At 38.1% G+C, this 117,219-nt stretch overlaps 7 protein-coding genes across 17 annotated transcripts; 3 read left to right on the top strand and 4 right to left on the bottom strand.

The window, feature by feature from the left end:
* Positions 1-9,971: 9,971 nt before the first annotated feature.
* Positions 9,972-69,486, bottom strand: LOC112464708 (disintegrin and metalloproteinase domain-containing protein 10). Its single transcript, XM_025031854.1, has 18 exons — positions 69,383-69,486; positions 60,703-61,399; positions 57,241-57,382; positions 47,823-47,941; positions 22,920-23,166; positions 22,079-22,207; positions 21,301-21,488; positions 19,906-20,046; positions 19,660-19,784; positions 19,147-19,275; positions 18,847-19,015; positions 18,526-18,695; positions 17,770-17,937; positions 17,550-17,677; positions 17,353-17,467; positions 17,146-17,280; positions 16,154-16,375; positions 9,972-16,003 (listed from the first exon to the last, which is right to left on the bottom strand). The coding sequence occupies exons 2-18, from the start codon at positions 60,977-60,979 to the stop codon at positions 15,140-15,142; spliced, it is 3,468 nt and encodes a 1,155-aa protein (XP_024887622.1). The 5' UTR covers positions 60,980-61,399; positions 69,383-69,486; the 3' UTR covers positions 9,972-15,139.
* Positions 69,487-73,198: 3,712 nt separating this feature from the next.
* LOC112464715 (calmodulin-like protein 4) lies at positions 73,199-74,376 on the top strand. Its single transcript, XM_025031872.1, has 5 exons — positions 73,199-73,304; positions 73,508-73,538; positions 73,622-73,753; positions 73,831-74,013; positions 74,076-74,376. Exons 1-5 carry the CDS (start codon positions 73,302-73,304, stop codon positions 74,174-74,176), a joined length of 450 nt encoding a protein of 149 aa, XP_024887640.1. The 5' UTR covers positions 73,199-73,301; the 3' UTR covers positions 74,177-74,376.
* Positions 74,377-74,427: 51 nt separating this feature from the next.
* LOC112464711 (neuronal acetylcholine receptor subunit alpha-7-like) lies at positions 74,428-93,177 on the bottom strand. Of its 4 annotated transcripts, none has more exons than XM_025031861.1 (9): positions 92,832-93,177; positions 87,849-87,985; positions 84,180-84,334; positions 83,472-83,655; positions 80,140-80,356; positions 77,712-77,846; positions 76,778-76,956; positions 76,013-76,145; positions 74,428-75,498 (listed from the first exon to the last, which is right to left on the bottom strand). In XM_025031861.1, the coding sequence occupies exons 1-9, from the start codon at positions 92,893-92,895 to the stop codon at positions 75,251-75,253; spliced, it is 1,452 nt and encodes a 483-aa protein (XP_024887629.1). In that variant the 5' UTR covers positions 92,896-93,177; the 3' UTR covers positions 74,428-75,250. The 4 variants fall into 4 exon arrangements, with proteins under 4 accessions (XP_024887629.1, XP_024887626.1, XP_024887627.1 ...); XM_025031858.1 differs by having other exon boundaries at positions 76,013-76,148; positions 76,763-76,956; positions 92,832-93,021; XM_025031859.1 differs by having other exon boundaries at positions 76,013-76,148; positions 92,832-93,021.
* A 492-nt stretch (positions 93,178-93,669) lies between these two features.
* Positions 93,670-98,520, bottom strand: LOC112464712 (F-box/LRR-repeat protein 7-like). Of its 7 annotated transcripts, none has more exons than XM_025031868.1 (2): positions 98,172-98,520; positions 93,670-95,806 (listed from the first exon to the last, which is right to left on the bottom strand). In XM_025031868.1, exon 2 carries the CDS (start codon positions 95,791-95,793, stop codon positions 94,438-94,440), a length of 1,356 nt encoding a protein of 451 aa, XP_024887636.1. In that variant the 5' UTR covers positions 95,794-95,806; positions 98,172-98,520; the 3' UTR covers positions 93,670-94,437. The 7 variants fall into 7 exon arrangements, with proteins under 7 accessions (XP_024887636.1, XP_024887633.1, XP_024887635.1 ...); XM_025031865.1 differs by lacking the exon at positions 98,172-98,520 and adding an exon at positions 97,964-98,016; XM_025031867.1 differs by lacking the exon at positions 98,172-98,520 and adding an exon at positions 97,421-97,506.
* LOC112464710 (cytosol aminopeptidase-like) lies at positions 97,546-107,104 on the top strand. Its single transcript, XM_025031857.1, has 8 exons — positions 97,546-97,733; positions 98,030-98,145; positions 103,880-104,043; positions 104,295-104,469; positions 104,701-105,028; positions 105,111-105,379; positions 105,605-105,783; positions 105,990-107,104. The coding sequence occupies exons 1-8, from the start codon at positions 97,650-97,652 to the stop codon at positions 106,214-106,216; spliced, it is 1,542 nt and encodes a 513-aa protein (XP_024887625.1). The 5' UTR covers positions 97,546-97,649; the 3' UTR covers positions 106,217-107,104.
* On the top strand, positions 98,829-101,255 carry LOC112464709 (E3 ubiquitin-protein ligase COP1-like). Its single transcript, XM_025031855.1, has one exon. It carries the CDS (start codon positions 99,065-99,067, stop codon positions 101,111-101,113), a length of 2,049 nt encoding a protein of 682 aa, XP_024887623.1. The 5' UTR covers positions 98,829-99,064; the 3' UTR covers positions 101,114-101,255.
* A 1,619-nt stretch (positions 107,105-108,723) lies between the features above and the next one.
* Positions 108,724-113,107, bottom strand: LOC112464714 (mediator of RNA polymerase II transcription subunit 28-like). 2 transcript variants are annotated; one of them, XM_025031869.1, is made up of 4 exons: positions 112,887-113,103; positions 111,870-112,221; positions 111,583-111,782; positions 108,724-109,531 (listed from the first exon to the last, which is right to left on the bottom strand). In XM_025031869.1, the coding sequence occupies exons 1-4, from the start codon at positions 112,944-112,946 to the stop codon at positions 109,319-109,321; spliced, it is 825 nt and encodes a 274-aa protein (XP_024887637.1). In that variant the 5' UTR covers positions 112,947-113,103; the 3' UTR covers positions 108,724-109,318. The 2 variants fall into 2 exon arrangements, with proteins under 2 accessions (XP_024887637.1, XP_024887639.1); XM_025031871.1 differs by lacking the exon at positions 108,724-109,531 and adding an exon at positions 111,317-111,481 and having other exon boundaries at positions 112,887-113,107.
* Between the last annotated feature and the right edge of the window lie 4,112 nt (positions 113,108-117,219).

Raw genomic sequence — 117,219 nt, 5'->3', positions numbered from 1 at the left:
ACCATGACCTAGATTTTGATGCGTACTTTAATTCTAGACAAGAATTTTGCATTTCTATATAAAGCCAATTAAAAGATTAGTGCTAAGAAAAAAACCGACAAAAACCGGCTAGAATCACGGCTTTAGGATCACCTTAAATATTTCTATTTAAATAATTACCTGAAATGGTTCTTCATAGTTTGAAAATTTGGGTGGTCCAATTATGTCAGGGGCAGTATAAAATACACTTTGATTAATGTGGATCTTAACGTATCTTTTCTTCACAAATTGATAGATGAAGTCAACTCTAATATCCTCTTCTCCCACGGATTTTCTGCCGATATAAGGATATCGATCACAACTCTCACCATGTAAAGATTGGTAATTGGATGCCATATTTTCTCTCTGAAAGAAGACCAAAAATATGGAGAATAATAAACCTTGCTTTTGTAGCATATGCTAAAATGCATTATAATATCATATATTTGTAATTATAGCAAAAAGATTATATAATCTAAATTCATCTCCCTTCTATTCACATTGCTAATACTGACACTATTGTCTGCATGTGTATTACGTAATGTAAACTATAGATTTTTAGTTAACTAAAGATTTTAATTAACAATACATTGCAAATCTTGTTCTACAGATAATAGTGTACATCCATATAGCATCTATTTTTAAAAACATTAATTTTCACTGAAACTATAATTTTTTTACTTTTCTATTAACAAATTGTACTATTATTATAGAATATTACGAATAAATTGTTAACAAATAATTATTTTATATATTTTAATTTTGATCTCAATATTCTGCATTGTAACATATTCTTTTTTTATGAAATAGATATATGTATTTATTTCTTTTGTAACGATGCACTCCTTGCTTGTCAACGCATCGTCTCCCGGCTAACATCCGTCAGATGCCGCCCGACCATCCGTCGGGCGAGGATAGCCCGATAAAAACAGTACGTGGATCCGCACGTTATTGCTACGTGGATTCGACGTGGATTCGACGAAATTACGTGATTCGACGTGGATGTGACGTTCCTGTTTTACTGGGGAGGGCGCGGTGCGCCCACTTTTTTTAATTCGCTCAAAATTATCGTGTGCGCGAGCGTTTGCGGCCAACGGGAGCCGATCTCCGCTCTCCGCCGAGTGCGAGCGCGCGTAATTCATCTCTCCGACCGCCGCGTGGCTCGCACGAGGATCGGCCTCTTCACCGAATCTATCGACCCCTTTATAAAAATCGGCGCCGCGGCGAAAGAAGACACTTCGACTCAAGACCAGCAACCGATCCGCTGCTCCCGAAGAGAAGAAACCTAACCAGAACCTCCTAGGGCGACACGCAAAATGGAATCCAGTAATATGTGCCTCGTCCAAGAAGTCTTGGTCGTCACCCAAACTCCCGTAGTTTGACTTCCCGGGTCGATTGAACGAGGTGAGCGCATGGCAAACGCACGTGGCGGGAAGTAAGGCGAGGAGCGAATTGAGAGACAGGACGTGGAAAAGCTGAAGGGAGAGCAAGGGAAGGATTGGAAGAGAGGGAGAGAAGGAGTAGGTGAAAGCAAAGGGTGAATATATATATATATATATATATATATATATATATATATATATATAAAAGTAAGTAAGGGAAAAGGAGGAGAGAGGCAAGATATGGGTTTAAGATTTTCCGAAATGTATTTTTTATCTTACTCAATGTATCTTTTATCTCATTTTCCGATACACGTTATAACATGTTCAACAAAGAAAAAAAATTGCAAAATTAAATTGCTTACGTTCGCTACACTTACGCTATCTAGAATACTCTAAGACCACACTCGACTGTACGTCCGCACTCTTCAACAGCTAGGCGAGAAAAGACCTCGACTATCCTCGATCTATCCGATCTATCCCGACCTTTCCTTCCACCATATACGCAGCGAGCGCCTGGGCGGTCACGCAGGTCACTCCACGCACATCTGCCATCTTGTTTTTTTTTCTATCATGTAGCTCTCTCTCTCTCTCTCTCTCTCTCTCCCTCTCTCTTTCGCTCAACGGAAACTTTGGGTCCGTTCAGGTGCAATTTCATGAACGCTAGAAACCAGCGGCAGCGTCAAGAAAATGTAGTGGGGGAAAATGTTCCGTTGAATTTTGTGGTACGCTAAAAAGCTGAGACGGTCTAAACTTTTTCCTCCACTACATTTTCTCGACGCTGCCGCTGGTTTCTATTTATTTCATGGACGCTAGAAACTAGCGGCAGAGTATGCAAATTTGACAGATGAGATGTCTTGGCAAGGAAAACATGCTGTAGAACATATTAGCTGAACAAAATTGGACTTTTATACATTCTACATTTATGTTGAAAAATATCACTGTTTAGCCAGTATACCTTGTTGTTGTTGTTAGACAATAGGAAAGGATATAAACCGCATCAGCGGTTTGCGCAGTTGTTAGAATAGTGCAGGAGAGTTTGCTCTTATTGTTTCATATTCAATTTGAATTTTACATCTGAAAGTATCGTATTGTGCATGTATTCAATTTTTACATCGATAAATTTTGGATAGATAATGTTTCTCTAAAAATATCTTATAATTCTTATATTTACTCAAAGTTATAATTATAATATAATAAAGTAATTGTTGTAACTAGATGTAATCTTAAGGGCCCTGTATACCCATGTCAGCCATCTTGAATTGAGAGATGAAATATGGACAATTCTTACGGAAGATCTCAAATAAGAAGGATGGAGTCACCGTACGATTGAATATAAGCGCTCAAATAAAAGATGAAAGCATATTGTATGCTTACCTGCTCATTAAAATTTGCTGGTCCTAATATAGAAAGTGTAGTAACAGTGCAATGAAAAATTGACTGCTGATGCCGTCGACGTAGCACTGTTCTGGAAAATGGTTTATGGTACTTTATTGGATTATTATTTGAGGCAATGGACAGCACATTGACATAATCAACAAACTAAAGCTCAATAATGCACAATTTTTAGTACGATTAATGAGTTATTTTACCAATGAGATCTTCCGCAAGACAATTGTCCACTGCGTTTCCCGCCGCGACCACTCGAGAGAGTCGAGAGTCGACTGATGGGGCACACGCACACAAGAGAAAGAACGTATCTGAGGGCACAGGTACGTGCTTTCTCTTGTGTGCGTTTCCCCCACCAGCCGACTCTCGAGTGACTCGCGGCCACATCGCGGCGCTCTATATCAAGCTACGAAGCTTCCTCCAGTAGGTGTCGTGCCACTCGACCGCTGTATTTTTCATGACATCCAGGGGCCTTAATAAAAAATAATAAATTTAACGATATATTATATGACACCATAATTTTTTTTTTTACATTGGGCTTTAGCTCAGGAGAAGTGCGAGGATAAAGCGAATATTTTCTCTGTTGCTACTCGTAAAGCTAGGCCTCGCGCGCGTTCCCCTATTTCGTCTAAACCCGAATTGATCTTCCCGTAATATTTCTTCCGCCCTTTTCTCAATCTTATACCTACTTTACACGATTCTATTTAAAATGTTTGACGCGTAGGAAATTAAATTAATCGTTTTAAAAAGTTTTGCACACTTGAAATAAAAGATTTACTTACTGTTTAAAATAAAAAGTTGCAATTTTCTACAAATTTTTTTAGTTTATTATAAATTTTTATTTTTCCGATTTAAATTACAAATCTAATTTATGAGACACATTAAATATATATATAGATAGATAAAAAATGGTTTACCAATAAGAATTATCGATACCAATTTCGTTTATTTTTAAATAAATTTAATTAATTATACAAAACATTACTGATGCGTGTGTGTGTGTGTGTGTGTGTGTGTGTGTGTTACATGTGTTTACAGATATTCATATATATGTATAAATTTTGATCTGTGCGGATCACAAACCGATAAATCTCTTTATGCATTCCGTATTTATCACACATTTTTATATCTTTCAATTATTATCTTACTGTCAACTTTTATGTCTCGTTAATGTGTTTGTCAAAAAGAATTCCCTTTCTTACGTCAGAAATATTAACATTATAGTATAATTCCGCTTTCTTAATTAAAAAGCAAATTGTAATAATTTTTATTAATTAATATTTAATTAACATTATTTAATATATATATTAATAATTTTTAATTTGTATTATTTATAATATTATATCTTTTTATAAAAATATAATTTATAAATAATTTATAAATTAATTATGTAAAATTATTTTATATTCTTTATATATTCTTTATTTATTCATTATATATTCTTTATATACCAGAATAAATAAACAGTTGACAAAATAATAAAATAGTTTTATTAATATTTCAATTTATATTTATAGTTTAGTTATGCTTTGTTAGGAAGATACACAGAATTATTAAAATTTGCTTATTACACATCCGAAATATGTAAGGAAAAACCTGGAAGTACATATACATATATACACATTTTACCGAAAAAATTTATAACATAAACTAACGTTACATAAATTTTACACAAAATAAACGGGAAATGTAAAGAGTCAATACATGTTGAATTCGTATAGGTAATAAATGTTCTCGCAGTATTATATATTTTTGTGCTGTGACACTTATACAAGGTGAATAATTACTCATCATTGGGATCTGTTATGTCTCTCTTTCGTTTATCTGAGTTGAAATTGCTCATTGACAAATTTCTAACGGAATTAAAGTAGTCGTTATTATGTACTCATATGTAGAATAACTAACCCTCCAGTAGGCACGTGGGATGTATTTTGCACTCCAGATTTCTTTTCTTCTAATGAGTGTTCTGAATTCATTTCAATACAGATCCAATTACTATGGAAAAAAATATTGAAATTAAAATATCAATCTACTAATATACTTTAAGATGTGTGCAACAATAAACAACATCAAACAGAAAACAAAAAAGTATTAATTGGTTTAATATTTACAGCATAAATAATGTGGGATGTAATTTACACCCCACATGGTATTTTACATTTCAAATTTTCATATTTACTAAAAAATTAAACAAGAATGAATTAGTCGGTGTTTAAAAAGTTACCGTTATATGAATATCATAAAATTATAAAAACAAAATATTATTTGAAAATTTAAATAGACCGAATTTTATTAATGCATAATCGTATTTTTGTATTATAGTAATTATTGTTTAAGGTTTTCATGTATCTAGTGAATTTCTTAAATTTATTGTTATTGTGGGGAGAAGAAATCTAACGCTGTGTAGAACAATGTACATAATGTAAAAACCAAAGCCAATAATTACCCATCTATAGCCCTTCCTTGTCATTTTGTTTGTTCAGATGGTGCCTACGGTTCCTCGTATGAAGTAACGTCCAACTCTGTGTCTGACCTAAATAGATCGTTCCAATTTGTAAGTGAGATTATTGATTCTAAAGTACTCGAAACATTCCTGATGTAAATTTATATATCACATGATTAAAAATAAAACATAGACGATAGATATATTAATAAAGATGGCATTTAATAGTTATAGTCATCATGTACCTACATTACTAAACTATTGAAAATATTGTTTTTGTGATGTGATTAAAAAATAGAGAAATTAGAGAAATTATTTAAAATATTGCAGTTATAAATTATTCTTACGACAAGTCAGTATATATAGTGTATAAAATAAGCAAAGCGAATAACTACTCATCATGTGCGCCTGTTTCTTCTGTAGCTTGTGTACAAATGATTGAACAGGCAAATCAGGTGGACTTTCAGGACTTTGACTTTGGCGTTCTGCGTTTGTAATGTAACCCGTGGAACTTGAAGTGCTTGGCCTGTATTAAAACGTATTTAAAATATTACAATTGTACGCATTATTTGATGCTATTTTGTACTTATTAATGTGATCCGTAATGGAGCGAAGTTATGAGACTTATGAGAGTGAGGGAGGGAAGAAGAAAAATTGAGAAAAAGATACAATTAATGTTTGACTAAACTAATGTTGTGATTTTTGTACGTATACAGAGTGTCCCATTTTAATCTATCATCCCTTTTATCAAAGTTAAGCCGAATTAGAAATATATTCAGACAGAAGTTATTTGATGTTAATCGGGTCTGATCATGACCTTTATTTTACCTTAGGTCAAAGGCAGAACATTATTTCAAGGTAAACTTAATTTTTTAAAATAAAGACTCATTTTTTCTGCATATTCTTGCAGCTGATGTCGGAACGCTTTCTGAACATTATAATAAATTTTTCTTCGTGAAGACTTTCCTGAAGTATATTAAATTTGTTATAAATTTTTTTAAAAATGTTTTGGAGATACCGATCTAAGCAAAAGTCATGGAAATATTAAAAACACCGATATTAACCCTTCAGATATCCAAAGACAAAAAAATGTATATAAATATAAATAGTTACAGCAAGTCTAACAGAATGTAAAAGACATAGATTCAGTAACTGTAAATAACTTACTACTTTTTTTTTCTTAAAAAGAATCTCGGCAAAAAAATTTTTAAGAGTAAATTTGCTCTGAATTCAACTTAATAAAGTGAAATCTGTGAAAAATTATAGAATTCCGTACCGTACGCGCCGAAAGTCCGATCACGAGCAATAATTTTACTGTTTTTTTTTGTTTTTAACGTTTTTTTTACACTTTTCTATGTAACGTTACAAGCGTTATTTTATACGTAGAATAATGATAGAAATCGAATAATATAATATCTACTTACTCATTTTGATTATTGGAGATCTGGATTATCGGACTCTGCATTATTGTGTTCTGGTTTCTTCTTAAAGGACATCTATTTTTATGTCGGTGTAAATGCCCACAGTTCGATAAATAAGAAAGTACTTCCCCGCATGTCCTACATGTTGCCTTACATTCATTTGAGCCCGTGTAATATTGTTGTAGCTCTTCAGATAGTTCACTATGCCATTTATCAGGATATTTTCCATGTACATTACCTAAGTGTGTCCTTAATTTTGTTTTGAAGTTATTTTCTCGACGTGCCTTAATTTCTTTACCACATTCCATGCATTTTGCCCAACAAATAAAGGGTTTAGGTCGATGGAAATAATTCCGGATCCATTGCCACAAGTCGCTGTCTTTTGGCAATTCCATTATTACCTTGCTGTTTGTAACTAACCTACTTACAGAATGTCTGATACTAAACGTGTGGTTTACAGAAATCGCCTTAATTGTCGTGTGCAAAACTTCTTACAAAGGTCAAAGAGAGGGATATATATGGTTTATTTATCGGGTTGTATGTCAATACACGAGACGAGTTAGGCTGAAGTCACATAGCATGTATTTTCCGCGTAACCAATTAGAAGCGTTTCGCATTTTCGGTTACGCATATGGAAGAGATTACTTTACAAAATTTCAAGAAAGACTGTGTCAATCTAAAAATCCTATGGGACTCAATAAACTTAAACAGTTAAATAAGAAACAATTAAATATGTTATTGTACAACCATTTATGAATAAAAGATGTGAATAATTTTAAGAATTTTAAAAAGATAGAATTATTAATATGTTTAGAATTAAAAAAAATTAGAATCTAATTACGATAAAAATAACAATACAAACATATAAGAATCTTCCTGTATTTAAACGATTTTTATTTTAATATCGATTAAATTGACTTAAGAGGATTTGTTAGTTTGTTGCTAATAATTTCTATAATTCCCAATGCTTATCTAGAATATTTGTATATTTTGTATAGATATATTTTTTTATCCAAGATGGATGGTTCTTTTGTATTTAAAATTCTTCACGATGCCGGAAGCTACCTATATTTTCGATAAAGGTTTTCAGTGTTCTAGTAAAAGATAAAAACCGCTTTCCTACTGTTGCGTACAACCGCGCGTCTATCTGAAAAAACTGCTCTCTCAAGCCGGTCGGTCACCCATCCGAGTATACCGCGCCTACTTTGCTTGACTTTGATGATCGAATGGACAAGTGACGATCCTCGACTGACTCTGACGCTTCCTTCTTACCTGTACTTATGGCACGCCGTTTTACTTTTTAATGGCATAATAAATATTCCATTCAATATAAAAGATCAAAAAATAATAGTCTTAAGAAAAATCACAATAAATTAAAATTATGTCAAGACATAAAAATTCGTAATTATTTTTACGTGTCGATATAATTTTAATTCAACTAATTTTTATGATGTCACGACATAATTTTAATTCATCGAATTAAAATTTGATATACCTAATAAAAATTGCATGGCACACCGTTTTACTTTTCAATAGCATAAATAATAATCTATACAATATAAAGGTTTCAAAAAATAATTGTCTTGAGAAAAATAGCGATTCTTACTAATGAATTAAATTTATGTCAAACATAATAAAAATTGGATAAATTAAAATTATGTCGGGACATAATAAAAATTCGGAATTATTTTTATGTCCTAACATAATTTTAATTTCACGAATTAAAATTATGTCTGGACATCATAAAATATAGATGAATTAAAATTATGTCGAGACATCATAAAAATTGTATGGAACGCCGTTTTACTTTTTAATAGCGTAAATAATATTCTACATAATATAAAAGTTTCAAAAAATAATTGTCTTGAAAAAAATAGCTATTCTTACTAATGATTTTAAATTATGTCGAACATAATAAAAATTGGATGAATTAAAATTATGTCCGGGACATAAAAATAATTCCGAATTTTTATTATGTTCCGACATCATAGTAATTCATCATAACTCATCGAGACATCATAAAAATTGAGATCATAAAAATTGAGACATCATAAAAATTTAGACATCATAAAAATTGAATGAATCAAATTTATGTCGAGACATCATAAAAATTGAATGAATTAAAATTATGTCGAGATATAATAAAAATTGAAACATAAAAATTGAATGAATTAAAATTATGTCAAGACATCATAAAAATTAAATGAATTAAAATTATGTCGACACCATAAAAATTCGGAATTATTTTTATGCAACACGTGCATGGAAAGTGCCCCATTACGCATACGCTACACGTGCGTGATAGACCACTTTCCAGGCACTTACAACATAAAATAAGGAGTGTAAGTCGTGTGTAAAGATGAAAATTCCCGGGTGCGGAGTTTACGCACGAGCCGAAGGCGGGAATTTTCATCTTACGACACTTGTTACACAAATAACTATTACGTATCGACATAATTTTAATTCATTCAATTTTTATGTCGACATAATTTTAATTCATCAAATTAAAATTATGTCAAGCATAATAAAAATTGGATGTATTAAAATTATGTCCGGACGTGATAAAAATTCGAAATTAAATTATATTTTATATATGTCCAGACATAATTTTAATTCGTGAAATTAAAATTATGTCAGGACATAAAAATAATTCCGAATTTTTATTATGTCCTGACATAATTTTAATTTATCCAATTTTTATTATGTTTGACATAAATTTAATTCATTAGTAAAAATAGCTATTTTTCTCAAGACAATTATTTTTTGAAACTTTTATATTAAGTAGAATATCATTTATGCTATTAAAAAGTAAAACGGCGTTCCATATGTACTTGTCTACAACATATCTTTAAAGTGTTAAAAAATCTTATGGGTCCTAGGACGTGGAAATTTTTTAAGTGAAACTTCTTTAGGAACGGTAGTGAGTTCGATTCGCGACACGAAAAAGTGTAACGGAAGTTTTCCCAAAATCTGCTTATATAATACATAATAAAAGCATCATATTCAAGAAGTAAATAATAGAATAATGCTAATAAAGTTTAAAGATCACGACTGCGCAATAACGAGTGCGAAAACCGAGAATTCTGAAAATTCATTTGACGTCTAAAACACACGCCATTTTAAGTAATTCTATTAATTTTATCATATTTAATTTATAACAAGTATTTCTCAGTCCCAAAAATAGTCCCTTCTATTTATCCATAAAAATCAGGACATATTATTTTATTTATGAGGCTTGTACTAAATAAAAACGTGCTTTGCTATATACCACACACGTGTGTGCTCGTTTTCTCTTGCGCGGTCGTAGCTTCTTCGTTCCTCCACATTTCGTCTAGTATTTATTGGTATACAGGTATGTACATATCTCGCCGGCGCGGGATTTTCCCGCGAGAGCTCCTCCGTTATATTTTGTACAAAGTCCGTGTAAAAATACAGCAGCCCCATCTTATATCAATTATAAGTTTATGTGATACGCGATAAGAGTTAAAATAATAACAGTCTCGCCTCTCGGACGTATCAAATATTCCGAATAGGTTCGGATCGAGACCACTTGTGCCCTCGACTTTGTTCGGATCCGAGTGTTGTGTGTTGTGTCATTTGGCATGCGGGGGGACACGTGCGATCCCACCACCCCGCCACTAATCATTAAATGGAACAAGAAGCACTCGAGCTTAACGGGAATGACTACGGCATTTAACTGTAGGTACGAGCAATCAATTTGTTGAGTAGGCGCCTAGTCGGCTCAGCCCTATCGTCACTCGCGGATCAAAAATAGTGTGTTCAGCTACGACTACTGAACTAAGATGCTTTCTCAGATCATACGACGAGCACACATACATACGGGAAAGTTTTATACACTGGTACGGCAACACCAGCAATTTTCCCTGCTAGATAATTCGCACGACAGTCTTCGAGATCAGCTACTATCCTTTTACAAAAGTAAATCAATCTTCCCGCGTAAAATAAACGGAGTTAGAAGGAATCTAATTTCCATTGGAAACTTTTTAACTTTGTTATTCTGTTCTTATTCACTTAATTTGAATAGAAATCAAAATTCCTTTTAACGCCAATTATGTTATCTCCTTAAAGTACATGTATGTTTCGTGAAAAGTTTTTGATTCTCTTACTGGTTTTTTTCCTTAACAGTACAACTATAATTATTTTTTTCTAATTTAGTACTAAGAATAAAGTACAGTGGTTAATATCGTGCGTAGTTCAATTTGTTAAATAAAGAGTTGCGTTTAAGTTTCTATGCTAAAACGTGCATTAATGAAAAAATACGGATGTTGTTATGTGATATTTAAAACAGATTGTTATCTATTTTCCTTTCTAAACTCATTCACGTTTCTCAGTGAACGTTTCGCTTTGATTTCGCTATTAATTGATTATTTTCTCGATTGCTAAATGTCCGTCGACATCTCTAAATGGCACAAAATTCTTCTCGTATGTATATGTTCTCCATCGCGCTCGCCGAATTCTTAGGATCGTTAGAAAACTGTTAATTGCGTAACAATACGCACTTACGAATTTGATTCACTTCGCCGCGACTAAGTCTCTCGGTAGACAGACTACACAAGGATAACAGCTACGTTTTATCATCTACACATTACAGAATCCGAATATCTGAATATTTCTGCCGTCTACTTGCTGATTCTACGATCAAGCTACACGCTTTCTTGTTTTCGCCCTCTTTTCGTTCTTTGCCTCCTTTTTTTTAAATTATAACGCAAATTTTACGACCAAAGCGGAATACGTACTACTTACTTGTACGACATATATAAGTATGTATCACAATATATGTGTATATATATATGTATATGTATAGATGCATATAGACACAACGGGGTACGAACGAAGTTAACGAGTGTTCGGATTAATACGGATTAAACGCTCGCCGCGCTCGCACGCGAATTCGTAGCGATTTCTGCGCAGCGACTAGGCACAACAAAGTGAATCGCGCGACATGGCTTATAATCGGTTAAACTGGTTAAAGATTCGGGAATTGAACTGAGATTTCAGTGGATTTAAATGCTGCAGATGCTATATTTCTTCATCCTTTCTTATTCTCTTCTGTTTTCAATGTGTAAAACGTATTGATTTTTCAAATATCTCAAATAACTTATAAATTAAAAATTAACTTCTTACTCAAAGTTAAGAATTACGTTAAGATAAATTCCCCTTTTATAGAACGCGTCCAATTTTATAAAATAAATCCCATTAAATTAAATTTTATTCAATCCACGATATAGCATCGAGATTTTTTAACTCATCGAAATGACATCGATTTCAATTCCCGATTAATTTAAGACAGGATATAACACAGCTCGGTCTTAAAAGTAAAAGCACGCTTCCTTAAAATTTAAGCAATTCTGTCTAAGGGTTCATGTAAAAGTAACATCACATCTTCTTATGAATTAAGTACATTTACGGGAGCGTGTGTATGTATGTATATACACACATACACACATACGCGCGCACAAGCGGATCTTTCTGGCGAATTGTTGAATTATGAACACCTGCTTCGCAGTTGTAGAACTAATTATGGACGTACAAAATACGGTCGGCCACGTATAGTTACCGCATTAGACAAAGCACAATTTTTGCGAAGTCTTAGCTTACCTATATACGTAATAATTATAAATATTCTTATGAGCTTTGGAAGTTAAAATATCGCTCACTTAACAAATTAGGCTTCAACTTTTTACTTAACAAATGCGTATCAATAGAATATAGCGCTAAGTTTTAATAATTGATTGACACATTCTTTGAAAAGATAAAAAACGAAATAAAATTAATTAGCGATAAGCTTTCTTTAATTCAAAATAGTACATGGTTCGGAGATAAAACTTTCACTCGCCGGAGAAGTTAATTCATTTAACTTCGAACAGTGTATATTTTAAATTAAATACGACTTGCTTACGTTAAATTATACAAGTATACGCAGCCATATTAATAATTTTAGTCAAATAGCTTCAATCAAATTAAAAGAAACCTATCAGACCCTGTTTATCATTTAGTAATTTATACGTAAAATGTAGCTAGTTATTTTTACGTTATCTCTATCTCTCTCGTTCTCCCGCTGAATAATACTTCTTGTTAAGGAATGATACAAAAATGAATGCCGCCAACGAGCGTATTAATATTATTAATGTTATTATCCTTGAGTATCGAGTCCGTATCGATCCGACCTTGTTACTTTATTATACAAAGCGACTCCTCATAGTCTCGACACGTAGAGCCGGTGGTATGAGAAGTCGGCGATCGTAAACGGATCTTAAAGAGGATGCATTAACCGTACTCATACGTGTTGGCTAATAAGAGCTAGTTTAGTTGATTTCATAACGATTAACCGAGCCGGCTTATCGCGGTTTGTCGTCATGGGTGAAATCATGGGCAGTTCAGGGGGATCACGGCGACACACCCGAGGGGAATGCACATGAAGCTGACTCGTGAAACGCGAACACGCAATACTCTGTATCGAGATATGCTTTTAGCTCGAGTGCACGTGCCGCGAGCGCAAGGAACTTAAACTCGGCAAATACATTCGACAATGCGTTGCAAAAGAACATCAATTAAGCAGAATCGATAGAAGTCCATTTTGTAAATGTATGAATTTTAAAACGCTTGTAATACGAAGCAAATGGTAACCGTATCTCCTCAATTTAATTTTGAAATTAAAAATGTTTTCTTCTACTTTAAGTATTGTACAGTAAATTTGATTATATGGATATTTTTCTGCAGAAATTTCTTTGACAAAAGAAATTTAATTATAAAAGAACAATTATCTATCGATTCTAATTAATCAATTATCTTTTGCAGAGCGAACAGGAATGTCTGAGCGATAAAACATATGTACAAATAGAAGTTACATTCAGAAATGCGGTCAGACATGTAAGAGGCATAAGTATACCAAATGATAGCACCAGATATTGGATTTCAACATTTGAAAATCGAGTATGAAATAGGAGAAACAGCACGTCTCCACCGTTAACAATCACGAGCAACGAAAATCGCCAAAAGTCGGCGTAATGGGTGTCACTGAAGATATTTTGTATAGTCTTGAAAATATAAGCAATATCCGTTGTCGGCTCGTCCCGTGATTCTCACGGATGTACTGAAGATGCAAAGTATATCCGATAAGAAGCTTCACGAGATGCGATTAGAAATTGTCGACAATAGGAACCACGAGTGAATAATAACGTTATTTTAACGTTACAGGCAGATCGGGCGGCGAAGAAACAAGAGACCCTCTCGACGATCTGTTCGGAACTTGCCTGACATTCTACGGTTTCTTCCATCAATGTCAGATCAGCTCTGATCGTGGTACATTAAGTGTTGTTCCTCTGCGTCGATACCATAGCCCTAGCTAGTACGTTACATTATAGCAATAGCTATAATATAGAGTTACGTGTTAATTATATCATAGCTAAAGATATAATGTCGCAATTTTATAATGTATTTTAACTATATTATAGCTAGGGCTATAATATAAAGTATATAATAGCTATGTTACAGCTAGGGTTAAAATATAGAGTATCTTATAGCCGTATCATAGCAACGACCGTAATGTAGTGTCTGTTACGACTACATTATAACTAGGGCTATAATCTCAAAAGGAGCGACTAATAAAAGTTAGTCAATCAAGGCTGCCGACGCAATTTTGTCATCCTCTTACGACCGATATATCGCCATTTAAATGAAAACTACGCCATTTCTCAGACGTGATTTTCCCTAAGCGTCAGAAAAGAGGGTACAGAGTAACAGCACAGGCACAGTGTAAAGAGACTTTAAGATAAAGCATTACTTTCGACGTCCCAAAATACCGCGTTTGCATTTTGAGATTAATGTTGCGCACTGATCCCTGAAAATTTAAAGCTACCATCGAAAACGAATTGTAATCTGCATTCATAGCATAGTTCCGGGAAATATTAGACGAGTAGATCAATATTTATATATTTGCGGCGCTTACACCAGTCGCACTTTAAACGATGGATTTGGCCCCTTTCTTTGGAAGAAGAAAACTGGCTTGATCGTTGAAAAACTAGCGCCGACACATTTTATACGTTCGTCAGCGCAAATTCCGTTCATCGCAATCGCGCGTGAGAAACGTTCATCGCCGATCACAGCGCGAACGTTCGCAAACGTATAATCTGTCGCCGCGCTATTGCTCCACTCTAGAGATGAGGAAAGGAAGAATGACGAAAATCAATGTCACGTCTTTGCGACGTGTGCTTATAGAGCGAACAGTTGAAAGAAAAACAAACCAAGATTGTTCGATAAATCGGGCAACTAAACGAATCTTCCCTTCCACGTTCTCGGACGGGATTTTTCCACGCACGAGCTAGCTATTCAACGCGAAACTATCTATCATCCCGCGCATCCTAAAGTATTATTTATTCTCGCGCTCGGATACAAGGGATGAAATTATGCAAGACCTACTTAGTCGCGTAGCGATTCGAAATAAACTCAAACAATATCGAAATCCATGGTCACGTGTCCGAGAAGAGAAACTCGCTCTCGGATAGCAGTACTTCCAGATCGGAGGGTACGGTGTGCAAGTCGGAGTTGGCCGGTTCCGGCAGATCACCGCCGCTGTTTCCGATGCCGGTAGGAGCGATTTGTCGTGCTCTGCCTATCCTAACTCGATCTTTCCTCTTGACCGTTCGCAGAAGCACCCCGGTCCTCGGCAGTTTCGTCGTTCTGCTATTCGTATGATTTACAGCTGTGGCCGGTGCCTGCGCTACTTTATCGGACTTGCGTAGCTTTACGCTGAACCGGAACGGCGGCTTGTACACCACCTGAAGCCTCGCACGTTCCTTCCTGGCGAGGGAATTCGACGAGTTCTTCATCTCCGCACCAGCCCTTCCAGTTTCCGCACCAGGACGTCGAGTGGCTGTCAACGCCTGTTGCCTCGACACCGGCACTCTGGACCCCACTGCTCCTCCGCTAACCGTCAGACCCACCGGGGTCGACTTGCTTTTCGGCAAACCATTGACGTTGGTCCGTGCACCGATTTCTGGTCGGCATTGCGAAGATGCCAATAACCAAGAGCGCACCTTGCTTTTAGGATCAGCGTTTGTTTCTGGTTCCTTATCCGTTTGCATTGCCGAATAGTCGATCACCTCCTTTCTATGTGTCTTCTTACGCTTCCTCTTGTCATTATCGCCGCCGCTGCCGCCGGCCGGATTATTGCTGGTACTTTGTCCTTTATCTCTAGCCGATGTAATCTTCTTCCGTTTGTTCTCCTGCGCTGCAGCAGCCGCAACTTCGGCCGGTCTTTTTCGCGCAAAATCGTCCACCTGTCCGGTAGATGATCTCTTCGTCTGTTGGTTTTGCTGTTTCTTCTTGGCGTCCTTTAAATGCAAACAAAAAACTTAAGAATTTAAATTTCGAGATACAAATATTAAATTAATATATTAATATAATCAAATTATTATATTAATACATCGATAATTAAAATAAACAAGTCTATTTTCTAATTCTCTTATTTAAATTAATTTTACCTTAGACTTGTCCGCGTGTCCACCATCTTTATGTTTGCGATGACACCTCTTTTCTCTGACCTTCTTACTAAGAGGAAGTTTGGCACGTGCCGGTGGATGCACCGTCACTCCTTCCGTACCTTCCGGTGGAAGCCGTACCGTTTCCGTCGTAGAACTGTGGATTATCGTGACGGACTTTAGCTTCAGGTCCGGTCGTTTGCCCAGTAATCTCATGCTGGCCACCTAAAAGAAAAGAAAGAAATCTTACGTGCTTGTAAATAAATTTATATTTTATTTATTTTTTCATTGACAAGAATTGGCAGAAATACAAAAAAATAACATACTATATCATATATACTATATATATATATATATATATATATATATATATATGTACATTTCTTTACATATTTATTAGGCGATATTTTATTAATAAAAAATAATTTACAATATGTAATTACATAATGTAATTTACAATAGAAATTCAAATCACTACTTTATTCAAAGCTTTAATTAAAGTTTATGTTATCTAGAATACGGCAGCCACAAGAATTTTTGCTTCTACGTGATACTTTAATCAGTAATCTAATTAAATGTACGCACCGCAGGGGGAAAGGTACTCGGAAAGGTACAACAATGCAATAGCAAATAATTTTTGTAAAAAGCAATTAATCTCCAATTATTTTACAACAAATATTATTAGATTTCGATAGCCTACTATGCATGTGTCCCTACACTTACTCTCAGCATTGTATTTATCTCTTTTCCTTAGTCGTTTCTGAACATTTTTAACATATATAATTATATGAAATTATTGTTTTTTGCGCTTATTTTAACAAAAATATATTTGTTCTATAGACTTGTTTAATGCAACAATCTCATCAAACTAGTTATTAATTAAAAATAATAAATTAAGATAATAAACAATAGAAAAATTAATTAAATTTTTATTTTTAAAATATAATCAAGTACATGAATTTAAGAGAAAATGTAGGTGATGTTTTTATACATACCAGCAACGATATCGCTATTAAAACTATCAGAGCGGCTGCATACCAATGTTCAGCGACCCACCGTCTGAAAGTAGCAAGGCTCTCGTCGGATAATAAGAGCTTCCTTAAAGTTGCTAATGGACCGCTTGGATCAACCTGAATAAAATATTTTAATTAACGCCGTTACCTACTATCTTCCACTATCTTCTGTGACCAAGTTCCATTTACCTCACGACATTTTTGAAAGACATCACAGTAGCCATTATAATCGTTACACGGAGTTCCTGGTTTCGAGAACATGTCGGGAATATCATATGGCGGGGAGTTCCAGTCGAAAGACGATCTGCGAAGAAAAGTAATTAAATTTAACAAATTTTTTATGCAAATTGATCGACGAAATAATATTTAATACGAGATAAACATACAGGCACGGTTGATTTTCCCCGGGAAGTCGACAACATAACTCGCAAGCCTTCGTCGGCGGATCGCTCGGGCCTGGTATGCATTGGCAAGATTCCAATCCGTATGCCAAGCAAATGCTGCCAGTGCACTCCTGTGAAACACAAGTTTCGCGCACGTGAGACAGATCATATTTATTCATTTAATAAGAGCACGTGTACGGTTTTTAATAGGACTGATATCTACCCCCATGAAGCAAACCAGTTCACGATTACAGATGGTCTTATTAGGCTTGTTAATGGACGGCGGACAATACGGAGAATCACCGTGACAGAAGCTCGCATCGCGGCAGCCGTTGTCATCTCTGCACTTCTCTCCGAAACGGTACTCACATTCGCCAGTACAGCACGGACCCTGAAAAGGAAAGCAAACAGAGCCGTCAAAATTACGTCGTGTTATACGCACGATGCGCCGCGTAATTACGTTATGCATATCTGTGAGTAAATTGCCTAAAGTAAATTTAATAAGATATTGCTTAAATTAATTAATATTTTCGACAAAATAAACGAACATCGAGCGATAAATGTGCATCAGCGAATCTTAATATCTTTTGCATGAAATACTGTATGCAAGTTATTAAACATTATTTATTCATTGCGTTAAATGCGCCTAATCGTGCAACAGAAATGTTATCAAATATTAAAAATATAATGGCTTCATAAAAAATAGATTAAAATGTAGCACATTTTAAAGATAGTACTTTTATAATATACGTATTCTGCTATTAGAATATTTAAACAACTAAATAAACGTTTAAATACATAGCTGGATAAACAGACATTTAAAAAATTTGGACGTTTGAACGCTTAACATTTAATATTCAAGATTGAAAAAGCACAAGCGCGGCTACAAGGTCCGGGTTAAATTTTGAGCAAGAAAGTCGTCCTAAAATTCCCCCGACAATACAGTCCAACTCGCATTTTTTACAAGCGTCATACATACTTGACTAGGACTGCACTTCGAGCCTGGTGTGAGCGTGCACGGGGTCTCCGTGGGCGGCGGATAACGGCGCTGGGGAAAGCAGCACGAGTCTCTGCAATCTTCTTCCCAGCCGCAGTCGCACTGCTCGCCCTCCTCCACCACGCCGTTACCGCACAGCGATACTTGCGGTTCTACAATAAACAATGCACAGTACCGTCAGGGTTAGACCAAACGGGAATAGAATAATTGGACGAGAAGATGGGAGCTGGTGCGATCAATTTCGTTTCGTTGCGACGTCGCGATATATCGCGTTCGCCGTTGCTCCCACGGCATAAAACTCACCGGTGAAGCATCCCTTTGGCGAACGTGCCTTGCTGTTGAGCACAGGATTTATGGCGTTCAGGCTGCACGGGCTGAAGCGGTTGTTGTTGCGTTTGTCGCCGCTGGTAGCACGGGCGAACATTATGAAGTTGCCGTCCTCGCCGCCCGGTGTACATTGTTCCGGATCGTGCTGGTCGCGAAAGAACAATGAGATGTATGACGTGAGCGTCATTCGTTTATTGACTGGACAACATTGTATAAAAAGGCCGCGGAATATAGAACGCGCCGTTTTGAACGCGACTAACGGAAGTATGTACGTACCGGTGAGCCAAAGTTGTGGCCGATCTCGTGAGCCAAAGTAACGTGAGAGACCGCAGGCGGTACGTGCTTCCCGTAATTTAATAGGGTCACTATACCGGTGTTCAGTGATTTCATGCTGCCGCGGTAATGCTGCAACGTTATTTCGACAATTATTTTTTATTTATATTTTTTTTCAACTTAAGTTTCATATTCGCGACGATTTCCAGTTCAACGGTTGCGAAAAGAAATCACATAAAAAATAAATTTTTTTGTCGGAGTGGATCAGCTGATCGCCATAAATAGGATCGTGCTTCAAATGTAACATCGATCAGTACACATAAGGATAGATAAATTATTGTAGATTTTTTTAAAGTCTAAAATTTAATACATTTAAGTTATAATTTAATATATTTTAGTGTAATTCTCATTAAATTTTAGTTACTTCCATACTATTCGTAAATTTATAAAAAATATATATATATATAATCGACATTATTTTACAAAAGTCTATTAATACTTTTCACCCACGCATACCCCGTTCTTTTCACACACGCCGCCGGCATTCTTGAGATCGCCTGTCCATGCCAAACCCAGAGTTCCCATCTCGAAATCCCGATACGTGAACATATAAGCCAGACAGAATGCGTCATAATCCTCCTCTATAACAAGGCAAACATCAACGTATTATCAGTTTAGTCCTCATTCGCATATTGACGTATTGACATTACGCCATATTACGGCTTATTAACAAAGAGCGACAACGAGGTCCTTACTCCTTACCTGAAAAGAGCTCTAAATATTTCTCCACCCCGTAATTGCCTGGGAAACGATAATTAGAATCTCTCAACGCTTCCTCGCTGTGCACTTTGATGCGTTTGATCATGAAGCTGATGTTATCCGACCGCCCGTCTTGATTGAAATCTGAAAGCAGACGTGACGCTGTTCAAAACGCTAGTTGTTTCTTAAATTGCATATTTATCGGAACGAAATAATTCACTTAAACTCGTACATTATTCCAGTTCTGTTTCTTGCACCTAACGTTGACAACTCCCATGTGATTACCGTTCTCTGGTCCAAGCAGAGTAATTCGCGTGTAATATGGAACTCACACAATGTGTGTTATACATAATGGAACACAGTACGGTAATGAAAATACCATATGTACGAATAAACAGACTGGTGTACGTTTTACAACGATATAGAGTAACAAATCATTTATCAAATACTTTAAACATTTCACACTTTTCGCAAAAAGTATCAAAAACATATCTCGTGTTAATTTTCAAATTATACACGTACAGCTTTAAAAAATGTGTTATATGCTATTTGTTTAACATTAAAAAAATTAATTTTTTCGTTATAAGAAAAAAGATTACAAGAATCAATATTTTTTTAGAATTACATTTTCCATCTAGATATAAGATTTGTCATAGTTTATATTTTACAAAAGTGTTTCTCAAATTAAATTGAATATTACCGTAGAATTTGAGTAACATTAAACTGGGTTATTCACATGAGTAATATTCAAAAACTCTGTTTTGCTCTATGTCCTCTAATTATTTACTAATTATTTGCTTTTTCGCTCCGGTCTTTGCAATTTCCCGTTTCGTTTATAATTCCATCGCTTTTATCACATTATTATTTATGTCAAAATTGTAAACGCGAAAAACAAAAAATTTGCATGCATGACGCGTACGCTGTGTACAAAGAAAATTTATTATTTTTATCGTATTTTCCATATAAATATCACGCTTAATTGTGCTTAATATTAAAACATAAATTGATATAAATTTAAATATCAACGAATAAAAATCGAACGAATGATTTTTCATTAATTCTTTTCTTTTTTATGAATTCCTTCTCGTATTATCATCAACCGCGGCAGAAAGGGTAAAATTCCAGAAAATTTTCATAATTCCCGTAAAGTTCCTCGGCTTTCCTCGAAAAGTCTCTGAATGTCTTCGCTTTTTTTTCTCATTTTACTTCGATATTCCCTGGTCATTTTAAATTAGATTCTCCCGACGTTTTTTCGCGTTCCTCAAGTAGTTTTCAATTTCCTCGACTTTTTTCTCCCCCTCGGCCTTTGCCATCGTCCGTTTTCCCGACCCGCCGCGAAAACTGTTAGGGTAGATCATCTTTCACCGCGCGCGCGCGCACGCGAGGAAGAACACCCACCTGTGTATTTGTAGATGGAGTTGACTTTCTGCACGTGCCTCGTCATCACCTCGATACAGGCTTCCTCCGTGCCGTATCGCGCGAAAAACTGATGGTCCGCTTGCAAGTAGAGCATGCAGGTAGTTTTCCGGGGATCTACGGTCGCGCGCTTGTGCAGATGCCTCGCGATCCGATCTTTGCCGCTCGCGCTGCGGACGGGGACGAGAAATAAGGTCGCTTTTATTGCGCGATGAAAAACGCTCTCCGCACTCTCCTCTCGCAACCTCGAGCACCTAGTTCCTCCGAATTCTATTTCAACTTTCGCGACGCTTGTTGTCGTTTGTCGACACACACGTTGCCAGTACTTCGCTAACAATTGACACGTGAATTGACCCAGAAGACAAAATCAACAAACATTTCACGTTAGAGTTGAAACCGTCGTCGCTTCCGCATTGTTTATTGTTCCTTCCTTCATCAAATCAGTCATTTAAAAAAAGAAACGTACGTACATATCACAACAAATTGCATTTTGAGAAAAATAGAGTCTACAATAAATGTTTCTTTACATTACATTTGCTATATGTCTTTTTCCTCCTATTATTTTTTTTAATTTTTTTGTTCTTCGTGCTCTTTAAATAGATCTTTGAAGATAAAACATTTTACACCGGTACGATCTAGTCCAAACTTTCTCACGCTTTGAAAAATAAGTTCTGTGACGTACGATAAAATGGATTTATTTGCGTGCGTTAAGCAGGAAAAAGGTTCGGGCTTTTTCTCACTAGGAATGCAAAATACTCACGCGTCCGTGTACTCGACGTCATTACTCGTTTCCAACGTTAACACCCTCGCATTGTTTTCCCTTGAGTAGAGAGCAACGTGCTCGCCGAGCAGGGGCTCGTAGAATGCCTGAGAATTGTTGTACCTATATCTGGAGGAACAGACATCGCGAAGTTTAAATTTACATTTAAAGTCCGCCATATGAAGACTGACATGAAACGCATAATATATGATAATCCCGGCCGGCGGGAGTTTCCTTTACACGTGTCTAAATTACAGCGCGTTTGCTAACAGTATGTGCTCTTTTATCATTTTCTTCGTCCGCGAATGTACTTTCATAAAGTAGAAAATATACGAGTAAATATAAGTGCTTGGGAGAATGTCTTAATAAGGGCGCAGCCATTACGTCGCTTATATATTACTTGAATTAATCAAAAAATATATATCAAATTAAAATATTATATAAAGTCTTTAAACACACGAGAAATCATCTTAACACAATCGTATCAAAACCAACCATCTAATATTTAAAAAAATTCTATGCAAAATAAGCTATAAATATATGTAATTCTAGAAGACAACTTTAAATTAAATATGAATGCACGCCTGTCGACAAAAAAAGATTATACACATATCATCATAATTCGAGTCTTAAATATATTTTATAAACTAAGAAAGCTTCGCGAACACTATTTTGACGTCATCGTCAAACTGAAAACGATCGACCTGGATTTGGTCAAAAATACGGGAAGCAGAAAAAAAATAATTAAACTCAAAACTCGTTATCATGATCTGAGGGATGGTTTACATCCTCATCTACATCGACGATCGTCGCTTAGCGATTCGAGAGAAATAGAACTCACCTATCGAAGGAATCACGAAGAGACCCCTTTTGGTGCAGCTGATGACTGGCACAGGGTAATGGATGTGGCGGGGTGGTGACGTCGGAGGTGCGATAAGCTATGCTGTGATAGGGCGGCGACGTGTCTTCATTTTTATTCAAATACCTGCTCGTCGGCTCGATATAGTACTCCTCGAATCTGGTCACGACACTGCCGTCGAAGAGACCGTCCTGCGTAACGACGCCCTGCACCACGGCGCTCTCGTCATCTGTGAAGAGAACAGGACACGATGCCGGTTAATAAAGAATCAGCAATTGAATTTGTAGAGAAAAAGGGATCATTTACATCATATAGATTCAATCAACATATAACTGACAATTTTTATCACCTTTCTCCATTATCAAATATTTAAACTCGTGCGGGTAATAATTAATATGCAATATATGCATGTATATATATTATATACATACAGTCTGCATACAAATATATAATATTGTATAAGATAATATAATCTATACACGTATTTTATAATTTTTATAAATATTAACAATTAAATGCTTTCACGTTTTCCGGCTAAAACTTGACCCTCCATTTAATTTATTATTTGTTTTACACAATTTCACAAAATTTGTAAACTATTACAAATTTTCTTTTTAACATAATAAATATTACAATTTATCTTAATAAATATTTCAGTTTATTATACCATAAATAAACAATCATATCAATTCTTTTTCATGTTATACTCATACGAGAAATAGATTTTTCATAAATTCGAGATACGTACATGTTAACAGTATTTTTCCACGACAATCTGCCGTATTTTAATAACGCTCGCAAGAATTGAGATTACTAAACCCATTATTAATAGTTTCCGCGGAGATGGATTCGCGTTGAATGTGCGGCGATATAACCCCGCAGCTACCTTTTAAATCTGCGAAAATACGAGGGCGAATCGCGACGGCAGAAGACTCGTTCCCACGGTGCATATAAAGTTACCGTCGCGGGGTTAATTATATTTGTAGAAGCTTTAGTTTCTCCGTGTCGTCGTGCTTTCATTATTTCTTATGAAATTTTTGCGACTTCGCCCGAGTTTAGCGAAGGCACGCGGTGAGAAAGGGAAGAGGTATATGGTAACTTTTCGGACGGAATTAGAAAGGATTGCCAGGTATTTAGGATCCGAGGACGAGCCATAACTTCGTTTCGTTTCGCTTCGCGCCGTACAAATTCCATCCGGGCGGTTCAACTTCCTGAGCGAAACGACGGATTTCCGTGGAAAATTCTTGAAATCGAAGTTTGCCGTCACAGCGACAAGAAATTCCTTCTATTTGCTCTATCGCCGTCGCTAATGCGCGATGTAGCTTTGCGTAATTTAAGCATAAAATATGTGCAAATCTCATGCAAATAATGTGCTGGGTTAGGTAATCGAACCGCGATAAGTAGGCTATGAAATAACATTATTAAATAATTAAATAAAACTCCTAAATTCTAAATAAATATATTAGTCTCTTAATACATTAAGATTTTATGTAAAACGTTTAATTTCCAAAATATAGACGTTTAAATGCAAAATTCGACCAAAGATTAGTTATATTTCCATTCTACTCTATTTTCTTCTTTCTGTGACAAGAGGGCACTGATACAACAATAACAGAAAAATTGAAATTTATCTGGTAAAAGCAGCGTGTACTGGAACTGTCGCTCAATATATGTACGTCGCTTCCGATACAATTTTGTAAAAACGTCGCAGATTGACGGACGGTATAGAAACTTGAGTGGAAGACGGAAAATCATGACCTCAGAGGATCAAGTCTCTTGGTTCAAAGCGAAATTTCCCGGGTAAAACGTGGGTAGATTCTAGGAATTCCAATCGTCAATCATAGACGATATTCCGGACTATCGCTAAAGGAAAGATAAATCGACTAAAGTGCTATCGCGAAGTCGGAGAAATTTACGGCCGCGTGTTACTTCCTACAAGTAATTGTTTGGATCCCTTTGGTTGTTGGCGCGCGGCGGATCCGTAAATTCACCCTTCATGGTAATCGATACCCTATCCGCCCCGATAAAAGGGACAATCAGCAGCGGGGTTTTATATCGCGGGGCAATTTAACTCCGGGCGCAAAAGAAAACAATTTGCGCGTGAATAAAAATAAGGTATACAAACATGTTAGATGTTATAAGAAGCTAATTTATCACATTTAAGCTTATCACTCTTTTTTATTTATCCTTTTAGAACAATTTGTAACTTTCTACTTGAGATTGCAGAAATTGCATCGATTTAGCAAGAAAACTCGAAATATATTTCTAGACAAATTTTAATTCAAATCGAAAATAGGAATATAAAATTAAACGCAAATTTGAAAATAAAGAACAAGACACAAAGTCAAACATTATTTCAATAATAAAAAATTACTGAACAAATTTAACTTAATTTATAAATTGAATAGTATACCTATATTAAATATCAATTTGTCAATAAATAATTTTACCTTGCATTTTATTTGATTTCATTTATATAAGAAACTTCAGGAAAGAATTAAACAATAAACTTGCAATATTTTTAATATCTGATACGTTATTTATTTTTAAATATAATCTTAATATAAAATTGATTCTCTCTTAAATTTAAAGTCGAGAGTAAATGTAGACGAGAAATTTAATATTGAAATGTTTTTCTATTTCTTTGTAGAGATAGAAATTTACTTTTATATGAAGTATCTTGTATATGAAGTATATAATACATATCATATATATATATATCTTCCAAGTTTTCTAAATTATGCTTTCTTTGATCAATTTTTTCTCAGCGAAGATATATTAAGTCATAATGACATCTTTCTCAGTTTTGTAATATTATCTATATATCTATAACTATATATATTTTTTAATATCATACTACAAAATAAAACTCTCTTAAATTACATCGCATTCAAACTTAAATAAGATAGCAAAAGTCTCATTACTAATTTGCACCCTTTGCAATCTTTTCGAAAGATTAAAAGTCTTGTCATTTTTCTTAAGCTGACCTCGGACTGCTCAGGGAACTCGTGGCTAAAATACCAACTAGTGATTTTCAGGCACGCCGCGAAGACGATTGCTCCTTTTTCCCGACCGCAAGAACGTCGTCGATTAGAGCCGAGGAAGAGACAGCAGCGCGATGTCGGGGATGCTTAGCGAATTTCAGATCCAGGTGGAATTCCGCGATCGGTTTGTCTAGAAAAACGCGGGGATTCTCCTTCTTCCAATCTACGGAGCTTCCGCGGCTAATTTGATCCCATTTCGCGCGATAGCTTAAGCGTGAACGACGATTCCCCGCGGGGGACGAGTTGGAAAACATAATCGATGTGCAACGGCGTCGTGTCGTCTCTTCTTCTCCCGACGAGAGATCGCAGATAGAAAGTGGACCTCCCGCGAGAGGCTCGATAGTGAACCTTGGATGGGGAACGAGGAGGAAAAGTAAACGCGTAGGAAACACGGGGAGAAACTAGGCTATCGCCAGATTAAATTCGATCGCCGCGGATTTGACGCAGGTCGAGGTCAAATCTTCCGCTCTGCGGATACTGTCCAGATTATACAATCTACAAATCGGGGCATCTCAACGCAGTAATTTAATTCTCAAAATATATAGGGATACTTTTTTGTGCGCGGTAATTGCATAGGTTAGATTAAATTTTAACAAAAAAAATATGAATAATTTTTGTAACTCTTCAACACTCTTAAACACAAAAGGATTCACAATCCTAATGTGTATCTTGTCGAATATCTCGAGATATATTCATTAGGGTGTAAAAATCGACTATAACGACGCCGACTGTCAAGACGTGGCAATCATTACAATGTTGCTTATTTCGCTAATTAGATATAATTATAAATTAGATAAATACATTGTGTTCCACAGGAAGAAGAGAGATGTGGAGAATCAACGAATTAAAGACGGCCGGTAGTCTACTGCGTCCGCGCTTTTGATAGTATTTCGTCGGCTTTTTTTCACGTTTGAGCGCTCAAAGCGAAGAGCTACAGCTTAATCTCCAGCGAGCGAGCATGAGATCTCAAACAGGTGTGAGGGGTGCAGATGGAAGGCTACTCTTTTTCCTGAACGGCAAAGAACGGATAAGGATAAACGGGGGAAATGCGATAATTGCATGGTAATTAAAAAATACGCTGAGAAAATACTAATTACACGAAAGCACGATCGTACCAACGCGTGAGTAAAGCGAGGAATAGAGAATATCAAAGGTAAAGAGAAAAAAAACGAGATTGTGGAAAAATACTCTGTCCCTCCCCTCCCTCCCTATGACGAAGGGTAAGCGAAGATAAAGACGAGGAAAACGTGATAATTGCGTGGTAATTAATAAATACATTAGAGAAGTACTGATTGCATGCAAATGATAATAACTATTAAACGCTTAAAACGATAATAAGCGCAAGATAAAAAGCTGAAAAGCAGAAAAAGCATGAAAAGAGGAAAGATATTTTCCCCACGATTTAAAAAAAAGGAACAAAAGTGAAGAATTAAATTTTCCCATAATTGCGCCGTAATTAATAAATTACGAGGCAAACGTAGACTAACGATATAAATTATCATATTGTACAGTATATCCGCGATTATCGACGATAATGGCAAAGTACAGTAGCAAAGGGCGGAGAACTGCGAGAATTAAAAGAACGTTACTTCTTTTCTACGGTCCAAAAAAAGGAAGCAAACGGAAGGATAAGTACAAAGAAAGTATAATAGCAATTAATAAACGTATTTAAGAGAGACTACCAATTGTGCCAGATGGAAAATGTGAATGCTGAAGTGCAGGGGAAGCAGCGTGCTATAAGGGCAGGAAAACAACACGATGGACAAATAAAAGTACGGAGATTATAAAACTGTCTGCATATGACCGCCGCGCCAACGGTGCATCATCCATTTGATATAGCTTTTGTCCAGGACCCGCGGGCTGCCATGCCGGTTGCTCGAGACAAAAAAAAAGAGAGAATGAGGAAGAATCTGCGCCCCGCAGCTTAATCGAGTCTCATCCCGACGCGACAGTTTGGACAGGCGTAAAGCGGATAAAGTAGATCGCGCATGTCGACGTTGGGGAAAACAAAGAAAAATTGATATAAATACGGGATACGGCTAGACCGCAAGATACGTGTGGGAATAAATAGGGAAAAGTGGGGTGTACAATTAAATGCGACGGCGAAAGATGAAACTCTCATCTCTCGTCAAAATTTTGCATTCATTCGTGATTTCCGTAAAATCAATTGACTCGTAAAATTTAAGAAAAAAAAGTTACACGCGGCTGGATGCGTCGACGCGACAGGCAGCTTTGAATTTGAAACTTTGTTCGACTGCGGAATCGGTATACCTATTTGGTGGATTGTTCAAATTCTACTTGTTCGCGATGTGGATACAGTCGCGTTCTTATGGCGCGTGTTATATACGTTGATCAGAAACGCCTTAAGCGTGGCCGGCTCGATAGAAATCGCGGTGTTAAGCTCACGTTACAGTCTGTCGCCGACACGCCGCGTTGTAGCATATAACGTACAATCGTAGTTGTATGTACGCCGGCAATTTATCAATTATTCATCGCGGCATTCACGTTCGCGAAATATTATTCAGCGCGGTCGCGCGATAGTCAAATTCCCTCGTTACACGTTTACACGGTTTTACGCGTCGACGCGAGACGCGAGAAAAACATTTCCTCCCTTTTCCGAAGAGAATCGACTTCTGAAAGTAATCCCGGTGGAAGAAGCTGGTTAAGTCGGAATGACTTTGAGAGACGAGAGATTGGACATATAGATAGAGACAGAACGGAGAAAGAACGGGTGGAAGCCATTGGAAGAAAAAGCATTTAACTCGAACGATGACAGTTAACTCATTTAATCAGCGCTGACAGACTGCGGAATATTTAAAAAAGTCCTGACGTATTCGACGAATAAATTTCGTCGTAGTAATTTTGTCTTCAACTTTGATGAATTCCAAAAATATCGTAAAATATAAAATTAAAATGATAGTATAGTATTTATAAATCAGATTTAATTTAGACGAATCAGATATGAATCTAACATTAGATTCATAGACAGACTAACATATAAAATAGAAATCAAACATTTATGTACGAACACTCTTCAAGCTACTTACTCGGTAATAATATTAGCAGCGATTTCTTTCCAAGTTTAATAAGGTGATAGATTTGACAAAAAAGAGTAAGATTCTGAAAGTCGTCTCTTCGAGTAATCTTGAAGGGAGAAACTAGTTAAGTCAGAATGATCGCAAGAAGAGTCGGAGCGAATAGAGATAAAGGAAGAAGATTGTACATTTGTAGATGTAAAAGTGAGAGAGAAGGAAGAAAATTCCCTCCTGGGCGATGTTGCAAATGTAGGCTAGGGAGAGAGAAAGAGAGAGAGAGAGAGAGAGAGAGAGAGAGGGAATCATGCAGAACGAGCGTCGGAGGGTCGTCAGAGAAAAAAAAGCGATAAAGGCGGGCGAGATACAAAAGGAAAAAGCTTTCACCGATAATTAATGAATTATTCATGTTCGAATTCGTTTTTATCACGCATTGTAGCGTGTTTTCGTTCATACTTATTCATCGACGGGCTCGTCCGACGATTTCGTGCCTCCGCGATAAAATGCCCCGGCGGACATTTGAAAGCGCGATTCAATAGACTCTTCTCTCGTCGCCGATCAATTCAGGCCGAAACTTGCATTTTTCATACCTGATACGCTCTGAATCGACATACACACACACACACACTCTCTCTCTCTCTCTCTCTCTCTCTCTCTCTCTCTCTCTCTTGGCGGATCATGATAAAGAATCCGTGTCGCGATCTTTTTACTTCGACGTAAAGTCGCGTTTTAAAAAGTAGCTACTCGTTTCTGATCGCCGCGAATAAAGTGCCGAGTCGTGTTTAACGTTATGAAGTATTGACAAACGTGACGAAGACGACCGAAACTATTTTCTGATAAAGTGCTTACCTATAGTTAAGAACTGTCATTAGATATCCTGATAGACGCCATAAGAAACGGCATAGATAAGTGACTCAATTTCCTTGCTAAACAGAGAGGCTTTCAATAACTTCGCGACGTTAGAAACCGAAATGACATTAAAGTAACGACATATTAGCAAGAAAAAGAGAAAATCTGAAACACGAAGCACCATTAATATTTTGTGCAGCGAGATCGCACGCCACCGGCGAGCGGAGAACAAAGCAGCGTCAGAAAGATACGAGGGCTCATCTCTCTCGCATCTCGAGACGCTTAATTCTCGCAGGAGGATTCGCGAAGAGCAAGCGAACTGGTTGGCTCCCGGCGTAATCCCGAAAAGTGGCGGAGCGGATCTATGGAAACACAGAACCCTTAATCGAGAGGCGGGGCCGGGACGAGGGACGAAGAACGCGAAAAAATAAAAAAAAATACAGAAAAATCGTGGAACGCGAAACGGGGACGGGGACGGGGACGGGGCGAGCGCGGCGAAGTTGCGCGATCCGGAAAAGTGCGGCGATAAAAGGGATGAAACGGGAAGACGCGTTCTCGAGCTGGGCGGGACGAACGGAGGTTTGATAGCCGAGGGGGGTAGAGGAGCAATCGAGGAGGTTTGCGATGGAGCTTTCACGGAGGAAAAGCCCTCGTGCTCGTTAGTAGAAAAATCCAATTTAGTCACTGAACGGCTAACGGATCGGCTCCGGTCGTGGCGCGTTCGACGCGTCCGTCGAGTCCCGGCAAGCGTAAACGCTATACGCATGCGAGAAAGTGCGACCGAATGTCGCTTTATCGATCAACAATCGAATTACACCGACGAAGCGACGCGACGGTCACATTGATCTGAATCGACGCGAAACTTAGCGTCTTGCCTCGGCTTTCACAGAGGACGTTCTTTTACGCACTTATCTCGCAAACTTTCCTGAAACTTCCAATCCACTTTATATCCCCACCCCCCGGAACATATAATAAAAGCTTCGCTAATTAATTAATCCATTATCGGAAATACTCGAAAGAATGATTTTTATACAAAGAAAAACAAGAAACAATAATTACGTCAAAACTTGTGAATCACTTTCGCAAATCGACACCGAACCCAGTTCACGTTTTTCTTTTTTTTTTTCATTACAGTGTAAAGTTAGCACATGTAGTTATTTCTACATGAAAGCGTGGCAGAGAGCTTTTTACCTTTGTTTCTTTCACGCTCTATGTTCTATTATTTGGCGCTCCACGTTCTTCGTCAATTTAGTTAAAGCGACATATGCGAATGGCCAGTTTCAGCCGCGGCCGCGCAAAACGCGGGAGTGCCATGGCGAATGAAAACTCGCGACTACCCCGTCGAAATACGCAGTGAAAATCGCGGCTGTGCGAAGTGGCCTTTCATTGGCGGCTCTCCTCGCACCCGTATATATGCTCGCACTCGCAGAGCAATACGCTGCGAATAGTACTTGAATATCGAATTGTTCCGCAGTCCGAGGACAACATCGAGGATTATTCGCCACCGTGTAATGTCCGACAAAACAGAGACAAAGAGGACACGAGTCATTTATCCATTTTGAGCGCATTCATTCCAGCTTTGGATTTCAATAAAAAGTTACACGTGCGATATAGGGTAAACTCGGGTAAGATGGCCATAGTTTTTTTAAAATGCAATAAACATACATTTATTTTTGTTATATTTTAACAATGTTTGGTATATTCCTTCACTGAAGCTTAAAGTACGTAAAACTATCGAAATTAAGAAGAAAACACTTAACATAAATTTTATATTATCAAAGTATTACAACGTATGCATTGGCCATCTTATCTGACTTTTAAAGAAAAGATGGCCATAGCAGAAAAGATAACCATAGTATTTTTAAATAAATAGTGAAAAATAGAAATACAAATTATAGGTCAAATTACAATTTACATAGCTTAATTATGTGTGTAACGTTGATTACGGCAGCTTAACTATAATTTATTTAATGTTATAGCAGCTTTTAGCGGACACATGAAAAACTTTGCAGGCAGTCAAAAGTAAAAATATGATATAATATTCACAATATTGTTATTTTGAATAGTGTACGCACATAAACTACTGTAAATATCGATTATCTTTGAGAATGACTACAAAAATGCACTGTTTAGCCATTATTGGAGAAATTACAGCCATGGGCCATCTTTTCCGTATGGCCATCATACCCGAGTTTACCCTAACTTCTTTCGTTTTATTCGTTCAGACACACCGAGAGTACTGGGACTACGTAAATTTCAAAAATAAACGAATCGCGCCTTTCGCGGAGAAATTTTTTTAAAATTAATGTTGCGCGCGCGACATAATTTACAAAGTGATTGCTGGTTTAATTCATCATAGTCACTTTGCATCTCTCTCTTGTAATAGTCTATTTCTTACTAACAACTAAATATTCAAATGCAACGTAAGTTCTGCGAGTACAATTTTCCTCAATCTCTCTTTATATTAAAAAACTTTACCAAACCCTACTTAAAAGATTCGATGTCGAGCGATGATCTATGACGCCGTAAATCACCACTGCGGCGTTAAAAATATTACGCTATATATCTGGCAGCCTTTTTCGAGATATATATTACGAAACTATATGCGGTGGGTAACTCTTCGTTAAACCATCCCCAATTCTCCGCAGCAATCTCTTTGAGATTGAAAAGCACGTCGTAATTTTCCTTGTCTTATACTCTTACCGGCCGATTTATGCTTCGCGTAAAATCCCTCGGGTGTAGCCCCTTTATTAGCGTGCTGGTCCAGCATTTGTTCGATTTATTCTTATGTTTCTAAGAATTAATTATTAATCCCAAACAGAGAGAGAGGGGGAAAAAAAGAGATGATTAATCCCTGCAAGGAAGATAATAGAACCTTTCCAGTTTCCAACGTGCAAAATTAACAGCTTCGTCTGTACGATACCTATATATATACTATACATATATACTCGTGCTATACATATGTACGCATAGCGAAGATATTTCTTTGCGGTGTCTTGCAAGCCTTAACGTAATCGATGGTAGTATCTATTTCGCCGTGGAGATCGCGATACTTAGTCTAATGAGCGTTGGTTAACCCTCGATTGACCTATTGCGGAGCTAATCGCACGGAATAATTGCCGACCTTTTTCTCTCGCGGCGCAGCAGCACAAATTACGTGTTCCTGTACATATGTGCATATCCTGAGTACTTGCACTCTTGTTGATTTGCAAATCGACCTCGATTGTCGATTTTCCAACAGATAGAATTGCAACAAGCGTAAAATAAGTCTCAATTTATCGGCCGGTTTTGCTGCACCGTGAAAATATTGCTATTTACAATAAGATATTTTTACGTGACCCGCGAAACAATTGAGGTAGATTTACATTTATCGCTAAATTGGTATTTTTCTGTACATATACATATATATAATATTATATTTTAAAAAATCCAATATAACAATAATAATTTATCAGTTTATATAATCAATTTTAAATTTTAATTATAAATAAAAAATTATTTTATAGAAATTAATTTAAATAATTTAAATAATATTTTAACTTTATCAATTATTTAACAATTCTATTCACTAATTTTAAGATAATATCTTTTGCCAAGTAAATATCAATACTAGGTATAGTAGAGACATCTCATCAGATAACAAATGTATAGGTATTGCTATTAACCGCGGAGCTATAATAATTACGCGATTCATTTTTGCTCGATCAAGCGGTTTCAATTATTCGCAGTAACATTATTTATTGCTATTAATACAAAATTAACGTTGCTTATTATTGCTACATTAAATATATATAAAATTGATGTAGTAGAATTAAAACAGACGGAGGCCAATTTGAGGTCACCGATATCAATAGCACAAGTGTAAAAAATTTATCTAATGTTAATTATCACATCTGTATTTTTATGAACAAACATGAAGTTTCCGTTTGTATATTTATAAAAATAAATTTTTAACAAAATAAAGTTTTACGAGTTTCGCTGCCCCTCTTGATCAAAGGCGATGTTCATTCTTTCGATAGCCTTGCCCGCCTCGATTAATCATTTCGCAATCAAGAAAAGCGATGCGATCTCTCTCGGCGAAACCAGCTATTATTTTTCCTCGTTTCTCGACACTCGGAGCGCCAAAAGGATAATAAATATTCCGCTCTTGATCATCGCGGCAAATTACAAACTCGAACGCGCGCAGGCCGTCGATATATCGACGGACACGCGCCGGCTGGTTTGTTAATTGATTATCGGATTATCTACCATTAAGTCGGCTCGAATCATTGCAGACAGAAAAATCGGATCAACTACTCCGGATCGATAATACTAGTATTATCGAGCACTCCGTTCGATGTACAAAGCCGAAACTTCAATTACGTTGTTCGTTACGCGACTCACTATATATCCGCCAAAGTATATTAAATAATTTTCTATAGTTCTACTATAACTAAAAATATTGGCATGTAATAATTATTATATTGACTTTTTTTTACTCTTTTTTAAAAGAAGTTTCTCGTAATAAGTAGTGCTTTTAACTAACACATTAGCATTGCCTATTACTTAAAAGCTTTGTGAAAAGTAAGTTTATTTTCGAGATGGAAGCAAAGGCGAGAACGAAAGTTCGGCGGATAAAAACGAGCTGCGGGACGTCTGTAAAAAAAAAAAAAAAAAATTGCGTGAAGGCGAAGGCTCGTTTAAACGCGTGGATTTTGCATACGATAATTTGTAAGGAGCGCATTTCGGAAATTGCATTTTCTTTGTCAGAAACTTGGCGTGCTTGACAATAAGCGGCGCAAGCCAAAATCTCGGCTTAATTAGCCGTAGTAGCCATAGCTTTAAGCACACACATTCTATGTTTGCGTCCTTTTGTCTCCGTAATTCGTATTCTTCGAGTGCGAGAAGCTCCGCTTATGAATACGTCGGGCAACCTGGCTGCTGGCCAGAAGGGCCTTCATTCTGCGATCGTGACTTGCTACCCCTTCGCGTTCTAGTTGCCGCGTCAGAATTCTTTGTAAATCGTATCCTTTCATCAAGCACACATTATGATTCGTTCGCGTGCGACATTTTACAAAAAAGTTGTGCCGAAAAGGTCTCCGCTTGTACATTAAGAATAAATTCCAAAAAGTCTTCGCTTGATTAATCGATATGAACAAATATAAAGCAAACTTTACAAAATGTCTTTTGTGTACTGGCTCAGCATAAAAAATTTAATAATTATTCAATAAACCAACAAAAATTTTGTTAGCTTTAGCCGATATTTGTTCAGATATTCAAAATAATTTTAATTTTATTTTAACCAAACATATTTTTAAGCGAGATAAATTACACCAAAATAAAAACAAAAAAAAACTTACATGTATTAGGAATTAATAATATGCGACGCATAAAGGATATGAAAATTGTATAAATAAAACAAAATAAACTTCGGGAGTAAAAATCAAAATCCTACTTTTAGCATTTTATATTGCGGACGACTTTTATTTCGGCATAGTTCTGCGATTTAATTACCAAGACTATTTAAAAATAAGAATTAAGATGAGACGGGAGAGAACTTTGAATTTTATCAAATGCTATACAGAAAAGCATGATTGTATGGAATAATTTCGTACCTTGCGATATTAATCTAATATAAGAATAAATTGAAACAAAAATATTGTTTCCCATCTATTATTAGGGATTCATTCCTCGATGTATTTCCATCGAAAAAGTTTTCTTTCGTATCGGATATTTTGCGCTAAATGCAGCCATTTGACTCTCAGATCCATATTACGTAATATCCAATATCAGATAAATATAAAACTCATAAAGAGAAAAATAGAAATACACGTGCGCGAGACAAAACAGACTTGAAAAAAAAACTTAATACAATTTTATCTCCGTTTAGGAAAATATAGAAATTTTGAATATGTAATGATTCATAGAATTTGTGTTGTTCGTAGAATTCATCAAATTAAAAAAAATGTCCATAAAATCATAATAGGTATAATCTCCGTTAAATTAAATGGCTAATTTTATAAATTAAAATGACCATCTCCCATTACTGCCTTTTCTTCTAATTGTGTCTGCAAGTCACATCCGCATAGAGCGCCGAATGCACGCTCACATTTACAGAGAATGAAGTTCGCGAGCAGCTCGCCTCAACGTTCCGACAAATTTGCTGTCAACAGGAATCAGAGTTCTTTCGGCAGCGAAGCCACCGTCAAAGAGGCTTTCCTCTGACTTCAAGCCGGTTTGAGAACAAAACGGCAAGAGAGCACGAACATTTCGACAAATATATCGTCCGTTAAAGAGTTTAACTCGCCGCACAGCTCGCGGAAACAATGGCCATTCCGACAGCATCGCGGCAACTTGTATATTCGCGATACCAAAGTGCGGAGTGCATTTCGCTGGCGTTGTCGCAATTCGAGTGCCGTCATCACGTTCTACGAGCCGAGGGAGACGAAATACGCCAAAATATCGTTATAGCTATTACCGCGGCACATTGAGCGGAGGGAAAGACGGGATTGGCCTACTTTCCGCCGAAGCCGCCCTCCCCGGAGGAGCGCGGAAGAACCGACATTACTCGCGGACTTTGAAATTTCGCCTATTGGGAAACGACGCGGGATTCCGCCGACTATGACAAATGGCCCGACAATTTTTGCGCTACACTCGAAAGCCGCTGATCGATTCCCGGACATTCGCCGTCCTTGCCGCAGCGCGAAACCGCGCGGATACAAGTCCATCGCGAAGAGGGAGTCGCCGCGACCGCGACGTCGTCCATTCGGCACGTATAGCGCGCGACGACAATGTGTCAAATGCGTCTCAATAACGAATGAAAAATTGCTCGTGAAATCATTCTCCCACATATAGACATATATATTCCAAGCCTGATGTCCTGAGTTCATTCTGCTAATACCGACATAATGAAGTTACGTCGAGTTCTGCGAAACTACATTAACCAATATTTAACTGCCTGGCAGATCGACCGAGAGTGCTTAAAATTTAAAGCGTGAAATTTCACGTCGTAATTTAATCATCTGTAAATTTTGAATTGTGTAATAAAAGGTGGACTCTCTGCAGATAGAAAGTGCTCTCTATTCGGAGAGCTGTAGAGAAAACAAAAAGAGCTCCTAACATTGATTTGGAGTTACATTCGTTGGATACAATTTATACGAAATGAAATATGTATTTTGGAAACGCAACTTGGTTACACATGTAGAAATTGCTTAAAACATACTGCAAATGTAATACTTGGTAAAATATATTAAATATTTTATAATATCTGTTTTTTTATTAAACGGAAAAATATGGGGGAAGGTACACTTTTAAATTTTCTCGTTAATTAAAAGCGTATTTGTCTAATGTTCTCGATCTCTCTCTTTCTCTCACAAGATGCGCACTATACGGATATTCCATATTAAAAAAGTGAAAAAGAATTTAGCAGGAAACTTCTATGAAACTCGGGGCTTGTCGCGAGAGACATTAACATTAAAAGGATTTGTGGCCGGGAGTGGGATTTCTTTGGCGGGGATTTAAACGAGCGCGCTTTGTCCGTAATTGAATTTTAAGTATCACAAAATTCACGACACGGAGCTCACACCAATCCTTTGTTTCGCGCGGACAAATATAAATACTTGAAAATTCATTATGCTTCTCTTTTTATCCTCAAAGAAACAAGCGAGGGAGACGCATAAACGGAGCGTGTCTCGAGTTCCTCGCGCTTCTTCTCGTCTATATGGATCCTTTGATCAATTTCTGCTTGACGACAATTTAATTGGCCGCAAATCGATATCTAACGTATATTCTCACAGAAATTTAAATGTCTTCGTAATGATATAACCGTAGCGTAAAACAGAAAATATATACATTCAGAGATATAAATAATTAATTGCTCACAAAGAGAGAACTTTCCCGCGACTGTATCGCTTGCAGAAGAATAAACTCGCGACCCTGATACCGAGCCCCGATAATCTTTACCCTGATACCCGGAGCCAGATTTCGCAATACCGGTGCGACCCCGAGCATAATGCGGCAAATACTTTCATAATAACTCGCGCGTCGGCATAGATTCGCTCGCTCGCGAACTTTCCAAGACGATTACTTGCTAATGGTATACCGCGCGCTAGCCGCGATTCTCCATTAGCGCGAATCGGAAATCGAGTGTCCCCGGATATGCAATTACACGCGCGTGTACCGTCAATTAGGCAAGTTTAATCGCTAATCGGATTATCGTTGATACGCGTTATCCTGCACCAGTACGCCCGCTATCAGAGCCGACTCTGCAGCCAACCAGCCGGCAGATTGCGGCGCGGTGGTTTGCTGGCCGTTTGCAGGGACGCGAACGCGAACACGCCAAAAAGTCAAGTTAATTTAATTGCCGCTTCGCTCTGCGCGTAATTACTAATTTCGAGCGTCGCGTGGTTGCTTGATAAATTAAATGACAGCCGCTCTTCAGATAACAAACGCAGCAAATACTAATTGTAAGTAGTCTGTACTGAGTCACTATATCGCTATTTAGCGTAACGGTTGTTGTAATTATGTATATCACGGAATGTATAACGATAAACCTGCTTACTATTCCATCCTGTAATTCGTGACATGCGTGAGTCCTTCGTCATCTTTATCTAGCAAAGTCTTACGGAATTCTTGAAACGCTGAATTTTATTTCGCTTCCAAGGGCGATATTAATTTAAAATTGGGAAAAAGTAATAATAAAATCTCAATCGTCCGTCGAAATATTCTCTCGGTTTCCCCCGATTTCCCAGAGAAATAAATCACCTCGCGATGTTATCGATTTTCGAAAAGAGTGACAACTCTCTGATATATGGTGACGTGACGGTATCGATATATGTATAATAATACGCTATTTTGAATACATCTTGTCACCCGACTGTTTTATGAAGCGAATATTTTACGGGTAGAAAATGGAAGTTGATGACTTATACATGGATGTATTCGTATCGTACCGCATTTATGGTTGTTGCATGAATCTTGTATCAGAAAGCACATCAAGTGAGAATATTTAGAATTTAAAAAATCTTAAAATACGAACAGTTTCACAATTTCATTAAAGCTCACGATTAATTACGATCACGCGTACTAACACCCAAACATAATAATAGAATAATAGAATAGAATAATCGCACGGCACTTTATACGACACGCCCGACGTTAATCACACGTTACGCACTTCACTATTATATATTACAATAAAAATATAAAAACATGAAGAAATTACACACAAAGCTACTATGCGTTCGCCATTCGCAACGCTTCGCATAATTAGTGTAACGGACGATAATAGCTAATTATAGGGCTAACTAGAAAATAATAGCGTTTGGATAATGCGACGGTCCGTGCCATTATCTGAAGGACTATACGACGCGCAGCGACCTTCCCTACCGTAACAAACACCAAGGCCATACAGACAATCATATACTGCACAAAATGTATAACGTATTCTTAATTCCGCAAGCTAATAATTGTGCACTGTAATAACTATGAGACATGACATGGCATTTCGAGAGATAATACGATGATACACGGAGTGGTTCGTGCCGTTGCTCGCTCGTTCGAGTCTCGTGGCGAATAACTGGCCTTGTGTACGCACAATACGTGCTGTAAAAACAAACTGCAAAACCAAACAAGGCCATGAAATATTCAATGTATTATGAAACAAATATACATTGTAATAAATATGCAATATTTTTCATTCCTCATGATTTAAACTGATTTGGATAAATCAACGTATAGTTTATGCTTTATTTTATGGATTTATTTATATCGTCCAAGATAATGACTAACTCCGTTCAATGACAACTAGTTGAGAAGATAGTGTTTGAAGATAGAAAAATTGTTATAAATTTTAATTTTTACAAGAAAGTTTGCTTTAATTTGATTAAAGAATGTATTTATATATATCTATAAATTTTTATTTAATAGCAAATTTTAACTGCTACAATCGAGTTTGAAAAAAATTAAACGTACTGCTACCTTAACTCAATATACAATACAAGGAAATTATCATCCGGCATTATATTTTTCAACTTATTGATTGCTTCAATTAATATCCCTTTTTAATTCGAGCAGTAGCGTTGCAACGCTAAATATATATAGTACATAAAATTAATAATATCTCGAGAAAAGATGTAAAATAACATAGATAATTTTGTCGCAGACTTAAAGTCATATAAAATCTTGAAATATACAGGGAATAATACTTAATTTCAAACTTAGAAACTCGATTGTCAATTAAAGTGTCAGATATAAGAAAATTGACGCGATAAAAATAATTCAGTTTTGCGAAGACGTAATCGGTTGTGCGGAAAATAGCGTTATCCTAATTAAAGAGTCGTCGCGGAAGAGAATGTACAAAACAAGAAAGTAATCAACGATCTCACCACTTTGCTCCCGCGTGCATTGAGAAGAGGAGCGAGTCAACTCGCCCTTACCGCTTTATGCATAAATGCGAATAAATTACGTGTCCGCTCCTCTTTGGCGTCGAATTGCTTACGGCCGGATCCTGTGCATCAAAGTTCAGTGTCGAGTGCAGCTCAACATTCGACCGTGAAGGATTAATAGTCTCGTCTCTCGTCCATGTCGACGCTTTTCTATACTCGTTATTTAAAGATGCATTTTGCGATGCAGCGAGAAAGAACTGCTCGAATGAACAAACAAAATTACCGGCTGCTCTTATACAACCAGGTAATCGTACGCGAACAAATTAATGCAACAAAATATTTCTCGATAAACGTTAGCATTGATACATAAATTGTTCAATTAACTTTGTAATTGTTCGAACGAGCGGTATAGGCAACTTTTCCTCAGTGTGCGAATATATATGTTTGCGCAGCACGAGTGAGCGAATGATTTTGCTACAAAAATTAATATGAGTAAACACGTGGGTACAACATGCTGTAAAGGTGCATTCGAAATATACAAGCGTGAGCGAACAAGATGGATGCGCTGAAAAGGTGCGCTTATATCGTAAAAGCGCGATTAAATCGACGTATTCGCGTTTGTACTGCGCTGCGTAAACAAAAGAGAGCAAACGAGTATCAGCCAGCAGCGAATTGATTCACCATAAACGTGTGTTTGCGGCATTCGAGAACGGCGAGCGACCGAATGAATTCGCTAGAAAGGTATGTTACGCGAGGACGAGGACGATGAAGTTGATTCGCTGTGACACAGTAGAAAACGAACGGATCCATTCGTTCGCGTTCATCCCGGCATACAGGCAATCGTCAAAGAAGATACGCGCGTGGCACGAATGTCGATCCCGGAAACTGTGTGTAAAGGAACCCCGTTCAATACGGAATCTAAACATCGGATTCCGATGTAAATTAAATGGTTCTATCAAGTAAGCCGGGACATTTCAATATTTCATACACCGCGGTTACCGCTGTTATATTAAGCTGTATCATCGTGTATCGACCCCAGACTGAATCAGATAAAATAGAAAAATATAGTGCATATGTATATGTGCGCGAGCAAAAAGAGAAATAATAATCAAAATAAAAATTCAATCCGATATATTTTATCCATATGTATGTTAAAATCGATACGTAATTTAAAAAATAGATATTTGTTTATATATACTTTCCTCCTTTACACATATTCTATCCACTTTGTATCGTTTACTCATCTGATTTTATGCTTTACTTTTCAATTGAATTTTTCCTAATTGTCTTATTTCTCGTGGTACACATATATATCGAGTTTTATTCTTTATTTTGTAACGTATATAGTGTATATTTTATGTGTGTACCATATTACTTTATATCTTCATATATATTCTATAGCGACGAATGAGCTTGGGAATATTGCACGAGGATCTTGGCTCACTGACGCAGGAGAAATTCATCTGCAGTAGTGTAAACGTTTCCATTACGAGCCCGAGGAACAGCTGGTGCTTGCGTAAACGCACCTTAAGGCCACGGTTATAGTGGATGCACGTCCGGAGCGAAACTCATCCGGACAAATTCGTACCAGACGTCGGAACTAATCAAATACGGTGAACCAAGTCGAGATGACTTAAGGCGAAACCTCTAGATCATTTTCCCTCCGGCTGTGGACTGCGTTTTTAAATAAATTCTGTGCTCGCAATAATTTCTTCATCATTGTCAAAATTAAATTGACTGCACTCGTAAGCACTCATAAATTTATCGCAAATTACGTTTCTGTTAATTTGCTTGGAACACTATACTTAAAAAGTTCTGTTATCTACTTGCATTCACGGAGCTCTTCGTAAGAAGTTTTTAGTTGTCGATTATCTATAAAAACGTTATGGTCTGTCTTCAAAATAATTATCATTTATTAGATCGTAATATATTCGTATATATCCATAGTATTCAATGGGGAATGCGAAGTTCCGGAATACTCTGTAAACGCGAGATCTGATCACGTAGCGTGTAATTACCTCCACTTATCTCGACACATTTAATTAGTTCTGATCGGCAAATTCCTATGCGCGTTCACCATGCTATAATCCGCATGCAGTGTAGTAACAGAAATATAATCCTTAAGTTACCTATAAGAATTATTTTGGATCCTGTCCTGAATCGATTTATGGTGATATTCCAAATAATATAATTAAGAAGATTAATATTGATAAATTAAGATCATTAATTAAGTATGTTAAAATGTATAATATAGGATGTTAGATAGAATATAGGATTTTGACATACATCAGTCTCAATGAATTCGCCAGTCATTCTACATAAAAGAAGATAAGTTTAAAATTACAGGCGGAGTATTAAATTTCTATTGTGTTTTTATATTTTATGAATAAATGTTTAACGACTTATTTATGTAAATATCGTTTCCATCATCGCGCACTGAAGATGACTTTGTTTCAGGTCGAAACGTTTGTCACATCATTGTTTATCTTTAATTTATAATATCTAACATGTGTAATGTACATCCAGCTTGGTCCACTAGTACTCTTATCTCCTTTGTTAATAATAAATAAATAATTAATTAATCGATAAATTAATTAATTATTCCGTCGAGTAAAATGTATATTGAAGCAAATGCAAATAATTTAATGGGACTATAATTTTAGATGCGTCTCGGCTAATTGTGTCGCAATGACGACCGCCGACGTTAATAAAACGGATATGATTAATATATCATAGTTGAAATGAACCTAATACCACGGCTGTAATCAAATGCTGAAGTGAATGCCAGATAGACTCGATGGAATCGTAATTATATCTCAACTCGCGGATGCAATTACAATAATAAATGAATCGGAATGCAACTCTCGGTTCCAACGGATTTCCCGGTAGAAATTTGTCGGCGTGCAAGAAAGCTTGTTGGAAACTCGCATACGACGCCGTAACCGCGGCCTAAGTCGTCGAAGTGAAGACTACGACGTTCGGATATTACCCACGGCAAGGAGCTATTACGGCCGGGTACAACTTCCCCGCAATCCCGATCGTCGAAACGACGGCGGCGACGGATCGTTCACGATTCACGATCCGCCGAGACGACGGAGCCGCATTCACGATCAAGTTTCTGGCCCGTTCACGAGCTTGCGGTTACGTTTAGTTCGCCATACGCCGAAATTATACCACGCGGACCCTTCTCTCTCTTCCCCCCCCCCCCTCTCCGTCTGCTCCTATTGTCCAATGTATGTGTCCACCTGCGGTCCCTGCTAGAATGCTTACGGGGCTTGGACGTTGCACTAGTATCAACCATCGTCGATTCAGACAATACCGTAGTTACATTTTTGTCAATCTAACCGTTAACTCTCACGAGAAAATTTTTTTTTAAATGAGTAATCGAAATTCGGAGTCGCCGGAACTGACTGAAGTAAAAGTCACGACTCGTACGAACTAACCCGGACATGAAATCGTATTTAAAATAATATTTATAAGTTAAACATCTGTATGAATTTGACCCCTATAATATCCCACACTACACGGAGAGAATTTTCTTTTAAAATTTACCCTGAAATCATGGTAGTTGTGGCCGTTGTGGGATATGTACCACCACGAATTTTATGCGAGCTATTCTGATTAATATCTACCGTAATAACAAATATTAATATCTATTACATTAAAATATAAAATGCGTTTGATTAATTTTACTAAAATATATCTAGGGAATTTCAATAATTTTTCAAAATTTACCAATCTGCTTGGTAATTTTTATCACGTTGTTTGTAAAATGTCTTTTGTATATTTTAAAAATTCCTTGGTTGCCAAGTTGTCCCAAGTTTGTAGTAAATTTAAAGGTAAAATATAACAAAAAATTCTCTCCGTGTATTAACGATAAATAATATTTTTATTTATCTACAAAAACAGAAAATTCTCAAGTGCTTGCAATTGCGATATTGTTTCTGATATTAAAGAAAATATCTTCATGGAAAAAGAATAAGAGACGTATAAACGAAATTATTGGCTATTTAGTGTTTACTTGCTTATTTTCTCAACGAGCGCAATTATAAACATAGCTTGTAAAAATAAACGCAAAACGCCATAGTACTTTTATTACATGAAAACAAACGATTGCAATCCGTGAAAATCATAGAAATTCTCGTTACGAAAAGGACCGATTTATAAATCCTTCACTCGTTAAATCCGTGGTTCCGATGGTTCTAGTCACAACCGTGGACGAACGTTTATTTCCCACCGAAAGTCTATGGTCTGTACTACCCCCTTATTCGTGACCTCACCGACACAGTAACCGCACGCGTGTATCTCCAATAGGGGAATCTGGCACGATTCCAAACGAAGAGGACGACTACGACAACGACGCCGTCGTCGTAGCCGTCTATGACGAAAATGAGATTCCTAGTTTAATGCGGCGAGTGGCGACGGGCGTAAGATAACGTGCTATTCAGAAATCTCATGTCAATTGACTATATGATCCGCGGAAAATCGGTATCGTGCAACAATAACCGTTAACAATATTCGGCGATGCCTACTAAACAAAGAAAAAACCGTCGCACCGTCACAGCGACAATGATTTTTATAAATTGTATAACGTATCTGCGTTATATCAGTGCAGATGCGAGAGAAACGCGCGTAATAACAACGGAGGAATCCCTGCCGGACTCGCGATACGAAATTTCGAGCTTTTTTTCCAGAATCCGGATGAAATGGCTCCCTTCGCAATGCGCCAAACAGTATTTCGCGCAATTCACGCGCGCGGCACTCAAATAATTTCGAATTGAAATCGAGGACGGCGCGCGGCCTGCATTTCCGTTGTTGTACGCCGCGCATTCCGATGCGTTCGCGGCGACGAGGCGCACGCGACCCGCTTCGAGATACGCTCGTTCGAACGCGAAATTTATTTCTCGATTTCGCTCCGGGTTGCGACGAGAGTCGCGAAAAGTTACGAGGGGAATATTTGATACCGGTTGGGCGTGCATCAGGGCGTCGCCGATCGATCTAACCGACTCTTTCAGTCTTGCATTGCACGAGAGCTTGCCTATTATTATTATAATACTCTTCCTCTTATTATTGGTTTATTATTTACTAAGCTTCAATCTCTTTTACTACCCGGAGGAAATAAGTGATAATATTACCTAACTCGAAATAGTATTAGCAGATTGATTCTATTGTATTATTATTGTTATAGTGGCAGATATACAAACCCATTATATAAACGATTCTGAAAGTGGGTAATAAGAGATTTAAAAAAGCTGCAATAGTTTGGGAGCAATTTTTACTTATTGCAAAAAATACAATTCAAATTAAAAAATATTAAAAGCGATCGACTCGAAGGAATTTAATAAAACAGAGGGTACGAGTTCTAATAATGTATACACGGCAAAAAAAAGCTTTTACTTTGACTAATTTAACGTCAACGTTACTTCGACAAACTTTCTCTTCGAAGTTTAATTATCAGGATGTTTCATGTTGAAAATTATGAACGCATAAAGCGTCTATGTTTTTTCCCACACTCGTCAAGTTAAGCGTAAGATTTCTAGTCGTAACTTCCCGCGACGTCCTATATCCGTACGCCGAGTTAATTACACGAATATAACTAGGTACGGTATCAATAAATTACTATAATGTTTTTGTAAGGACCAATCAAGAAGGATTATTTCAGCAGACGCTCTCATACGGGGACTGACTCGCGTAACACGGAACAAACTCGATTATTTATGGGCACATTAGCGACGCGAACTAACGAGGGCGTGCTCAATGAATTACTGAAATCGTATTCAGCCGGAAAACCATCTGCGGTTATGGAATGACGTTAAACAAAGCGTTAATCCTCTGATGCACTTTGGGAGTTAAAATAACCCCGTGCGTGTTGCACATAATTGACTTGTCACGTATGCAGTTTTGGGAATATTGGCTTATTAAGATATAAAGGATATCCCGGAAGACCACTGTGTAAAGATAGTAGAAACCAGTTTTGAGCGTAACTTTCGAGTTTTGAGATAATATTTTCGTTGTTTATATATGTTGAAACCCCCTGTGGGTTTAGAAAAACCGATAAAAATTATGAAACTTTTTTTTTCGTTTAAACTCAAGTACGACATTATATAATGTACGGCTTAATTTATTAAAATAGTTACATGTTATAGATATATTCGAAAAATAATATTAAATTAAATATAAATTATTATGACAATTATAAAATTTGCCGATGCTCCTCGACTCGACTCGACTGTTCATAAATTCTGAAAAATAACATTCGATAATCACATTCACAATAAACACATTCGTTATAATATTAGCAAAATTTCGCTAACAACATTTAGCTATATGCTTTATGTTTTCAACTCTTCATTAAATTGAGACTTGTTTTAACGCAATTTGCAATTTCACCACGTGTCGATTTAAGAAACCAGTGTTCGATTATAATCAGATTGGAACCTTTCAGTAATGTGAAAATGGATAGAGTGCATCATATAGGAGGATTAAACAAGGCACCCTCAGGTGCGCCGAAGCTTGCTCTTCGCGAGTAGCGAACGCAGCCGTGCACATGTGCCGACGGAAACCGCCTCGGAATAGCGGACGCGGGCGGCCGCACGCTATCCATCACGAAGCTGAAGTTGAGGGATACTGGCTAATTACTTTGTCCGCGGACAGGCGCGCGCTCGTCGGTGTATAATACCACGCCTAATCTCGAAATGTGCCGACACTAACTCTTTCGTCCGCGATCGCGCGGTGCCGCGCCGGCTTAATGACGGTAATACGCCTCGTTTACGCAATGTAATTCCGGTACGCGGAGTGAGCGTGTATAAATATTGATCTAGTTGCTGCAATGACTATCAACGGCGCTCTCACTGCACCGCTTTATAACGTTGACACGCGGCGAGGGACAGAGAGACAGAGAGAAAGAGAGAGAGAAGGAGAGACACACACAAACAGAGAGACAGCTTCGAGATTATCGAATTGTTGATATTATCCCGATAATCTCGAATCAAGATCCCCTTCGGTCGGTCGAGGCATTATCTGCCAGCGTAATTAGTTCCTTTGACACACATGTTTTGCGCCTTATCGTTAAATCAATGCGAATAATCGGTCTTCTATGCGTGGACAAATATCGAGAAAATAGATTTTCCAATAGTAATTAAGTATTATAATCACTGCGTTTTAAAAATTTGTGGAATAATCTCTTATAAAAGAAAGAGATGAAGATAACGCATAATATTTACGTCATAGTAGTCCATGATATTATGTTATACTATTTCTGTTATCATTGCGCAAATATTAAATTAATAACAACCGTGGCGGTGAGTTACCAGCGTCGACCAAATTGTTAAATAATTTCAACACAAAAATAACCGCAGTATTAAAACGATAATATCATATAATGCAGCGAGAGATAATAATTTGATTCATTTGATTGATTTGTAATGAGACGAAAATTACATAAAGGAATATGAAATTCAATTTTATTCTAATATAATGCACTTATCTCAATTTAATCATAATAATTGATGATTATATCGAAGTACCTGCTAAGGAGCTATACGTATTTCTGCTTTTCTCCGATCGATGAAGACGATAAGATATAAGTGGACTTACCCAAAACAGTACCGACGTAGGAATGCGACGTGTCGAAAGATATCGGTCCGTTCGTGCCCTCGAAGGATACATCCTTGCTGAACAGACTCGCGTCGCGAAACAAGCGTATCGTCCAGGATCTGCAAGATGAATCGTGATCGTGCATGATATATTGTGAAGTATCGGGTCGAAAGAATTTTTTTGTATGGGTCTCCATAGTGCGAGGAGAGTAATTATCGGCGTTCCTCGCGTGCCATAATATCGGTTCGCTACGGATCGTTACGCAAAAGGCCGATAATCTGGTAATAACATGAATAAAGGAAAAGGAATCGTCGGAGCAAAAGAACGGTGAGATAGATCATTAAAGTGTGTGCGTGCTACGATTACGAAAAACTGTATCTCACTTATCTGTACAGAGGAATTACTTTACAATTTTATTTCAGAGAGAGATCTGCCGAATATCTCTTCGACGTCGATGAAGCAAAGTACGGCGGATTCTTCGCGTAACTATATATAATGTTCAAAGTACGATGTTTCGCGTATTATAGAAACAAAGGATTGACAAAGGATTCCCCGGGTATCATATTATATACAGCTGGAACGCCGAGCTAAAATCCACGACCATCTCATCGGATTTATACAAAAAAAAACATATTATTCTTAACTGAAATATATATATAAGCCGGCTCGTACAAACTCTCCATATAGTACGTCGATTTGCTCGCGTATACGAAAGAGGAAAATAACGCAAGTACAGACGTAGAAAATAAATATCTTGATTTCTCCACCGAGGCGCAATATCGCTCTCGACTACTCTCGAGCATACTTTGTATGAAATGTCAGGTCAGTCTATAAGTTCATGCGTACTTTACTATGCCGGTATATTTTAATCTGTATGGGTGGAATAAAAAGGTTGCCAGTAAAATGACAACAGATTATCGATAACGATGTAACAGTTCGGGTCGTTGATTAAAAATGAAAATAACCATTCAAGACTGAAAACGTTTTAAACGTTTAAATTATATTAAAAATATATATGCCAATATATTATACTTATTATTATTATTATTATTATTATTATTATTATTATTATTATTATATTCCACAATACAGTATTAGAGAGACCTATATAAAATGTTGAATATTTAAAATAAAATTGTCTCAAAATAATTCTTGCCAATAAGTAAAATGCAAATCTTCGTAATCGTGACGTATATCGCTTCTTATTCCCGGTAAATAAACTCACGGGATTGACCCGATATGACGGTGGATGTTTCCCACAATTTCGAGATACGACGTTCGAAACCTTCGAACCTCCAAAGACAGCTTAAGCTCAAGACGAAACCATGTAACATCATACGGATCGAAGTGGCTTCTCGCCACCAACGGATTCAGCAGCGCTAAATATACACGCGCTCTTTCGCTCCTGCAAGTGGCATTTACGTAACAAATCCGCCTTTAACGAGATCAAAGTCGGTTAAGATTGACGTTCGCGCCATCGAATCCCGCAGAGGCGAATATGCAAAACGGATTAATATCGTACGTTGACGTTCATCATCGAGACAGTCAAGTACGACAAGAGACATGACGAAAATAAGTCATATATATAGCGCGAAGCGAGCAATATATATATATACATATATATACATACTGCGAAAAATATTGCAGTAAACAGATTATAAAAGTGGACAAGAAAAGCGAGTCTTGAAAAGCGTGAAAATCAAAATACTGAAAAATAATATAGAGGTACAGAAAAGTTATTGACGTTTTCATAAATATTTGCTTCTCCGCTATACCTACTATGAAAATGCGTGCAAAAACAACGTATCGCGAAAATAAATTGTGGCTTCAAATATAATGTATCCCGGTATTCTTTTCAATGCAAAAACGAAGAAATTCTATCTATATTTTTGCAGAAAAATAATGGTTGGAACACAATATGTATTTTTTGAAGATATAATATATACGAATTAGGTATATGTGTTATAATAGGTCATGTATGCATTCTATAAAAATAAATTCGGCCTCGTATTACTATTTCGTACAAAATGCAGCAGCAAATAAATTATGAAGGAGATACTTTTGCAAGAGACGATATAAACATGCATTGCATAATATTAGAGCATGGTAAATTGAAACGTATGCCCGAAGAACTCGTTAGCGCCTTCATAAATACGCTTCGCATACATTTATAGTTATTTTAAATCAAAATACATTCGTCCAGTTAAAAATATGTAACGTAATTGCGCTCGCGCATATACTTTATCTAGATTAAATATATCGCGCGACATATTTAACCAAGACTGTGTCAAGATTATAAAATCGTATATGCTACAAAATACAACAATAAAATAATATTTGTATAATATTAACATGCAAAATACAAGTGCCATGTGAATGTAAACTGTAAAGAGTTTACTAATTCACCGTATTGCCAATCCGTAAATTGCATCATATTTTACTCAAATTCCGACTGTCGAATTAATCTTCAATTTATATTGGATTTTACATTATTAATTGCCTGGTTTAATTTTATCTATTTCTCTCTTCTCTTGGTAAATCTTTGCTTGGCTGAAAGGTAACTCCATTTTTAACAAAAATAATCGCCGTGATAGAGTCATCGCACAACGGGTGATTGACACACGATGACGATCAAAGATCAGCGAGAAACCAATGGTCATTGTAGAATGTGATGGAATAACGACGTGATTGTCATTGGACAAAACGGTACTAGAACTTATACGACTTTCACAATGACGATGTGCAAGTACGTAGTATGCTTCCGAATATCTCGTTAAAATCCGATTCCGCGATGATGATGGATTTACATTGAGAGTCAAGTGAAACCAACCCAAACGCGATTCACGTTTAAATGGCGCATGCTAAATATGTCCTAAGTATACCTGAAATATAATGCTGTTGACGAAATATTATGTTTCAATTAATTAATATTCGTATATATCTTTCTTAATGTCGTTGGAATTCTTGATTAGCAAATTGTTAAAAAAATTATAAAATTATCAGAAAATCTTAATCATAATCATTAAATAATCATAATCATAATCATCTTAATCATTTAATTTGTGCATATATTTCATACTTTACAAAAAGTTGCGAGAATTTAAAAATATAATTGTACTTTAAGTTTATCTTCGTGTTAATAATTAATTTCACTTTCCATCACTCCTTTTTCAAAAAGTGCCGCTCGTATAAACTCTCGAAACAGACATAATTTTATCTATAAAGAATGGAGCTCTTAATGCGTCACCAACTAGAGACTGTTCGCGCTTTTATTTAGAGACCTGCCGGGACGATCGTAATTCTTTTCGCGGCATTTATTATCGTAGCGGCGCGAAGACACCGAAGGAAGAAACGACTCTAGCGTGCCCGGCAAAAAGACGCTAAAACGCTGGATTACCATAAAGATACGCAGGGCCAGAGTCGGGACGCATTACGCGAGGAATTAGGGGAAGCATAACAATTAGTCGCGGCTCTTTATAGCGCACACGTTGCTACTTCCGCGACAATCATTTTCATAATCCGACGTCGGCTGCGCCTTCATCGCGGACCGTACATTAAATCATCAGCTTTGTCTTGGGAGGCTCGTTGTGTCATATCTTTGCAGCATCGCGAAAAAGTCGCTTAAGTGCCGCTTTCATCGCCAGAAGCTTGTGAATAAAAGACGAACTCTCGTTGCGCATCCAGCTATAATCTCTCGCAAGTTTGTATTATACAAGATGCTCTAATTAAAACGTCTGGCTATCATTCGTCGGATAACCGAAAACGTGACATATGAAAAAAGACTGATATAAAAATAGAGAAGCGTTAAAAAGAAACCATTAAATCATTGAAACGTCGAAATATCGACTTTTTATTTCCGCTAGAAGTACGAATTTCTTCTACTTGGAGCTCAACTAATATATATTCAATCTAATCTCAAATGAAAAAGGTCTTTAATGGGATCGCACCATCAAGAGATTAAAAATTTCCCTCGAGAAAAACTCGGCGCCAAATTCCTTTGGCAGAAGTAGAACTTCGCTATTGCTATACTTCTAGCTTCCTTTCTCGCGGATCTATTCTACCGTCGACTTTCAGATAAACTTCACCAGTGGCAAGTTATCTCCGTTATCCCCGTTATCACAAATATTGCTCCGAGCAAGCAACTAAGAGATTGAAGCACATATTTATTAATTCAACCTAGCACTCCTAACTGTTATGAAGCGTGCCAGTGCATTAACGTAGTCGCGCGATGGGAAAGCCGCCGTTTAATAATTCGATGATCGCTCTTTGTAACGGTTACGAGCAACGAGACGACCGTGCCGCGAAGCGGAAAAATAAGTTCGCATAATTTCCCAGTTTTTCCTCGAGAAAACTTTCGCGTAACGTTGCGCGAACGTTTATTTTCATAATGATTATAAGCGCGCGATATGTAATATTCTTTACGAGTCGCGCGCGCACGCGACACGTTGCGCCGTTGGGTAAATTTCACGAGTTTGTCACGGTGCCGCATTTCCGCAACGAGAGTCGGCTTTATTGCATTGAAGGGCAACGCTGCTGTTTTCGGAAGCAGAGGGTGGAACACGGGGTCCGGCCGTGTGCTCTTTAGCTTTTATATAAACGCCCATAACAACGCCCCCGTATGCACGGCGAAACGATGCGTTGGCTTCGCTGAATGCTGTTGCCCGGCGTGCCCACGTACGGGAAAACTGGATCCGCAACGTACCGAGAGAGGCGCGCCGAGGTACATGGTCTATTCATGCGCGAAGTCTTCCACCCAGAGGCGAGCCGCGCGGCTAGAAAAGTGAGAAGGTGTCGCATGTACACGAGTATCTATTCCCGGCTTAACCGTGCCGCTTCCCAAGACCAGGTTATATACCGAGAAATCGCTTAGGAAATATCGCGAAAGTTTATTATCTCATTCACTCAAAGTTAAACGGAAGCGGTGAAGCTATTGCAAATCGTTGGAAAAAACTATTTTCCTGAAACGTCATGAGAAAAATATTCTTACAATAATAGTTTTTTTTCTAAGCGCTCTTAATTGTAAGCGTTTTTGAAAAACAGGATATGTTAATATTGTATTGTAGTATATAGAGATTAAAATGTTAAGAAAAAGAATCCAAAACTGTGTTTCTTTTTTAGAACATAGATTTTAATCTTTTCGAAGAACTAACTTTTTTCCTAACTTCTATGATGCAGTTCTAAAAGGATTAAGTAAAAATTAACATTTTACAACGTAACGATCCGACAATAGAATGTGATAACCATTATCTTATGGAGCTCTGTGCACATCGTTCAACTATTTTTATAATCTGTCCCGCAGAATCTAAAGCAAAAGAACGAACGTATATAACGACAATGCCGCGAAGGAATTCGCGAAAGACGAACGGCGGACTTCTCTCGCGAAGTATGAGAGTAAACCGGCGTCTTTGCCGCGATATGGCCAATAAATTCGCCTGGTCGCACTAACGGTATTACCGAAAAAAGGAAGGAAAATCATACAATACGATACTCGACAAGAACGGCCACAAGAAGCGGAGACCGCTGCTGCGACGGAGAACGGTGGCGTGTGTGCCGCACGGAAACTTCTTTCTTCTCCTCTCCTCAACTATTATCTTGCCAGTTTGTACCAGGTGCACCGGGGTAGAAACGCCACCGTCGTACAGTAGCGACGGGGAACGGGGCAGGAGGGTGTTGCGCGGGCGCTTGGTACGACGACGACGACGACGACGACGACGAGGGATGGAGGGAATCGCACGGCACACTCCTGCTTTACATTTTATTGCCCGACGTGGATTCGACCGATTTACATAAAGAGACGAACGCTGTAGTTACATTGGCGGACTATGAAAGCGACCGGGGGAGAAGAGGAGATGGGGATGGTGGAGATCGAGGGATGTTTCTCGTGTCTCCTACCAGCTTGAGAGGGGCTGCGTGCCGTTTGTCGCCCAAGACGAGAAATTTGCGAGGCAGTGGAGGTGTGTGAAACGCGAATACCAATACGTATCTCTCTCTCTCCCCTCTCTCTCTCTCTCTCTCTCTCTTTCTCTCTTTCTCTTTCTTTCGCTCTCTTAGTTGGCTTTTTCTCATACTCATTTATTTAACATTCCTGAGACAGCTTTACGTAAGAAATTCTTCGTGAACTGAAATTCTTTCGAGACTGATACTCTCCGGAATTGCTGGAACGTAGGACGGCAGCGGATATTGTGTGCCCGACGGAATGCACAGTCGTATGATAACAGTGAGTCGCGGAGCAATGAAATAAGCGGCCTGTAACCAGGCAATTGCGATCGATGAAAGTTTATATGATCATACGTGTTGCGTAACTGACTTCGGTAGAAATCGCATATATACATACATACATACATATATATATGTGTATATATATATATATATATATATATATATATATATATATATACATATATAATGTTTTCTACACCTAAAAATCTGAAATAAAATTGCCCTGATTCGATCGAAGTAATTCCATTAATTTCAGTCACCGTTTTATTCCCCTCTAGATGAAAATACAAGGATACCACGTGTTCTTTTCTGGAGCATACTTATACGACTATTCCCACACAGTCTAGTTACGCTAACGGAATCGCCATTGCAGCGCCCTAATTCCACAACACTTTAAGGAGATAAACGCGGAGCCACGAATTTCCTTTGCGACGAATTTTCGAAAGTAACGAGTAATCACGCCAACGGGAAACGCGAAAAAAGGACAATGACGTCACGTTATCGTCGTCGTCGTCGTCGTTGCAATTAGTGGTAATTACACGCGTCTAAATCCGGCACGCGGGAATCGCGAGATTCGACCTCGCTTCTCGATTCCTCGAGAGGATCGCTCTCTCTTTCTTTCCTTCTCTTCCTCTTTCCCTCTCCAGGGTGCCGCAAATCCTCTGGACTGTCGGATCAAGAAGTACCCGCCAGTTAATTAGCTTAACGTCTATGAATTACGGGCGAAATTTCCTCGAGAACTTGTCTCCCTTTCCTTTTCCCGAGAGGGGAGAGGGGAAGGAGAGGAGCAAGAAAGGAGAAACGACGGCGATGGGCCCGCGCGTAAACCATTTCTATCGAGTCACCTCGCTACGGTTGAGATGCTGGACCATTCGTTGTAACTTTGCAATCTACATGATGCACGCGGTCGTCACGGTTCCCTGCATAATGTATAAGCTCGACAAATGTTTAATGTTGCTTCCCCTTTCCCCGTGGAACGCAGAATTCGGCGAAATTTTCGAACAGACCGAATCGAGCAGATTTAATGCGATTAAACAGTTCGTCGAACACGATCTATATTATGGATTGATACGATTATCTCATGGTATAATTAAGAAAGACGCTTTGCATTTTCCGTATATATTTTAATATGTATGTAATCCTGTTAATATTATTATTTAAAAAGTAACAAATTTGCTTTATTTTACTGCAATTGATAAGGGATATAAATATATACCAAATAAAAATAACGATGAAATATATGTAATACGTCCCAGACGTAAAAAGTCACCAAAGTCTAAATTTACCATAAAAAGAAAATTAAATTACATGTAAAAGAATTAAATGGATGAACAATTGACAAGAACATTGAAAGACATTAATAGAACTTTATCTTATTTTTTAATTCTTGCTTTTCACATTATAAATGCCGAAATTTCATTATTACTAATCAATCCTAAAATTACAGACACAATTTTTATTTATTTTAATATTTATGGTCATTTTAATATGTGATGAATCACAATTAAAAGGAAATCAAGAATTAAAATTTCGTTCGATTTAGTCTCTTTATCTATTCTCGAACAATAAAATGGTAAAATTCCTTATGATTGGCGTTTGATTTTGGAAGTTACATATAATTTGATTATGGAAGTTATATATATAAAACTACAAAATTAAAATTTACTTCGAATTTTAAAGGCAAAAGAGACGCAAGTGGCTACCTTTAGTTCAAGTTATTAAGCATTATTTTTTCACCATTAACGAAAATTATTATTAATTTATTTCCTAATTACGTCACGTAATACAAGATAACGCGTTAACAAAAGTAATTTTGCAACTCATAAAAAAGATTGTTAATGAATAAACAATATTTACATTAGGGCAGGGGATTGAGAAACTTGTAATTTTAATATACAAATTCTGCGGTACAGAAACGAGTGGATTGAAGAATTTGAAAAAGCCACATCGTATACCGTTACAATTCGGAAGACAAAACGAAGTCGGACCGTTATCTAACGGCCATTTCTTAAGTTCGTAAATACGCTGCGAGTGAAAGCGCGATTCAATATTTAAACGGTTCCGTCGTAATACACCGACACTGACTAGAGCGCAGTTTGTATTCTTGCTGAACTGGAGCGCTATCATAAATTGAACTTTCTGGCGTTGCGTCTCTTATATTATTAAATATAACCGTAAGAGAGAAACTCCCCGTGATTGTCGTTCCCGATAGTAAATCCAGTTCGACGTGAGGGCATTAACATTGATATTCGACACGAGAACAGATGAAAGAACGCACGTCTCCTACTTTTCAGTTGTTATAACTGTAAGCGTTGTAATTGCTAACAAAAATGTCTCGTCATAGAAAACATTTCAATAATTATTTTCTACATGTTTTATCGGACGTAGCAGGATAAGAGGAAGTTTTTTTTATTAAAGATAAAAATGATAAATGACCTACATGATATAAAAAGCAGAATATCTATAGTTTCTCGAAACACCCTGAAAAACAGAATCACTTTTCTTTCTTCTTGATGAGACAACAATTGATGAGACACAAACAGGATTGGAAATTCCTATCTCAGAGAAGAGAGAGAGCCAGAGACAAAACGCGAAAGAGAGAGACTATATATCGCATTAATTGATACGTCTAATTAATAAAATAAAATAATTTTACAATATGAGCGACCTACACAAACTAGCTAGCAATAAGCCACACGTGAATTAGTCTTGGCCACCATCTTTAATCGGATCCAGATACTACTGACTTAACAAGGACATACCGAGAACGTGCGGGCGGCACATATACTGGTAACTGGTCCACGATCGCTTTACGACCAGTGTGTAGGAGATACACGTATTCGCCATTTTCGAAATGCCATTTGCAAGAGATTGTATAATAATAGTAACTTGTTCAGAGATATTTTCGTCTAGATACCGTTAAATCGCGAAAAATTCTTCAATATTGTAGATTGTGGTCTCGAAACCAAAATTTTAAATTTTTCACAATGGTTTAAAAGCATTTGTCGTATCTTGATTGAACATCCAATTGATAATCTCGATATTTCAACAGATTCTTCAGATATCCAGATTCCGTATCGATCTCTCCGTCTCTACTCGGAACACACCGCGAGCGAGGGAGGGAAGAATCCGCTGTATGTATATGTACCAAGATAGAGAGAAGCGAACGAAGGAGTTTGCTTATGGGATTCACACTCACCTGTCGAGCGTCTTCAGGTTCAAAATCAGGGGTTGCTCGGAGTCGGTGACGTCGCGGCGTATCCGGTTGCGATGTCGTCTCAAGGCTACGGTGTCATATGTGGCTGCCTCGTAGTACCTGATATACGAGCTGCGCGTGATATCTGAAAAGCACACGAGAAGGAAACGGATGTACTATTAGTGGCCGTATAAGAAGAATGCGTTGCGCAAACGGTAAACCGCGAGTCACGCAAAGATGAATCGCGCCATAAAGATGCGTTTGTATCAGATGCTACCACAGCACAGGCGTGATTGAGGAGGCGAACGAGCGTTCATATTCTTCAGATAAATAAAAAAATTGTCCCGTTAACTTTTTTATGAGACAAAGAAAAACGCGATATAAAACTCATTCGAGACTAAAGGATAGTTTATTGTTGGTACTTTTTCTTTATAAATGCATAATAAGTGTAAAATTATATCTGAAAAATATTTTTAAATTCCCTTTTATGAGATGTTGAAAAAAATTGTATTGTAATTTAAGAATAATAATTTTATATTGTTTTATATTTACACTGAGAGCTTATTAATAATACAAAGTCGAGGAAAAACGATCTGGATTAATTTTTCCAAAACATATCGCAATTTTCTTGTCAGATATTAGTGGTACCTGGAGCTCTCTGCCACATGATATAAACGCACCTTAAAGCGTACATAATTCGCGCTCGATTGCTCACGGTGGGAAAAAACGCGATGACTATACCACGTTTTTTTTTCCTGCCGAGATCGTTGCAAAATTCGAAGGCGCGTAGGTCGGGTATGGCACTTTCACTGCGTGGTTTATTACAAAAGCATACGATAATCTCGACTAAAGATCATATAATACAAATTACACATATCTATCTCGAAAAAATAGAATCAGATTTTGACTTTCGATATTTTATCTTCATATTTGTCTCTGAGCTCTCTTTGTGTTATTCACGACAGTCGCAATGAAAAGGTAAAATCAACCAGTCATGTCTATCATTATAAATGCATAATGGTGAAATAAATTGACGCATTTCGTATTTACGAAAATTCTAATTCGGATTGGACGATTATATATAGATATAACATGGTCTGAGAGTATGACTCCGCATAATATCCGCATTTACAGATTGAAACTAAATAGTCATATTTTGCATCGAAAATGCTGAAAGATAATTAATATATCTATTCTTTTATATGGATGCGACCTAAATCTTAATCATAAGAAAAAGAGCAAATTGCAAGGCTCAAATTTAATTTCTTTTTTTAATAATTATAAGAAGAATCTGAGATGCACTGAAATATCTTACCATCGGCAATACTTGCATTACCTACAATTACTTAAGTACGCAGCTACAGTTACGTATCGCGCTCTCTCATTGGACCTTCTTCTGTCGCTAATATAATTTTATTAATATCAAAGGGCCTTCTTCTTTCACTTCATCCTATCAATTTAAATCTACTCGTGCTTCAGTAGATGCCGACGTCTCATCGCAATAGCACTGCAAAATCAATTAATTTATTTCCGCGCGCATTATGTACACGCTGCGAAATGTTACACTCACTCCGCGGAAACTCGCTTAGTATTTTAGGATGAAAGGATCACGGAAATTTTAAGAGGAAACGAGCATTCACCACGACTACTCGACCGAGAAAACTCCTCAGAGACGCGTTTTCAGATCTCGGACGAGTGCAGCGGCCGAAGTGCACTTGTTTCGCGTCCACTTTACCAAGAGGATGCGCACACCCACACATACACACATTAACCATCAGTCCCGCCGCTAGATTTCAATATAGCGAATTTAATAACGTACCGATATTTTTATATAATATGCGCGAAAGTGATCCGCCGATATCGAAATACCTATATTTTTTAACAGCACGCGCTCAAAGAGCTTAAAAATAAAATCAACAATGTTTCACCCGAAAAGATTGAAGAATTTCAGCGGATATTCCGGGAATGTGAAAAATAAAATTTAATTTATTCGATATAATTTCATTAATTGTAATCGTAGCGTAGCGCTATTAAACACAGATAGGTAAGTGGAAGAGTATTAATGCGTGAGGCTTGGGTAGCTTAATAGTCGTTTGGTAAGCGAAAACTCTCGGGTTCAATCCAGTCACGTTCGGATCCAGTTACCTGCGCCCTATATTTTTTCCTCGCCCTTAAAAGTATCTAATTATTGTCACGAGAAAGAGCGAAAGTAAAAGAAACAAAAAAACTCGTTATTCATCATTCGATTTGATAACTTTTTATCTCCGTATTCTTTACTTATAACTTTATACTTATGACTTTTTACTACCGTATCATTCTAGATCTTTGCTTTGTTTCGTTTCGCGTCTGTAGCCGCCGATTATTTCTCCTAATCTTCTCAATTCGTATATTAACCAGATGAATTTAAGGGGGAAATCTAAGCTACGACTGCATATTACACGGTGTGTCTGTATTTTAACGAACGGACGTTACATACGTGACCTAGGCGACTTTCAGAGTAAATGGCCCGAACAATCAATGGGGCGACGCGAAGCGCAGTTTGCGCCACGTGCTCCCACATCACAATTAGAGCACTGTTTAGGGTCGCGTACCATTGTTTCCGTAAATACTACCGCCGATCGAGCGATCGGGGCACAAAAGGAATACGTTGGACAAAGGCGAGTATCGGACTTGAGGCCATTACCGACGCGGGCGGACCCCTGCGGGACATCGAACGGCGCGGTATTTCGATATACGTTCCGAAACTCACGTGGGCACAAACGATCGCGAGTAACCAATATTTTTTTCAATTTAACCTTTACTGAATGAAATTCAACGATTTTTCATCGAATATATCATACATTTAACACCTTATATAAATGGCTGGAATATTGACGAGATTTTATTATATAAAAATAAACGCGAGCTCGATTTTCATTGTTCTAAAAACCAAATTTATTTAAAAATAAAAACGCATTGGTATATAATATCGATATACAAAATTAAATGTTATAATTCAAGAATTTAATAACACTAATATTTAAAAAATTAAAAATATTTCAATGAGTGACAAGATATACTTGGAAAAGTAACGAAATCAAGTATCATTTGCCAGAAAATTTTCTAAATTGTTATTACCGTTCCTAAAGAAATAATAATTAACAAAAATAACAATGCACAAAAAGATATGACCGTTTTCCCTTACCAACTCTATTATGACTTCAATAATAATCTTTTATAAATAATCTCGAACTTTTACATCAAATCAGAAAATTAAATAATTATGCATCGAAGAGGATTTGAACATTTTGAAATATAATTGATCACATATTTTCACACATGTGAAAATTGTATTTCTCCTAATTTCATCACCGATTCGTGTGTGTCCTCGATTCGAAGGCACTTGTCAGATCAAACATATGAACTTTGGGGCATCGAGTCACCTTTGCTTTAACGAGTCAACAAAGAGAGCTAAATGTGACTCACCTCTATGCGGAGGTGCGGGATGAAGAGGAGACGCGTTGACGACGGCCATCAGAGTCCAGACGGGTAGGAACAACAGCACAAAGAAAATCGGACACGTCGTGATGGACCATTGACTCCTGCCCCCCACTATCGCGGCAGCCACGGAGCGCATCGCGGGCCCGCGGGCCCCGTAGTGGTGCCCCGCACGGCCCTCTGCCTCCCCTTCCTCTTCCTCGTCCTCCTCCTCCTCCTCCTCCTCCTCCCCTTCTTCGCCCACGGCCAGGGCCGCAACACGCATGGGCCCGATGTTCCGTGCCCCGGCAATGACTAATGGCGCTATCTGCCTTTTGTCGAGGAGTCGACCACCGCAGCACTTTGCCAGTCACCTACCAAGATCATTTCTCCGTCCTTCTTCTCCGGTCGTTCTCCCCCTCCTCCTCCTCCTTCCCCTCCTGCCCTCCTGCCGGCGCCCCTTTCTCTCCGCCACCTCCTCCTCGTCTTGGTCCGTAGGTCGCTCAACCTTTCGACCCCTCTGCCGTCTCCACCACCACCGCGCCTCCTCTTCGCTTTCAGCCTTCCTCTTTTTTTCTTCTTCTCTTTTTCAGCCGGTTCCACCTCGCTTTACCTTCGACGGCGGATCGACTCCTCCTCGTCGTCGTCCTCTTTCCTCTTCGACGTTCACCACCTCCGAGCGCCGCTCTCCGGACGTCGATCGATCCTGTTGACAAGAATGTATAAAATTGGTCACGAGTGCCAAGAATACGCAATATTATTTCATTCTGGATGAAATCAGAGAGACTGAGTTAAATTAAAGCGCCGCTCTCTCGCGACCGCGAAACTTGCCACGCTGCGAAATTACGCGCTCGTTTTCATGTACAAGAAAGTAATAGGGGGTGGCCGAGTGTTTATCTCGTAAAAGTAAACTTGTAAACCTTAAAAGTTTAAGTCGGGCAGCGTGGGCAAGAGGGGGTCTGAGATAGAGTATCGTCGACTCGGCAATTGCGGCTGGAGAATTGTTCGCGCGAGTACGGTCTCGTATAATGTGGCACGTTAATGGTATACATACGTATATGCAGTATGCAATAGGGACTGCAGGACGAGGAGATTGCACAAACAACTCTCTTTACGTGACAATAAATAAGAATATTTAAACATAACCCGGAAATAATAGCTTAATAATTTAGCATCCAAGAAGCGACAGTTCTGACGTATTTAGTGTTCACGAGATATAAAAATTTAATATCGGAAAAAATAACTTGTATGAACACGATTTTTTTCAACACGAGATTTTATATGAGTTACTTACTAATTTATTTGTTGAATAGTTCAATAGTGAATAGTTCGATTACTTATGGTTATTTCGGAGTATAAGAATCTAATCTTATTTTCCAATGTTATCGAAAAGCTGGAAATTCGATACATATAACAATACAGAGATTAATGGGCAGCGACGATAAAAAAAAGTGCTCGTGAAATACATCAGTTTGGTAGCGCGCAAACAGTTTGCATTTTTCATGGAAAAAGTTCTGAAACATGCAAATGAAACGCGCGACTAACACGACAGTGACTTTCGTATTGCTAATACTCGACGTACGAAACTGCTTTACTTCTCTGGAAATTGTGACTTTACCGGTACGAATATAGTACAATTAGTAACAGACACTACGGTATCTACAGGATGCTTAAAAAGGACATTAACACTTATATGGAAGTAACTTTTTTTTTAAGAAACAAAACTGATAACACAAGATATCATAGTAACAGTAACAGATGTATTTTGTCTTCAAAGAGTCTCTAAAGAGTTTTGTTCACCATCATTGTCTACACATTCTTGGAATCTTTTCCAGATGGTCTCCAGTCTCCAGAGCCCTGAGGCACATTTCTTTGGGTATTGTTGCTATCACATTTGCAATTTTCTGTCGGAAATCTTGCACATTGCAACGGTGATCGGAGTGGAGACTCTTTGAGGACAGGAAACATTTGTTATTTTCTTGTGTTATTAGTTCCATTTCTCTAAAAATGTTACTTCCATATAAGTGTTAACATTAGCTAACATTATTTTAAAGCACCCTGTACATCTCTATTTGACGTTATCCTTTACGTTCCGAGACACAGATCACGAAAAAATATGCATTTCATGAGTTGAATAATAATAATGTCCAAAGCAAGACAAACTCAGAATACTGTATTTTGTAAAAATATCATAAAGTATACAGAGGTAATTTGAAAACTAGTACATTGGAGGAAATAACAAATCAAAAATTCAATATAATAGAATTATATAACTGCTATTTGTTCCATTTTCGATCTATTATGTTAATTCGATTTTCGTAATGCAGTAAGTGCAAAGAAAGGACAAAAAAGAAACGAGTTCGCGTAGATCCGTTCGCCTCCGCACGACGTTTCCGCGTTTCGCGAAAAAACAAAATGAAATGATGGGCGGAATGCATTCTCAGGAAAGAACGACATGTGTGTACGTATAAACTAAATATATACAAACTTTACCATATCCCGACCTGGCGTGCCGTGGCAACGTCAAGAAACGCACGCTCTAATGGGTAAATAAAAGTGCATGCATCGCGACGGCGGGCGTCGCGTCGACGCGCAAGCTCGACATCACCCGGGCGATAATACGTTTTTCCACGATGACGCGACGCATAATCCGCGAATAAATCATGCTTAAGCTTGTGAGCAATGAACAACGAATACCACCAGTGCGGTTCGCGCGGGACTTTATCTCCAAGCGTGACGAAGAGAGAAACCGAACAATAAGATTTAAAATTAATTATTCCAAATTATATTGTAATAAAAATACTAACAAAATGCGGTGGAAATAGTAAATATAACAAAAGGCTGGAGAAAGTTGTGTCTTATTTTCTTAATATAACGCTATACCGTCTATAAAATAATTATGAAGATTAACAAGAAAGGGCTATGACTGAACTCGAGAAAAGTTGCGAGCAAATTTACATAAACTTCAAAATGTCAACGTTCTATCGATGACTTCGTTCAAACGTTATTTTAACCCGTTTCGTCAAACCCGAGTTCCAATAAGTACAGCAGAGACTTTGTCAAACATGGGATCCTGATCTTGTTCATCTTCTCGCTCGTCGTACGTTCTCGTTTCTCGAGATACGATGTAAAGTTCACAATTAGGTAGGTAGGACGCGATATTTCAAGGAACTCTAAAGTTCGTTGCCGAAATAAATTACATGGGGCGCTGCTGCGGAGCACTGCGGTCGGATACACTTTCCCGGTACACTGTGTAGAGGAGGTCCCTGAGCGGGATAGACGCATTACATTCCGAAAATGGAATGTCGACGCGATGTTCGTACGAGGAGGAGCTTTATCGCGCCTCGTCCGTGCAGGCGGAAGAATGACCTGGCGCGGCGAAAGCCATTACTCGCATTTCGCAAGTCCTGGCACGGCGAAACGAATCGGCGAATTTACACGATTCGCATTTGACGATCATTTCGCGACGAGTCACCCCCAAAATTTTTCTCTCGACTATCATTGATAAATGAGAGAGAAAGAGCGAGAATACGATATTATTTTTATAATAAAAATTGTAAAGACGCAGACATGTGTACGCTTCTTTAAAGATAATAATAAACTTTCTAAGTTTTTTATTTAAAAATGCGGTATACTGATAATAAATATAATTGTATTTTATAATAAATGTATTAGTAACAATAATACAATAAATACTAATATATAATAGTAGGAAGTGACATTTACTTTTATGACACTGAGAAAAAAAATTTATTAATCCCAAAAAATATTTAGTCCAATACGTTCAACTAAACATTTTAGTTAGTTAACTAAATATTAGTTGAATTAATTAATTCTTGATTAAAGAAACTAAATAAATTATTGAAACAACCAATGTTTAGTTAACTAACTAAATTGTTTAGTTGAACGTATCGGACTAAATATTTTTTTGGATTAACAATTTTTTTCTCAGTGGAGGTATATTAGTATAAGAATGTTAATGAATATAGCTTACTCAAAATCTACTAATTAAAGTTCATATTTCAATAAGTGATATTTATTTATTTAAGTATTAATATATAAAAATGTAATACACTCACAATGCACTAATTTATCTGCCGCAGCTATTAGCAAAGTTCATATTTCAATTGGCGCAGCCAATTTCTATTTCATCTCTAAATGCGGATGATTACCTCTGTAAAAGGAGACCTTTCGTTTTTATCTTGCGAGGTTTTTTTTTTTTTCATCGAACGAGAACTCCAATGAATTCGCCTTGAAGAAAACCCGTTCCTCCGATGCATTCACTTCGAATGATTCATTCGCGTGGGCACGGACGGAACCAGATATTTTTCTCAAGAGAATAGAGAATAGATGAATCTTAATAGCATACAAAACTCGGAGTTTTCTCATAAGCCACGGCCACCACAATGGAATATGGAACATCCGACCTCGACACCTCGCGTGGCGTCAAACACGAGCGCGCATCTCTCGGCTTATCATCTATTAATACCACGCCGACGCTCCGTCTATCTATTATATATCAGGATCCGACTGGGATCAGTGGGGATCTCTCGTCGTCGTGAATACGTCACCGAAATTCCACCGTGATAGTCCGGGAATATCGATAGACGAGGAACCGACATCGGAGAGGATTAGCGTGTCGTAAGCGTCCGTTCGCGTTCGCCGGCAGAACACGATCGGACAATTTTCCGTCGAGCGCGCCTCGCTGAACCGTTACCTCGCAACGCGCGCGCCGGCGAAAACACGTTTTGCGTAATGTCCAAGCGAAAGAGACGGAAAACCCGGACGAATAGAATAATTACGAAGGAGCCGCGCCACGCCGTCCGACGACGATCGAACCTTCTTTTCCGAAGAACCGCGATGAATTTTACGCCGTCTTGAAATTCGATCGCCCACAAACGTACACTATTGCACCGTTAGATCTCCGACAAAATATTCGAAATCTACTTTTTACCCTGAATAAAATCAAGGCGACTTAATTAATGTAAGAAAGCAAAATTATAGTATCTAAAAAGCAAATTTTTTATCGCAACGTGTAGTTTCCAAGAAACAAAATATCAATATTTAACTACAGAGTGAATAATATTATTTACTGCAGTTTATGTGCATTGACTTCCAACTGAATCAGTTTCAAAACCTTCATTGATCTCTCTCGCTCTATGGATACTTTCTATAATTATCAATCAACAATAGCCAGGGGGGAAGGGAGAACACGTTATAATTCTACCTTCCAGCGGATCTCTTCCATTCGAGATAAGTACCATTATGGAACCTTTTTCACTGTGCTTGTCGCTAATTGTTCTGAATTTATGTGAATATCTATTCAGTTCGAGATACGTAATTTTAATGGTATGTTGCAGGCACGCAAAAATGGTTCCAGCAATGGCAATGTCCTTGTAATTTTCAAAAATTAATCTATATAAATGTCCGTATAAAAATCTGAAAAATTCGAAAACGCAAAACCACGCCTGAAATCATCTATAATATTCTCGTTGTCGTGTTTTATGCAGCTTTATTGGAATTTTCGTGGTTAATCTTAAGGAAAAAAGTTTTTTGTTTTTAAGTTTATGAAATTTCTGTGGCAACGTTATACTTATACTAGAAACACTTGTGAATTAGACAACGCGTTAACGTCCATTACGTTGTCTATAAAAAAACGCTCATTATATCGTTAAGAGTGATTTTACTACGTATAATTCATTAATTCCTTTAATATTTTATACTATATCCTCTCATGTATTTTTCTTCAGGCTAAGACCTTTAACGACTACGAACTACGAACTATATGTATAACATTCGGTATATATTTCAGAAATCTTTTCCGGAGCAAGTATATCAAGCTATCCAAATAACAGGATTGAGGTTCATAATGGTATTCGCGTTTGTGCGCTGCGCGATCCATCGAGATTTCAGCATGTATTATGAATTTCTACCCCAGTTTCACATTTAGTTGGAGACTCCAAAGTCAGAAATTCAAAACAATCGTGCATTCTGCACCGCGTCTAATTACTTACAACCGAAAGGTCTGGCGCGAAAGAGAAAGGTCAATCTTCGTGTTAAACCGCATCGAATTATATGCCCGGGGCACGGGGCATGCAAAATTGACACTCAAAACACGCGGCTCTGTATTAACCGGCGGACAGAGAAGCGTTTTAAAACGCTAATTGTCATTTCTCGCTCCCGATAGTCCCGATACGCGCGTCATAATTCCCGAACGCTTTCAAAAATCCAATCGCTATTAAGTTTCAAACACCATTTAATTCCCGCGGCTGCGTTTTATTTTAATCCTCGGCAGATCCCCGGAATAATAATGTCCCGTAACCCGTTGTTATATCTGACGGATACACACGGCGATTAACTATTCCCGCTTTTCCCCTATTATCTCTAACAATAAATGTATAGCATCGCGGTGCGACGAGTGCCTTTCTCGATGGCTTTTTGGCATAACATAATAAAACACTCCGCGTTTCCCGAAGAGCACGGGAATTTTGAACGTCGACGGCACGTGTCTGGGCTTTCCCCTTTGGCCTTCTCGCGATCGTGCTTTACTCAAGAGCCTTGACGAGCTGTTATACGTTATACCAATTTCTGTCGCAAATATTTCCCGACGTTTAGCGCGTTCTCTCCAGAACGCCGACCCAAAGGCGAGGCGGAACTAGCTCGTCCCTCGCCGTCGCGAGTCCTTTAAAAGGCGCGGGTAATTTATGCAAATTGTTTGGCATAAAAACGACGTGTCCAAATAGCACGGGCCAGGCGCGCGAAGGATCTTTGACGGTTTTTTAATTATCTAAGCTCCCCCCGAAGATGCTTTTATCATAGTACATCTAAAAGACCCATCATCACGGAGACTTTGGAAAAGAACACAAAAAGGTGAAGCAAACGGCGTCCCTTGCAATTAACTTTTCACTCACACCAATACAAAACATTTGAGTTATAACATATAATAATAATTAATAATACTTTAACAATTTCGATAATTTAAGTACGTGGTTAAATATTTTGTATAATTCATCTGTTTCTTAAGATATTTCCTAAGATTCTATCCACTGAAAACAAAATACTTAGATCCAAGAAAATATTTTGTCACATAGTACCAATGGCTTATTTACTTAATATAATCACATATTTATTTAGAATTAGATATTTTTACTTAATTTTACTTTTTACTTTACTTCTTTTTTACTTAATTCTAAATAATTATGTGATTATATTAAGTAAATAAGCCACTGATACATGTGAAAAAATATTTTCTTGGATCTAAGTATTTTTTTTTCAGTGTACCAGACATTTTTAATTTGTCGTATATACTGTTAAAGGATATTAAAGGATAAAATTTAAACCAATATCTTGAGTTGAATAATATTTTGTTATTTTTAACTACCATGTGTGTTGAAATTTATTTCAACACGAAACAGTATCATTTTAACTGCATTAATTTAGTTAAATTGAGTTTTAGTTAAATTGATAGTTTTAGTTAATCTAACGAAATATTGGATAGGAACAGTCGCGATTTATAGAAATGATTAAAAACGACTCGAATTGAGTATAATTGACACTACGAATTTAACGGTGTAAGTTACTTTAAATTAAAAAATAGCTTTACCTTCCTTCTGTTACAATCACTTTTGAAATTAATAATAACTCTGTAGTCTGTAATAAAAACGTCCGTGACCGATTAACGACCAAAAGATCGCGAGATTTATATTTGATCCTGCATACAGGTCATTATAATTATAATCATTCGCGTAATTCCATTGTCACGTAACAATATCCCATCGCGGAGTTTGAACGCTATTTTATACAACAGCTATTTTATGCAAAGCGCGATTATCTTCTCGTTCCCCCTTTTCGGTATAATACAAAGTCACGTTATCTGTTCAATTCTCCTTACTTCGTTCAAATTGTTACACAGGTGTCGGAAATTACGGTTGCGCGCCGATCCGATGGGAGTCGGCTTGTCACGACAAGTCACAACCAGATTCGTCACGTCGAACGCGCGTCGGGGACGCGCGCGCGGCCAACTTCACGCAGCTCGCTTCCACTCGCAGCTCGCTTCGCGAGAGACCCGGCGCGGCGAGGGGCCCGCTAATCACGTTCCTTTCATTCTGATCGGAGCGCAATGTGAGGGGACGGCGCACGAGCGCTCGAATGTGACGAAACACCGGGGATTCGCAACGTAAACACGCACAAACGTGCGAGATGCCCATTGCCCCGTCGTATTGCCGCGTATCCTTTCAACGGCGCGACGGCGACGGCCCGCGCCGACGAAAATGGCGGTTATTTCGTTTTGCGATCCGCGATCGCAAAACGGATTCGCGGATTCCATTTCAAGATCGAGCGGCACGAGTAGCGGTGTGTTTAGTTTACCTGTCAATTGTCAACTCCGGCGGAAAATGGAAGTGGAATCTGACTCGGCGCGCGCGACGCGTTCGACGTGCGGAAATTCAAATTTGTGTCTCGCGGAAAATGGCGCCACCTCCCTTCGAATTCTCGGCCCGTGGACGCGAGCGCGAGATTCGCTACTCCGACCGCTCCGAAATTCGTCGGAGCCGGAGGACACGCGGCACACCACCGGGATGGAAACATCGTCCCGAGTCCCGACGCGTAGACAGCGGGGGGAGTCAGGGGAGAGCAGCGCGCCTGTCCGGCTCGACGCGGCCGCGGCGCGTCCTACGTCCTACACACTCACCGAGGCGCAGCTCGTCGTTGCTCCGCTCGTCCTGGTGCCGCTAGCTCGCCCCCGTGGGGGATACCGGCCGCCCGACGACGCGCACCTGCACCCGAGGAGGAAGTCGGCTCCGCGTGTCATCGGCGCTCATCGCCGCGTGACGACGCCGTCGCCGCCCGCGTAGACGCCGGGCATCCGGAATACATGCACGCACAGGCACGCGCGCGCACACACACTCGCTCACACACGCACACACTCGCGGGCGCGCGCGCACACACACGTGCCGGAGAAGAGAGAGAGTGGGTCCTTCCGACGACGACGACGGCGTCGCTTCTCGATCCCGGCGGCTTCGCGACAGCCGGAGCACGCCGACGGCGACGTCCGCGAAACGCGAAAACGGCAGATAGCACGCGCGAGCGCGAGCGCGCACACATACACGCGCGAGAGCGAACGAGCGCCCGACAAGTAGTAGGACCGAACGGAGAGCGCGTTCCGCAACGCACTGGCGTCACTGGCGATGGCGAGACCGCTCGCGGACGAAGACTCCCGACTTCCCGAGGCCAACGACTCCCCCCACCAATCGCGCGCGTTCGACCCAGCTATATATCCCCTCTCGCGCCCAATCCCGCGCGACCTTCCCCCTCTTTCTTTGCCCCCCCCCTTTCTCGCTCTTTTTCCTTCTCTCTTCTTTCTTTCTAACGGCGTGCTCCGAAACGTATTTATTATTGTTAATGTGTTGAAGATAATTAAAGCCGGGCCTCTCTCGGCGTTCCGCTCCGATCGCGGGCGATTAAATTACACGCGACGCTTAAATATATTTTTATTACGCACTCCGTGGAACAGACGTACCTCCTTTTCTGTCCTCTCTATTCTCCCAAGTCGCTTCCCAGTTCCCATCACGACGCGGAACGGACTTATTCAACCCCCTCGCATTCTCCCCCGCCCTTCCCGCCGCTCTATCTCGCGCCGTCTCGCGGCGAACGCGCATCGCCCACCCTATATCGCCCCGCTCGGTCTCTCTCCTCCGTTCCGTGCCTCCAGCCTCCAGCCTCCAGCCTCCGGCGTGCGAGTGCAAGAGGAGGAAGATCGGAGCGCGGGCAGGACGAGAGACGCGAGCGCGCGAGCGCTAACATGTCGTCCTTCCGCGAACTTTCTCCTCCTCGCGCGGCCCCCTTACGCCGATATTCCGTTCCTCTCTCGCTCAATTCCTGCCTCTCTTTCCCTTCTACCCCATAAGATCTACATCTATTTTGAACCGCTGCCGTACCCCTGTTCCTCCCGCCCGTCGCGCTATATATTTTCGTATCTGTCGTTCGGTATATTGCTTCTACCCTCGTGCAACCGAAACGCGCCGGAGAGTGCACGCGTATACCTACCCTTCTTACGGGAGGAACGATTTATCAATGAAACAAAAGGAAACGTCGCGAAGGCGACGAGGACGGGGTGACAAAAGGGCGGCGGCGGTGTAGCGTTGAAGGGACAGAGAAGGAGAGAGAACGGTCGGGATCCTTTCCTCTCGCCTTCGTCCCCCGCTCGCCGGTCGCCGGTCGCCGGTCGCCGGTCGCGTCGACGGCGCGAAACCATTACCCCGGGAATGTTGCGCCGTGGATTAGTTTGATTATCGACATGCGGCCGCGCCGAGGCCGCGAGCAATTTAATTATGGAAACGGTATGCTGCAAAGGACGAGCCCGCGATATCCAATTAGTTTCCACGGGCCGCTGCGAGTCCGCTGCAACGCTCTTAACGATTGCTTAACCCTCCCGAGAGGAACGCTAACTGTTCGTAAACTATCGAGCGCGGACGCCACGCCGCTGACTGCCGCGACGATCGCGTTTGTTTATAGTTTACGAAGTAGCGGAGTAGCACGGGGATTGCATTTTTTATGAGAGATCGACGCAGATTTGTATAGCCGTTTGCGTTTAGCTATTAATCGCGAGACGAGACGCGACCGTTTGTATACAAGAGCGTGATAATTGGAGAAAGAAATTAAACTTCAACGTGGAATTAAATTTCCATGTCCGAGTAAAGATCGAGCCGAGGCGCGAATCTGATTATCAATTTTATTTTAGGATTCAGCCGAGCAGATATTTAAGTTAAGGCGATGATTAGAGATACACTCGATTATACGAAAATACCGGTGCGGATCGAGACGAAAGCGAGAGAGCGTTCTCGAGTTGAAGCGCGAGATTCTTTTACGCGCGACGTAATCGTCCGATATACAATTTTCGCTCGAGTCGCGCGCCATTAATTCGCAATCGTTGTCGCGCGCGACAAGCGAGAAGCCAATAATTATTCCTTGCCGCGTGGCGAGCTTCTCTCGCGTTTCTTTTGACGTCACGGAGACGTAAACGCGAGTTATAACGCGTCGAGAGTCGCGTCGAGTCATTCCTGGGGATGCGAAAAAATTGTTTCGTCTCCGGGAGACGGCGAGAAGAGAGTAATCGTCGGGTGCCTCGTAAAAAGGCGCCGAGATTGATGGCCGAGGGCCTTTTTAACGAAGCGCGGAGGCGAGGAACGTTAATCAATAGCCACCGGCGGGCACCCGGCATCCCCTCCCTCCCCTCTCTTCCCGCCAGCATATTCGAAATAAATTCTAATACGGCCGCCCGCGGAAGGGAGACGATTACCGCATCATTGTTCCGTTCAGCTATTCTTTTCGCCATACGCTGCCGCTGCGGCTCTCTAATTTTCCTTTTTTTCTCCTCTTTTTTTTTCGCCACCGTCCGATAGCGGCCCGATCGCATTAGTCGCAATTAGCGCGGAATTTATTCCCCGAAAAGTTATGCTAACGCCCCATTTGATTAATCGCTCTTTCCCGACCCCTTATCACCTGGGCGAATTTGTTATAGGAATATTCGTTAACGAGCGAATAGATAATTACTAATTAATATTGTATATATGCTTTCGTCTATCGCGTTTCATCGGAGAATTATAAAAATTTGATTGCTCGGGATTGCGACTATTGCAGAGATAAATGTTATCGTTTCTGCAATTGAACGCGTTACGAAATCCCGTTTTGTCACGTAATCGAAAGAAATGAAAAATAAATTTTATGAATTGCATCTCATGAATTTTATCGAAAATGGAATTTAGAATTTAATAACTCTATAATTTTACATAAGTACGTGTGAAACATGGAAAGGGACCGAAAATCTAAACCTAAATTATTATAGATCTAAATTCTAGATCGTCTAATTATAGAGGTCGGGTTTTGCCAGACTTCCCTGGTAGATATGTCATTTTGACGTCTTTTGACGTCAATTGACGTCAAAATGACATGTGATTCCTACCTTGGGTTCGTTTCGTCTTAATTTAATTCACAAACTCGCTGCAAAATCTTGAATAAGTCAACCCTTAACATCCAGCTTTTAAAATATTTCTCAGTAGACCGGTTTTGTATGATCGAAATTATGCTAAAGTTTTCTAAAAAATTGAAAACTCGACGTTGTGAGGATGCATCGCAAATAAAAACATGGATAATCGCGACACGAATAGACATCAACAATTGTGCGATATTAATTTTAGGATGTACAAAAGAAAAATCTTCGTGATTTAATTCGCGCGGCATTTAGCCTGGATCCCACCCTTTGGCTAAAATCTTTTCCCTTTTTCGAGGAGCCTTGAGCTCTCTATTCTCTCAGAAGCATCCGATTTGAATGTATCAGAATCGCTTCTGTCGCGAAAAAAAAATTTTTACGGAATTTCGTTAAAGAATCAGCGCATTCTAAAATTATATTTCGACGACAGGATGAGCAACAGGAACGTTGACCGATCAACCTTCCCTTCCGCAGACTCGACCAGGATCCCTAGTGTACCTTCCCGACGGACGATGTCGCTCTCTTACAAGAACAGGTGAGGTTACGTTCGCGTCGAACACCTGTTGTCAAAATCTGACGTCCCGAGGGAGAGACACGGGGATCCCCATAAATCTAATCGACCATGGTAATTTCGATACATATTGCAATTACGTCCAACAATTTCGCAATCCCCTTAGAACATCGTAAAGTTTCGATACTGGGACTCGAGCTACTTTCTTCGTGTCTCATACGCGACTCTGTTTGGCTTTTCCTTTTGCACAATCAATTTACCTAACATTGCATTCTGCTTTACTCTTTCCCGTTTCATCCGGTATGTAATTGTTGCAGGCGCGCTACTTCAGAGAAGAGGACATAGATGGTACGTTTTGCGAGATCCACCCTTGCTCGTCGTATGTCCGAAATAAAATCGAACAAGCGGTCTGAAATGGATTGTTTTTGCAGAGTTCCGAGAGTGTTTCTACCTGTTCGCTCGAAGCGGCCAGATTCGCACGCTTGACGAGCTCACTATAATTATGAGGTCCCTGGGATTGAGCCCGACGATTGCGGAATTGAACAAGTACATGAAGGACAAAGGTAATGTCTCACGATGTCCAGCTTTCACCGGGGAAACCTTTTACGGAGAGAACGGAAATCATTCGTGTTGATTCCAGGTGGAAAGATGTCCTTTGCCGATTTCTTGGAAGTCATGCACCTTCAGACTCGCGCGGAGGACCTGCCGAAAGAAGTGATCAAAGCTTTTCAAGCTGCGGACACCTCTCACAGTGGCACTATACCAGCACGACAGTTGGCGCATATGTTGCTTCACTGGGGAGAGCAATTGAGTAGCAAAGAAGGTAAAGTGAATGAATAATTTAATCGTAGCTTTTACGTTTGGCAATACTGTCCTTTGTTGCAGTGGAGCAAATCTTCCGCGAAGCCAACGTGTCTTTAAACGGACATGTGAAATACGAAGATTTTGTAAAAATTGCGTGTGCACCTGTACCTGATTATTATTAATAATTAAGCGATTTTCATATTTATATACCACGGTCCACGATTTTACGCTTCTATATATTCCTACGAAAGGCGCGAAAGAGAAAAATACTTTTACATAAATAAGAAAAGATCAGTTTAAGCTTTAAAAGGAGTTTTATAACTCAAAAATATGGTTGCGGGACTTCTGGTTATCGGATAAATAAAGTCTATTTCATTATTTATTCCCATTATATCTTAAATTATACTTTCAATCCTGTTTAAGTACATTTTAATTTTGACGATACATTTATTATTTCATTACGATAACGAATTCTCATTCATAAGGAACGCTCTCTCATTTTTTCTAAATCTATATTATTATTTTATGTCGATAAACACATTTAGAGCAATGATGAGCTTTTATGGGTTTACTCTGTCACTAAATTTATACATTCTGTGACAAACTTCGATACATATATTTACAGTTTCGGCTACTTCGAAATTATTCTCGAATTGCTCGTTCGATATAAAAAAGAAAACGTTGAGAGAGCAGAGGCGAATTTAAGTTTTAATTCGAATTATGTAGGGTTACGTGAGTTACGCACACTCTCAAAAGGCCAAATTGGCCTGGCCAATTTCAAATTTAGAAAGAAAAAAATTTGTTGCCGGGATTAATATACACAGCAGTTTCTTTACATTCCTTAAAGTCATCCTTGATCGAGAAATACACACTTCGTTTTCTAAACACGTTACATCTATCTAAAACTAAAATTACACATCTTTACGTTTATCCTGTGCAAGAAATATGCGAATGAAAAGAAATCTGATTTGTATCAAAATGATTTTTCTTTCTTTCTTTTCAACGATACCAGCAAATGGAAATAGAAGTTTCTATTAATTTCTCAAAATTTACTTATTTTTTGCACGAGTTAACACATATCTCATTATAAAATAAGTAACGACGAATATTTGTTTATTCTTCGCATCGACGAGTCAGCTAAATTTAATTTTCTTCGGTACACGGAACAAAATTAACTGGATTGAAAACCATCGATGATCCTCGAAAGACGTTCGCCGACCATCGAACGATTAGTCGAACCGGTAGTCCAAGGATTACTAATCTTTGGGTATATCCGGGGTCGGGGGCGAGCCGCATAAAATCACCGCTGTGCTGACAATCGTCGTAAGTAAGAAAACGCACAACAGGGCACGATCACTGACCAAAGCGACCTGTTTCCAATCTAACTCTGTCCTTTCCCGGCGATCCTGCTCGATTAGGCGCCGCTCGTTCCTCTCGATGGTCGCGTGCACTCTTCCCAGGACCCGGGACCAATGCGCCTCAAGGCCGCCCTCCTTGCTGAGATCTGTGCGATTGTTCGACACGATTCATAATTCATCGCACGGCACGAATTAGTTGGCTAAAGAAACTAGACCAGACCAAACTGGAAATACTACCGCAGGATAATCGCAACGAAAGGATATGTTCAAAACAAAAAGTACGAATGCGAATGAAAGTAGACATTTCTCACAATCAAGTATTATTACACATCGCGCAAAAGCGATACGATTTTTTAATGAAAACATTTCAGCTTTCGCGAAAAGTTTGTGATTTTTCGAGTTACGTGAAATTTCGAGTATAAATTTGTAAAAACGTAGAAAATTAAAAAATAATAATTGTATAATATACAAACACTAAGGGTAATAAATACATTCAAAGGTGAATAATACAAATGCTTCTTCGAGATTGGCGATGTAAAAATGTGCAACACTGAATGTTAAAGAAACAAAAATTACGAGAATTAAGGATGCGGAGTGACTTCATAATTTTTAATAAGTAAATAACATATCAAATTCAATTAATATGTCTTACAGACTCACCTAGACTGGGACTAGAGCTGTTACTATCGTCTTTTCTCGATACATATTTGGGGGATACGTGCTGCTCCGGCAGTTCGGGCTTGCAGTGCAGCGGACAGTTGTTCTTCCTTCTCGAGAATTGTTCCGCCGGCTCCTGCTGATATAACAAATCACTGTGATCCTATATTGATGATCGCGCCGTAACTTTTCTATAGAACGAAGTAATAGCGGGCGCGCGTTTAGAAATTGTATCAACCGCGAAACTTTCTCTCGGCGAAGCGCAATACGGGATCGGCCACAGACGTCCGTGCGTCTGTCCCTCAATCTATATTTATCGTAATTATTTCATTAATAATTAATATCTATTTCATATACATTTCTTCACATTGTTCACAATTCACATTGTTCTCTTTTTCTTATAAACTTCTTATATTTATTTTCGAATCGATTTGTATCTCTTCTGGTTCTTTCATATCATATCCATTGTTTTATTCCTCCCGCACAATATTGAAGATAATTATCTTACCGTTACATCGTTACATCTTTTCACTTACGTATGCTGAAACGAACGTCTGAGGCTGATCCTGTTTACCCTATCTGCCGGAAGCTGCACGACTCTCAGAATTATTATCTAACTGATCTGATTCTGAGAAACGCGCGCACAATGGTGTATTGGCCCAATTTTATTATATTCAAATAGGTTTTAAGAGGCCGGATGGCGATTTGCAAGATGCCCCGCGTATTACAAGATACAATATGCATGTGCATTACGTGCATCCGTTTTACCGATCTATTCTCCTCTTGGAAATTCAGAAATACTATCCTGGCTAATTTGTCTAAGACCAGCGATCTCACGATACTCGGTACACGTATGCCCCGCACACCACGGTGATGCAAATTCAATGTCACGACCGCCAGACCGGATGCGAACGACACCAGGCAAATGCTGACGCCATAGTAAAGACCTGAAAGCACCGAAGGGACATAGATATACAGATATGGGAATAGATAATTGAATTTTTATCTCTCTTCAGTAACTTTTCGAAAGATGCAAAATAATTTGAGTGATTTATATACAATATTTGTCTCTCTTAAAATGTGTCGGACAGAACTGAAAGAATCGGTGAAATAGGAAAAAATAATGTTGTTTTTATTATTCGAAGAAATTTACTGATTGTGACTATTGTGAGTATAAATATGGTGCGCTTTCTATAATTTGTCAAAGAAATTGTTTGTCATATTTTCTCGCACAAGCGATATCTAACCATTAAACGAAATTCTTTCTCCACTTAGATAACGATTCTGTAACAGCTTTTGTTCGCTTTTCTCGCTGTTATTTGAGTACACTCCTTAGGAATCCCCCTTTGAAGACTACATTAGCCAGAAATGAGACGGTGTTCAGTTTTGCGGAGACGGCTAGCCGCGTTTCAAGAAAGTCCCAGGTGCATTTTCTCGCGGGTTTTTTAATGAGTAATGAACAGCTCGAACTAAAATCGCGATAATACTCTTTGTCGAACGATTTAAAATTAATATAATCGGACGACTTGGAGATTCGAAATTATAATTCTAAAGAGATATTTGCGATAATTTAACTTTAACATAATAATAGAATAAGAAGGATTGGCGGATCGTGACATTTTGAAAATATTTTGAGTGTGTAAAGAATATTCTCCAAGTTCGAATTGAAGATCCGACCGGAAACGACCAACGATGTACTCACTTATCAGCGGTGTCTTCTCCGTGGGCGGCAAAGTTTCGCGAATGGTCATCAAGAACACCGTCATGGAGAGAAGGGCCGAGATGCCGAGGGTGACTTTCTCCCCGGACTCGGAGGGCACGTAGAACACCAGCAGGGCTGGAGAGCAAACAGGAGCAGCGTCCGCGAAAGTTTTATCCTTACCGCGAAATATTGAATCCGAGGTATTCCGCGAGACTTCGATTCGAAGTCTCGTGACAAACTTGAAAGTTTGTAGTAATCGAAAATGGAACAAGAGCTGCGGGAAGGGCGACAAAAGAAAGTGCGAGGACAGTCTTAGGTTTGCTTTTCTTTCAGAACTTATTCCATAAATTTAAATTTCCTTAAGTTTTCCGTATTTTTCGTTCACGCAAACGTGCATAACGAGTTAATATCTAAATTCTTTATTGATTTAATAATAATTTCATATTTTATTTTATACTAGATTTTTCGCCCGCGCGAAATATAGAATACCGGTTGCCCGCAATTTCTGTTTGAGTTTCAGTTTTGCGAGAAATATCAATAAATAAATAATGCGATAGAAATGCAATTTTAATTTTATCTAGTTTTTGTCGTGCTATTGTCATGTAAAATTCACGAATTCTCGACCAAATGAAACCACGCAAAGATCTCCCGATAATTCATACATGTCATTTTTTTTACTGTTCTACAATAACTGGTCCACGATAACCATCAATTTTATCATCGGAAAGCCATAGCGTTGTCCCATTTGTCCGACAGTTTCGATTGCCCCACTGGGTCTTATATTCTGTTGTTTCAATATTTGCCTTTTTATCTATCTATTTCCATGTATCTTGTACATTGATTTTCTTTATTACGTTAACTTTAGTCTCTTAATTTTTGTTGTTAGTATCCTACTTTTTCACTCTTTCTGTTTATAAAAGCTCTTTCTTAAAAGAGATAAAGTCAATAAGCAATTGCTGTTCTACAAGTTGGCTCTAATATCCAGCAAATTCTCGGAAAATTTCTTTCATTATCGATAAATGGCAGCAGAAATGTAATGAAATGCTTCAGTTTATGCCGTCGTTTCCGCAATGACTTAATTTGTTTTCTCCTCCTCGTACAAATCCTAAGGCTGTTAGACTCAGTGGCCTATATATATTTATTATTTTTCAAATTCTCGTCTTCCCTCCCTCCGTCGCATAAAATTATATTGATATTTTTCTTTGATGACCGTTCTTTTTACACTTTTGCAAAAAATTAACGTACAAGGCAATTTTATAGTATTTTAGTAATTACGTTCTTTTTTGCTTGCTGCCTACGTTATAGTCGTTACGGTGTACATTTTTCTTTTTCTTAACTGCATTAGCACGGTGTTAGAATACATGTAGAATGATTATAGCGTAAGTATTTTAGATAACAGAAAGTTAAGAAAGAAAGTATAATTTCTTTTCTGAATTAAAAAATAAACTCGACAATTTTAAATTGACTTTAAGTTTATCAAGTAATTTGTTTCCAAAATGTTCTTCGATATGTTCCTATACTGAAATATATGATTTTATCAAAATTCCGAATCTCTTTCAACTTTCAAGCATGCATATAAAAAGCAATGATTGCCTTCCCTATCGAGCAATAGATCTTAACACGTAATTTGATTGCCCGCATAGTTATTAATAAAGACGCCGTTTTTTCCCCGGGATTAATGCGAAAACTATTATGCAAATTCATTAGATCGACATCTCGTGTTAGTAGGGACAATCTCAATTTTCTTATGCAAGCAGAGGTCGTGCAGGAGAGTGCGGAAAGATCGGAAGAGAGAACCTAATCTCGTATATAACTTCCCATGCGGTCTGCCGCTTCGTAGTCTCAAGGTTTATTTATGAAATTCGCTTCGTAGCTAACGGTAAGAACTGTTACTTCCTTCATTAATAAACGAGGTCCTCGAGAATTGCATCACGTTACCGCATATCATTAATTCGCAATCTGTGAAAGTTTACTTGCGAGATTTAAGGTGTCTTAAAAAGTTTCGTACGCGCTCTTTTTCTGTAAAATTAGATGCTCTACTAAAGAAAGCGGTATATAAATTATTTTAATTACTTTTCGCCGAACATGATGCGACGTACGTATTTCACAAAGATCGACATTTGAGCATGCCGTATTGTTTACCAAAAAACTCTCCGTATTTTTATACAGCTAGTAATAATGTAATTTATTAATTATCCTAATCCTTTAAAACATTTTTTTTTTCAATCTAAGATGAGATATAACGCCACTAATTATAATATTAGAATTTTCTTTCTCAATGAGATATTTTATTATAGAAGTTATAGTAACCCTACTTTGAATACATGCAAATACCGAAATGCAATTATTATGCTCTTTGATATACGAACGTTAGTCTATTGCTGGTCGCTAACTGATGGTATTCCACGCATTTGTGCGCTCCACTTACCGACGCCGTTGATTAGTATGCAGGGCAGAATCAGGTTGAAGACGTAGAACATCGGACGTCGTCGTAAGCGGATCTCGTAAGTGATGTCGGGGTACGGCTCCTCGCAGCAGGAGTAATACTCGACGTTTCGGCGAGCGGTGAAGTCCAGAAGATGGAACTCGCCGTTCGCCTGATAATTGCTCACGTCCCCCTGCTCGCTCTGGCTCTCCAGCTCGAGCTGATGCCCAGTAAAATTTCCTCGGTGTGAGTTACGCGCGACATATCGTGATGTCGCCGACGCGCGACGGCGTAAATTGTCGCTGTTTTGTCCGCGGCAGGCCGGCGAATTTGCAAGTAATAAAAATATATCAAGCGGGCGCGCAGTTTATTGAACAATACATCCTTTAACAGCTTTAACTAAACACGAGCGGAAACCAACAGACGAGGGTCGAATCAGTTTATCGACTAAAAGTTAAACTGGCAGCTGACAGGTCGAGTGTCTTTTTCACTGCGATTTAGATTGTTCTGTTTATCGCGTAATATAAACTCTGTTTTGTCGAGCTGCTACGTGCTTTATTAATAATGACAAATCAAGACATTTATTGCGGTAACGAATGAAAAGAATTAAAGCACGAAAATCGGATTTTAAATTGGAGTAGAATATTACACGAATCTCGAACAGACATTCTTAATTGAATTTTAATATATATAATCCTTGTGTCATTTTTTACTATAATTTTATCGTAGATCTCATAATAACTGGCTCTGTCGTTTATCAGTTTACTCGATCGACAATTCCTTGTTAATTTAAGCAAGAACTCGATCGACTTTTTTTTATTAAAGAGAAACCTTATCGAAGTTTTTGCTCGGGAAATTAATGATCAAGGCTGAAAATCCAGTCGCGCGGAACACGAGAAATGATTAATGCGCGAGGAACTTTGAAAGATTTTCCTGGACAAGTATTTTAAACCACGATGACGTCTTTTACACGACGAAAGGGTGAACGGCGGTGTAGCGACGGCGCGGGCGGCACGCAAAGTGTATTCAGCGCGGAGAGATAGAAAATGGGAAAACTCTCTCTCTGTGAAAGATAGGCAGGGTGCATGCTCTCAGCGCAGAGGCGAACCGAACGGCTCTCGTATTGAATTCTTCTCGCGATGCTGGGATTAAGCTCTTCGATCTGCCCGAACCATTTTCACGACTTGACGGGCCGGCGTTTTCGATTCTACCAGCTGTGTTAAGCGTCCCCGAACTTCCAAAAGGCCGATCGGCTTCGTTTCAACAACCGTACATTTCGTTTTTTTCTTTCGTTTATTTGCGTTGCACGCACAATTCGTCCTGCGTCGAGATATTTTTTGCTATGTATCTTCCATGTAAATCTCACCGGAAAAAAAATTAGCTTCTGAAGCAAAAAAGAGATAAAAATGTCCGCGATTCTTATAATAATTTCAGGATGAATCTAAATGTAAAATTTAATCTGCAGTACTCACCTTTATCTTTATCATTCTAATGGTTTCATTCATATGGTTTCGCATTTGCATGAACTATACAATATATACATGTACGTATACCGATACCTGATACCTCAGTCTTCGGATAATCGATATGGCATCTCGCTGAATGATATCTACCGAAACCGTAAAATATTCCGCGGTCTTAAATGAAGGTGAATATAATACTGCGAGGAATTACGAATGTAAGAAATTAATTCGATTTAGAAGGAAATCTGTAAGATGAACGGGGTCGCGCGCCAGTCGATAATTGCCCTGCCTCATTTTTAAACTAAAGGTTCATAAGAATCGACGAAAAAATCGGCTAAGTGAAACATATCGCTCGGATTATCATATAATAGTTAAACATAATATTTATTTAAAATATATCTCTGGCCCGACAACTCCGCTGAAATCAATCTCTTAAAATCATAAGGTTTAATAAACAAATTTTGAGAATCAATGTGATATCCGTTATTGCAATCACGATTCAATAGAGAAACTCATTGTCAGATAAAAGCTGTTTTGAAACATAGTATGAGTTTTGTTTCACGCGATTCAATAACCGATTCTTGAAAGATGATATGTGTATGATATGTTAATAGTTTTTCTTAAAATCCAGAAATATATTTTCTCTCGTAGATTAGAACTCCATCAGCAATAATATTTTCTTTTCAAAATATTCTCTCAACCGAGCGGAATTATAATCGTTATCCCAGGCGATTCTGATCGGTTCCCACAAAACGGAACGCAAAATGCGAGCTCGTTTATCGAAATTAATTTAAAACACAAGAAATAGAGAATATTCAGCATATATAATTACATATAATTTGTAATATGTAAAATATTTTATGACCCTGCATCTTGGTGTTTATTTTTGTTATGACATATAGTACACATTATGCGCAAACAAGGCCATCAGAGACAAGCGAACAAGCAGCGGCATGAATCGTTTCGTGTACTATCGTACTATCTCTCGAAACGCAATCGTGTCTCATATAGTTATCACAGTATACGATTATTAGCTCGCGGAATTAAAACCGTTACATATACCCTCGAATAACATGATTAATTGGTTCAGTTATTGAAAACCGTGTTATTCGAGACTTAGAATTCGTACAATTTTGGAGATCACGTTCCGTTAACGAAAACCGTGCAATTCAAGACTCCAGATTCATATAAAACTGGATATTTGGTTCCAAGAAATTATTTTGAAAAAACTTTTAAAAAGTAGGATTGTTACAAATTTTTACTATGCTATTCGAAACTCCATGCAATTTAAGTAACATGTTACTTGAGGATCACCTATATTTTATGCAAGACTGCGTCTGATGCACGATCTTGGTGTTTGTACGGTGAGCAAGGTTGCTGAATATTTCCATCGCGATCGATACACAATTAATAGTAAAGTGCGCGTGAATCGCGTGATTGACAAAATGTTTAATCAAAATGTAACTATCTATATCTCAAGATTTGAAACTTTATTTCGAGTGTTATCTCACTCGTAAGGATTTTTTTTTATACCTGATTGCGTTTTAACCCGAGATTCATGTCATGATTATAAGAGGGACTTTAAATCGCGTTATCCAAATCTCAGTTGATTGCGATAGAAGACACATTTGCCGCGCAAATTTTGCAAATTTTCACAATTTACATCGTTGATTGAATAATTTATTTTAACAGAACAAAGTTCGAACTTCATCTTTTTAAGAGAAAAATTTTTGATACGCAGCGCAGCGACCTGTTCTGTTAAAAATCGGATATTCAATTATGCAAATGTAAAACTTTGATAATTTGCATTCGAACGAGTGAAGATCCAAATGTGCGAGATAAAATGCAAGGAGTATAGAATGTGAAACTTACTTGGTACCCGTCGTACGTCCAGGAGGCCCATTTCAGGGCACATCGTTGCTCGTCAAAGGGAAAGAACTCTACATTTATGTCGCAGCTGCTGCGAAAGATACCGTGGCTTAGCCAGACCACCTCGCCCGTATGACTGACGATCACGTTTGTATTGATGACCGCTGAACTATATTGTGGATCCGCACTGTAACCAGAAAATTGAAATCGCGACGAGATATATATAGATTTCTTTCTTTTATTTCGAACAGCTTTGAACTCCGTTCGAAATTATATACTATTTGATTTAGGAAATTATATTTTATCTTCTCTATAATGCTTTTAAATTTATCCTAAATTATTTTTGTCTCCCGTCTTTATTTTCTTTTTGTTTTGTTATTCTACCGACACTGAAAATTGTTAATTTCTAAAATTACTCGCGAGCTTTTCTTTTCAATCATACTTATTTTGTTCAGGATCACCTTCAGACTCTACTTTATGCGTATCGCCGCAAAGTATCCCGCAAGGGATTGAAAGAAGTTTTCAAAAGAATAGCAGGATCTCGGGAGATCTCAGGTGGATGTATAAATCATTACTTCAATTTGTGGAATTTTTTAATATCCCCGCCGGTTGAATGCATGAACTTTTTTCTTGCGGTATACATTTTTAACTTGCAACAGCGTTGAAAAGTTCGCGAAAAAGCTCATTCCCCGATTCGAGATGAATGCTCACTTGTTATACAAAATCGTGTCAGGTCGCCAGACACGATTGTATGGAACGCGGATTACTCGAATTCCAGCGAATTCCGAGGCATTCCATTTCAAGTGATGATCGGTCCAAACCTGCGTAACCCAACAGTTGGTCGTGAGTATCTGGTTCTTTTCATCCTGGAATAAATAATATAAAGCCGTGAGACGTAAAAAAATATAAAGCAAAACGGTCTTCGTACAAACGGTAATAAATTTGTTTATAAATATAAATGCCGCGCGCGAATTATTTATTTGTTTTAACGTGAAATTTAATTTATTTTTCCGATAATGCGCTTCTTTCGCTTATCTACTTATCTTTTCGCGGAACACGATTTACTTGAAGAAATAAATTAGACATTTATTTACTTAATCAGTAGCTTATTTCTGTACACGTACAACGGAAGATCTTTCCCGGAAGGAAATTTTATAATTTGTAACTAATTTATCGTGAAATATTTAATTTGTTACTCTTAAAAAGACTGCTCTCTAAAGGAGGCCGTTGGAACTGACCTGTGTGATTAATTGGAGTTTATATATAACAACGAAACACGAATTGTCGACGATATGGTCGACAAACAACAGGCAATATATATCTTTCTAGTTATAAAAAATATGAGCAATCTCTCACAAAATCCGAAACAGTTTTAAAGCCACGTCGTGTAGTAATATTATTCTCGCAATCAATTTTAATAAATTCAACGCTTTATCCTCAAATAAAAATAAAGTAAATGCAAATAAAACTAATAAAATATTTTAAAATCAATTAGTTTTATTGAAACTTTTGATAATCTTAAACACGACAATTAAAAATGAATAGAATTAGGTAAAAAAGTGCAATGTTGATAAACTAAAATTATTTAACTTATATTAATGTTCTATGTAGCTCTTTTTTATAAACTAAATAATTAGCTCAGATTCTCTTATTATAATCGTCGACCAGTTTTAATTTATTTTTCCGAAATACGTTTCGCAATTCTTTCGATAGAAACAATCCATTATATCTTTCCGCTTCAAGGAAAATGAAATGTCAAACATTACTCTTGCCCGCAGACTTTTTCTTACTTTTGCTAACAGTATAAGACGCTTAATTAACGTCAATTGTAAAATTATATGAAGCAGTTCCGCGGCATTTAATTGGCCACCGCAACCGTGCGAAACCCGGAACCTTACGAATTCCGCGGTGAACGCTATCTCGATAGAGATTGACGTTTAATCGATGCAATAATTTTTTATAATTACTTAGATCTCGTTATTTTGTACGCAGAGCATAAATATTCAAAGGTTCCGGTGCGCGCTGTTTTCCTCAAGACCTTTACCCACCGACTCGCTCTATAATCTTGTGAACTTTTAAGAGATCATCTGCGCTTGACATCTCAAGATCGAATTTCTTTAATTAAAGTAGCACCAGTAACATTACGATACATATTATATTCTTAAATCGCTCATTAAAGCACAGTTGCATCGATAAATAATTATTGAAACTAAATTTGTTGTATTAACCGTTATAATAATCTTTAATTATAATTATTATATGTTAATTGTTATTATAACTCGTTTATTCTTTTTCGGAAATGAGAAGAGGCAATATTTTTAATTATTATATATTTGCAAGTCAAACAAGCCATTATTCACTGATATTCTTGTTAAACTTTTAATAAGTACTTTTCTGCCCGTTTGACAAAAGAAAAATTATTTAATAATTCCTTTCTGGACAATTTAGTGAATTTTTAGTTTACCTGAGTAGTTATTACCGTGATGATAAAAGAAGATGGATAATGTACGGAGTAATATAGTCTCCGCGAAGAAGCTATATTATTCTCACTTAATGTTTAACATTCATCTCCATGTATCATCTTGAGACCAGATACTATGGAAAATCAACGGAATGTGTAATCCAATAGCGCATGATGTAACGAAGATACTATCGTGAAACTATGTACCTATAATGTTTCAATTGGAGCCCTTAGGTATGTTGAGAATTTAAACGGTAGGAATTTGCAGTTTGACGAGCAATCGCGATTTTACGAATTTAAAGTTGCATGGCATCTGTCCATATAAAAATGTATAGTCCCCGAATGAAATGAATACAAATCATTAATTGCAGCGGATGATGGGTCATCTTTCGAGCGACTTATAATGATATTAGTGCAAAGTTGCTTTCTGTAAGATTCTCTTTTGCTTTGCAAATATACAACTTATAATAAAAACGCTATATTTAATATAACGATAAATTTTGCGAATGAGAGGAAATAGGATTCGCGCAAAGTCCTCTCGGTTATTACTCACTTATCTCTATTTCATGAACAACGAAAGATTCAGCGGTTGACGAGACTCGACTCGATGGGGAAACCGCGTGATATTGCATTATCATCAATATTATCAAACGAAAAGAAACGAGAAGGGGAGAGACGAGCCGGATGATCGACCGTATATTGCGCGATAGATGTAACGAGCTCTCGTTAGACGGTCTCAGGTCTCCCTGGGGTGACCGGTTGGTTACGTTGCGCTAAAGGTTGCTCTCGTTACTGCCATACGCGAAACAAATGCCTGAAACTTTCCCACCGGCTTACTTATTCTCACGCCAATTTATCTCGCGTATCTCCGATTACCACCGGGGATCCCGTCACGGTCGCGGTGTTTCCATTTTCGTTACGATACGCATTTTTCTCAATTTTACCTCGTGTCTCGTGACAAATCTAAGGGAAGACTCGAAAATCTCGCGAGATATCGAGGATAGAGGTAAATCAGATAAAAGGGAAACTAATAAAAAATTGATAAAATTTAGCAACTTGATTAATTTAGCTTGTGGACTGAATACATAATTATATTTTTTGCATGCTCGTGTATCGTCGCACGAAAAAGCGGTGAGTAATGTTATTATATCACAGTTTTATGAGTCTTCAAATAAAAGTATAATAAAATTTGTTTATTCTTTACGAGCAGTGAATTCAAACGTTATTTCCACCGTTTGTTTCGGTGGGAATTTTTTTCAGCCGCACGGGCAGGAATTTATTTTATTAAAGATCAAATCCGTTTACTGAGAATTCTGTTTGAATGCCAAAGCGCTGATAAAAGTCGATAACAAAAAAATCGATAGACGCGAATGCAAGTATCGTTAAAAACCGAGCAATCGCGCGTTTTCATATTTTTTCTCTCTTGTATTTAAATTATTTCTTGTTCTGTGAAATTCGTTGAGAGGAGAGACGCCTTTTTTCGATTGATTACGTCACGCGTCACCGTTATCTCGTTTATACAAGGAAATATTTTCTCATGTGCTTATTTTTATTATGCTATATAAAGAATAACAACAATGTAATGTCTCCGCGGGATTCCTCGAATGGATGTACAATCTCGACAGTAGAAAACGAAAGAATATGAAAACATTTTTGAAGAAAATCCACGCGTTTTCGCTCGGCCTCGCCTGTAGAGAGGGATTTCGTGCAGCCAACAGTTCTTTAATACATTTCGATCGTCGTTGAACTGTAAGAATTTCGAGAAATTGTTGGAATTTCTGCTAATATTTCTGTTTTACAACCGTCGTCAATATTTTGATTGCTTATAAAATACGTATGTGGTTCTCTCTCTCACTCTCTCGTACCGTATATTAATATTAGTATAAATAATTAAGATTATTTAATGCTTGAATACTCACGACGTCGATAATATGATGAAGAGACAGTCCAAAAACCACGACCAGTGGCTGGGACGAATTTTTAGCTGGCCTCACGCCGGCGTCATATCCATCCAGCAAGTACTTCGTCAGTCTGTATTCGTGCTCGTCGCAAACACCTGAACAGATAAAAATGAGATTAATTTCCTAATTGCTTTATATTAAATCGCAACTTAAACTAAAATCTTTAAAAATATATATTCAATATTTCACATATCCTTTCTCGTTAAGAAAAAAATATAATCGTATTGATTGATTTAGCTAGAGCTAGAGAAACAGAGTTAACGTAATAACATTTACACTTTCATAATTTCATTATTATATTATATTATTATTATAGAATTATTTATTAGTAAAATAGATAAAATATAAACAGATCTTTGTACGATAAATTTATGTATCTTTATATATAGAACTTTATCTTTCTAAATAAATGTATGTATCTTTATAAATCTATAAAAATAGAATAGCTTGCAGTGTATTAAAACAAATATTTTTATTTTATTAAAAAAGATAAATCTATTGGCTGCAACTAGAAAAATTTCATACGTTTAACTGTACTGTCGTTAGTTTTTTATATTTAATTTAACATTCGTTATATATTCGTTATTTCAAGATATATTGATGCTCGTGAATATTGAAACAATAGGTACAATGCCCTTTAGCCTATTCGGCTAGAAAAGTTTCAATATTCCTCTCTTTCGAGACTTTTAATAATCGTTTTATCACTGGATATTGTTAATAATTTAAAGAAAAACAACTCGATAATATAAATAAAATTTATAAGTAAATTGAACCATGAATTTAGCAAGTATGAATACAGTATATGAATAGATGCGACGACACATGTGTGATGCGAATCTAATATACGTGTGTGTTAATTTAATTATTAATAATTTCCAATTATACATCTCTTTTTTCAATTTATAATATCACGCGGAAAAAACAAAATATCCGCGTAAAGAGTCACTTCACCGTCTAATCGCGACACAAGTGATACCCGAAGGAATAAAATGCGGAGAATCACTCAGAATTGAGGATGGCGCAAGGCCGAGCGCGAGAAGCGGCGCAAAGTCCTGGGAAGCGGCCTCGCAAAAAACTTAAAGAGATTCCTTTCGCCGGGCCCTTCTCTCTGATCAGTGATCACAGCTCTGATCCGTTTCGTTACGTGGATGTTCGTCCATTATAGCGATCGGCTACATGATCAGTAACGTCAGTCCACCTCCCCATTGAAGCGACCATTGTGCCGTGAAGCGTGGTGAAACCTGTCAGAGGCCCGAGCTAATCTCGGCCCGAAGTAAAGAAAGATAGGAAGGTACTACTAGAAAGATAAGTGATACTCGTCGCGAGGATACCGCTCGTAATTAGGAGAGTGAGTTCTTACGGTCCTATCGAACTGTAAAAGCTGTATCTTCAAACGACTATGAGTGCCGTCTTTAATGCCGACGTTTGAACGACGCTAAAGTAAAATTATCGGCAATTTTGCTGGTACACAAGATATAGTATAGCATTATTTCTCAATAATAAATCTTTTTATCAATTTACAAAATCATCTAACATCTTATTCTTATGAAAAAAAAAAAATGTTCAGGCTACTATAATTTTCCAGCAATTTTAAAATAATTTACGAAGTATAAAATTAAATATCTATTTTTCGAAAGTATCACTTAAATATATCTTTTCGGTAATATTTTCAAATTATGTAATAAGAATCAACAAAAATATATTTTGTTGATTCTTATTACATAATAAAACTTTACAATTTCTCATATGAACTATTACATAAGAAAACATTAGCAAAAGATATTAAAAATCGTACATAATCAAAATTTACTAAGACGTTTTTTTATTTCTCCGACGAAATAAATTTTACATTTCACTCTTATTATATCGTTTCTTTCTACGAATCACGCAGCAAATCTCAAAAATAAGACTTAATAATTTATTCCTCATTAAAGGTAAAAATGATATAGATGTAGTTCTATGATTGAAATTTGGTTCTGGTTTCGTTCTTTCGATTATTATTAAGTGTGTGTGACTGTGAATAATTTTAATATATATTCAATGTATTTTAACGTCTCGTTTTCATGATTCTCGCATGTAATTCGAATCTTTCATCCCCGCGCCGGGCGAAATAATCCCCCACAAGATTCTCGCAGATCGAGAAATATATCGGCCCGTCACCATCGTCGGGAACGTAAATCGAAAAATCTCACAGATTTGTAATGAGATCGTATGTCAAATGTCGATACTCTGTATGAGCTCCGGAATATCTCGCGGGATCTCGAGTCTCGATCGACCGACATCGAATTTCTTCGGGCAGAACGGTTCGCCGCTCGAAGACATTCGTCTCCGTCTGGAGATTAACCCCCCCCCCCCCTCCCAGGATATGAAGATGTTCGATTATCCGAACAATTGGAGCAAGAATAAAATTCTTACATCGCAGAACAACAATCAACGGAACAGCATACGACTAAATAAACAAATCTGTTGAAAGATATTTATTTTTCTTATAATCTATAAAGTATAAACATCGTAATTACACACATAATAAAATTACTTACAATATATTCAAACTTTGCTAAAATACTACCGCTTGAAGAATACAATACGCATAACTGATGGCTTATACAAACAATTAGTATTAATTTAATAAGATAACCCTCTTGAAAATGACTCTTTTGCCACAATAATGATACGATATTTGTTTTCCTCTCTCGATCGATTCGAACTTTTAACCGTATCGGATTTCACTGAAAACACTGAAAAAAAAACATTGAAGAAAAACATTGACTTTTCTTTGCACACGGTTAGCCGCGTACACCTCGGCGTACACGAATAAAATTTGTGAGCGACGAGGAAATAATCGCCGATAGCGGCTGTAACCGCTAAAACCTCGGTACGTAAACCGATTTACTAAATGCATGCACAGGCCCCGATTCCGACGGATATGTAAATTCCACCTGGGCGTCCCGATCACCGAATTTCGTGCCACGGAGGAGGCGTCAAATGGCCCCTTGACGCGATTGATTCGCAAACGTTTACATTACCAGATGTGACGCAAACATACCGTAACGAAGTCCAGTTAAGATCGAAAGCTATATTACATCGTGGGTCACACGTGAAACCTCTGCCCCTTACATGTATCTCGTCAGCTTTTCTCAGCAAACTGAAGCCGTTCGTTAAGCCAAATTACTTTCGTGCATTATAAAATAAATTAAATTAAATCATTAAACATAATTAGAAAATTACATAATTAGTTTAGCTTAAAACTAAGGATGATTTTTAAAATAAGTTTTAAAGTATGCAATTTTGTTGGGTTGGAAAGAAAATTAAAATTAAAAAACGCGGTTGAAGAATTAAGAGAATGGGGACGTAGCGTTCCTTGTGTTTCAATATGACTTCAATCGGAAAGCAACGTTGTTTTGTGTCACTAAAAGCTGCAATCAGTATTAAAAGTTTCGCGAACCTTTCTCTTATGTCTGGCGCAAATTATGCCGATAAAAGTAAACTCACAGGATTCTACTTGAATACGATTGTCTGCGCTCTCGCAACTGACTTTCACGCCATCACGAATGGAATTTTCTACTGAGCCGGGAAATCTGAAATTTGTGCGATCGACAACTCGTATTTCGTATAATAAGTATTCATTTACGCGTTCATTAAATTGACTCGATTGATCTCTCGAGAATGTATATCTTCAAGAGAATATTGCGAGTTAATACGCGCGCGGGAAAAAAATCATCGAATCGCCATGGTCAAATCCTTGAAGACTTCACGGTCGAGAGTTGTAATAAAAATCGCGAAATCATTCGCGTGTCGAGGACGCTCTTCCTAAAAATGGCCTGCGATTTGTTGACGTTTCAGCCTTGATTTGATCGCGTCGCTAATTTACATCTCAGACGTCTTTGATAGCAGCGGTTGTGTAGTCCCCGCCGGGCAAAAGCTATGACGAGCTTTGTGACGTCCAACAATATCTAAACAATTCCGAAACGCGCTGCACTTGGGCTGCACCGAGAGGGGCGAGAACCTTGGAACTTTATTGACGACGGCCTACATCTTTCTCAGCTTCCGAGATAATCCAGCATTATATAGGAAAAGGGCAAATAATCGAGTTTCTGAGGACGTCTCGAAGATGACAAGTATCAATAATCCGATTTCTTGAAACGAGATAATCATTCTCCCTCGTGCGGTGTTTGTGTTATTTCATATAAATGAAATTTCCTACGTCAAACGCGAGCTCTGTACTGAGCAAAAGAATTTTCACTGTGTAAATAAGATTTGACATAGATTTATTAAAAAATAAGTTTTTGTGAGACGCAACTAAAACTTCTTAGACCTGTTTTTCGAGAAGACTTCAATATTCAATAACTTCTTAATTTTGTAAAATATAAAAAATATTCTATGTAAATCATGCATGTAATTATAAAATTTATCTTGAAAGGAGATCCAGTGGAGATAATAGAAATAAAATTATTAGCTCTTTCAAGCTTGAATAAGACATTGTTACTCTTAATTGTTATTACAGAAATTAATAAGAAAGTTTTTAAATTACTTGAAAATGCATTACAAATGTTTCATTGTTTTAAAGAAAATCTATTTTATTTCAATCATTAAATATTAAACTTAATTATGCAAAAATCAAATTTAATATGTCAAGTAATTATTATTAAGTAATTACATTAATTATTACAAAATTTAAATGTGCAAAAAAGTATCTGAAAAAAAGTTTCTAGCTTCTTTATCTGTTGATCAGTGGATATAAGATTTTGTTACTTATCGATCTTAAATCTTGAATTTCTAATTGACGGAAACTCTTTTCAACCTCTAATCGCAGTGTTGATTTGCGAATGTTAAACTGCCAACAAAATTAGGGAATAGAAATGATTCCAGTCGCGAGTTCGCGGATACTTTGTGCGAATTATGCGAATAAATGAAAATAGCGCGATGCCGCCAGGCACTCACCATTCCCGAAGGCGATGATCAGAAGAAGCCCGTATCGAAGAAACGGGACGAGAGACGGCGACATGGAATTGAGGGCCTGCTCGTGACCGCGTGACCGCCTACGTACGACTGGTACACGACGGCGGTTTTCAACCACCGTGCGATTTCGCCCCTGAATCCCGCGCTATCCCTACCTAGAGAACGCGCGGGTTCCCGATTCCCGAAGGAAATTCGCGCAGGCGTCCCCCGCGGACGCCGAAACAACGCGGGCGGCGGGATCGCGTGAAACGGACGCTTGAAGGTACGCGGGCACGCATCACATATATTATATCTCTCGTTGTGATCTTCAGTTCGGTGCCCAGATGGCGAAAAGCACCGAAATATTTACAAAAGACCTATAAAAAGGACTTTCTGTCGCGATCTATTTTTAATTAATAATTATAATCATTCATTAATTAATATTATTTCATCGATCACGAACAAGAACAAGCTTTAAATCGTTTTACGCTTTGCAAGTCGTGATTTAAATGTGGAAAAATAGAGCTTTATAATTAAGTTTCTTTAAAAATGTATTTATATATATCTACATAAATAACATTTTTTATAATACATTTTACATATACTGTGTGTTAAAATTACCCTCGTTTCGCAACCGTGAGTTTTCAAAAATTTTGTTCTGCAAGTCATTGTAAATTTCGAAAAAATTAAAAGAGATTTCAGAAATTACAATCTCGTAATATAAAATTTTTTAAATAAAATTGATTGTCAAGTATATCTCATTTTTGTAACAATAACCATTTTTTTACGAGATAAATATCATCACTGCCGCGCGAAATTTTGTATCTCTAAAATAATTGGGTTTAACTGGGACTGATTTATTGCACATTTCTACGCAATTTTATACACACCGCATAAATGCCATGTAATTAATCTACATATTAATTCCAGCGGTGTCAAGAAATGAAAGTATTTAATATCGTATCGTCGTTACAATAAATTACAAAACGTTGTTACGGATTACAAACGATTCATTATCATTACGTAGTGCATTAAATTATGAAAACAATAAATATAGCACGCACGACTTTTGAAGCAGGATATATGTATATATTTTTACAACCAATCGTGAAACAATCTTTTTACAAATATGCGAGCGATGAAATAATGCTTGTTAATAAATAGATTGCAGGCGATACAAGTCATGGATCTTAAAAATTGACAACTCATCCTAACGTCGATTTCGCGTGGACGTCATATCAAAAAGGGTAACATTTATCGTCGCATAAACTCTGATAAAAAAAATTGGGTTTACAATTTCTCTAAGAACTTCCGCTATATTACACTCTGGCACTTGAGATTAGTGATACGAGATAATCAAATATCCTGAGAATATTGTCTAGACGCGTACTTTAAGTCATACTAGAGAGAATATACTCTTATAAATATTCTCGCGATATATATCAATGTATAGATACTGTTATTTTAATATTCTCAGGATATACCTCAAAGGCCCTTTTCCAGAGAATTCACTCGGGATATTCTCCTACCCGGAGTATTTTTTCCGAGAATATTTACATCGCTACTCGAGATCCCCTCGATACGAGCGACGTTGTTGACTGGGTTGACATCAGCTGGAGAATCCAGGGTTAGTGTGTTCTATGACGCAACGTCGGCAGTAGCGTTTGACCGCGCGATAGCCGACCCACGTGACTCTAGGGCACTCGCCGATGTTGAGCTGCCGCAGGCCACGCACGTAGTAGGCCAACGCTTCGAGGCCGGCGTCGGTGATCCTCTCGCATCCGCACAGGGACAGCTTCTTCAGGTTCGGGCATCCGGTGGAGAGTGCCTCGAGGGTCGCGTCGCCGATGTCGCACTTGCCTATGTCCAGGGCGCGCATACGCGGGCAACCGCGCGCCAAGGCGATGGTCGCGCTGTCGCTGAGCGCCTCGCAACCGCGGGCGTTCAGGTAGCGCAGCTTGTAGCAATGACGGGCGACGACCAGCAGACCGGCGTCGGACACGCGGTCGCATTTGCCTACGGAGAAGTAGCGGAGGGACGGACCGAGACGCGCCGCCACCTCGCGCACCCCGAAGTCCGTAACTTTCACGCAATCCGAGACCGATAGCTGACGCAGGCTGGCGCAGTAGGAGGCGATGGCGACCAGGCTGGCATCGGTAATGCGGCCACATCTACGTAGGTAAAGGCATCCCAGGTGCGGCATGCGCGACAGGCTCAGCACCAGGCCGGAATCCTCGACGCCGTGACAGTCGCTGAGATCGAGCGACTGCAGCTGTAAAATAGTGGTACGACCGCAGGCGCGAGTGACATTAGGACAACCGGTCAGGTCGAGTTCTCTGAGATGAGCGCAGCTGTCCAGCACGGTGGTGACGTTGGCGTCGGTGACTCGACGCGAGTGTCGCAACACCAGGGAAGTCAGATTAAGGTACGGCAGCTGGGCGAAAATGCCGGGCAATCCGGTGGCACCTTCCAAGACCAGACGACGGACGCACGTGTGGCAGCCACGGCGCGTCAAGGCATATAACGCCGCTGTGGCGTTCTGTGGATAACGCACCTCGACCTCTCGCCAAAGCGCCGGGTGCCACGCGATCTCCCAGAGGCGTCGGCAGGTCTGCGCCAAGGAGCAGCGGTCGCGGGTGTCGAGCCAGCTGAAAATCCTCAGCAACAAATTGTCATCGAGTTGACAGAGGTCATTGACCGCGACGTGGTAAACCAGATGGTGCTTCGGCTGCGGTAGCTGTTGCTGCTGTTGCTGCTGGCGAATCGGCGTGCTGGACACGCCCGGGGTAGACGAGGACGACGACGACGTGGTGCGACAAGCATTGTTGTCGAGGGTGTGGTAGCCCAAGTCGATGGCGTCCGCACCTGGTCGATAAACGCCGACCTTCTGCGAGTAGCCTCCTCCCCGCTCAGAGCCGCTCTGCTCCCCGAAGCTGGGAAAGAGGAGTGGGCATGATCCTTCCATTCCATGCTCTGTTCTGCAAATTGGAAACTTATTTCAAAATACAATTGTGTTTTTTACATTCATGTTTAAGTAAAGATAAAAATTACTTGGGTCATTCGAGGTGGCATTGCAAGGCAAAATATTTTTGCTTTTTAATCTTAAGATAAATAATACTTTATTTAATAATGGATAATATAAAAAATATTATACTTAAAAATACATTTCTTCACCTGGATTTGCTCAATAAAAATATATAATTTTAGAGATATATAAATTTTAACAATTGAAGCATTCAAAATTGACAAATCTAAATTATAAATAGAGACCGCTTTTGCGTATCAAAGAAAAACAGAAAAAAAATTTATTTGCGTAATTATATTAGCTTATGTCAAGGAAGACACATATGTCATAACATAAATCTACAAATAGACTACTCTCCGAATTTATAGAAGCATATATAAAACTGTCACAATTCCACGTTTTTCGATTGAACTTTCGTGCTGGTTCAACGATAATTTCGGCATATTCGCTTTCGAAAAAAATCCAGCCACCGTGAATCTCGAATTTTGCGCGGGGGAGGGACCTCGTCGATGCGTCGCAACGCGTCGCGAAGCCGTTTACGGCTCGAGGCTCGACGTGCGACGTTCACAAAACTTACAAACGGGATGCCGAACGGGAGAGTCAGCGACCGTGCGTGACATCACCGAGCAATATCGATCTATTCGCCACCACCTCCATGTTGATCCCGCATTCCAACTCTCGTGAAGCAGCTGCGGGGCCCGAGCGCGTTTCGCTCCGCGCGGGGGGACCGACGGGCAGCGGTGAACGGGATCCGCTCGGCGGTCGCGCGCGCCTTGGAATTCGTCGAGTCGCTCGTACGGTCGCCGTGGAACGTGCGCGATCGCGTTTCGCGGACGCGGAATGGAAAATCCGACATATGACAGGCCCCCGACCCCCGACACACTTACGGGGCCCCAACGCTGCCCAACGCGGTGGATCATCCCCCCCTCTCTCGTTTCCACGATCGGAACCCCTCTCCAAGTCGATCAACCGGGACTTCTAGCTTCTAGCGGGTCCCAAGTCCCAAGTGGTCCCAAGATGAAAGGTGCGTCGCGAGAGGCGCTTCACCTCATTGGCGGCGCAGATTGGGCCCAAAACGCCAAAAAATTAGTCAGATTTCGCATGAACGTGAATCACAAATTTCTACATTCGAGAAAGACCAAAAAATTCATATTAAACGAAAAACAAGCGTAACAAATAATAATAAAATAATGAATCGTTGTAATAAAGTATAAATCGTGCGCGATCGCAAAGATTTGGACAAACCAGCACGTTAGCAAAATGGCGACTCTATGCCCTTATGTCTTATTCTAAAGCCAAAATATAAAGCGGAAATCTTATTCGTTTTTCACGACTTTTGTACTATTTTCGACACAATAATTGTTTCTTCCAATTTTTATGCTATTCTTAAATCTATCTGTTATAGAATTAATTCATATCTGCACACCATCTGCTCGCTCATTTTTTTTCTAAAGCAATATTATACATCTATTATATTTTATTTTATTTCTTTTTTCCGTCTAAGACTAGCATTATTTCGTTTTAAAAATACGTTTTAAAATTTCTAATAATTACAGAACGGACTTACGAACGATTTTTATTGCGGAATTCGTACGTCACGTGACTATTTGCTTAAAGAACGGCTTCCCGCGTTCGTAATTCGCGCGGTTTATATCGCGCGGGGCCGAACCGAGCGAAGATTAAATCCGGCCAATCAGAATCGTCGTTCCGTCGCCGCCGTCGTGTGTCGTGTGCGGCCCTCATAATCGGTGTGTAGTGTATATATGTATCGCACCTAATGCTCTCGGGAACGAATTATGGCATTGTCTTTTATCAGAGCTAAGGCACTACAGCACGGAAATTCGCACTTGCGTCTCTTCGCCAGCGTATCGACCATGAAGGTAATCCTCGTGATCCTCCCTCGTCCACTAGTGCGGCGCGTTCGCTTCTCGAGACGGCGAGACGGCGAAATTCCCATCTCGGGGGGGAAAAATCCGACGAACGTAATCCGAGACGATGCGATCCCCGTCGTCGTGTTCGCGTACGAGGTTCACCTCGGACGAGTTATCTATGCTCGCTCTCGTCGACGTCGACGCCGACTCGACACCCCCCAAATCCTCTATGTGCTTACTCGTCTACGACCTTGTCACCGTTGTCGCCCGCTCCCCTGACATACTTGCCCCCTTTTTTTCCGCAGACGGGATTGGTACTGGGTGTATACGAAACCGAGAGCGAGGACAACGTTGTGCTCACCCCCACGGCGGCCAAGTACAACGATCTGGTCAACGGCAAGCTGCTGAAGAATATTTTGCTGTAAGTTCCCAGTGCCCGCTACTTACCATCGCTGTAAATCTCTTTTTTGTGCATCCTCGCGATTTTAGAGAGATACGGCATTCCACACTGCAGCGCGCGTCTGTGTTAGTATCGTTTTCCTTTTTTTTTTTTTTTAATCTAACAAGGCTGTACCCCTTGTGTGCGCCTCTGTTGTGTAGAATATACTCTCCAGACTATTCTGCATTGACACATATGTTTGTTTACTCGACACGTCGAAACGCTCCTTTTTTTTCTCCATATTGTACTCTTCTGTCGACGAAGTTGACCTGTGTTCCCTCATGTATATACATGTACTCTTAGCACATACCTTGTTTAACAAGCGCGTACGCTAAGGTGTAGAACCGTGACGTGTACGATAAAGACCTCCCCCTGCCCCCCCCACCCGTCCATACACAGCATTGCATTTCCAAATTGTTGTTTCACTTTCGTTTCGTCATACGATATAACAATATGTTTAAATATTTTATTCATATTTCCAGCCTGAAACAATTGTTATAATGCTGCCTGAGCTTTTATCTGATATTTAAAAGTGCTTTCCCTTTGTTATTCTTAAAATTCTCATATGAAGTATTATTTCTGTTATTGAAAATTTTTGAATTTTTCAACGATAGTCGTGCGCCTCACGGAGCTCACTGGCATTATTTTCATTGTTTCAGGAGTGACTAGAGAGACGGTATTATAGGCATGATATGAAGTGCAACTTGCTCCGCACAAGGATATCCTAGAAACACGCTGCGCTTTATAAATGAGAATTATAATACTGCCTGATTTATGATATATTCTTTTCGACGCGACGTCAGACAAATCAAATAGGAGATTTTAAGTCGGTTAAGTCGTTCAATTAATTAACCATCACTGCTTCAAGACTGACAGAAATCGAAGTAGAGTAATAGTAGTAATGTCGACTCCTGGCGACGGTAATATGGGGAACGATAGCAGCGCAGGGAGCAGTGGTGGATTAGGCGACGGTAGCGGTAAAATTAATAAGCCTCATCCGCCTACGAATGTGCTACAGAGGATGACCGGGATATTAGAAGATAAGAGCAACGATTACATGTGTCCGATTTGTTTCGATCTTATCGACACGGCGTATATTACACGTTGCGGACACACGTTCTGTCACCACTGTATCGTAAAGTGCTTAGAGATTAAGGATCGTTGCCCGAAATGCAGTTTCACGTTGAGCGAGCAGGACATTTTCCCGAATTTTCTGTTGGACGAGCTAGTTTCCAAGTATAAAACGAGAACTAAAGGTCTCGCTCAGCTAGGCTCTTACGCGGACAATAGTAAGCACCGAGCGGCGGGTAGTGATCTGTCGGCACCGGCGTCCGACGGATTGAGGAGCATCGTGGCAGCGGAGAGCGCCAATCTCACTCTGCCCGACGTTAATGTGATGCTCGAGGTGCTGACCCAACGGAAGCATCTACTCGAGGCGGAGACTTGTACGGCGCAGAACAAGCTTCTGCACGAGTTCCTCAAACACTTGCTGCAACAAAAGGAGGAACAGCGGAATCAGTTGCAGAAAGAAGTGGCGTTGATCAAGAAAGACATGGAAGAAGTGGAGAACATTCTGAAGGACGTTCAGAGCAAATGTCCGCGGGTGGAGGACGTCAAGAAGGCGAGCGAGAACGATTCCGCGCAGGTATCGGCCATTAGGCGGGAGATGCTCGGTCTTCTAGACATAATAGACTCGAATATGGTGAAACCTAGCGACAAGGGGACCATCGGCCCCGACACCTTCTCCAATCCAAGCGTCAGTCATCCCGGTGGATCAACCCTAGCTGTACGTAGGAAGAGGCTGCACGCTCACTTCGACGATTTCGTTCAATGTTACTTCGACTCTCGCGGCAAGGAACTATTGCTCGGTCAGAAATCGCAGCCTCAGAGCGAGACTCACGGCGGCGTGTACAGCACGAGTTCTGGTCTGGACGTCTTTCGCGAAAATCTCGTCAAGTTCTCGAGGTACAATTCTCTGCGTCCAGTGGCTACTCTGAACTACTCATCGGATCTCTTCAACAATTCCACTATCGTGTCTAGTATCGAGTTCGATAAGGACAACGAATTTTTCGCGATTGCCGGTGTCACCAAGCGCATAAAGGTATTCGATTACGGTGCTGTTATACGGGACACCGTCGACATTCATTACCCTTGCGTCGAGATGGTCTCTAGTTCGAAGATCTCGTGCGTCTCGTGGAATTCCTTTCACAAGGGCATGCTTGCGTCATCAGATTATGAAGGTACCGTGACGGTATGGGATGCGACGACCGGTCAGAGGACGAAGACGTTCCAGGAGCACGAGAAGAGGTGTTGGTCGGTCGATTTCAACGACGTGGATACCAGATTGATCGCGTCCGGCTCCGACGATGCCCGGGTGAAATTGTGGGCGTTGAATACCGATCATTCCGTGGCGTCGTTAGAGGCGAAAGCGAACGTGTGCTGCGTAAAATTCAATCCGCGTAGCTCGTGTCACCTGGCGTTTGGATCTGCGGACCACTGTGTACACTACTACGATTTGCGCAACATGAAGGAGGCGTTGTGCATATTCAAGGGCCACCGCAAAGCCGTTTCCTACGTCAAGTTCATCAACAAGGAGGAAATTGTATCAGCCAGCACGGATTCTCAGCTGAAGATGTGGAACATAAATAATCCGCTTTGTCTCCGATCGTTCGTTGGGCATGTGAATGAGAAGAACTTTGTCGGACTTGCTACTGACGGCGATTACGTTGCCTGCGGATCGGAAAATAACGCGCTATATGTATACTACAAAGGGCTGACGAAGCAGTTGTTCTCGTACAAATTCGACGCCGTTCGAAGCATATTGGAGGTGCAGGACAGAAGAGAGGAAGATCTGAACGAGTTCGTGTCCGCGGTGTGCTGGCGGCAGATGTCTAATGTCGTAGTAGCCGCTAACTCTCAAGGAATTATCAAAATATTAGAGCTGGTTTGAGACAATTAGGTAAAAGCAATTGAACGGGGAACTTAACTGACATTGAGTGAAACGCGTATTCGATTACTATAAATTAAAACGGGTCTAAATAATAAAAAAAGATAGCCAAAAGTATAAATATAAGAATAATGATAAAAATTATATTTCAAGAGAAGAAGAGAAGAATTTTGCCGAATTTTCTGTTATTTTTGTTTTTCTTATATTTTTAGTTCGTACACTTTGGCCCGTATTCATAATCCGTTCCTATTTCAAGATCATCTTTAGGGACATTTTAAAATGCTAATACGGCTTTATGAATACGGACCTTAGACCCTTTTTATTTTATGTTATCTGTCTTGTGATTATTTTAGGCGTGAATATAACAACGAGAAGTAATGGAACCATTCTAAATAGCGTAATAATTTATAATAATAATGCGAAAATTTCTACCATTGACGTAATCTATAATAAATCGGATGGAAATGGCGTCGGAAGGATGCATTATCAGCGAATAAAACTATTGCAAATGGAGATCTTCGGTTGATCCATGCTCAATGTATCAGAGAGCACAAATATTTTCTCTGGATTGTATACTATGTGTAAGATGATTAGGTAAATCGGTACTGTTAATTATTACATTTTCGTATCTTTACTCTATTTTCTAATCTAATTTAGATATAATTCTAATCTCAACAGACTGAATCGTAACGATAAAAAGTTTCGCATTATTACATTACGTTCGAAAAATATTCCTGCGTATGACTTATGAAAACGATGATCTTTCGTAATTTTACGTTATTGATACTTAACGCTCGTCGGAGATACCATAATTGCACGCTTGATCTAAATTGTATTTTATGCAGAGATATATATATATATATATATATATATATATATATATATATATATATATATATATATATATATATATATACATACATATATATTTTTAAATATGATTGATGTGTGGTGTGAGAATGACATTTACTACAATAAGTACAATACTTTTGGAAGAAGTGTTCAAGGCTGCAAAAATTTACAGCGGTGTATGCGTGCGTTCGAGATGCGTGATTTTTCCGATAACGCTTCTTAATATCCGAGTGGCGACTATTCCAATATCTTAATCCATTACGAAATCTGCTCTTAATGCAAAACTTAAAAACGATATAAACACGTTTGATAACGGCACAATCTTCTTTTTATAAAATTTTCATAGTAAATTTAAAATGCACTTGTTTAAAACTTCTCTAAAGATTGGAAAAGATTGAAACATCGGAAACCATTAAAACTGATACGCGTATAATAAAATATAATATAAAATTGATATACTACATATGTAACTTCGACTGGCAATCGTATATACAAATCGTACCTGTATTTTCCTAGAAACCACCTAGTAATCGCAATATCGATATTTTGAATACCGAATACCGATAAGTAAATAAAATATCCATGTTTTCGCTACCGTGTGATAGAAATCTCAACAATTCAAAAAGATTGTCTGCAACTTGTTACTAATAAAATTTTCAGCTTAAATTTACTTGGTGGTATCATGATTGCACAATCTTGCAAACAGAGACGTGATAAGGAGTAATCAACGTCTTAAATATTGTTTGCACCGATAATGGTACATATAGATAACGCATATTTTTACTGAAATTTTCTGATTTGCGATATATATTTTTACTACATATCAAATGTTTTATATGATTATATTATCATCTTTGTGTTTGACTTTGCTGTCAAAACTATTTGCAATATTACGTTAGCCTAATTGAAACATTGAATAATTGAAAGACAGATTTAACGCGAAGCAAGTTAATAAGTGCTTTCCATTTACATCAAAACTCAGATAATTCTCACTTGTGACGTCGTTCTATCCTTTTTGGCAATTAATGAATAATAAAGATAGAATGATGTCACAAGTGAGAATTATCTGAGTTTTGATGTAAATGGAAAGCATCTATTGTCTTAATATGAATATTGTAAAAAGAGAAAATGTACAAAGAGCAAATAAAAAAATAAACATATATTGCGATAAGAACAACACTCGCATGGATTTTCGGAATGTGTGGAAATGATAGAACAGTGTGAGTACGTTTTACATTCTTTTTATAAAAGAAATTTTAAGCTTCTGTCATATCGATGAATCTTAGTTCTTGTTTGCGATGAACACGTAATTATATGTAAATCTGTTTTTTACTATTTAATTATGTTCCACTATATAACTATGGCAATTAAACCCCATGACAAAGTCACATTACTACTTATAGTGTTGTTGTACATAAAACAAATTAATAATGAATAATGAAGTTTATCAACGGATATTTCATTGTATTTATATCTTAAGCCGCTGGTATAGGTTGTAATATGCTCGTTTCAACAATGTTAGTGAGAACTGAAGTGTGAAAAACAGTTCCGTAACGTAACGTATCTACGCTGATACTCAGTAGCTCAGAAACACAGCAGTTGTGAATTAATGTGTAGCTATAATCTCCGAAGTGAGTAATTGTAAATGTACCGATGTATAATGTATAACTGGACAAAAAAGAAGAATATTCTAGAATAAAGAATAGTATATTTTTAGAGTGTATTTTAAAATTGCAAGTATACCGTACACATGATGAATGTCAAAAGAACGCCTAGATTCTATTGTAATTAATAAATTTATGAAGTTGTGTCTGGACATTTTTGACTATTTAAGTGCGTACTACTATCGCGTATCTTTCCTTATAAATTGTTCCAATCAATCTTTTCACTAACTTGGAATAAATGTTTACGCTACAGAGCAGGACCAAAGATCCCTAAAGGTCATGCTAGAGTGTTTTGGGGGTTGGATGAAACCGATTACGCCGGAGTCGCGGTAGTTGGACTGGGGAAGCAAGGTCTTGGTATTAACAAACTTGAAGAGATCCATGAAGGAAAGGAAAGTGTACGTGCTGCTGCAGCAGGTAATCTTTATTATTCAAAATATATATTGTGCAAATATAGTCGTTCCACTTTGTTATTCAAATCTCTGTAGATCAAACTTTAAAATTAAAATTTCAATATACATAGTGGAACAATTTTGATACTTTTATTTTAATAATTTTAATATATTATGTTATTTAAAAAAAATAGACTTTAAATTAAAATTATTAAAGAAAAAGTTGTATTATTATAAATAAATATAATAGATTCTATTAAAGTTTTATTGTTCTAGCGGGATGCCGCGCACTGGATGACGTGGAGATAAAGGACATCAAGCTGGAAACCCTGGGAGACGCGGAAGCCGCTGCCGAGGGAGCTGGTTTATCCACGTGGCTTTATCAAGGATTCAAAAATGAAGAGAAGAAAAAGAAGTTACCAAAGATCTCGCTGTACGGAGATGAAGGAGAGTAAGTGATGTTTCTTTATGCTCTCGTCAAAAATATTCATTAAAATTGAGAGATCTAGGGCTACGATCAACGTGACGCTACAAATGCTTTGGAGCGTTCTTCTTCTCTTTCTTTCTTCATTGAAAGAAAAGAGAAGAGGAATGCTTCGAAGCATTTGTATAGCGTCACGTTGACCGTAGCCTAGATTTCGTTTTACGAATACAAAACTAATGGTTTGTCATTTTTTTTAAGGGCGGAATGGCGAGTTGGCATAATTAAAGCCCAGGCGCAGAACTGGGCTCGCGAGCTGTCGGACACGCCCGCGAACCTGATGACGCCCACGATATTTTCGCAACGGGTCTGCGAGGTCCTGACGCATCTCGGGGTCGACGTTCAGGTGCGCGACAAGAGCTGGGCCGAGCAGAAGAAGATGGGTTCGTTCCTCAGCGTGGCGCGCGGTAGCACCGAACCGCCCAAGTTCCTCGAGATCAGTTACAAAGGTGCCGAGAATTCAAGCGAATCACCGGTGACGTTTGTCGGTAAGGGAGTCACTTTCGATGCCGGTGGCATCAGCCTTAAGGTAAGTTACTCTTTCTCCGTTAAAAAAAAAAAAAAAAAATGTAAGGAGAAAGTGAGACTTGAGGACGAACGGTTGCTCACAGCCGTCGTCGGAAATGGACGAGATGCGCGCCGATATGAGCGGCGCCGCCTGCGTGGCCGCTACTATCCGAGCCGCGGCCGAGCTCAAACTGAAGAAAAATATCGTCGGACTGATCCCGCTCACGGAGAATCTGCCGTCCGGACATGCTACGAAGCCGGGAGATCTGGTGCAGGCGATGAACGGCAAAACCATCATCGTGGACAACACCGACGCGGAGGGCAGGTTGATTCTCGCCGACGCGCTGTGCTACGCTCAGCAGTTTAATCCGAGGTTAGATTAAGATTAATCGTGCGAGCCCTGATATTTGAATATTATAAGAAAGCTCTCTTGGATTCTAATTATTTTATCAACGTACTTTTATACTTCAAAAAGATGTCCTTATGAATTATCCCATATTATTACTGTTATGCACTATATTATATTTTATCGATATATTCGACAGATATATTATCAGAAATAATTATAAACTGATAAGTCTTCAATCTCTCTAAATAGATTTATCTTGGATATCGCTACGTTGACCGGTGCCATGAGAATTGCCTTGTCGAACTCCGCGACTGGAGTGTTTACCAATGACAGCAACCTTTATGAAACTCTGAGAAATGCTGGGACGGTAACCGGCGATCGAGTATGGAGATTCCCTCTATGGCAGCATTTCACGGATGAAGTGACGAGTGAGTGATTTAAGGATTGCGATTATTACGTTATCCATTTTAATATTCTTATCGGATTATTTCACAAAACTTCTTTAGAAACTTTTCTCTTTATATGTTCAGCAAGGGGTTACTGTCTCTTATGCATTACCGAAAGCCGGGACATAACGTTGTTATTAATTGTCGCTTACATAAAACTTGAAAATCTCTGTCATGATAATTTTCAGAAAAAGTAAAGGGTGCCGACATAAATAACCTCGCGAAGTGCAAGGGTGGTGGCTCTTGTACCGCCGCTGCCTTTTTGAGGGAGTTTGTTAGCAAGGACATGCCGTGGATGCATCTGGACATAGCTGGTGTCATGGGCCCCGCCCACGACGAATTACCGTATATCCCAGCCGGAATGACCGGGCGCCCGACACGTACGCTTATACAATTCCTACAGGCGCTCTGTTAAACGATCTACTAATGGTCACTTTACGTAACTCGCGCGTCAAACGGGTTCTTGTAATTTTCTATACATATATATATGTAAAAGTTTACACAGAAGGATATGTATATAGAAATATACATATATATATATAGGGGAATTGCGCCTAATATGGAGAGGGATTGTATTGGACGATCTAATCAGACTTAATATGATAACGTTCAGTGATAAAACGCATAAACAACTTACCGCAGGCCAGTAACAGCATTTTTAATGTCTCACTAAGCAGATAACAGACTCGTTGATCAGGTTCCTACGAGAGTTATTAATATCACGAGTCTGAATATTCAGTAGACAGAAACTCGAGTTGAAAATTCTAACAAAATATAAAGAATGCTAACGAAGATTTTATATGCTATAATACATTGCCACTATTATAAGAATATTTGGAGAATGTATGTGTTAAGTATATTAATCAAGGTTTATACGTATGCATTTTTAATTCTTGATATATTTCATACATCAAGATGTAGATAAGATGACTTATCTCAAATAGTTATTTCTATCTGACGGATCATTATCGAAATGCTTGACGATTATACGATCCCCGGAATCAAAGTCATACCTCACCATATTAGGCAGTGCCTACATCTTTTAAGTTACCACTTCTTATATGATTAAAACATATAACCTATAAAAATAATGTATACATGCGATAAAAAAGGATGTCGAATAGAATACTTAACATCTAGATGTGGAAGTTGCTCATTTCAACAACAATTTCCACATTAGTCGAAGACAAATCCCGACATCTCCAGATACATTCGGTATCATGAAATTTAATAATTATGTATTCATTGCATTTTGACATATATGTTTGAAAGACTTGTCATAAAGTTTCTATTAGTAAATCTAGCTTCAAACCTTTTTTTAAATCCATAGCAGTTGATCTATATCCTATTTTCCAAAAAGAAATCCAGCAGAAAAATTTTTCCTCTATTAGACACCGTTCCCCTATATAAAATACAGTTTCCAAATCGAAACTGACAAATCCCACTTTATACATGCAACTATCACGTTTGATTGTCCGGTATATAAAACGACAGTTTTGAAAATAAGTTTTTATACAACTCTTACAATTTTGTACAGTCGAATTGCTTTCGCGTGTAAAGCTCTTCTTTTGGTAAATATTCTTGAGGACTTTATCACAAACAGGATTTTAAACTAGCTGGAATAGTGAAAATAAGAAAGCGTGATCTGTATATGTATATAAGTAACATTTGTATCAACTATATGTATACTACAGTGCATACAATATAATATTGTACAGGATGAAAGTTACATATATTATATGTATACGAGTACATCGGATCTAAAAAATAGCGAGTAATATAAGCATTCTGTCCTGGACATGCAAAAGACATAATGTATAAAAATAGGCAATGACTCTATGCTAGCTTTCACTGAAGAACCTCATTGTCTAATGATATGAAAAATAGATGGGTATACATATTGTCATATCAAATTGATAATTTATATATAAAATATTTCTTTCGGTTATCACATTACATAAAAAACGAGCATAAAATTGCTCCCTTGTACAATCTTTTCGAATAGTTCATGTCTAACTAAACATAAAATAAATAAATTGCAAATAAAACTAAATAATATGTCTTGAAATAATTGTTAATAACTGTGTACAAATATTTATTTTTTGTTTAATCTATAATGTTTTACGATGTATCACAATATAAAATTATTATTGTACTTTATAACAATATGCGCGTTCATAGAATTATATCGCATAAATACGCAATATATGGCATTTGATTCTAATTTAATTGTATATCACATAAATACTTATTTAAAAAAAAAAACACTAATGGCACATAATACAAATTATTAATCGTACAAAACTAAAAATATTAAAAGATAATAGAATATTTAAGATTCCTTGTACATATCTTGAGATTGCTCGTTTTATATGCATTAATGCATCTATATCTGATGCGTAAGTACATTAGTTAGAGGCACACAGAGGCAACATCGCGCTTTGAAGAATTATTTGAAAATTTATACAAACGCGGGTAAAAATTTCGAGTTTGTACGTAAATGTCCAGGACGGATGTTTATATTAGTGTAACCAAACATGCGTAATTTCCTTTTTGATTTTGCACAGTACACTAGGCAATGTACATTTTATTGATATCGCACAAACAGTACATTTGATAGGTGTCCAAAGGCACTGCAAAAGCGATGAACGCAGTTTATTATAAAAGTGTCGGCGATCTCGGAGAACCAATATCATCAACTAATGATGTAGTATAAAGAAATAGAAAGATATCCTTATCCTTATGTGTAAAATTAAAAGTATCATATTCACATCACACATAATCTCATTATTATGTACTGTGTCTTATTGCCGCTTCAGTTATAAAGTATTTATCGTACTTTTCTTACTCTACGTCGCAATTTCGTACGTTCCACGTACGTACGTAAGCTCGACCCTATCTTACGATTTTCGCGACTAGTACAAAGAATGTAAAACGTCTTTCGCGTACGTAACAGTTTCAGGAGGAATGCGAAAGAATGTTCCTGCAGGCGCGTAACGTCAATCCAAAGCTGGATCACAATAAAACTGGCACTGTTAAAATGCATTTGCCATTGAGACCTCAGTAAGCTCATAAATTATATATACTTATACGCATTAGTTGTGTCCATTTTCACAATATAAAGGTAACGCATATCAACTGCGCTTCAATCATCAGCATTATCATCACTATCACTGACGTGGCACATTCAAGTCAACACAATCTGACATCAAATGCACAACACAACACCCATGACAACCAAATGTGCTCAACCTTGGAAGTATAAAAGTCTTTCATACGTGGTCTTTCTCTCAAGAGAAGAAATTAAAAATGCCACACATTACGTTCATGTGCAAGGAGGAGGCTGCTGTTGCGGAGAGGGAAGGGGCGCGACTGCGGCGGCGGCAGCAGCAGCATAGGACGACGGGTCTGAGGGATCGAGAAGCGGTGGCGGTGGCGGTAGGCCGCTACCACCGCCGCCTCTTCCTCTACCTCGGCCTCTTCCACGACCCCGACCCCGGCCCCTCCCCCTTCCGCGTCAACTCCGCCTCTCTGGCATCCCTATGTTGCTCGTTGTCTTTTCCAGGTAGGCCAGAGGCCCCTGAAGGGCGCTACTGCCCATACCGCCAACTGGGAACCCGGTGGCTCTACCACCTACACCACCCTGCGCCATGAACATGCCCTGCTGACTGACGGGTACACCAACTCCCTGAAGACCTGATGTAGGTGGTCCACCAGAACCCTGTTGCACCTGCAAAGTCACACTAAATGAGGATGTATCGTTAGGAACGCAAGGGAGAATTTCTACTGGCACATGTATACGTGCAGGGGAATGTAGTGAGATATGTAGAGTGTATATGTAGGGGAATGCATGAGAGTGTAGTGAGAAAACAAAATAATACAACAAAAACAATAAATTTCTACTCGATATCTATGTTTGTCTCTGATATGATATTATAAAAAAGAGAACTGTGCAAGCTGTTCGCGAAACAGCTATCCAAAAATATATTCCACATGCTGCATACTGTTCAGAAAGATAGACACGCGCGGGCGAACAGCCAGAATCGGATTTGTCGGGAATAATAATATATAGGCGAGGGAAATAAAAAAAAAAGTACAATGTTATTTTTCTTTCTTCTTTTTTGCAATGAACAAAGATATTTATTATGTCATGACATCTATTTGCGAGTCGAGACAATGTAAGTGAAACAGATCCAGACACTATCCAAATTGCAATGTGGGTATAATGCTTCTTTTATGAGTTATTTATGAACTTAAGATTTAAATGTTCTATATATCATTATTATCATAGAGATGAGTAAAGAAATGTATCTTTATCCGCGGAACACTATAGAAGGAACTCGACGGTATTCTAATTTACAAATGACAATGTTTTACTACAGATTTTTGTAATCGAAATGCAGTTTGTAACGTTTCTTGATGTGCATGCAATATCTACATGCAAATTATTTTATGCATACAGAGAATGACGCGAAAAAATGTCACTCGTGAGAAGAAGTATTTAAAAAATGAAATAAAAAACCCTGACTGTATGTTCATCGTTCTGTTATATAAATGTGATCTTTTTTATGAAATAATGTCAAATGTGGTCACTAGGTCTTCCTATTAATGTAAAGTATAATATATATATTATAAATACTCCTAAGTTTTATTATTGCCATTATCAGATTTATTACATTTCATTTTTCTTTTTTTTTTTACTAAGTATTTGTACATATTATTGTACAAATTATTGTATATTGTATTCATTGTTTTGGCATCGTCTTACAATAACTGTTTGTACATATAGTTAATTCTTCGATACTTTTCTCACGATGAAAAAATTTATATTTTTGTATATAATCCTATCTTGTAGGTAATTATAAAAAAAATTTAATCTATTCTCTTTTGTACAATACATTTTTACGTTTGTGTATAGGAATTGTATAAGGCACTATCACACGTAATATTATAATCGTCGTGCGTATGTGGGGAGACCCGATTATTTTCTCGATGATCCGTATGAAAAATTTAGCGATATTCTATAACATTTTGAAGTGAGTATTTCCGTCATCAAGAGAGGGAGACAGAGAGTGTGTGTTTACTTAATAATATGATTTTCATAAATGTGATTCTCCAAACACATGCGTTTTCTCTCGTACAGACATATACTCACACATGTAAAGCAATCATACATTTCAAATGCAACGAATAACAGAAGGATATTGCGATGCATCATTATAATGATTGTATAATTTATTATTTTTCAATAATGTATATAATATTTCTATATTTCTCAGTAATATATACAATAATATATTGCAATATCCTCCTGTACATATATATGTACACAAATATACATTATAATATATACATTTAGTATATGCATATATTACACGTAATTAATACGTATAATTACGATATATATTATAAAAAAGCGAGTTTCGCGATATAAATATGATTACCGTTGTACAAGAATAGATTTAACATTAAAATCTCATTTAAAAAAAATGATTAATAAATTGTATGAACAATTTGATCAATTTACGATTTAAAATAACTACACGAAATAAAAATCGCTTAATGACGGAAAATCGCTAAAAGGTATAAACAATCCCGTTTCCTCTAATATCTCCACGTCACTATCGCTCAGTTCAATCGTACTATTAGTCGTTTCTTTCTCACACTTGTTTTCTTCTTCCTTTTAATTAGTAAAATGTACGTTTAATATCAAATTTAACAACAATCTACTTGAATAATAGGAAAATTTTAACTTTGATCGTAACAGCGTCACTTAAATACCTGTGATTGCAACGGATGTTGCATTTGCTGCTGCAATTGTTGCTGCAATTGTGGATGCTGCTGCTGCTGCTGCTGTTGCTGCAGTTGCTGTTGCAATTGCTGCTGATGCTGCAGTATCTGCTGCTGTTGCTGCATCGAAGCGTTACTGCTACCACTCGCAGTTTGCGAATTCTGCCCGCTTTGATTTCCGTTTGGTAACCCTATCGACATTAATACTAATGTTATTGAGCATCTCATTGAATTAGGTAACTATTGTTAGTCTTAATATTAATATTACTTAATATTACCACTGGGTGCTGGGCCTTGAGCGGGCGACTGCGCCCATCCTTGCAGATCCGACAACATATTCTGCCAGACAGCGATCTTCTCGTTATGCCTTCTTATCAGGTCCTCCTTGCGCGCCAGCTCTGATCTCAGATCTTGAATCTCTTCCTTGACACACAGCTCAGGTTTTAGCGCAGACAGGAGGAATCTCTTTTGCAAGAAGAAAGCCTCCATCTGCCTAGCCAGGTCTATGAATCTCATGGTAGCCTGTTCCATTTCCGCACGACCTTCGTCTTTATCCACTATCAAACCACCAGATGCGCCAGTTCCACTGTTACCCAATCCCTCGTCCTTTGTCAATATACTCAAACATTGCTGGAAAGCAATAATTAATATTCAATAAACTATGCTCACATTCTAGAATATTTCAGAAGCTTTAAATTTAGAATCAGACAACGCCCAAGAAAAATATATATTAATTACTTCGTTATATTTTTAACTTATATGAATGTTTCTCTTAAGAAATCTTTCAAGTATATAACAGGTTCTCTTGTTCTTAAGAAAATTATAAAAATTGAAGAAATATATATTCCATTATATAATCTACATATTCCATTTAAAGACTGAGACTTTTATCTCTATAAATATTTATATTATCAGAATTATTTTTCTAATACTTTTCGTTTTTTGCTGTATTTCAGAGTTAAAGAGTTCTAATAATTCTATCTTTTTCAAACCACTTTCACAATCAACACTTGCCAGCAATCATCACTTTCACTTTCCAATTACATAAAGCCACATCTATTTTCAGGTAAAAAAAAAATACCATTTCCATTTGAACAATGCTGCGAAATGCTAATAGTGATGCACGTCAATAGAGCAATGATGGAGCATTTATTCGACAATTCTTTGAGTTTTACATCCCAGATATACCACGTTTGCGAGGAAATGCCACCGAGCTCCTCAATTATGCGGACATGAATAACGCGCGATACATCAATCAACGACGATACGGAGAGATGTAAATAGTTGAATTCTACCTGAAATGATTCTTCAAACTCATCAACGAGGTTACCACCACTGTTGGTCGGCGTCGCCATTACACAGGTGTATCCGCGCGTTCGCGGATCCGCGCGCGAAAACAACCGTCTCGATTTCGCGCCGCGCTTGACGACAACAGGCTCGTGCTCCTTCTTGTCCTTGATCCCGTATGATCACTGTAATCCCGTAGTCCCTGTGCGAATGTGCGAAACTCATCCCGCATCCCGCATGCGACCCATGGTGGAAGAACACAGGTGTGCTCTTGCGCATATATTTCTAACAACCAATGAGAAATTGATGCCAGATACCTCCATCTTGCCGCGGTACAGTTTGAATTTGTAGCGTCAAGTGGACCGCAGCCTTACTTATTTATTTTTATGTTTTACTTATTTATTTTTGTCTTACAAATAGAAGAACCATGATAATCTTGAAATAACTTTTCCATAATTTTCGCTGTTTCAAATAATTCGACACAAGGGCTGATTATTCTTCCTCTAGAAATATGATTAATCCAGTCGTTATCTGGATTAATCAATAATTCTGTTGGGGTTCCGAAAAAAATGAATATTTTTTGAATTCTTTCGAGAATTGTTTTTACACGTTTTTATTGAACACGTACTCATGATGATATGTCACAATATCACTTGGTACAACCTTAAATGTTTTGAAACTGACACTTAAAAATGGTTGCATCTGGCATCTGCGCAGAACCGTATGAAATTCGTCACGAGTATGAGCACACCTGTGTTCTTCCACCATGATGCGACCCCTTCCCGCCGATTTGACACGGTCATAGATATACGATATCTATGATGAAGACACGAGACAGAATTTTTAAGTGTTCGGTATTGATAAGTCCGATCTTCAATTTCACATTATTGGGTAATTATCAACGACATTATCGACGAAATTATGCTCAATCGATGCGTTTTTACACGAACCGAAAGAATCTGGCAGAAAAAAATGTCGCCCTGCCCCGCGACGCGAGATATTAAATAGTTGACGAGATGTACATACATACGTAGCAACTTGCGTTCCAAAATTCACTCTGAGTAACTAAAATCTATAGTTTACGTCACGTACATACACTATAGCATTTCAGTTAACTAAAAAGGCCATTGCACGTACCAAAGTCTTAGTCATAAGCCTAGTTTACACCGATCACTTGATACGCGTATTAAATAGTAAATAACTAGTAAATAAGTCTGATTATTGGCTGATCAGTTCAAATATACTATTTGATACGCGTATCAAGAGATCGGTGTAAACTAGGCCATAATCGTAAGGCCGTAAGAAAATAGACCAATCACAGTCGATTATTCTCCTTGAGCTCGAGGAATAATCGAGTGTGATTGGTCTATTTTCTTACGGCCTTACGATTATGACTAAAACTTTGTTACGTGCAATGGCCTTAAGGTGGAAGCACATAAAATTGCAGGAGACATAAGCAGAATGCAGAAGTCATATGCGCATGCGCTATGGTATCTGTTAGAGCTTTACGGATACCATAGCGCATGCGCATATGGCTTCTGCTTTCTGCTCATGGCTCCTGCAATTTTATGTGCTTCCACCTTTAAGGCCCCGGACACACACTTTTTCGTAACAGTAACAGTAGGATTTCGACCAATCGTGTTACTCGATTCGGGAACGTACGGTCGTACGTTTTCGAATCGAGCAACGCGATTGGTCGAAATCCTACTGTTACTGTTACGAAAAAGTGTGTGTGGCCAGCTTAAGGGTCGACAGGAGTAAGAGTAGAGACCTCTGTCGGCCGGTCGGGAATTACGGATTCGCTTTTCCCAAAGTTTAGCCTAATTAATTAACGAATCTCACTTTACTTATGCTCGTTTTAATCAGTAAGATCAGCCGCAAGCCGGATTTTGGAAAAAGGATCGAAATAAAATTTATAATAAATGTGCGGGAAACGCGCAGCTAGACACGGGTCAGGTTGGGTCAGCTCATAGAGATATAAGAATTCTTATATCTCTATGGGTCAGCTGCGAGTCCGTATTTTATTATAATAAATTTTTAAGAGCCGAAATGCAAAATCCGGCTCTGTACCAGCTTGCGGCTGATCTTACTGATTAAAATGAGCCTAATTTTAATGAGATTCATTACGTAATTAGGCTAAACTTTGGGACAAACGATTCTCATTAGTAAGAGCAGCTTATGGGGAATTTCCGTGGTAACAATACTGACAAGGGCTGTGTAAGCTGTGTTCAGACTAGTTCAGAGGTGCCAATGGTGCTGTTTGCCCGCTGCCTGCGCGCCTGGTGGGGACACGCACATAGCTGACGGATCCGTGTACGTGTGCGCTGGGCGCTCGGCGGCGACTCGGCGCGGCTCGGCCAGCTTCGGGCGGGTAAAAGATATACTGTGCTACTGTGGTAAAAGAGCGCATACATAAGCATAGACATAGCCGGTTCGAAAGTCGGCGTATGCGTTCATATGCGCGTCGGCTGACTTGGCTCGTCTGTTATGTTTCGCGTATCCCTTCTGATGTTGATTTATGATTAAAATATATATTATGACATTGCACATGACAATAAAATATCTCTTCCCACACTAGGCGTGAAACACTATCGTGTGTCTCTTATTTAAAAGTAATGAAACTAATAACAAAAAATGTTAGTGAAATTGATCAATTACATAAATAATATCTAATGAAACTATATTATCTTTATTTTGAAAATAAACTGTATAAAAGAAATAAAAAACAGAAAAAGCGTAAATAATAGAAATCCACTCTTGGCCAATATGTACGCTTTCTTCTAAAAAAAATCATGTTATTAATGTAGAAAATAAATTATTGTTAACACAAGAAAAGTGAAATAAAACATTAAATTATATATTGTTTGTTTTAGAAATATTGTTTTAATAGTATAATTACTTCGCTAATGGCAAATACATGTAATATAAAATTTAAAAAAGTAATAAATTATTTGTGCAACAATATGATAAATTTATTGTAATATTTGTTCTCAAATAAATGCATGGACAACGTACATATTGTTGCTCAACGGAAACCGCGAGAAGGTGGTGGTCTCTTCCGTCAAGAGGAAATGTAAAAATTGTTTTCTTTAATATTAAAAAAAACAATTCTTTACATTCCCTACGAATACAGATAGAACAAAGAAAGAGAAAGATAAAGAGAGAGATAGAATTGGTATAAAGGATAAACATAAAAAAAATATAAAAGAATAGACAAGAATATACAGGACAGAACATAGAAAAAGAAAAAATATTAAAAGAGTATTAGTTTTAATTTACACGATTTATAATTCACGACAGTTTGTGACAAAATTGCATTGTATAAAAAAACATTCAAAAAATTAGAGGTACATGTAAAAAAATATATACAGATACAGACATATGTATACATACATACATTAATTATACATCTTCAAATGTTCTCTAGATTACAAAATACAAAACATAACAAATAGAATTATATAATTTTTCTGACGTGAATTATATTAGATTGTCTAAAGTAACCTTTACACTAGAAATACCAAATAATTTTCTACCGTTTCAATTTTTAAAAGTAATGTTACATTAATTATGTTAAACATCAAATAATTTTTTTATTATAATCTACATTTTCTACTTTTACAATAAAAAACAGGATATTAAAAAATATGTAGAAACGATTGAAAATAGCTTTTGGTATTTCTAGTGTTTAATCGGAAAAAAGTGCACATGTTTTATTTATTATAATACTGAAAATAATAACATATTTATAGCAAAAATATTTCCGAAATCATCCAAACTATTACAACTACAGTCAATTTTTGAAATTAACAAAAGAAATATGTTATAATAAAATCAAAATCGATATAAATAATGTTATTACAAAAAAAAACAGATATAAAACTTAATTTATAACCACGGATTACATACACATATATACATATATGTATTTAATGAAATAATAATATGTATATTTCTTCCATATTTTTTACACAATTTAAAATAGAAAAAGTTGTTTGATTTTGCCAAGAGAAACATTCTATAGGAATGTCGTACTTAAAAGTACAGTTTTGTGCAAAATTATGTGCAGTTGTTTAAAAAAACAACGTTTTAAAGGACTGTCAATCAAAACCCGTTTTTATCTTGAAAAACTAACATGAAATACGTACATTACGTCCGTACATTCAACGTACGTTGAATACCTCGTCAAATAATAATTTATTTTCTTCTTTACCAATGACTATTTTAAACATTTTGTACAATATATTGTAATACAGGCCGTAGAGCTGTGTTCCGAAATTGACTGCCAGTGTTAAAAATCTATAATACATGTGACGTGACCTATAGATTTTTAGTACTGGC

This window comes from Temnothorax curvispinosus, unplaced genomic scaffold, assembly GCF_003070985.1.
Source record: "Temnothorax curvispinosus isolate PA1 unplaced genomic scaffold, ASM307098v1 QBEX01014483.1, whole genome shotgun sequence".
Lineage (NCBI taxonomy): Eukaryota > Metazoa > Arthropoda > Insecta > Hymenoptera > Formicidae > Temnothorax > Temnothorax curvispinosus.
Note: the sequence above shows the minus strand (reverse complement) of the source record. Positions and strands in the feature narration are given on the sequence as shown.

Bases quoted from the DNA above. Each gene is read 5' to 3' on its own strand.
- LOC112464715 (XM_025031872.1), top strand. The intron at 73,754-73,830 runs GTAATGTCTCAC...TGTTGATTCCAG, and splicing joins CAAGTACATGAAGGACAAAG to GTGGAAAGATGTCCTTTGCC. The intron at 74,014-74,075 runs GTAAAGTGAATG...CCTTTGTTGCAG, and splicing joins GCAATTGAGTAGCAAAGAAG to TGGAGCAAATCTTCCGCGAA.
- LOC112464714 (XM_025031869.1), bottom strand. From the start codon at position 112,946: ATGGCGACGCCGACCAACAGTGGTGGTAACCTCGTTGATGAGTTTGAA. The intron at 112,222-112,886 runs GTAGAATTCAAC...ATTGCTTTCCAG, and splicing joins AGTTTGAAGAATCATTTCAG to CAATGTTTGAGTATATTGAC. The intron at 111,783-111,869 runs GTAATATTAAGT...TAATGTCGATAG, and splicing joins TCAAGGCCCAGCACCCAGTG to GGTTACCAAACGGAAATCAA.
- LOC112464711 (XM_025031858.1), bottom strand. From the start codon at position 92,895: ATGTCGCCGTCTCTCGTCCCGTTTCTTCGATACGGGCTTCTTCTGATC. The intron at 80,357-83,471 runs GTAAGTTTCACA...ACTGGGCATCAG, and splicing joins GGACGTACGACGGGTACCAA to CTCGAGCTGGAGAGCCAGAG. The intron at 76,149-76,762 runs GTAATGCACATG...TTGTTATATCAG, and splicing joins GATCGGTAAAACGGATGCAC to CAGGAGCCGGCGGAACAATT.
- LOC112464708 (XM_025031854.1), bottom strand. From the start codon at position 60,979: ATGCGTGTTGCGGCCCTGGCCGTGGGCGAAGAAGGGGAGGAGGAGGAG. The intron at 20,047-21,300 runs GTGGGTGTTCTT...GTCTGCTTTCAG, and splicing joins CTCCATCTACAAATACACAG to ATTTCAATCAAGACGGGCGG. The intron at 18,696-18,846 runs GTGAGTTTTATG...TGTTTATTGTAG, and splicing joins GCCAAAGGGATGCTTCACCG to AACCGCAAGTATCGCTGTGC.
- LOC112464710 (XM_025031857.1), top strand. From the start codon at position 97,650: ATGGCATTGTCTTTTATCAGAGCTAAGGCACTACAGCACGGAAATTCG. The intron at 104,044-104,294 runs GTAATCTTTATT...TTATTGTTCTAG, and splicing joins TGTACGTGCTGCTGCAGCAG to CGGGATGCCGCGCACTGGAT. The intron at 105,029-105,110 runs GTAAGTTACTCT...GGTTGCTCACAG, and splicing joins CCGGTGGCATCAGCCTTAAG to CCGTCGTCGGAAATGGACGA.
- LOC112464709 (XM_025031855.1), top strand. From the start codon at position 99,065: ATGTCGACTCCTGGCGACGGTAATATGGGGAACGATAGCAGCGCAGGG.
- LOC112464712 (XM_025031862.1), bottom strand. From the start codon at position 95,900: ATGCCACCTCGAATGACCCAA. The intron at 95,821-95,879 runs GTAATTTTTATC...TTTTGAAATAAG, and splicing joins TGCCACCTCGAATGACCCAA to TTTCCAATTTGCAGAACAGA.